The sequence below is a fragment of the Eupeodes corollae genome, chromosome 1 (genome assembly GCF_945859685.1).
Source record: "Eupeodes corollae chromosome 1, idEupCoro1.1, whole genome shotgun sequence".
Lineage (NCBI taxonomy): Eukaryota > Metazoa > Arthropoda > Insecta > Diptera > Syrphidae > Eupeodes > Eupeodes corollae.
In genome coordinates this window covers 96,810,532-96,935,440 of record NC_079147.1, presented here as the reverse complement: position 1 = coordinate 96,935,440, position 124,909 = coordinate 96,810,532, and the positions used below count along the sequence as shown (strand labels likewise).

Here is a 124,909-nt window from a genome sequence, read left to right as displayed (position 1 = left end):
GGAGCTAGGGCATTTCTGTCACTTAAGTTTTGTTTAACCTTGTTCATAGTATCGGGCTGTAATTTGACTTAATTGCTTTAAGCAATTTCATTTGTTAGGGTTACATAAGTCCATCATCATTCCCCATAAACAATTCACGTGATATAAAGTCATCAGCGAAACACTTAATTGGCATTCCAATAAGGATGATTAATGAAAGGTTTCGGGATAAATTGTGTGCCATCATGGGTATTGCCTCTTTCTTAAATTTGACAAATCCTTCTATGAAAAGTGCTTTCCCGAATTAGGTGTTCGAATTTGGCTTGGAATTGTAGGTCGCCTCTATCCCTCACAACATTAATCGTACACAGGAATGGTTGAAAGTTGTAAGTCATCAGGCTCTCGTTGTCAACAGATTGTTACGCCACCTAATTTTATTTTTTTCCGAGCTTCACATGATAGAGTTTTCTTTCTTAACGTGGTCTCTGAGAGAAAAGGATGCCTCGATAAGAAATTAAAAGCTCCTCTTAAACTGCGAATTCATACTAAAATGCATGGTTGGATCCTGACCCTAAATTACTGATTTGTAGGGATCTTGCAATCGAATAATGTACGATCCTTGTGCAGAATTAAACCTAGAATAGTGCTTGAAAAGTTGAGATGATGAAATCGATTGCGAGCTTATGTTAATGAGTTGAGTTTCACACTTTTAAGTTTGTATTAAATGTTCTTCTTTTTAAGCTTATAGGCTTTCCACACCAAACTCAAAACCAGGTTTTCGCAAAAATATCGGTTTTCGTCGAAAACCTACATCGAAAACTCAAGTTTTCTCATACATTTTTGCTAAACCACAAGTTTTATATAAAACCTCTCGAAAACTAGAAGCAACTCAAAGTTGAACTAAACAAAAAAACCTTTCGAAACATTCAGCTCTCAAATTAATGTAAACAAAACAGCTGATGTCTGCTGTCAAAACAAATATTTAATTTTAAAACAAATTTGGTCTTTGTAGGTAACACACCATATGGTGTGTCTATGGTAAGTCATATTGCTTATACAATTTCTTTAGAATTTTTGCTTTTTGTTTTTTATTTACAGAATATGGCAAATTTGCCAACGTCAAGAATAAAAGTCCTGGTAACTATTTGCGGCACTGGTGGTTCTTTTATTATCCTCCAGAGTTTCAAAATCTCTTTTTTAAGCGAGGAACTGGATTTCACTATGGCTACTGGCGTGACGACTCCAAGGACGAGGACGACTTGTTCATAGTTCGTAATGACGTTATCAAGGGATGCGTCTTTGAACTCGTCGCCACAAATATGTTCGACATTTTCGCTTACTAACTCTAGAAAGGCTTTCGATAACTCCGTTCAATCACAAGGGTTTGGGAGATATGAGAAAGGCGATAAGTTCATTTGTGGAGAAGAATAAGTATGAAAGGAAATCACTGGTGGAGGTTAAGTTGCAGCGAGCTAGGAAAATTTGCTCCAAAACATTCCACAATGTGAGAATTGTTGTTCCAGTGAATGAAACCACAACAGTGGGATATCACCCCATGATGGACAGCGATGCTTACATCAAGAAGATCCTCAGTGCTTTGGACAAGCCAGGCGAGTGTGATTTTGGTACGAATCTGGAACTAGGAATTTGCCTTTTCTGCTCCGGCCATAAGGACCTACACGAAATAGTTCAGAATCTTCTCAGCCCCGCCTATATAATCTGCTTCGACGGCCAACAGAAGCAATAGTCATAAGAAGTATTTTGGATTGAGTTTGTTGTGAAAGAAAAAAGAAAGTGTTTTAAATAAAATAATTTTTTTTTTGTAACAGTTTTGTTTTTTATTGATTTGATCTTTTCTACACAATTAGCTTCTCTTTGGTGAATTGTTCTGACCGGTTGAAGTGAACAAAGAGGATAGCTGCAGCCAAGCGAGCTTTCAGTTCCTGTTGGTTCATGTCGTGAGCCCATTCCACCCGTCCCAGCTGATATGCTGCTCTATCACAGCACAGGAAAGGATCATCGACTCAAGGGTGTCGACGGCAAAGAAAAATCCTTAGGAGAATGTTTGCACTCTAAGAATTTTCAAAAAACTGAATCTAGAGAGAATACATACCACATAGGACACCTTCACTGTGTAAGGAAGGTCTAGGATATTTTCATTGTATCCGCATCCGAAACGGTGAGAGGTGATATACTGGCAGTTTTTTGTATGTTCGTATCGAAAAATTTGTTAAACCACTCAATGGCGGAATCTCATTCGTTCTTTTGGAGCTCGTATAGATCTTTGCCTTCCTGAAAATCAACTTGATAAGTTTTGACATAAGGTTTAAGTTTTTATCTTGTATTTCCAGATCCTTTAGTTCATTGCAGAGTATATCGAAAGTTCTGCGGCTCATTCTGAAATGTTTTTTTCATCAATAAAAAATTTGAAAGCCGGTGTCAAATGAAAACGTGTGTTCGGTTTGAACGATTTTCGGGTTTTCGAAAACTTTTTGCCGTGAAAAGCCTATTACTTCAGATTATGGACATAAAGACATAAAGTCCACCTGCTTCATCAACAGGTTAAGGACTACCATTTTTCGAACACAATTTTCTTTAGCGGCGAAGCACATTTCTCAATCGGTGGGTATGTTAATACTAAAAATTGTCGTATTATAGATTCTGGTCCTCAAGTTATTGAAGAGACTGCTATTTAAGAATACGAGTTGGAGAATATGTGGTTTTAATAAGACGGTGCCTTATGCAACACAACTCGAGCGAATATGGCTTTTTCTAGTTGTTGTGTCATCAACTGGCCACCAAGATCATGCGCTTCGGTACAGCTGGACTTTTTTTGTGGGGCTACGCGAAACACCGTGTTTATGGATTTATGCAGATAAACTTTCAGTGCTTGTGACGATTCGCGTGGAGGTCATTTGAATGATGAAGTGTTTGACACATAATGTCGACGTTGAAACTATTTAATAAAAAAGAAATATGATATAAACAAATATTTTAAATGCTTTTTATTAACGTTTACTTTTGAAACCTCAAAATGGATAATCCTGTTAAGCCCAAACTGTATATTAATATGTTGGTACATTTTCTACACACAAATATTTATTTTTTTCAAAATAAAGTTTATTTCTGTGAATTCAATTTAACTGTTATAACCCTGAATGCACTCATTCAATTCTTTTTAAAATAACCTCGAACTGTCAGCTCAGCTGTCATTTAATTGCAGTTGCACAAAATATGGCGTCAAAACAAAGATTCTGCTACTTGTCTACGTGATGAGGTGTTACTTTAATCTTTGGACATTATTTTCCATATCAAAATAAAAACCCAAACATAAAATGGATATTCAAAAATATACTCTCCCTGAAATTCGTCAGGATTTAATTGATAATAATTTGCAAGCCAAAGCCATAATACAAGTAAGTTAAAAAGCAAAAACAATAAAATCGAATTAGATTTCTCCGTCTTTCGTCAAAACATGAAAGATTTTAATTATTAATCTATTATCTTGTGCTTTTAACAGGACATATTATCCTATCGTGGATCTATAAATGACTTAGAAACACTAAACGAAGTGGGACGATCGAAGTTGGCTGCATTGAGAAAATGCATTGAAAAACTCGATGACTGGGCTCGAGATGTTGGCGATCCAGAACTCTCCAAGGAAGTCGATACGCACCGTGATCAATTCTCGAAGACGTTGCAGGCCTTCAGAAAGGCCAATGTTGCTACCATGTTGGAAATAGAAAAGGCAAATCGCGAAGAACTCATGGCCATCACCGGAGAAACGGATTTGCGCAAACGTACGGGCACTAGCAGTCGTCACAACCGCTCCAGTTTGATATCGCAAGAGAATAATGTCACCGAAAAGATGTTGTCCATTTCAAGACATTTGTCCGAAACCACTCAGAAGAGTGCCATAACCCTAGACACACTAGTTATGTCCTCGCAGAATGTCGATGCAACCCGTGACGAATTGCAAAGCACTCACGGCACCATCCACCAGTCGGGCAAGTTGCTGCAGAAGTATGGTCGACGGGAGTGCACCGATAAGATCCTTCTCTTCTTCGCATTTGTCTTCTTTCTCGCCTGTGTTTTCTATATCGTTCAAAAGAGGCTTTTCTAGTTAAAATCATCGTTATGAATTGTATAAACGATCTATTCCTATTATATTGAATTTATCTATTAAAATACTTGACTACAAAAGAAAAACTGAAGACAAGAACTAGCTTGACCTTTGATAATGTTCAGGAACTTCAGTTTTTGTGTTTAAAAACAGACAAACAAGCTGCACAGCAATTAGATAAAGCTCTATATACATATTAAATATAAAACAATTCCTGTTAAATAAAAGAAAAAACTTTAGTACCATTACACATAGTTGTTAGGCAATTTAAATTAAATAAATTTAATTAAATTCTTTGAGGAAAGAGTGTGTAAATATACAAACAATATTTATCAACTTTAAAGTAAAATGTTAAATAATATATATATGAAATTATTTCTAGGATTTACATGTTTTTTTTTTGTATTACTTCAAAATTTGTTTATATTTTATTATTTATTGCTTAAAGGAAACTTGCATCTTGCATAAATATTATTTACTAAAAGAAAAAATAAACTTCGTTTCCATCTGAAGTATCAGGATTGTTTTATTTATTGATTAAAAGCCAAATTTGTTTCAGCTGAGGGACAAAGAATTTGGGTTTTAATTTACCGCAATTGGAGCTATAAACGTTTAAAAATAGGAACAGCTTAATATGAGGTTGTGAGTGCAAAGGTGGCGCAACTGCTTAATAAATTACATTAATAAACTATTTTGATATTTTTTTATTTCCATATAATATATTTAACAGAATTGGTTTAAAAGATTTACATGCATGGCTTATAAGAAGTCTGCTGAAAATGCAAACTATATAAATTAAATAAATACGTTTAGGGGAGTACAGTTTATAAATTTCATTTAACAGTTAAAATATAAACCTAATATCAATGAAAAGAACAGTCGAAAACAAACTTTATAATATACTAGCTGACCCGACAAACCTTGTTTTGTCATTTAATAATTTCTAGAGAATATAATGTTGGAAATAAATAACTAAATTATTGTAAGTGTGTAAGGATGTAATATAGAAGTGGGAGAGGAATTGAGCACTGTAAACGGTAACAAAATAGTAAAATAACAAATCAATAAACAATTTTTTTAATTAATTAATTTAATTTAACATATCACTAATTTTTACAATACTACAAAAATATAATATCAATCCCTTAAAGCAACAGAGTGTACAATATTTTGTTTTATCCCATCCTTCGACAATTTTCCCACTCGCGAGCACACCACGTATATAATCTAAGCAGTAGAGTTTTATAAACATGCTACTCCTGAGTTTTTGGAATATCTGTTAGAATTTTTCAATAGAATATTCATTGAAGAGACAGTGCCTGAAAATTTTCGTCTGTCTCGAATTACAGCCATTTTTAAGAAAGGTAACCGTGATTTGCCAGAGAACTATAGAGGAATTGCTGTGCTTAACTCATTACAAAAAGTGTTTACACAAATACTCTATACTAGACTTACGACCTGGTTAGAAGATAATAACATAATTAGTTGCTTTCAAGCTGGTTTTCTAGCCAACCTTTCAGCTATTGATCAAATTTTTGTACTCAGCAACACTGCTAGGCGATTTATTGATAAAAAAACAGAACTTATATGCCTTTTTCGTTGATTTAAAAGCGGCTTTTGACACTATTAATAGGAGATCCTTACTCTATAAGCTCTCAGCAATTGGCCTATCTACTAAATTTATCAGAGTCTACGAAAACATTCTCGAAAACACGATGGCATCTGTTCAGAATGGTGGAAAAGTATCTAGAGAATTTAGTTGTGAAGCAGGTGTCCCTCAAGGATGTGTTCTAAGCCCTATTATGTTTGCACTGTATATGAACGATGTCGAAAACAGTATACCTGGGGGAGTTCAGTTCGGGGATATTACACTTTAAGTCTTGTTTTATGCTGATGATTTAGTGATTTTATCAGACAGTCCGCTTACTCTACAGCTCCAGATAAACAAGCTGAAACAGTTTTGTGATCTATGGGATCTTAGAATAAATACCACCAAATCCAAAATAATGGTTTTTAGATCTCGAAATAGATCAACTGGCTATGGGCGGAATTGGACTTTAGATGGTGAGATAATTGAGGTTGTTAATGAATTTAAGTATCTTGGGTATGCAATGACATATAATCTTAAAACTCAAACCTTTATAAAAGAAAAAACAACCGCTGCAAAAATTGCAATAAATACAATGTGGTCCCAGTTCTTCGCAAATAAACTCGTAGTTCCAATCTCAAAATTCAAAGTCTTCAATGCCACCGTGAATACTTGTTTTTGCTATGGTAATGAAGTATATGCTTTCGAACAGTTGGAGGAAATGGAAAATATACAGAGGTATTTTTTCAAGCGAATTTTTAGGTTACCTATTAACACTCCTAATTATGCTATCCACCTAGAGACAGGCTTACCTCAAATTTTCTTGAAAAACTTAAAGGCTAACGCCGATTTTATGATCAGAGTTATGAAGCGATCTGGCCAAAACTTGCAAAAAAGACTCCTTAAAATTTGTTTTAGTAGTGGATATAGTCCGGTCAAAAATTGGTATGATCTTGCTGTAGCACATAACCTCTCAATATCATTGCCAGTGGACAATGTGGAAGCAATAAAAAATGCATTATATGAATGTATCTCTGTTATAGATGACTCGATGTATAGGCTTTGTGTTGCGAGAGGGACTGCATCAACATCCAGGAATATATACAGACAACTTAATCTGAAACTTGGTGAAAGAAACTATTTTAGAGAAGAGTTTACAGTTTCTGAAATGATCTTGATCTTCAAGATAAGAACGGAAATGCTCGATTTGAATTATAGACCACATAGAACAGACTTAAACCCTGTGTGCTCCCTTTGCAACCTTGGTCAAAATGAAGATGTTTTGCATTTTTTAGCACTTTGTCCAATATTACAGGAAATCCGAAGGCTCTACTTTTATTCTAGTTTTCTTTCCCAAGAGGAATGTGTCAGTGTACTAAACGGAGATCGTGGCTGGAAGCCTCTTATACGCTATGTCTCACATGCACGAAAATATCGAAACGAGTGTTTGAGTTTGTTTTGAGTTGTAAGTCGATGTTAATGTGATTGTATCTTCTCCTTTCTTTTTTTTTTTTTGTTTTTAACCAAATTAAAAGTCCTTAAAATTAAAAAAATTAAATTAAAAAAAAAAACTTGAGAAATATACAGTTCTTTTCCTATTTTTTCGCTTTTTTTTCTCACTTACAAACCATTATCTGTTTTAGCTAAACTAAAAGCCCATTACAAATACTTTTCTTTTTTTCCTTAATTTTTTTGTTTTGACTAAACTAAAAGTCACATTTTTTATTAAACATATAAATTCCTGTTATTGCTTTTTTTTATACTATATATATATCAAAATATACTTTAATGGTGAACTTTATTCCATATGGTTCAATATTTTCTTTTTTTTTTTCTTTGTTTTGACTAAACTAAAAGTCACATTATGAAAATAATAATTTAAAAAAAAAATTGTTTTCTTTAATATTTATATTTATATTTACATTTTCTTTTTTTTAACTATGAAACTTATTTTGTGAAATATTCTCTCTTTTTACTCAAATTGTCCTTTTTTTTTTTTTTGTTTGTTTATTTAATTAGGTTTTTTTTCGGCAGATGGCTTATAAAGCCATGCTTTCTATATATTTTATCATAAAATTTTGTACTTATAAGAAAATTGAAAAAATAAAGAACTTATCTATCTATCTAATCTAAGCCGCAGACAGACATCATTTGACCTTGAGACTTATTGATTTTCATTGCAAATGCCAATCTAATAGTCAGCACTATAGCGAATAGTTAGCGGATTTGTTTAGCTGTACAATTCAATCCTGCTTCAGTAAGTACACATTCCCATTGGTTGTGGTCTTCCAGCAAGCCGAGTGCAAGGCCTGCATCTTTATATGTTGAATACTGTTGTCCATTCACTTTACGTATGTCTTGAATTGATAATGGGTCGGTGATATTAACCTATAACAGTCTAAGATACGAGTAAAAGCACTCAGTCTGCCTTGGATTGACTGTAAATACTCGCCCCATTTTATTATTAGATTTGAATAAGCCGGGACATGCATCAATCGGCGTACCTTGCTTGTGAGGCATCCATTTTTAGTAGCATCCCATGTGAAATAGCGTGGTACTTCTGAATAGAGTAGTGTCCACGTGAAAGCACCAAAAGCTTCCGCACGATTACACAATTCAAAAAAATCAGTGAGTGTAGTTTTTGGTGGACTAATAGAACGATCAATTGCTGTCTCCCTCGTGAAATATACGCGCTGGCCGTTTTCAAGATGGACGGCTAAATGAGTAAATGCTAGATCCCGTTCATGAATTGGGAAACCAAAGATACGCCAACAGCTTCATTGGAACTGATGTACCGGCCAATTTGATAAAGCGTTATTTCGTCATCTTTATTAGCCAGAGGAGCATTCGAATTGGTATTTTCAACCCGAAAAACATCCATATCACTGACTTTATTCACGTACTTGGAAATATATTTGATGCTTTTCACTGAACTGCAGAATTCAACATTAATATGAGCCTTGAATGTTTTACTTAGCAGAGGCGAATATGGAACCACCCAACGCTTATCAATACCAATGTCTACGCTATTAATATTTTTAACAAACGATTGTCCGCCAGTATCGTTGTGAAATTTTTCGGAAAACTTTTAACACAATTTCCATCTGCCATGCAAGGTGATGAACGATTAAGATTGCTGCATGGGCCATGAATCATATTTGTTGTAACAATGTCAAACAACATTTCATCAGCAGAGGGATCTGGAATTCCCGCAGAAATTATACTGTCGATTTCCACAGGACGTATTTTATCAACTAACCAAACCAAAATATGACCATGAGTTAATCCCCGCTTTTGTAATTTAATGAATCATTTTGTAATGAAATTTATTAAAGACTTCAATTTTTGTCTAAATACACGTGCTGTAATGTCATGGCGATGTATTGCATTTTGTCCAGGCAATAGTAAAGATGTAATCTTCGACAATTTCGGTTTGCACGTGAACGTGATAAATAAACACGGCCGCCCATATTCGCGTACGTAAGTCAGAGCATCCTGGACATATACTTGCATATGGCGTGGACTGCCTATGTATGAGGATGGTAGAATAACGTAGTTGCCGATTTGAGCGGCGTCGGCGTTAGTTATGATAGCGTCTCGTATAGGTGAATAATATTCTTCCACACGCAGCTTTTGTTGATTAAATCTCAAGTATCGAAATCGTTCGCTCTCTATCTTTACGACATCGTAGAATAACGTTGTTCTGGTCACGTCTAATCATAAACTGATACCCATACAAATCCTTCGAACTGACATTCTTGTTTGTTTTGTCACATGTTGCGGGATTTCGTTGTTTAATATTTATGCAATACTCATATTGGAGATATTGGAGAGCGTCATATGAACGGTGTGTATCAGCAATAAACTGTAGATTATTATTTCTTCTACGAATCACGATTTCTCGAGTAGCTGTACGATCGCCAACCATGATTCCAGCAACATCGTCAAGAACAGGTGCATTAAATCAACGAATATGCTCTTCAACAGGTGTTTTATCAGGACTGACGACAATAGCGTGATTATCACTTTGTAATTTGTGCATGTGAGATTTGAATATTTTTAACAATTCATTGTGCTCATTTAATAGAGCATCCAGGTCGCTGACAAAATGCGAGTCGAGGTTATTATAGCCACAACGTGCATCCACACGTTCATTTTCTCCGCCCATAAAGTAAATTTGTAAAAATTTAGATGCTTCGTTCGGCATTGGCAGCAATGAGCCCATTTTGTGATATATTTGATCTTTGATTTTGATTGTTGAATTGAATTGTTCACCATTGTTGATAGGAATATTCTTAACTATTTCTGTTGCTCCGAACGATGTCATTTGGAAACACGAATTAAATGTTCGAATTGACTTTAGGAAAAGATTAGAATCTGGATCTGTGCCGATAAATAAACCGTTCAATGGTTCCGGTGGTGCCTCAATTGCAGTTAGTTGCACCTTTCCTGATGAAGAACACATTCAGGGTGTCTCATTTTTAAACTTAAGAGCTTTGCAATGCGTACATTCCTTGTCCATACCACCAATTACAACTTTTAATGGAGGATAATATTGAATATCAGGGTTATACTCGAATGCTAGACGCAGAAATGAATTATATGTAAATGGTCGATGTACCTCTTGACGCTGCTGGTCACTTGCTCCGCTTCGGCTAGCTGTCAAACGGCGCGCTTACATTTGTTCTATTCATCTTTGTTCATTTCTTTGAGCTCGTTCATCTTCTTATTCAGCTTGACGCAATCGCAATCTGTTCTTTGAGTTCTTGCGTTCCGCATGTCTGCAGATTTAAGTGTATAGCGGCCCAAAGAAGTTCTTCTGCGTTTTGCTGAAATTCAATTAGTGAAAAGCAGTATATTTAATAATTATTCGTATAATAATATATTTCGTTTATTATTCCACTTACCATTCATAATAATTTTCTTATATAATGATTTTCACAAATATTCTTACTATAGTGTCTTTTAATAATAAAGAAATTAATAAATAAATGAAATATAATACGTTTAATACAATAGCCGTTGTTCACGGGAGCTTGCGTAGTCTTAAGTATTTTTGAGGTAATATTTATTAAGTTAATCTGAGAACTAAACTTATAAAATTATGAATTAAACAAAAATAAATAATAAACAATTACAGCTCCTACAAAGTATAATTCATCAATTATAAGTTGCGCAGTTATCGAGAGAGTTTAAAATTATTAATTAAACAATATTTATCAAACCATAGCACTTTAGAATATGAAAATACATAAAAACCTATTCTCAGGCCTAACAAATATATATCCAAAATTTCATTCAAATTGGTTAAGCCGTTTCGGAGGAGTATGGCAACTAACACTGTGACAGGAAAATTTTATATATTAGATAATATTAACTACATAAATAATTATTACAATTATAATAAATAATTCTAATATAATTATAAATTTAAACGAAAGTATGTATAAAAAAATGAAAGTGTTTCAATACACAATTTGGGCTTTTGTTTAGCTAAAACAAAGTTTATCATTTATTATAAAGTTAATAAACATGTTTCTATATGGGAGTTTTCCATCCACTTTCTCCATTTAAAATTGCAAAACTATTCAGTTGTAAAAAAAACTTTTATTAAAATATAATCTTTGGATTTCCTGCATTGTCCAACCATAGCTAAGAAATGCTTAATATTTTCAGCCTGATTGAGGTTACATAGTGAGTAATTCAGACTCAAATCATTTCTGTGAGGTCCATAAATAAGCTGAAGCATTTTAACGAGCATTTTAAAGATTAGACTTACGAGTATCTTCAAATCAAACCAGGGGAGTCATTCCGTAATTTTCAAAACGATATCGTCAATAATTTGATTCACGTAACTTTATCGCTATAGAGACTTTATCGCTAGTAGATCGATTAGTATGCTTCAAATACTATGATGACTGAAAGTCAAAATGAACTTAACGAAACAGATATTTTGAAATTTTGTAAAAAATGTCATGTTACCATGCCAACTATTTTGTGATGTTTATGTACTTTTAGTGTTTTTATTTGTTGCCGCCGACGATAAAAATAGTTTCAAAATGTAAGTTTTTTTTGTCTTATATGTTTGTAAATTGATAAATGTAACAATAATTTTGTATACATATACATACATAGGTCAGTAACACAAAATCAGCTCCAAATGTGTATCAAAGTAAGTTGTGGGCCGAATCGGCTGAAATTTTAAATTCGAATGGCCCACAGGTGGGTGGTCCATGCATTCGAAAAAGTAAAAATTACAAAGGATGAGGAAAAAATAATTGAGCTGACATCAATTCGGAATTCAGTATCCGAACTGAAGTGCCCTTCTTTTGGTGCTTCAAGCCCCAAACCATCCACAGCCATAACAACTTCATTAGTTGCATCTGCGGTGGCAGCGGCAGCACCATAGACAGCCCCATCTTCCGCGAATGTAAAAATAAATTATGAAGCTAATATAAAGTGCATATTAAGAGGAATAATTGAAAGTATCAAAAACCAGTGGCAACATTGCCAAGACGCAATCAGAGAAGCCGCCTCTGATGTGCTGGGTTTAAAACAGCCACCAACAAGGAACCCCTGGTTTGAGGAATGTCGGCAGGCAAATGCAATCAAACAACAGGCACGCAAAGCGGCGCTTCATAAAAGGACGAGAGCTCTATGAGCAGAAGAGGCAAGAGGAACGCCGACTTCTCAGAATGAAAAAGAGAGGGCATGAGAAGCGTGCGATCGAAGATGTTGAGAGGTTTAAAAGCAGGAATGAAGTTCGAAATTTTTATGAACAGGTGAAACGAAATTCACAGGTACCTACATAAAACTAGAACCGAAGGCTGCAAAGACGAAAGTGGAAACATCATAGTGGAACCGCAGTCAATGCTGGGATATGGAAGGGTCACTTTTGCAGACTGTATAACGGCAGCTGGAGATAAGTTGGTTAGGAGCATGCACCAACTTATATGTTAGATATGGTCGGAAGAAAGCATGCCCGATGAATGGAACCTCAGTATTATTTGCCCGATCCTGAAAAGAGGAGACCCTCTAAACTGCACCAACTATAGAGGAATTAGTCTATTTAACATTGCTTTTGTGCGTATTGAGGCAGAGGCGGCAAAACTGGGTTTAAATGTTAATGAGGGCAAAACAAAGTACATGTTGTCGTCAAGAAAGGACATGCAGCACCGACGTCTTGGTCAAAGCGTCACCTCGATAGACGTAATTCTGAGGTAGTCAAGGACTTCGTCTACCTAGCCTCCGCTGTAAATTGCAATTGAGTGGTAAAGTCCTCTCTCGAGGGACCAAAGTGTTGCTATATAAGACCCTTATCATCCCCGTCCTGCTATATGGTGTAGAAGCATGGACTGTGACAAAAGCGGATGAAAGCACCTTGGGTGGGTTTCGAGAGAAAAGTTCTTCGTGTGATCTACGGTCCCGTGTGCATCGAAGGGGAGTGGAGGAGAAGATGGAACGACGAGCTGTACGGGCTGTACAGCGACGTAGACTTAGCCAGAAGGGTAAAAGTCCAAATACTAAGATGGCTGGGTCACGTAGAGCGCATAGAAACCAATGCTCCGGCCGGAAAGTCTTCGAATCCACACCCACAGGACAGCGCAGTAGAGGAAGACTGCGGATCAGGTGGCACTCACAAGTGGAAGGTGACCTCACCCAACTTGGAGCGCGAAACTGGAGACATCTAGCTTGGGGCCGAACTAGATGGAAAAGTTTGTTGGGTGAGGCCCTAGTTCACACAGGACTGTACCACCTTAAGTAAGTAATTGAAAGTCCACAGCATTCCCCAGAAAATTAGCCTGTACAAAATAGAAAAAGGTTTGTTTCTTAAAATGTTGTTAACATTCTACATTATACATATTGTTCTTCCCATGAAATATAGAAATTCAACCCCGTTCATGGCAGCCAGTACCCCTAAGCCCGAAAGAAGAAGAAATGAACTATTAAATGATCAAATTGAAAATGATTCAATGTTTCAGGACAAATTATTGAACATTTTAAGAGATCGAAATCAGCAGGATGCATTGTTCCAAGCCAAAGTCATTGAACAACTCGAAAGACGCAACGACATTGCAGAAAAACAGTTAAAAAAAGGATATTTTTAAGTTGTTTATAATTTTGTATTTGAATTCATTTTTTTTTGGCTTAGTTAAAGAATTTTTATGTTTAGTTTCTAGTTATATTAATTTATTATGTTGTTTTTATATATTAATGCATTTTTTTTGCCCAAATATATGTATGTATGTATATATATTTACAATTATAATAAATAATCATACATACATATGTTATGTAGAGCAGCACAAACATTTGCAAATGTAGCAATTTTTATCGGTTCGTAGCAACTCTTTCTCCATCGACCTGAGGATTCCAAAAATGTGTATTCAAGTCTTGAAATAAGTTTATTTATTATTTTCAATATTGTTTACCTTTGAAAATACCGATACAACGTTCAATTACATTTCTAGCTTTAGCATGAACATTATTAAAATGACTTTTCGTTTCATCGGATGAGGTGTAAGCAACCAAGGTTCTAATGGATATCAACTATCACCTTAAAAATGTTGGTTATAATAAGTTATTTATAACGAAGTGTTGTTTTTTACCCAAAAGCCAATAGTTATGTTAACAAATAAAAGATTTTCATATAGTTTTTTTCAGTATTACTTACAACCATTGCATTTACGCTATGTTTTCCCTTCCTGTTAAAGAATATTTGTTCGTCTTCCCGTGGTCTTCGTAAATAAAAATTTGTGCCATCTATTTACCCCACAACTGTAAGTACATTTTCAATTAATACATATTTGCAATTTATGATTTTTGTCAATATTCGTTCTATACTTAACCTCCTGGTACTGAAATTTTTTGAGAAAACCACTGTTTTATTTCGGACTTTTCGTTTTCCCCAGAAAGACTCTATTTTATCCACAGGGGATATAGCTTGGCTTCCAAAATGTTTGTTGTTTCCGAAACTATTTTGGATAATGTGCCTTGGGCAAGAGTCAACCATTGTCAACCATTGGTACCCTCCGCCGCCCAAAGTCTCAATAGTTATAGCAAATATGAATATTGAAGGTATGTATGTATGTAGAACGACAACCGTCTGGAAAATTTATTGTTTCCAGTATCATTTTAAGGGCCTCTTTTGAAATTCGAAAAGGAAAAAGAAATTACTTGTGTCCATAAACTTCATTAACATATAAGAGAGAACTTTTGATAGTTGTCTCAAATTCTTAAAATTAAGTCGACGCATCTATAGAGTTACTTTTGAAGAAGTTTGACCACATACAATTAATAGCTGCTTTTGTTACCTTCACTTTGTCTTTAAAATCAGCTCCGAGATTTAAGTTATGTGTTATAGTGAATCCTAGGTATTTGTAATCAGTCACTTTACTACTTCTTTGTTTGAGCCGTCAAGGTGCCAGTTGCGATTAGTCCTGTTGCTGTGGTTTTGAGATCTAAAAACCATTATCTTTGACTTTGAAGTATTATAAGGTACCTAGTATCGCAATCAATGTTAATCTGGAGCTACAAAGTCTCTGGATTATCGGTTAGAATGACAAGGTCATCTGCATATAAAAGCACCTTGATAAGATAAGTATATCTCCAAAAATAACACCACCTGGAATTTGATCTTCAATGTCATTGATGAAGAGGGAAAAGACTAAGGGACTTAAAATGCAGCCCTGTGGAACTTCCGTTTCAGATTTAAATTGATTTGACAATCTCATACCAATTTTTACTACTGAATTTGAAATCTGCAAGAAATTCATAGAGATTCTTTTTTTTTATCAAAATAAAAATTTGATTTATTGTAGAAAGCTTGGAAAAAACTTATTTTATTATTCCTTTCAACAAACAAGCCTTAGGTACAGTAATTCAGTGAAAATTTTCCGCAGAGAGCTGAGAACAGAGATTCCCCTGTCGTTTGCCGGTAGGTTAGGATCCTCCTTTTTAAAGATCACATAAATGTATAAGGATCAGAAGCTATTTGGAATTGTCGCAACTATAAGCATCTTGTTTATTAAAAGTTAAATTTGTTCTAGAAATTGTGAGCTGCCATTTTTGTTGAACTCGACCGTCATTAAACTTTTTCCAAAGCCAATATTAGCTCTAGCATTGAAAATCAGGAATCTAACTCATCATAATGGTAGTGCAAAACTTATGTTCATTTCATTTGGATATAATTGCAGTTATGCTAAGATGGATCTCGTATTATAACATTATAGAATATTCATCGGCTCATTAAACTGAGCCATGGTTTGAGCATTAGAAAAAGGAGAGAGGGTTCAAAAGGAGGTGTCGGTGAACATTGATTTTGAATTCCAGAATATTGCAATGGCTGGAAAACAAAGAGTAAGTATGACTGAAGTTAGGCTCGTGGGTTTACTAATAAAAATTCCTAGAAGCGCGCGTATTACTGTTGAAGTGTTTAAAGGGATGAACGCAACTGGTTATTTCTCTTGGCCATTAACCGGTAAAATAACGATGATATACTTTACGACGGTTTTTAAGCGACCTAAACGAACCATTGATGATATTATCACTTATCATTTTAAATGCTCTACGTTCAATACTGTCCAATAGACATTGTTTCTAAACAAAATAATTTTTATGACTGGTTAATCTATTAAAAATGTACAAATTCTTCATTTTTCGTTAAAACTATTATTTGAATAGACCTAATAAATAATATACAGCATAGACAAACCATATATGGTTTGTCTATGATATACAGTATGTTTTTTCTTTTCATTTTCAAGCGGTTCCTTTGTTATTTAAGTTTTTCATCAAAGAAATTGAGTGCATCATTTTGGCTGTTCTGCTCGTCGTTGAAAGAATTATCGTTAGACAACAATTTTGACATGGTGTTTGAACGTATCTACACTTTTATCTGTCTATACAGGTATTGCCTATGGGAATATTGATCAATGATCACTTTAAATGGGATATTAATTTCCATGGATTTTATTTCCATTTGTGCAGACGTAAAGGTCGTGGTCATTATGAACGCGGATATGGAAATAACTCCCCACGTTTGAAAAACGTCCATAATAATCGCTTATTAAAGGGGTCTGATTTCTACATTACATATTTATATTTTGTAATCCTTTTTTTACGAAATACATTTTCTAAAATTGTATTATCATCAGCACAATTAAATTTCAAAATCAGGTCTTTGTAATCAGTGAAAACATTCCTTAACCAAGTTCTTATTCTCTAGCCACCCAAATCCAATGGTCTAACAAAACGAAGTTCTATTTCAAATTGAGACCTAAATCGGAATTCTAGCGCTGTAGAACTCGATAAAGAAACGAATTAGAACTCAAAAGAGTTTTATTTTTTAGTTAACCTAGTTTCAGATATTATATCTTTGTCGAAGAATTGGCAGAATCCCAATTTTCATGTGAAAGTTTACAGAATGGGATTTACGAGGGCGATCCGATAAATGCTTAGCCGACAAAAGAAAAACGCACAAAATTTCTATTTATTTTTCAATATAGTCGCCTTTTAACTCCATACACTTTGTCGAACTATGATCCAACTTCATCAACCCGTCTTAAAAATTAGTTTTACCAAGGTGTTCAAAGTAGTCCTCCGTGGTGGCAATAACTTCCTCATTCGACACAAATTTCTACTCGGCTAATTCCTGTGGGACCAAATATGGAGAGTACAATTCGTGCAATTTGGCCATGTTCGGGTGGAGGTTTAAGCCAGTGCATTTTCATTATGGAAGACCCCTTTTTTCTTTGCCAAACGAGGCCGTTTTTTCTGTATGTCGGCTTCGAATCGGGCAAATAATTTGTCATTTTATAGTCCTGTGATCGTTTTGCCCTTCTCCAGGTAGTCGATGTAGATCGCCTTCTTCGGAGCACATTCGCCGGATGAAGTCCATTGGCACCCATCTCGCCGATAGCTTTTTCGTACCCAAAAATTGTATGTAGGATATGAACAATGCGGTCTTTAGAGTTGCCTACTATCTCTGCTATCTCGCGTACCTTCAATCGGCTGTCTGCTATTACGAGTTCGTGGATTTTGTTACGTTATCGTTGGTATAGTATCCGTTTTCGAAGCATCTGGGTTCATCAAAGACCGATGTGCGACCACGCTGAAATTCCTTAGACTAATTTTCTACGGTCGCTATCGACGTAGAAGAGTCGTCGTAGAGAGCATCCAAGCGTTTTTTGATTTCAGTAATACAGTGTGGGTTTTACCTTTTAAAAACTAGAATCGATTCACCGATTGATATTGTTTTTCCATTTTACTAAAATTCGCGGACACATTCGTCTCTACGCTATGTAAAAACAAAACTATAATGTCTGAAACACAAACACGCTTTAGCTTCGGCTTCGCCTGACGTTTACGAGTGCAGCCATAGGAATTCAATGCATGCTATCACAATGGAGCTTCGACCTCACGTTTCGTTTGACAATCGTAAGTAAAGAAGAGCCCGATTTGGTTAAAATTTTGACAGAAATATCGGACACCTGAACAAGTACCATCAAAATAACAACTTTATTTTTTGTTTATTTTGGGAACTATCGGAAATCTACAGGAGTAATCGATCCCCTTCAATTATTTATTTCCCTCGAACATTTTCTATTATCTTGAATTTCCTTGAATAAAAACTAAAGTAATATGTAACAGCTTAATTTTCTTGGAAATATAATTCCAGATACTAATTTCGATGATCTGAAACTAGACAATAAATTACGTAGTATTGGGTAATTTGTAAGGTTTAAATGTTTTTTTATTTATTATTATCTAATCAGTTAAATAGACTTGGAACACTTTAGCGGTTTTCATTGAGATACAATGTTTTTGGGACCATTGCAGAGTTGTGACATCGTGAACAATTATTGGAAAATCTGTTTTTGGCTATATAATGTGTAACCAGAATAAAATTGTCGACATATAAATTTGTACACAGTGTTTCATTGAGTAAAACTTATACTCGTATTTTTAACTTGCCGATTTTTTTTAGAAAATGGATTTCAAAAAGACGAAATTTCGACTTATTTTAGCAAAGCCTCATGCCTCTCCATTGCCCTACATTTTTTAATATAACCATTTCGAACTTTGAATTGTTTTAATTGGAAAATCATTTAACCAATTTTGATTCAAATATGCCTTAATCAGTATTTTTCTTGAAAGATATAGAAATATGTTATCAAAATTCCAATATCTTAATCAACACCGCCGCGCCGCCTAGCCGCCGCCGACATGATATGCACTGCATTAACGTTCTCAACACCCAAACAATATTTGGAAAATGCGGTTTGATAAACCGAATTTGATAGAATGGATTGTCAAATAATAAGGGTATTGATACATAACGAGCTATCCACTTTGCGGTTTCAAAATTATAGGGCTGGGATTTGACATCTGTCAAACAAAGTTGATAAACCAGTCTTTTTTGTCAGTTGAAAGTCTGACATTTACAAAAATGGATCGCTTAACTATCGAACAACGCATACAAATTATTAAAACCTATTACAAAAGAGAGACTGGATTGGTTACAGATATCATCGTTTCGCTTGTAACATATAGAAAATATCGCTGTTTTAAGTAGTGAAAGGGTTGCCCAAGACCGAATGTGTCGATTCCTCGTTGTTCTTAAGAATTAGGACTGTTTTACTACACATTATGGCGTATTTTGCATTTGGATTTAAGACGTTGCGCGGTGGTGGACGGCGATTTGTCGAACAACATGTTCTTCAGGGACGAAGCACATTTCGCTCTCGGTGGGTATGTAAGCGGATTTACTATTGATTTAAAATCAAATTTGTCAACAAAATTTCTATCTGTCAGGTTGACAGATTAATTTGTGACTTCTTCCATTGGAAAAATAGGTTGCGATATATAGAGTATTCGGATACCTTTTTGCTGCGTTTAACAGCTGATCAAAAACAGCCGAGATGTCAAAAAAGGAATCCAAAGGTATCTAAGAATTTCTGGGGTATGTAGGTATCTGACAGAACAACTGATTCAACACATGGTTGAATTTCAAGAACTTGAAAATTAATTTCAGCTTTTGTATTTGTTGGTAAGCAAAAAGATACAAAATGTTAGTTAAAGTTGTATTTGAGGATGTTCTGTACATAATTGACGATGAAGAAGCCATTTGTCTTAGAATTTTAGAAAGTAATTATGATCTATTTTTTGAACTTCAAAATTGACTTTTTTTGTTCTAGTTTTGTAGATGATGTTGGGAATATAAATCTATTCTGTTATTCTTGGACGAGTGCAGAAAGAGCAGCTCCGAGACACGAAAACCCGGTAAAGAACCATTTTTCTAGAAAAGGTCTTGAAGAACATGGGTCAATTTTTGATGAGAGAGAATTAGAAATAAAATTAAAAAATACAAAAAATACAACATTATAATAGACAATAACAAGAAAACGTCGACTATTCGAGGGCGAATGAATTGGCCATACTTTGAGATGATGGCTGAAATTTACCTCAACGAGGTACAAGTTAGAGACACCGAAACAATAAGTTCCTCTGGGGTCCATCATCGTCCGAGGAATCCGTTGAATTATCCAATAAATGTTGTCTCTTACAAAAATTTTGACTTCAAAACTTAAATGTTTATCAATTTTTTGTGAACAGTTAAAAGTTGTTTTTATTTTTTGACAGCTATCCAACTCGTTCAACAATGTATCTAAATATTCACCTATCCAACACTAGATTGAACGCAGCCATAGAAAATTTGATAGCTTCACCTATTTACCTGAGTTTTAGTTATAGATCCACATAATTCCATCAAACTACTATATTTTCAAATGGAAAATTATATTGAACAGCTGAAAATGTTTTGAAGAAAAATAAAAAGCATAATTAGCGTTTTTTTTAAATTTACATTTATTTTGAAGTTACTATATATTTTGACATTAAATATTTTTGTTTGACGCTAATTTTATTTTCTCTTTTAAATTAGTTTTTTTTTGTTTTTGTTTTGTTTCAAAGACCCATAATAAGAATTTATATTATTTAAATAATCACATAAATTATGTTGTTTTTGTAATTTTTGGGTCAGTAATGCGTCATTATTTTATCTGTAAAATATTTAGCTATTTATTTTTGTTTTTTTCTTTATTTTTTAAATATATAGTTAATAATTTTCTTTTCTTTATGTTTTTTTTTCTTCATTCTATCGATTTTCTTTTCTCATCTTTATAAATTAGCATTTTTGACTATATCTCATTTTGTTGTGTATGTTTTTTTTTTTTTTAAATTTGATAAATTTTTCATTTTAATCAAAAAATCAAAGCATTGCATTGCATATACCTGTTATTATTTTTAATCATTTTAATATTTCTCATTTTATTTGTGTGAATTTTTGTGTTTTTAAGTATTGTATTTGAATAACAACATTTAAATATGGAATAAGTGCGTATTGCGCTTTTTTATATTTAATATATTTTATTTATTTTCTTGAAGTTCTTTTCAGTTTTGTTATTTTTTTTGTTTTTTATGACTTATATTTCAAACATACATCTATATATATATGCATAAAAATGTGATAAATTGAATTAATAATTCCACAAAAAAAGCATTTTCTTTTTTCTTTTGTTTTGTTGTGTTTGTTTAAATTTTTAACTTTATCATTAAAGACTTTTTACAAACAAAAATAAAACACTTAACGCTGTAGTTTTTTTCATTTTTTTCATTTCCTTTGAGGAAATTTTTTCTTTTAAAATTGTATTTATTTATGTTTTTAAATGTTTAATTGTTATAACATTTATAAATATACATATAGGCTGTAAGTCTATACAATATCTTCACATTTAATTTATTTTGTTTTTTAAATATAGTTTTGCTTAATTTCACATTCATTTTGCAAAATTGGATTTGGTTTTGTTATTCCATTGGCTATAATAACTTTTTGATTAAAATGAAAATTTATTTATTTTATTGTTTAGTTTTGTTCTTATTCCATATAGTCGCTAATTCTCTTCCTAAATGTTTGTTTATATTTTGTTTCAATAGTTTTCTTGGTTCATTTGCTTTCTAGCTATAACTTTTGTATATAAGAGTTCATATTTTAAATTGAACTTGCTTGAAAGTTACAGTTCGGGTTTATAAATTTTGTGGTTTGTGATTCTACGCCTGACAGTCAATTGTTTATGTTTTCTCCGAGTTTGTAAATTTCCTTGTTTTTTTTTTTTAAATATTTGTTTTTTTTTTTTAATAAAAGTTGGAATGGTTGTTATATCATTCGATTTTGTTTATAGTTTTTTTGTTCATTTAAGAATTTCCTTTTCATCGAATGATTAGTATTTATTTATTTCTTGTTGTATCATAGTTTACTATAATGACTTTTAAAGTTTTTGTTTTTTGAAAAAGAGATTTTTTGTTTTTCAACTTAACATTATTAAGTTAATGTTTTGTATATATTTATATTTACTTGTTTTGTTTGTATCCTTAAATTTAATTACTACATCAATTTCTATAATAATATAATATATTATTTTATATATATAGTATTGGTAATTATGTATGAATGTTTTATTTATTTTTGTTTTTATATTAATTTAAATTTTGGATTTCTTTAAATATTTGAAATATTTTTGTAATATTTATATTTTAAACTTAAAATAAAAATTTATATAATTTTATTTAATAATTTTTTGTATTGTTTGTATTCACCCAGCTATCAATATTTATAGCGAGGAAAATCAAAAGCATGTTGAGTTGAAAAATTTGAGAAAAATTAAAAAGTTTTAAAAATCGTTTTTCAGCTCAACAAATTGTTCCGGAATTGATTTCAATCGCCCTCACCGAGCCCCTAATCAACAGCTGGTTGAGTAGAATATAATATATATTTTGTTTTTGTTTAATTCTTTTTTAAAAATATTTTGTTTTAAGTATAACATGCACTCCAAACCATATTCCGGTTATGAGTTAGAGTGACATTTATACCTCTTTTCTACTCCTATATAATTTTAACTATTTTACTAAATATCGGAGTAGATTTTAATGTTTTGCTAGGATAATCTGCTTTTATCATAAAAATTTTCTGTTTACTTAAAAAGTTAATAAAACTTTTTCTATCATACAATCTCAAAAACGAATTCCAAGTAATGAATATTGATAAATAGCTAATTGTTTATATAATATATGTTTTGTTTAAAGAAAATTATAATTTCTTAAATTTAATCTATATATATATATTTTTATTTATTTAATATAGATTTAATCTTAATATTAATAAATTTTGATTCAATTATTTCATTGCTTGGAGGAGTTTTTATATCAATTTTTGTTTCAATTACAACCTTTTCCTATTTATTTTTATGATATAAACAAATTATCTTAACAAATAGAGATTTTATCTTTTTCTTTTGTTTAATATTCTTTTAGAACAACAACAGAGAATATTTATACTAATTGCACATTCCGACCCTAATGTTTCTTTTGTTATTTTATATTTATAAATAATATATAACATCTTTAATGACTTGTCTTTCTCTTTCCATCAAGATAAAAGTAGTAGAAATATTTTGTTTTTAATATTATATAAAGTAGTAGTTCGTCCCGCAGTTTTTTTTTATTCCACAAAAACTATGCAATATTTAGTTTTTAATAAATTTTGTATTTTCTTGAGTACACATATTCAAATGAATGTTGTTCGTTTTTTTTTGGTATTTCTTTTGGAAAAGTCAAATTTTAGTTCAATTTTTGTTTAAGTTTTGTAATTTTTTCATAATTTTGTTGTCCACCATTTTTTTTTTTAATTTTTTGTTACGATTCCACTTATTTTATTTTGGTTTTCATTTATATTTTAACTTTCTCTCGAAAAAATTGATGTACATATCTCTGTTGAAAGATGACATATACGAATACTTCTCTTTGTTTTATTTTTACTAGTTTTAGATCTTAAGAAATATCTTGTGATATTTACTAAGCGTATAAATTGTAGTAGATTTGTTTAATTATTATTACAAACTAGTTTTGGTTTGATTTGCATTGAAGTTTTTCTTTTTTGTTTTTTTTTTTATTTTACATAAAAGCATAATAAGAGTATCTAAAAAATTTTAACAAAATACAAGAAAAACATATTTTTTTAAAAATATATTGTTTTTTTGAGTAAGTAATAGATTTTTTTTAACAATAAGTAAAATTTTATAACAATTGATTTCTTTTTATATTTTGACACATGTTTTTTTTTAATTTAATTAAAGATTAACAAAAACTATTTAAAGTGCAAGCGTATAGCTATACATTTAAGAACAAACAAGAAATTAATTTTATTTTATTTTTTAAATATTTAACTATTATTTTTTACCCGCTTTTAAGACAGTTTTTAGTTTTCTATATCTTTTGTAATAAAAGCCATCAATTATCACGTTCTATGTTTTAAGTTTATTGCATAAATTATATTTGTATTTTTTTTTAAGTCGAACTTAAAATGCAAAAATGAATATTAATAAAATGGAACAATATGAAAAGTCATTTTCACTCCTGACTTTTCACTTAAATTTAAAAAAAAAAAACTGTTTGAAAAAATCAAGAAAAATTACAATACATAGAAAAAGAAAGAAGCAGTATGACGGTACCTTAATGACATATGCTTAGAAATTCAGATGTCCCGCAAAGCTGTCGAAATAATGTTAAAATGGGGATGAATATTTTTGTTTTGAAATGTGAGTTCAATGCAAGTTTGATATTTGTAATTACTTTTATTAAAAATCTTTTATTTAAAAGCTGTAAATGGGTTAGAGCTAATAGATTAGAGATTTTAGTTCAAGTAAATTGAATTTATTTAAAAATTTGTATTGAACTCGATAAAAATTCTTAAACAAACCAAAGAGTTATGTGCGTTGACACAAAAAACAAAATGGCTGATTTATTCATCCATTTTGTTATTCTGTCACCGGACATTGCTTCGGTTTGCTCAAAGCTTTGATACTAATTGTCATTTGTCAAATGTCATAATGGGTTAACATTTACATCTGAAAAAAAAAATAGGAAAACAAAAACCAACTGCAAATAATTGTTTGTGAAATACAAAGTTGCATTGGGATAATAATTCATTTGGCAAAATGAGCAAACCAAAGCGATGTGCGTTGACACAAAAATCAAAATGGCTGATTTATTTGTTCGTCCATTTTGTTGTTCTGTCACCGCCCATTGCTTCAGTTTGCTCAAAGCTATGATAGTAATTGTCATTCGTGAAATGTCACAATGGCGGACAAATTTGGAACTTCAAAGTTGCATTGCATAATTCATTTGGCAAAATTGTCATTGATGGAAATGTAATTTCTTTGTATCTTTTTCCCTGATTCATTCAAACTGCTTTAAGGAAACATAAAATGTATTGTTTAATTTATGTGGTTTGACTTTTTAGTTTTAATTAATGCATTTATTACAATAACAAAAAATTCATTAACTATAAAGTTGTGCAGATGGCTGTGGTTTAATTTGTTTTTTTTTTTTAATTTTTTTCTTTTCTAAGACACTATTTTAATTATTATATTATATTTCTTTTGTTTTTTGTCTATACACTTATTTTTCGGTGGAATTGATTAGATTTTGATTTTACAACTATTTTTGTAAAAAAAAAAAACAATTAAGACAAAATTGAGTGCATTAAAAAAATATTCTAAAAATAAAAAAAAATAGTATTTTATGCCTGTAGTTTAATTTACAATATAATAATTATAATTAAAAAACATGTTAAATATTTTGTATTTTCTTTCATTATTTTTCATTTTAGTTTTTTTTTTTGGATACAATAGAGAGCAACTATTTTAACGGTCTAAAACAATAGTTTTCATTTAACCATGGACCAAAAACAAAGAATGGGAAGAATATTTGAATTTAAATATAAAAAATAATGGAATCTAATTTTTCTTTGCCGATGTATAAGTTTTTGTTTTATTACATTTTGTATGGGAATTTTATTTTTATTTTGTTGAAGATATTTCATTTTTTAGATAGGAAATTGGGCGCGATTGACATTCAAAGAGGATGAAAGAAAAATGATCATGAAAACTTTTGCTTTTCGATCTAATTTCAACTGAAAGCTTTTGCAGACTGCTTTTGGAGATGCTTCTTTTTAGAGGTTTCGCCTTATTTCGCAAACATTTTTTTTAGGATCGTGTGTAAGCTTTTTAAAAGCTCAACATTTTGTATGTTTATTGCTGTTATTTTGAATATTTATACGCCTTTAAGGTCTTCTATGAAAAGTTGATTGAACTTTTTATAAAACAACGCGTTAACAATGAAGAAGAATGGAAACGAACTTTACCTTAAAATTATGGTAAAGGATCTTCGAAAGCTTATCTTTAATAGGGATTTCGAGAAACGTTTTGTAAAACAGTACTTTTTACTTCAGTTTTTTTAAACGAACCTTGATGTATTTGAAATTTAAGAGCTTAGAATGGAAACGAAGTTAGAGCTTTTTTAACTCAAATTCTGTTTTTTTGTGTATGCCCTTCGATTTAAAGGGATAAAGCTTTCGGTGAAGATATTTTTTAAGCTCTACGATAAGCTTTTTAGAGATTTAAGTAAGATCATGAACTTTCTTCCTTTCATCCCAATTAAGAAGCGCCCACAAGCGGATTTTTTTTTTAATTCTTGATTTTTGTTTTATTTAATTTATGTGTACAAAATGGGTTTTACATATAATTTTGTTTGTTTTTTTTGTTGTTGTTAAATTTTTGTTTTCATTAATTTATAATTATCTAATAATAGGTCGTTAAATTAGTCGCTCACTATACCATATTCAGAAATCCGTATTATTAGCTTGATCTGAATTATTATCTTCAGCTGGTTGAATGGCCAAAGACATTTGTGGTGCACTTGTTCCAGCCACGACCATTGTTGGTTCAGTGTTGCGACGCTTCATTTTGCTTTTGTTCTTTTTAAGCATGGTCGCCTATAATACCCGTCCGGTCCAGGGTAAATTATGTTCGTATATACACAATTTTTGTATGTTTTATTTGTTTATATTTGCAAATGCAAATTCAATTAAAATTTTTAATTTTTTTAATTTTAAGTGTAAAATATGCCAGTTAAAAAAATATTTTTGTGAATGTTGTGTAAAATATTATGTAAGATAAATATGATGTAATTTTGTTGGTTTTATTTGTTTTGTATAGATGTATAAAACGTGTGTATGTTTTGTTTGTTTAGTAAATATATATGTATGTATATATATTTAATATTAATTTTAATGTCAGCGTGAAAATGAAACGAGAAAAATATAAAAAGGATTTTATTAAATATTTTTTTAATTTTATATATTCCTTTTCAATATAGTAATTTTGTTTTTATTTAAATATATTATATTTTTTTGTTTTTAATTTAAATAAACAAAAATCAAAAAAATAAAGGTAAGATTTATACTGTGCGATTATAATTTAGGTTAGTAATTAATATTATAATGAAAAATATTGGAAAGGAAACATTGAAAATTTGTAATGTTAAAAGATGAACAAAGCAAGAATAAGTTTATATTTTTAATATTCTTTTTTTCAAACGTAACTTAACTGTTAAAAATCAAATATTAATATCATTTTAAGCTAATTAATGGAATTTGTTTTAGAACAACAAAAATGCTCAACATGATTAGTTAATTAATTAAGAATATATAAAAAGGTATAGCAACAAAAATTTCAAATTTAAGTAAGAATAAATTATTTTAAAAAAAAATTTAGGAATTTAAAGAAAAAAGTAGCGCAAATGCGAATTGTATAGTAAATTGAAGTGATTTCGTTATAATTAAAAAAGAAATTGTTAATTTTGAAACTACTACGCTGGTACTAAATATTATTTTCAAAAAAACAATAAAATGTATTTAAAAATCCAAATTATATATACAAATAAAAATTATTGCAGGGATATATGAATATTGTTTTATTTTATCATAATTTTTTGTTTTCAATTTTTTGGGGGAAAGAAATAACGGTTTTTATTGTATAAATGTGGTGTGTGGTGTAAGAATTTTTAGTTCAATGTTAAATATATGGGCTTGGATAGTGACACAATAGAATATTTACTTTATAATTTTATAATACATAGGAATTGATTTTGCTTAAATTTTTAATAATTTTTGTAGATTATTATTTTTGGTTGTTGTATTTTTATTTCATTATTTTAGTATTTATTTTTAACTGCTTAAATTGTGTACCTATTTTTAATTATTTTTATAATTTTAAGTCGGCGTAGTATAGCTAATTGTTTGTTATATTTTATATTTACATAAACATAAAAATAACGAATGCTTATTTCTTAAAAAAATATATAAAAAGTATAACTTAAGTAATATTCAAACAAAAAAACATAACAAAAATTTAAATTTGAAAATTAAAGATTTTGATTTATTACTTGGTGTTAACGGTTTATAGTGAATCTGATGGTAAATATTTTCTGTGTGTGTGTTTTTGAATATTGTTTTTTTTTTTTTTTAATTTTGTATCAATAAATATTTGTTTATTTTGTTTGTTTAAAGAAAGCAGGAAAAAAGAAAGCTAGGACCGGACGGACGGGATCTCTATGTGCCATAGGGCTCCTTATCGCGATCCCCATTTTCTGGCGGTTGTTGTTGTGATGATGTCCCTGCTTGTAGTGATGATGTTGCTACAGCGAGAATCGCTGGTGAAATATGCGGTTCCGTAAGACGGCGTTTACTTTTTGATTTTTTCAGCATAGTTGCCTGAGGTAAATTTATGAATAAGTTTTGTTTGTTTTTGTATGTTCAATCAGTATTTTGTTTTTTACTTTTCGAAGACTTATTTCAAAATAATATCTGAGTAAATTATCATACGCATGCATTTCGATTCAGGTTAATAATAATAAGTCCACAAGCCAAAAATCGAACTAAATGACTGTGAACCTATAACTCTCTGTACTGTATCAAAATTCAAGTGTTGGATATTTAAACATTTTTATGAAGCAAGCCTTACGTACGAAGAATTAGTTTCTTTAAAAAAGTAGACACACCAATTTTTAGTTCTTTCATATACTTTGAAATTGTTCATAAAACTTCTAAATTTTCTTTCGAAAATTTCCATAATATTATTCTTATTTTTTGTTGAAAGCACAATCATACATGATGCTCCATTTAAAAAAATGTACAGTGTTTTTATTTTTTTATTTGAATGGGGGTCAAAATAAAAATATTTATTTAATAGGCGCATTACAGTTTTGTGTTGTATTATTTCTTTTGTTTTTTTTCGCTTTTTTCTACAATTTAAAAAAACTGCTTATTTTGAACTAAATTATACTTTTACCTAACATTTTTGATGTCGCAAATCTGAACTCACAGTTTCTTACATTGTGTCAAATTTTTGACCAAAACCAATTAGAAAGTCAAAGAAAAAGTACTTGTGAGTGTTCAACTGTCCTACATAAACTTTCAAGAAAACGATGTACCTTTTATGATCAATTGGTCTTTAACAGAAAAAAGCAAAACGAAATTAGTTTTTCGAAAAAGTTGAAAACAATGATTAACACGAGAACTTTTAGCAGATAGCTTAAATCAACTTTATCATTTAAATTGTTTTTGAAAAAGTTGGCAACAGTTTCTAAAACCATTAGTCTAAACCTTTCAAAATCATTTTTTTTAAATATTACACTATTTCTCCTGCATTTCAAGCAAACATTTCAAATTGAAATATTTTAAATATTAAATTGCATTCTTCTTTTTGTTTTTGATTGAAAAAATCCACTCTTAATTTAATTTGGAACTCAAGAACTTATGAAGAAAAAAGCTTTCTGAGAAACCGTTGCTTGTATGTATATACTCGTGAATTACAAGAAAATAAAAACCCTTCGGACAATTATTTCAAAAACGTTTTTGTAATTTTCATTTATTTAAAACAAAAAGATGGAAACCACAAAAAAATAATTATTCACGGTTCTTGCGTAGTTTGTAACGAGAAATATTAAAAACCGCTTTAAAACAGATCTAATACATTCTTACAGTCTGTATATTGAGTAGATGAAGAACAAAGTCTAAATAAATTATTTTGAAAAGACTAAAACTGTTTGTTCAAAACTATGGCTTTCTGATTTATAGCACACAACATTTAGGTACAGAACGTAAAGGTTTTTATTTAACCGCAACATTTTACTTTGAGTAACCTGTTATAATTTTAATCTTACAATTTTTTTGAATAACCTTTAATTGACAACAAATAAACATTTTAAAAATTGAACATAACCTTTGGTCAATTTTTAAATATTTAAATCAATACCTCTACTTCACACGAATATTTGAGAATCAAGAAGAACGAATATTTTATTGTGTACTCTTGCCATTTCGGTGGAAATTCTTAGTAACGGGTTATTCTTTTTGCGGTTTCATAAGAATAAGGCTGGAATTCGACACCTGACAAACTAAGATGTTAAACCATTTTTTTTCAGTTGAAAGTCTGACATTTATGAAAATGGATTGCAACTAACTAACAACACATACAAATTGTTAAAACCTACAACAAAAATAGTAATTCCGCCACAGCCACATATCGTGCTTTAAGAGGAGATTTTGGTTTATATAGTCATACAAGTACGCAAGCAATTGGACAAAATTGTGGAGAAATTTGAAGATACTGGTGCTCAAAAAAAAAACAATTGAGTCGAAATAAACATTCACAAGAATTGAGACGTGTCTTTTTTTTCTCTCCAGAATTATTTTTATTGGTCCTTTGAGCCGGATTACTAGTTAGCGATTGAACCAACAAGAACAAATAGTTTTTAAACTAAACTTAAACAAAAAGCCTTGGTTAAAAACTAAGCAGGGTTGGTATTTTGAGCACAGAAATTGAGCCCAGCCAACATAAAAATAAGACTTAGAAAATTCTAAGCAAAATGATTTTCGATTGTTCTTAAGTTTACCCCAACCAGTGGTAAGAGACTAAGAAACGAAATAATCATTAAATAAAACGGTTTTGTCAGAACAGAACTAAATACTGACAAGTGTAAACGTTGCTAAACAACGTTTGTGAGTCGAGGCACAGCTAGGTCAACCTGGCGACCAAAACAATAATACCTCCAACAAAAATCTTTAAAAGTTCTTATGATTAAAACAAAATCTACATGAGTTAAAAAAGATTGCTGCAGCAACTCGGGAACTTGATATACACCGATTTAAAAGGATAATAAATATCCTTAGAAGACGGTTTTCGAGTACTGGACGCAGTTGGTACACACAAACGAAATGCTAGCAGAATATTTCGAAGAGCTTCCCAAACTTAAAAATGGTTTAAAGAATGAAGAGTTCAAAATTATGCACAGTCCAACAGAATCAAACATAGATGGTCTTAAAGTTAATGCGTAAACCAAAGAGAAGCCCAAAAAAGTTCAGACTATAGACCAGCATACCCTTGAACCCCCATTCCAGAATACGAACGCAGTTAATGATAAAAAGTCGCTATTTGAATTGGTCTCAGAGGCTACACTAAATGTATCCATCAATTGTGAAGAAAACGAAGAAGTAATTTTTCTGCACTTGACCAGATTGCAGAAGCGTTTAAATGTGATAAAAAGCAATCACACAATAATGTATTGCTAACGCCAAATACAACGACTTCAGGGAATATCAAACTGGAAATGGAAGACAGTACCGAAGAAACAACAGTTGACGAAAATGGTGTGTTCTCATCAAAGTGCAAAGTAATTGAAAATCTAGACAAGAATTCCGTTTAAAGAATTTAAAGAACTAGTTGGTTTACGAAAACAAGTATCCTCTAGTTCGATTTCGATGCAGAAAAATTCGAATTATAATGAGAGTCAGCACACAGATCACATAAATATCAATCTTGAAGACACGAACAAAAGAAAAGGCACCTCATGTCAAAAGTATAATCTATACACCAGGCAGTTATACGGAAACAAAGTCCCACTGCAAATCTTCGTGTAATTTCCGACGCTTCAGCTAATTCAACAAGTGACACAATTTCAAATAGATTGATACAAATAAAACTTAAGTTAAAAATGATATCTCTACCACAATTTTAAAATGGAGGCTTTGGAAATACCGTCGCAAGGTATTTTTCATTGAACGCAACTTGGACAGAAGCTGAAGATTTTTGTCAGTATCTTATCTCATGTTCTTTAAATTTAAGTAGGTATAAATGTTGTAAGAAAGTTAAGAGCAATTGAGTCGAAATAAACATTCACAAGAATTGAGACGTGTCTTTTATTTCTCTCCATAATTATTTTCAACTGACCATTCATAACGTAGTAGATATGTCGAATGGGTTGGGGACTCGAACAACAAGCACGGTGCGGCGCACGGTGGACGGCGATATTTCGAACAAAATTTTTTTCAGCACATTTCTTAATCGGTGAGAATGTTAATAAACACAATTGTCGTATTTGGGGTTCTAAGAATCCTCAAGTAGTAGAAGAGATGTCATAAGATCCACAAAAAGTCAATGTTTGGTGTGCTCTTTGGTCCAGAGGGGTGATTGGATCTTACTTCTTCGAAAGCGACGATTGAACGACTGTCACCGTCAATTCGGAGCGTTATGGTCATATAATAACCGATTTCTTTTTGCGTGCTACTGAAGAATACGACTTGGATTGGGCTAAGCGAAAGGCCATGTTTAAGCAGATAAACCTTTGACTCTTTAGCACTTAAAAAACAATATTCGTCAAGTTATGGCTGAGATACTGCCCAATATGTTTGGTCGTAAAGTGGTCGAAAATTACCTACAAACGTCGATTCTTGCAACAATTCGCGTTGGGTAATTAAAATTGTGTAGTGTTTCATTTTAATCCCACAATTTTCTTCTAAAGCCTTTAATGGATTAATATTGGACATAACCTTTGATGGTAAATTTTTAAATATTTTAATAAATTTGTTTGTTATACGTCTACATCAAACGAACATGTGAGAATCAACAAGAAAGATTGCAGATACGGTGGAAATTGATAGTACAATTTGCATTTTGATACGCAATGGGTACCCAAAGGATAATAAATAAATAATAAATTGGGAAGCGCAACAGTCCGTAGAGAACCAGAGCCTAGTGACTTACAACTCTCAACCATTCTTGTGTGCGAGTAATTCCAGGAATGGAGGGAACCTACGGTTTATATGCCGAATTCGAACGGCTAATTTTTCATGACAAGAATAACTCTTGGAGAATTTGTCAATTCCTCGCAAGAGGAAGTACCCGTGAAAGAACTTTAGGTGGCATAGGCAGGGATCGAACCCAAGACCTCTGGCATGACAGTCCAACGCACCTTTTTTTTTTTTTTTTTTTAAATTCATTTTTATTTATTCCATCTTAAACCTATCTTAAAGCTAGACAAAAATTCATAAAACTAGCCTAATTATCCATAACTTACAACTAACTTAATGGTCCCATACGGACACTCTAAGCTAAACTATAACACTAATTACTAATGCCTTTCGGCCTTAAGTCCAACGCACCAACCATCATGCCACGGGTGCTACGGTCCCAAAGGATAAAATGTCTTTGCAATCGGAGCGATATATTAAATTAGTGATAGATATACTCACTGGATTCATACTTATATGGAAAGCTAAAATCTTACTTTAAGATTTCTTCCATAACAAAAATCTTTGATTTTTTTTAATTACTTGGTACATTTCATATAGAACTGGGCCAAATTGTATATTGAAAGTTACAATCGACTTATTTTCTTTCTATTACAAGCGTCTATTTTAGCCATTTTCATTAATATTTAGGTCTCTAAAATATTAAACGTTTAACGCCTCCAGTTCTACAAATGCTTCAATTACGAATCTTAAAAAGGATGCCTACAAAAAATGTTCTTATGCTTATACTTTGTGTACAATGCAAGTTTGAGAACCCCTTCCGTAATCTTTATCTTGCAACTGTTGTTATCCGCCATTTTATATACATAAGTGTTTATTAATTTTTATGTTAACATATTCAGTGTTTTTTAAAACGTAATGCGCCTAGAACTTTTTTCTTTTTTAATTATTTATCACAAGGAGACATTCAATAAATACAAATACATAGGATATGATACGAAATTCTGTTTTCATTAGGAAATTTTCTTTCGCTTTTACAAATATTTTTGATTGATTTTGTTTTTTTTTTTTTAATGTGTGTATTTCCTCTATCCAATGAATTAAAGAAAATTTCCTTTCAAATTAAAAGTAATTATTCTTACGTTTTGGTGCACAGGTTTTTTGGGAGGGGAGTATTTTTTGGAAGGTATATAATAATTGTGGTATATATAAATAAAAAAAAACTGAATTTAAACTTAAATAAAACACAAATTAAAAACAAAAACTTAAGAAACTGAAAAGTTGCTTTTATGTTTTTCCATGCAAATAAAGAAATAAAAACTTGTAATAAAGGTTTCAAACAATTTCAATGTGGTATACACTCATGCAGATAATATGCTTTTTGTATTGATTGTTCATAAGAAATAAGATAAATTTATAATATTTGAAAATTAATTTAGTAAATTTGTGAATGCAAGCATTAAATATATTTTAAAATAAAATAACTCTAATTTAGAACGAGTTAAATGAAATAAAAATATGACTCACCTTAAGGGCTGATTTCAAGACGACAACCTCACCAGGAGTTTGTATCCATGGTTCGCCATCTACTTGAACGGGCATTTCAGAGTGAATGTGTATTTTTATATGCCCACCCTGTTTACAAAAAGTTTCAAAATTTTGTCAGACAAAATATTATATATGTTTGTTTGTGGCTCGAAATTTGGAATTTTAAAAAGCGAGACATTAATGTGTTTAATTTTATTTTTAAATATACCTGTGCTATTCTCATTGCCGTTCGGATACCCGATTGAATTTGCCCTAAATGCACAACACCGGTAACTCCTACAATCTCAAGACAACCATCATAATGATTGGGCGTTGTAAATTGATCATCCTTATCCGGTCCCCATGGATTGGCTCCACTTCCCCAGCTTTATAATAAAAAAATCAATGTTTAAAATAATTTTCAAAAATTAACGTATTTAAGTAAAAATTAAAATTACCTTAAAATATTTAAAATAATTATTCCTTCGACTGGTGGCAGTTCAACAACTTTTCCATCAACTTCCAAGCGCAATTCCTTATGCAGCTCTTTTACAGTTTTTCGACCAACAATTTTTCGCAGTCCCATTTTAACATAATAACCCTTATTATGTAATCTTGAATTGAATTTATTAGGATTCTCTTCACGTGCATTATGGAAATCCAAACAAAGATCTGCATCCAACCCAATTCCAAAATAATTATTCATTACATAGATTTGAGAATTATCTTCGCTTTGTGCACCTCCACCTTAAAAAAATAGCATACAACCAAAGGTCAAATTATAATTTTTGAAAAATAAAAAAAATAATAACATATGATTTATTTAAATACAATTAGTAATAATATTAGTTTAGATAAAACTCAATCAAAAATTAAACCATATAAAAGTTTGTATAGTTGTTTTTTTTTTGTTATTTTTCGTTTGCGATTTCATAAGACCAAAAACCATTATCGCTGAGAAATACTCATGCAAGAAATTGAATTCTTTTAAAAAACAATTGAAGACTTTGTATTCAATTAAAAATAATGCAATCATTCATTAACATAAAGAAAAATTACAAATGTTCCATAAGTAAGTAAAAATCAAAAGTCACTTTATGGAAGCTGAGATGTAAGCCCTTTCAGAAAAATTGTTACTATTTTGTTGTAGAAAATCCATCTAAAAAATTCCTTCGATTCTTCGAAGCAAATGCTGCTTGCTTGTTTTGACGTTAACAGATTCTAGGAAGACGGCATTTACATAACATTAGTTTAAGACTACTAGACATCTCAGAACTGTAGCTCCTTTCCTTTCGAAAAACTTTTCTTTTTATGTTACAAATTTTTGAATAAGACCCATATTAATTATTTGCGAGTCTAGTTACTTTCTTTTAATGACAGATGATAGTACTATTATTTTTTCTCAAAATTAGGAATAAAAACTATAAGTTACACTTAAAACAAAATCTATTAAAGTAAAACCTTGTAAAACATTCCAATGACAATTTCACAAAAAACATGCAACTAATTTGGGTGCTAAAACTAAGCAAAAGTCAAAATGCGTGAAAATGAGCGTTTACGAAATTAGGTAAAAATAATTGAGGCATTCAGAGCAGTAGTGCCGTAACCCTCATTTTTTCAATTTTAAGTTTATTACACTAACATGACCAAAATTAAATTTTCTTTGTATGCAGAAGTGGCGTAGCTTATATTTGTTCATAAACCTAAACAAAAATGTTGAAGCATTGTTTCTGCACGCAATTTTTTGCAGGACAGAAATGGCGTAACCCGCTTACGCCACTTCTGCATTATTCCTTTTTTTTAATTAATCAATTTCAAACACATACGTGCAGAAGTAGCACCAAAATTGTACAGTAAGAGAAATCAAACATGAACTGTATATTAGAAAAACGAAGTCGGCTAGAAATGGCATTATAAATGATGCAGCAAAGGATTGTAACCTGAAAACCTTGCCAACTCCAGTCATTTCAAAGGGTGTCTGCTATTAAAAGAGATAGCTTTGGACAAATTGTCTCCGTATCCATGACATGATAAAGAACAAAGCTTACATGAATATTTGGGATGAGTCGGTTGGATCAAGAGGTCCCCAAGAAATTGGCAGCTGCTTATTGCATTATATTAAACATTTTATGAGTACCTCAAAGTTAATTATGAACACAGACCAGTGTCGTGGGAAAAATAGGAATATTAAGATGTCCGTTTTGTGCTAATATAATAGTGACTATCTTGTAAATAAAATTGATCAAAAAATTTTATTGAGTACCCACTCTTACTTAGCTTGTGATCAAGGCTTTGGTTTTATCGAAAAACAAAAGAAGTATTTAAAAGACATATTTGGCCCTATATGGACTGGTATAAAGTTATAGCAGCAGCAAGAAAGTAGGATCCATTTAAAATTATTCTTATGGATGGATCAGTGATGTTTTCGACAAACAATTTTTAAACAAATATAACAAATCCAAAAATTAATGTTAATAAAGGGAAAGTGTAATGACACAAGATTCAATGGCTTCAATTTTTCTTATAAGTACAGCAATAACGAAGAAGTGCTTTTTGAAACTGTGATATTAAAAATAGAACATCTACAATAATCACAGATCTCGAATTACTGTTTCCAAAAGGAAATGCCGTAAGTGAAGCGAAAAAGAAAGATTCACTCGACTTACTAAACTGTATTCGCCCGAGTTACCAGGACTTTTATAAGAACTTGACAACTGTTTCTACAGACAGAGACGTTAGCTTAGTTGAATACTAACATTATAATGAAGTGTGATAGTTTCATAGCAGGCTTTACTCATAACTTGTACCTATTTTATACTTAAAATTAAAATTTGGTGGCACAACAGTCCTCTGTGCTGTCAGGAAGGGACCTACAATTTTAGGCCGAATCCGAACGGCTAATTTGACAAAGAACTTTTTCATGACAAGAATTAATCTTGAAGGATTTGTCAATTCCTCGCAAGAGGCAATACCCGCGTTTATACTTAGAAATTCATAATAAGTGTAACAAACATATTTTTTAAAAATTATTTCTGTATCCAGAAAGCAGAAGTGGTGTAAACCTCATAAAATCCAGTAACACACATTTACAGACAAGATTGAGATGTAAAATAAGAGAAATTCCTCCAGATATGTCATAGCTGAAGTTTATTAGCCACTATTTAAAATAGGAAACCAATGATAAACAAATGTTTTTCTTTAATTTCTTTAACCGTGATTTTCTCAATTATTACAATTTGGGGTTACGCCTCTTCTGCTCTCAATGCCTCCATTGTACATCATGTTATTGAACAATCTTTATTTTAAAAAAATGACTATGCATAGGAGTCTTTCCATATTTAAATGCTTCAAAATCTGTACTATTTATATAATACAATTGACTATCGTAACATTTTAAGAGCAATTTTCACCTCGAATTAAAAATAAGCTTCCAAAAAAGTATTTTTTTTAATTTACTGAATAAATATGTTTTTTTGGCACCTTTAGCTTATTTAGCTAGTAAAATACTATTTTCAAAAAAAAGTTCATATTCAGGTTAGCCAGCTAAACCCCCCTTTTTGCCTCGATTGCGAGTGTCAACTATCAACTGACAGTTCAAGATTTTACTATCAAATTATAGTTTTTCTAACTATTTTGATGCTTTTTGTTCAAATCCGACTTCAAAATCAATCTATCCCTAAAGGTTTTTGAGATCAAATCTTAATGAGAAAAAAAAACTTTATATCAGGATTTTTAAGGTTATGTAAGATACTAAATTTATGTTGATTTTCCAAGTCTACAAAACTTTACTTCACTTTTCCATTCCCTTTCCATTAGTTATAAACTTTTTGAAATACATTACAAATGTAAAAATAATGTTGAAAACCGTTTTTTCAGAATTTGAACACATGTAGCTAAAATCGGAGTTTGCATTTGGAATTAGCACTTAAAATTTACTCTTTATTAAATGTTAAGGCTCATTGGAAAAGTTGTTGCAAGCAGAGCTATATTTGATATCTGTCAAATTGTACAGGCTGGGATGCGACGCTCACTGATAACTTCACAACTCGTCTGTTGATTTGTCTTGCTAAAAAGTTTGTAAGTTTTCGTGTTGGGTCAAAAAACTTGTTAGTTGAATTATTCTTCAAAATTTAAAAATTACTAACAACATTTTTCGATGTTCAAATGGTAGGCATGTGCATTCAATAGGACACAAGCGTCCACAGGTTTTTCTCAAAACCCACCTCTGTCTATTTCTATTCTCACCGCCCTGCGGTGAACATCGGGTGCCTATTACCTTATCTGGAGATTGGGTTCTAACCCAAGTGGAAACTTGTTGGGTGGCGTCTACAGTTCCAGTAAGGTTGAACTACTTAGTGAACACATTATAGGGCTTCTTCGACTTATTTGGAGCCCAGGCCTTTATCCAGGCGGTTTATCCGGCTCCCTGTCCTTGGAGTTATACTAAGGATCTGGTCCTCCAGGTTGGGGGTTGTGCCATCGGGGTGACTTCCTGGCCACGTAAAAATACCAACAAGCCTCGGATACGGACGGATTCACTGTTGAAAACCCACGCAAACGAAACAACGACAACGAACTTCGGATATGTACGTGGAATGTTAGGTCCTTTAACAGACCTCGTGCAGCCGAACAATTAGCGGAAGCCCTAAACTGCTGCAAGGCAGATATTAGCGCCATCCAAGAAGTGCGATGAAATGGACTTGGCAATGGAATTAGACTCAGGCAAAAAGTCTTGAGTTTCAACAGTGTGAGCGAGCGCATCACGACAATGCGCATCAAGGCTAAATTCGCCAACATAAGCCTAATATGCCCCAACAGAGGAAAAAGATGAAGACACCAAAGACATATTCTTCGAGCTCTTGGACAAGACATATGAGCATTGCCCTGGCTATGACATTAAAATTGTCTTAGAAGATTTTAATGCCAAGCTATTAAGAGAAGACATCTTTGGTGGCATAATCGGAAGATACAGCCTGCACGACACCACCTTCGACATTGGATTCAGGCTGATCGATTTCGCTGCGGGGCGAGACGTTCTGGTAGCTAGCACGCAGTTCACGCATCTTAATATCCACAAGGGGACATGGAAATCTTCTGATCAATCAACCGTCAACCAGATTGACCACATTGCGATCGACGCACGACACTTCTCCAGTATACAGGATATCCGAACATTCCAAGGGGCCAACATTGACTGGGACCACTACCTCGATATCCCGATCCAAGAAAAAACAAGGAAGTACTGTTTTGGAAGATTCGACGTTAGACGGCTACAATCACAAGAAACTGCCATGTCCATTTCCGATCGAGTCTCTAATAACCTCTTAAGGAGTTCTATGCTGCCTGCATTAAGCATTGAAAACCAGTGACAACATTGCCTTGCAGCTATCAGCGATGCTGCCTCTGAAGTGCTAGGATTCACACGGCCACCACAGCGAAACCCCTGGTTTGACCACGAATGCCGGGAAGCGCACGCAGCGAAAAACAGGCATACAAAACGGCGCTGCATATAAGGACCAGAGATGCTCGCGAGCTCTACGAGCAGTAGAGGAGACAGGAACATAGGCTTCTTAGATGGAAAAAAAGAGAGCATGAGAAGCGCGCGATCTAGTAGATAGACGGATGTCACAACAGGAGTGAGATTCGTAAATTTTACCGAAAGGTAAACAAAATCTCCCAAGGGTACCAGCCACGAACCGAAGCCTGTAAAGACGATCAGGGGAACATCGTAGTAGAACCGCAGTCAATACTGAGAATATGGAAAGACAACTTCCCCAAATTATATGCGGGCGGTGACGAACCAAATTCCGCTGTAAGGCAGATAGAACAACTCAACCTCGGCGACGCAGATCAACAATTCCGCCTACCCGGCCTTGACGAAGTGAAGATAGCTATATCTAAACTTAAGTCAAACAAAGCTGCTGGAGCTGACGGCATCGCTGCCGAACTATTCAAAGCAGCAGGCGATGACTTGGTAGGGAGCATGCACCAACTCATCTGCCCGATGAGTGGAATCTCAGCATAGTGTGCCTGATACATAAGAAAGGAGACCCTCTATACTGCGCCAACTACAGAGGCATCCGTCTCCTTAACATTGCATATAATATCCGCTCTGCGTGTATTATGTGAACGTCTGAAGCCGTTCGTCAACAACCTGATTGGTTCATATCAGTGTGGCTTGTGACCAGGAAAGTCCACTATCGACCAAATATTCACACTACGGCAGATCTTGAAAAAAACCCAGGAGCTTCAATTCGATACCCACCACCTCTTTATCGCGTATGACAGCATCTATATTAAAGAGCTCTACAGAGCAATGTCTAGTTTTGGCATCCCTGTTAAACTTATCCGTCCTTACAGAATGACGATGGAGAATGCACGCTGCTCTATCAAGGTCGGAAAAGATCTCACCGATGCATTTGATGTCAAAAAAGGTTTTAGAAAAGGCGATGCACTGTCATGCGACTTCTTCAACATCGTTCTGGAAAGAATTGTGCAAAACTCAACCGTCAACACTAGAGGCATAATCTTCCAAAGATCCATCCAATTACTCAGATACGCAGATGATATTGACATAATTGGAAGATCAAAGCGTGATGTCAGTGGAGCGTTTTTGAGCATTGCGACGGAAACGAAGAAGATGGGTTTACTGGTCAATGAGGGCAAGACCAAGTATATGCTGTCATCAAAAACGGACATTGAACAACGACGTATTGGACAAAACGTCACCATGGACAGCTATAACTTTGAGGTTGTTAAGGACTTTGTCTACCTAGGCAACGCTATTAACACTGACAACGACACAAGCGCTGAAATCTAGCTAGCTAGGGACCGAGCTGGCTGGAGACGCATGTTGGTTGAGACCCAGGTCCGCCCCGGACTGGAGCACCACCTTAAGTAAGTAAGTACGTTACAACATTTTTCGTATAAAGAAATATGCGGTTGAAAATGTAGATTTGTTTAATAGAATTTTAGTGGAAAACAAATTTTTACCAATTTTAGTAGCATTTCTTAAATTTTAACAAATTGGATGAATGAAATTAATTTAAGAGTTATCAAGAATCGAGAATCAATTTTTAACAAGTTTGCGTACTATTTTTTGTTTGATTTTATTTTGTGTATGAATAAACAGACCTTTGGATTTGTACTACTGAATATCGAAAACAATATTTTCTGTGAAATAAAATAAGTTTAAAGCCAATATTTTTAATTTTTGAAAAGCTATTTGAGTCGAAAGTAAATTTTTACCAAGTTTTAGTATTGTTTTTTTTTTTTTAAGTTTTTAATTTTGTTTTTAAAAAAACTATCCATTAGATTTTTCTCAACATGTTAATGAATGTTGAAAACAATATTTTTTAAAAGATAAAAGTAGTTGAAAGTCATAATATCAAATTTTTGAAAAGATATTTGAGTCGAAATTCAATTTTTACCAACTTTAAGTGATGTTTTTTTTTTAGGTTTTTATTTTTTATACAAAAAACTGTCAACTCGATTTTTCTCAAAATTTTACCACATATCAAAAACATTAGTTTTCGTTGCACAAAATTGTTTCGGAGATAAAATCATATTTCTTAAAATCTTTTATTTCGACTTAAGGGACCTTGAAACGTCGAGAAATGTCAAAATTCTCAATTTGACAAATCGGGCCCATTACAATAACTTATTATGGGAAGTAAATAAAGTCACTGTTTGATGTTCTTTGATCCGGGGCGGAGGTGTGATTGGACCTTACTTCTTTGAAAACGACTATGGAACGACATACACCGTCAATTAAGAGCGTTATGGTCATATGATAACCAACATTTTTGCCTGCTATTGAACAACAACTCGACCGAATATGGCTTTATTGCAAGAGAAATATCCTGGTCGATACAGTATAAGTTTTGAATTCAAGGGAATTCCTATGAAAATTTAATAAAATGTCGATGAATGTCTTCGAAATATCAAATGCAAATCTATCATTGCTTTTTTGAAAAAAGTTTAAGCGAGTAAAAAAGAAACAAAGACCGAATAACATAAGAAAATCATAACTTTAGTAACAAAAGAAGCAAGACCGATAAACAGTACTTGTCAAATTGAACATTTATTGTATCCGGTTGGTCATTATTTTGGTCAAAAAAGTGTCAAAAGCATTTGCCATCGATATGTAACTAATTTTTGAACTTTTTCAACTTTTCTTCATAACTACCTCTAGCTACAAATATTTCTTAATTGTTTAGACTTGTTTTAAAGTATGACGATGAAGCATTTTCCACTTAATTTTAAACTAAAAGCAAAAACAAAATCAAAGCTTGCAAACAAATCAAATCACTCTTAACTCAAAATTCTCGTGTTTTCTAAATCAATTATGTTTTCCCTTGTTTTTTCTTGTTCTGTCGAATGAGGAATGATAATATACAAAGTGATAGTTTTCCAAAGCAAATATTATTTCCAAAAGCTCAATTATTTAAACAAAAATATACACTATGCAATCCAAAAGCAATGTTAATCAACAACAAACGAAAAATAAATAAAATAAAAAGAACTCAACAACATGCTACGAGTACGAAAAGGAGTTAGTAATTTAGTTTTTTTTTTAAGTTGTTTTACAAATCTAAAATAGGTATTTTTACATTAAAATACACATCTTACCTTAACATTTTAGTTGATTAATACCACAGTGAAATAATAAGAAAACATAAAAAGACAATAATGACAACAGTTTGTTTTGTTTTTACATAATGATCATGCAAATTATTATAGCAAATCATCTTTTCACATCGAACTTGCAGCATAATCATATACCAAACTTTAACGTTTTCTCTCCGGATTTTTGCTTTGTTTTTGTTTTTGTTCATTATTTAAATTATAAATTAATTTACTTTACAGAATTTTGTTTATATATTATTATTTGTTTGAATCAAGTTTAAATTATTAATTTGAGAAAATTAAGTGCTACATGTATGTAGAACTTTTGAAATATTTCATAAATTATTTAAGGAAATATTTATTTGGAAAATTATGCAAAAAAAGTTTTGCTTTTGATAAATATATATTTTTTTTTGTTTAAATAATTTTCAATTAATTGTTTTTATACACAAAATATACAACAATAAAACTGCATAGCAAAACTTCTACACACATAACATTTAGATTTTCGTTAGATTATATATAAGAAAAAATAAAATATTTTTATTTTTGTATTTTAATTAAATTTAATATTTAATATTAAATGCAGTTTAAGACGTTAGCAGTTTATCTATATGTATTTTAAATTATTATTATTATTAAGTTTTTTTTTGCAGTTTTTACGGTTGTGTTTCAAAGAAAACAAATTTAGAAAATCAAATGACCTGATATATCACTGGCAAGTAATAGATGATGCTGTTGCGATAGATGTGCTTGATGAGCCTTCTTCTTCTTACCAGTGGAATTTGAAGGCGCTTTAAGCGCTGTTTCATCGGGTTTATCATCCGAATGGAACACAACGGTCCATCGATCTAGGCGAATTTCTTCGGCTTCAATGACATCGCGTAGTAAATTAAGGGGATCTTCACCGCCAGTGTAACCAGAGCCCCAGCAAAGGACCCGAGCTAAATCGTTTCCTAAACAAAAACAAAATACAAATAATTTCTTTTTCTAGGTTTTCCACATCAAGATTGCCAATCTTTATCTTATTTTTGTCGGTATTTTCTACAGTTTTTAGCTAGATTTATGTTTAAAATTACCTGTTCCTAGTGGTACAATAGCGCAAGGTGGACTTGAGCACTCCGAATCTTGACCAACATTGTCCAAACATTGCAATACCCAGCCAATAGTTCCATCACCTCCACAAACCAAAATTTTGTAGTGTTTGATTTGACGAAATACGTATAAGCTTTGTTTTGTTTAAAGGAGAAATCCATTTAAATGTCAAATCTAAGGAACATTGTATTTTGAAATACTTACCCTGGTAAAGGACCACCATTATCAAGATCGAATACTTGGTAAGGATTCAATAGTTTTCTAAAGCTCGATATCAATTCCAGACCTTGACATCCACCTGATTTAACATTGACAAACACAAGTAAGGGTCTTACATCAGATGGCACCATACTTGGTTCGATATTTGGAAGTAGTAATACAAGTAGTTTCTTATCCTCGATTACAGTTTCTCGAAGATTATAAAATGCACGAACCTTTTAAAAAACAACGAAAAAGATAAATCTAAAGTTTGTTCGAAGACATTAGAAGAAAACTTACAGCTTTTTGAGAATCCTCAAATGTCAACACAACCGAACCATATTCATAGTAAATTGGACCGATAGTCATGAATTTATTTTCTTCAGTTAAATATCTGCCCAGAATTTGTTCATAATTCCTTTGGGATAGACCTGGTGGTAAATTACCAACAAACAATGCAATATTTGGTCCATGTGGATCCTGTTTGTGTTGCATATAAAAGCGCATTAATTCCATTTGTCGTATTGAGTCATTTCCTAATTGTTTCATAATATCCCATGGACGTTCGTTCCATGAGAGAATTCTCTCAGAGACACCACGATCCAATAGCACTTCGGAACATCTTTAGGAATACAAAAATTTAGTATTTTATGATTTATCGTCTTTAAAGTTATCAATTACCTATAATCCTGAATTTGATTATCCTGTAAACCAAATTTATCAAGTGCATCACGGATCAAATCCTTAATGGTAGTTGAATTATCTACAGGAACACTAACGTATGGATCTTCGAGCGATGATTGCAATTTTCCAGGATAAACACGCACAAAACCATTGTCCTTATCATGAAACCGAAGATAGATAGCTGGTCGTTTGCCTTCAAGGTGTGTCAAACTTAAAACTGGTGAGGGATCAGCTAATGGTGTATCTTCATTTCCAGCTGCGGCATATAAATCGGTAAGGTAAAATGCCTAAAAAGAATTTGCAATGATATATTCCTTCCACTTTTCTTTAGTATAAGTTTATCCTTACACTTGGATCCCTAGTAATGTGAAATGCTCTCAATGAAGTCGTTAATAAATGTTGTAAAGTACATGTCCTAGCAATTGTAATGACACGGTAAAGCTGCCGTCTCAAGGAACTATTTCCATCGAACACTTTTATCATTTCTACATGAAAAAATTAAACAATATTAAGAGATGGTTTACTTTGAGGGAAAATTAGGAAAATATCATAAAACAACGCAAATGCTTTTTGTTTTAACTTTTCAATCAAACGTGCAAGATTATGTTCACGAGTATCATTACTGCGACTTGTACTTTAGCATTTACATGTTGTTGTTTGATGCATTTTTGAATCAATCCTCCGTCGAATAGAGTTATTGAGTAGTTCTTCCAAATACTTAAGCTGTGCTTCCAAGTAATTGACATGTGCTTATTACTCAACAAGTTCTTCCAATTACTTGACAAGTTATTTCAAATACCTGACAAGTTCTTCCAAGTACTTGACAAGTTCTGCCAAGTATTGACAAGTCCTTCCAAGTACTTGAAAAGTGCCTCCAAGTACTTGACATGTTCTTCCAAGTACTTGACTAGTCCTTCCAAGTGCTTGACAAGTCCTTCCAAGTACTTGACAAGTGCTTCCAAGAACTTGACAAGTTATTCCAAATACTTGACAAGTCATAACAAGTACTTGACAGCGCTTCCAAGTACATATTCAGTCCTTCCAAGCACATGACTAGTCCTTCCAAGTACTTTACAAGACCTTCCAAGTACTTAACAAGTCCTTCCAAGTACTTTACAAGTCCTCCCAAGTACTTGAAAAGTCCTTCCAAGTACTTGAAAAGTCCTTCCAAGTACTTGACAAGTCCTTCCAAGTACATGACAAGCCCTTCCGGGTACTTGACAAGTGCTTCCAAGTACTTGACAAGTCCTTCGAAGTTCTTGACAAGTGCTTCCAAGTACTTGACAAGTCCTTCGAAGTTCTTGACAAGTGCTTCCAAGTACTTGACAAGTCCTTCGAAGTTCTTGACAAGTGCTTCCAAGAACTTGACAAGTCCTTTCAAGTACTTGACAAGTGCTTCCAAGAACTTGACAAGTTCTTCCAAGTACTTTACAAGCTATTGCAATTACTAGACAAGTGCTTCCATGTACTCCTTGAAAATTTCTTGAATGTCTTCTAATGATCATGTTAGCAGATCGTATTATAACCAGATTTTGTAGCAACGATATGTATTTTTTTTCTTCTAATCCTTACCTAAATCCCGTTCTTCTCTTTCTTTCTCTTTCTTTTCTTTATCCTTGTCAGATTTGTGCGTTTGGGAGTCAGCACGATAATGAGTTGGTCCAACTCCACTTCCACCTCCAGTTGAACCACTTCCACTAGCTGCTTGATCAGATTTACAGAATGCTTCATCTTCCTTCGACTTAGGTGCGTCGCCACTACTAAACTCTTCAGATATACTTCGAGCTAAAATTGTTTTAATTACAAAAAATTATTATTATTTATATTATTTAAAAGAACCCAAAGCATATGCATAATACATATGATATATTATGTAAATGGTGTTAAGGTAGAAAATAATTTTAAAAAACAAATGCAATTTTTACAATTTTATGTACATTAATAATAGTTTTTTTTTTATAAATTTAAACAAAATTACAGTGCAATTCCTTTTTAGTTCCTTGAATTAACAAAATTGTAATTTATAATTTAGTTTTTATTATTGTAGGTAAGTATTAAATAAGAGAATAATAATTTTTGGAAGCTATAAACTACTTTCATTCACTTATCTATTTATAATAAAAGAATGGTAATTGATCTATAAACTTGTAATTTACGAAAATCAACGCATTGTGCTGCCTCTCACATAGATTGGTAGAAGTTTCTAAACATCTTGAAATTGTTTTCTTTTTTTAGAGAGCTACAACCTAGTAATTGTTACCCTTTCATAAACAGTGTACATTTTGTTTATTTAAATAAAAGAGAAGTTTTGATTATGGTTTGAGAGTGTTCTGACATTTCTGCTTCTGAAAGCGTCACAGAAGCAGAAATGTCAGAACAATACTTCCAAATTGTTGGAATTTACTTTGAGCAAAATAAATCTGCTCTTGAAGTTCATAAAAAGCTTTATCTTCTTAATCTGAAATGATGAAGCTTATTTTTGATTTAATTCAATTAACGCCGTTTATTTTTTCTTTTCCAGAACTAAACAATAGTAGATAGCTGCTATATTTGGATCATAATTCAGTTGTCATACAGTACATTTGCATTTTTTTAAAAATCATTGTGTTAAAACCCTAATTCTTTCCAGAAATAGGCATGTTAACTGACCCTTTTGCGAAGTAATACCTTTAGATTTTTTGAATATGTAATGTAAATAAAATATTCAAGTAATCATTGATGATATATGGCCAAATTTATAGGGAATGGTATACTGATCACATGGACTTTGTATTTTTTTTTTTTTTTTTTTATAATTAGCAAACACTAAAAGGGTTTTTTTATACCTTTAATATGCCAAAGACACAGTGTGAGCATTAGGAAAAGAGGGAAGGGTTGGATAGGAGGTGTCGGTGTACATTGGTTTTAAATTTCTGAACATTGCAATGAAAAGGAAAGATAGAGCGTGGCAAGGCGTTCCACATTCGCGTAGTACGGCTAAAAAAAGAATCTCTGTACTTCATAGTACGTCCGAAGTTGGGCTCAAGGGTAAACTGATGGGCATTCCTAGAAGCGCGGGTATTACGGTTAAATTGTTTAAGGGGAGGAATGCAACTGGCTATTTCACTAGAGCATAGTCCGTTAAAATAACGGTAAAAAAGGGTGAGGCAAGAAACCTTGCGTCGATGTTCGAGTGATGTAAACGAGTTGATGATGTTTATGTCACCAATCATTTTAAAAGCTCTTTTTTGAATACTGTCCAAGAGGCTTAAATAAGTTACTGGAGCACCAGCCCAAAGATGAGAGTTATATTCAAGTTTCGGACGTATATAGGTTTTATAGATTGTAGCCAGATCAGACGGAGAAAAAAATTTCTTGCAACGTCTCAAAAAACCTAGACATCTTGCGGCATTTTTGGCAACATCGCGTATGTGATCGCTCCACAAAAGGTGGTTGCTGATGCACATTCCGAGGATGTCAAGATTTTCTGTTTCGTTGATGCAAGTGCCACTCATAGATAGTGGCAAAGACGGTTTATTTCGCTTTAACGAAGCAAGACAGCATTGCGTTTTCGAAGCATTAAATTCCACACGATTATTTATTCCCCATTGTACAATGCTGTGTAGGTCGGAATTTAATGAGCTTATCATATTTTGCCGTTGCAGTTCCACATCCGAAGAGGAGGGTTGTGAGTCTGGAAACGAATATGAAAAGCTAAGAGTGCTATCGTCAGCGAAACAATGTATTGGATTAGAAGTAGCGGACAGGAGATCATTTATAAAAATGAGGAAGAGGGTCGGAGACAAAACGGAGCCCTGGGGCACACCAGCGTTTATTTTATGAGTTTCAGACTTGAATCCGTCCAGAACAACTTGTATTGAACGGTTCGAAAGAAAATTTCTAATCCAACGAAGAAGAGATTCGTCGATACCGAAAGCACGCATTTTCGATAAGAGAGCAAGATGCCAAACTTTATCAAATGCCTTTGAAATATCAAGTGCAATAATCTTACTTTCTCCAAAACGATGTAAAGATCTGTTCCACTGTTCGGTGAGATGAACCATGAGATCACCAGTGGACCTATTGCTACGAAAGCCGTATTGCCGGTCATTAAGAAGCTTCCGTTCCTCAAGATATTTCTTAAGCTGATAATTAATCAGCGTTTCCATGACCTTAGAAAGAAGGGACGTTAGTGCTATCGGTCGGTAATTTGTGGGAGAAGAAGATTCGCCTTTTTTTGGAATTGGCTGAACAAATGCAGTTTTCCAACTACTCGGAACGAGCCCAGAAGAATAGGATAGATGGAAAAGCTTACGCAGTGGTTTTGCTAGCGTGGAAGAACACCTCTTCAGAATAATAGCGGGGATACCATCTGGGCCAGCGGATTTATGAATGTTGAGATCTTTAAGAACTCTCGCCACAGTTCGAGTACGAAAAAAGATTGGTCCCATAGAATCATTTACGCGTTCAAGAACTGGAGGAGTCATGACACTATCTGGTAAGGTGGAATTTTCGGCGAACTGCCTTGCAAATAAGTTAGCTTTATCAATAGAGCTAACTAAAGGAGTGTCATTGACAACAAGCGTAGGAACCGAGGAAGAGGAAGAATTCCTCATGTTTTTTACAAATGACCAAAAATTCTTACTGCCTTTGGGACATTGCAGTATTTTTCGCCGTAATTTTTGGTCATGTAAAAATTTGGTTCTTCGAATATAGGCGTTGCAGGCCTTCCTGGCTTGCTTAAACTTTTTCCGGTTTTCCTCAGTTGGGTTGGCTTTAAAACACCGGAAGCTCACCTCTTTCTCTTTGATAACCTCTTTGCAGCTCGAATCGAACCATGATTTATCCTTGGGTTTAATACTTTTAACCCTATTCGGGATAAAAGTTTCCATTCCCAAATGAATCATACTAGAAATCATATCTGCACTGGAGTCTACGTCGCTATCGAGGAAGCATAGCGACCAGTTAAAGATCCTGAAAAAATTATTGAGACCGTCCCAGTTGGCTTTCTCGTACTGCCAGACGGTTCTCTTTGGAGCTCTTTCTTTAACTGGATTTGTTTGACACGAGAAATTAGCAGATATAACACTATGGTCCGATGTGCCTAGAGGCGTCAATACACTGATTGTGTACTTATCAGGATCAGAAGTGAGAAACAAGTCAAGGGTATTTTCTGCTCGGCCGTTAACGTCTGATATTCGAGTAGGCTCATTGACAAGCTGAGTAAGATGGTTAAACTCAGCAAAAATCTCAGCACACATTCCTTCGGGCGTTGTCTGGCCCGAATGGCGAAGCCACGAAGAATTGTGAACATTGAAATCGCCCGTAATAACGATTTCAGTGTGAGGATACAGGGAGACAATTCTTTGTATAGAGTCAGACAGAGCATCAAATTCCTGAGAAGTTGAAACTCTGCCCAGGTTTGGGCTCCGATAAAGAAAACAATAGTGAATGATGTGCTTATTCACGGAAAGTTTTAACCACATGAAATTAAAAAGGGAGTTGGTACAATGACCGTATTGTGGTAAAAGTTGATATGCAACATCATTCCTAATATATATGGCGAGACCATGGTGTGAGAAGAATAATGGCACTAAGCGATACCCATGAATAAAAAATTCAGCAGGATCGGAATCTTCACCTACTTGGGTTTCACTCAATGCCAAAACAGCTGGTCTGTTAGAATTGATATGGATGTATACAGACAGAAAATTCGATCTTAGCCCACGAACATTACTATAATCTACTCTAAAATAACCAGTCATTGCAATATAAAAAAATTTTAAAATCAAAACAAACGAACTTCTAAGTATATTACTGTATAAGATTATTTAAATGTCTTTACAATACAACCTCACTACTAGTGTTATGCCTTTAGTAGTGACGTTGAATTGGTCCGGACCCTGACAATCAAAACAGTAATCTACAATCCATTTGTTGTTGAATGAAACAACACATACACATCATTGAGCGAGCTTTCAAAAAGCTTAGCCCAATGCATGCACCTGCTGAGCCACTCAACTGTAAAGAAAAATGAAAGAAAGAGTGAAGGGAATGCACTTACTGTGTTCTGGTAGGTTTTTTTTTATTATTTAATTCTTTTTCCCTTTGTGTTGCTTTTTTTTTTTAATATGTAATGCTGTTGTTTTTCACTGTTTTTTTTTTGTATCATTATTATTTCTGTTGTTTTAGTTTAATTTATTATATTTTTTTTATCACTATTTTGTTTGTTTTGGTTTTATTTCAGTTTTTTTTTTGTTTCGTTTTTTTTAAAATAAATTAACATAACGAGACTGCGACGGGGACGGGGACGGGAGACAAGACAACAAATAATCGAAAAAAACGCAGAACACGACGAGTGCACATGAACCTCGCCACTGTTGCTACGAACTGTCGACTTGTATAACTTCTAACTTCGAGGTGGACATATATAAAAGAGATATGTCTTCTTTTGTTATTAATATCTTGATATAACTCACCACAAAAAGGAGACAATAAAAAAGTGATGGTGATTTTGGTAATTTTAACTAAATTGTTAAGACTTTAACAATAGGTTCCATTAAATTTTAAGCCATTGTTTTAAGGAAACGCTATTAAAAACATTGATTACGATTGTGAAAAATAAGCCACCAAAGCAAATAATTTTTTTTTTAGTTTGGTTATTGATAATCGGTATTACCCACTCGGGACTTAATCACTGGTTTAATAAAACAAATATTTATTCAATTTTATAATTTTACGTTGTTTTTAGCTGGACATAAATTTAGCCCGTTTTGCTATAAAAAAGAGTGTATTTTTAATTTTTTGTTTTTTTTTTTAAATATTCCTTTAATGATCTATATAAACAAAAAATAATTAGTCATGGCAAAAGGAAAATGGTGCTCAAAGGAAAAAGGAAGTCTGATCTTGAAAATGAAGTCAAAAGGGCGGACTGTAACAGACATTTCTAAGTTGTTAGAATGCTCCAGGAAGCTGGTTTATATTGTCCTTTGTCATTTTAAAAAGTTTGAAGTGATTGAAAACGTTTAACAAAGCCCCCGGGCCCGAAAGACAACTACAAATAAGATAGTATATTATTTATAGGTTATCGACCAAGGATCGAAGCGAACTTTCAACGAACAATGGAGTAAATGTTTCCTCAAGGACCATAAGACACCGATTAAATGAAAACAATCTACGTGGTTGCGTTGCTCATAGAAAACCCGTTTGTATCAAAAAAAATCTGAAATCTACGTTACAGTTTGTCAAAGCTCACCTAGACAAACCAATTAGTTTATGGAAAAACGTGTTCTAGAGCGATGAATCCAAATTCTGCCGGTTCGTATCGGATGGGAAAAAATATGTATGGCGTCCGAAAAACAGGGAATATGATCCAAGGTTCACCATTGAGACGGTGAAATATTGTGGAGGCAACGTTATGGTCTGGGCTGCTTTTTAATGGCACGGCCGGCGTTGGCCCCATCGTAAAAATTGACACCAAAATGGACCAGAACATGCACAGGATATCCCGTGGATCATATGATACTCTACGCAGAAGACAACTACCCTTAACACACTTCAAAGTTAGTGAAGTGTGCCTTAGAGGTGAATAAAATCGATGTTTTGAAGTGGCCAGCACAATCAACTGTACTTAACCCGATCGAGAATTTGTGGAATGATGTTGAACATCGCATTGAGAAAAAAAAACAAGCTGTTTAACACAATTATGGCAGGAGGTTTAAAATGCTTGGTATACAATTCCAAACCCAAGATGTGAGGCTTTGGTTGATAGTTTGCCAAGAAGAATTGCTTCTGTACTGCAAAATAAAGGATTTTCTACCAAATTCTAAGAAAATCTTAGAATTGATAACGGTACGTAATATTTTATCAAGAAACTGTTGAATGTGCTAAATTTGTGTCCAATCGAAAAATTGATGTTTCTACATTCCATACTTTTTTCTTCTTACAGATGTTAAACATATTTGATGAAGTACTATGAAAACATAGTGCTATGTATATGTAATGTAAATAAAATTTACCTAATTTCATAATAAGAAAAGAAATTGAAAATTAAATGGTTTTTACTTTCTTTAACAAGTGTGCTAAATTCTTGTCCAAAACAAGAAAAAAGTAAGTTATAAATTATTTCTATTTTTATTCTACCTATTTTCAATCACTAATTACATGTAATTTAAAAGCACCATTGCTTGCAAATTAATAACATAAATGTAATTGAAAACAAAAGTTATGATCGGAAAAGTAGTCATGATTATTTTTTCCTGTACTCATTAAACAAAAATGTTATAAAATATTATTTTCATCAATCACATTTAATTGTAATGGAAAACATGTCAATAACTAATTACTTGCAATTGAAATGGAAATATAAATGTATAATAAAAAAGAAATCATTATTCCCTAACTCTTAAACTTTCCTTATTTTTTCAATCAATATCAACAACTTTTAACATAAACTATCAACGAAAATTTGGAAAAAGGCAAAAAGCAGATTGGAATTAAAATTCATTTTAGTATTTAGTTATGGGTGGTATCTTATTTGGTAGATCGAACCCAATACGTATCTACAAATCTGTCTTTATCACATCCAATAACTGTGATCTCTGGCATTCCCCAAGGAACCCACCTTTACTTCTTCTTTTTGTTAATGATATTCCTCATATCATTAAATCTTCTCTTTGTCTCATGTTTACTGACGACATTAAATTGCAACAATTTATTTAGATAACTTAGTTAACAGGTGTTCTTCACACACACAGTTAGAACTTAATGTGTCCAAATATGATTTATAATCTTTGGTCGTAACTTTGCATTATTAAACTTTACTTAAAAAAAAAAAAGGATCTTGGAGTCATCTTTAATCCGAAACTAATTTGTTCTGCCTCCATCGACGTCATTGTATCGAAAGCTTACTCCTTACTTGGTTTTATATCTCGTAATTCCAACGAATTTTCTGACCCTTTTACACTCAAGGCGTTATATTACTACTATGTCAGACCAGTACTTGAGTATGGCTGTGTAATATGGAACTTGTATTATTGTCTGTATTCTAACCAACTTGAAACCATCCAAAAATGATTTACTAGAATAACAGTATGTACTCGTAGATCAAAATGTGATATTCAAATGCATTCATACGGAACAAGATGTTATCTTCTTGACATTCAAAAATTAAAAACTCAAAGACCATACTTTGAGATAGTTTTATTTCGTAATATTCGTGCTTATCAAATTGATTGATCCTTTCTTCATTTGTTGATAGAATAATTATATGTTAGTTCAAGAGAGCTGCGAGTACGTAAAATATTTTTCAACCATTTCATATAGTTAACTTCGGGCTTAATGAGCCAATAACACGATGCCTGAAACAGGCGAATATAAATAGTATGTAGTTACATTGATTTTCAAAATAATATTAGCCGTGATTTATTTAAGAGAAGCACTTCGTGTTGTCACTATTTCGTCTATTTTCACTTAGTTTACAAGATTAAACATATATTATTAATATTATATTGCTTGATTAATAAATAAATACAAAAAGTGTTGGAAATTTTTAGTACTGTTTTCATTGCAAATTTAAGACTTAAATTTCTTGAAGAAGATAATGTAGATCCGTGTTTGCCAAAGTGTGCTCCGCGGAGAACTTGATGCTCCTCGAAGAATATCCAAGTGCTACGCTGAAATATTTGAAAAACTATAAAATTTCTAAGACGGACTAGTTACTAGTTAATTTTTGAATTCTGATCTTGTAATTTTGAGAGCAGCAGTAGAATTTGAAATTTATATTTAAAAAAAAAATCATCAGAATTTCAAATAATTTTTACATCCACTTTAAACGGTAAAAAAACATTCATGGACAAATTCTATCTTTTATTCCATCTTACTCTTATAAATTTACATAGAACCACACGAAGACTAGTGAAAGTGACGATTGAAATAGAAAAAGTTTTGTTCAATTCATGCAAACTTTTAAACGTAGTACGGTGAAGTTAATTTGCAGTTTGTTTTAGTGATCTTTGAACAAACAAGTGAATGCTCCGCAAAGGCACCCAAAATTGCCGAAGAATCACCAACTGACGCGTATGTCCAAACAAAATCATAATTTACATTAAATAGTAATCCTGGTTAATAAATTCAGCATTTTAAGCATTTTACCGCACAAAATGATTTCAATGATTTTATTTTGCTTGTTCAATTACGGTTTTCAATATATCTACTTATAGTGCGAAGGAAAATGACGCAATAGAAACAGCGGGGTCAGAGATTTCTGAAGGTTTTGAGTTTGATAGTTTGCTTAGTACTAGTTCCACGGTGATCAATGCTACAGAAAAAAAATCAGTTAAAAGGAAATACCACGGTTCATATTTGAATTTTGGATTTGCTGAGACAAGTGACAACAAAACTCAATGCGTAATTTCTGGCAAAGTGCCAATGTTTCCAGCAAAAATGAAACGTCACTTTGCAGGGATTCCTCCAGCTTGCAAAACCAAACCGACTGATTTCTTCAAAATAAAGTATGCTGAACTTGCCAAATCTCAAAAGATTATTACTTATCATTTGGTAAGTTTCCGAATAGCGCAAATTGGTGAAGCCCATACCATTGCATGAAAATTTAATAAAGCCATATGTTAAAAACATTATTGAATGTTTGTTGGGTGAAAAGGACAAAATACATATTACTCGTAGGTGACACCGTTCCTTTGTGAAATAACACAATATCAAGGCGAATCGGAGACTTAGCGAAAAATGTGAAAGCTACTTTACTTCTACGAATAATACGAATAGTTACCAAATTTCGCGCTGTAAATGGATAAATCAACGGATGTTGCAGGGTTGGCTGTTTTAATAGTATTTGTGCACTACCAATATCTACAGTCCTTTCAAGAAGATCTGCTCTGCTGTTTTTAATTTGATAGACAATTTTTTTTGGCACAGACGGTGCCATGGCCATGATTGGAAAAACGTCCGGAGCCGTCGCAAGAATAAAGCAAATTGTTAAAGGATCCACCAGTAGCCAATGCGTTCTACACCGCCATGCCCTTGCAATAAAAAAAATACCGGTCTCCTTAAAGATGTGTTGGACGAAAGCGTCAAAATAATTAACTTTATTAAACCACTTCCAGAGATTACAAGGCTTTTTCAAGTATTATGTGATGACATGGATTGTCAACACACGTCTTTAATTCTTCAAGCAGAAGTAAGGTAGCTTTCTCGCGGAAAAACACTGACGTGGTTTTTCGAAATGATAGCAGAAGTTAAAATTTTCATCATTGACGATAACTTTGTTTTGGTTGAAATGTTGTGAAATGAGTGTTGGTTATTGAAATTGGCGTTGGTTATTGAAATCTGTCAGATAATTTTTAAAAAATAAAAGATTTGAGTGTATCACTTTAGGGAAAGGCAATAACTGTTTTTGATGCAGTAACAAAACAGAAGCATTCAAAAATAAAATTCAGTTTTGGACGGAATCTATCAAAAATCGAAACCTAGACAGTTTCCCAATGATCAAAGAACCGCGTTGGAAAAATTACCTTCCCTGACATCGCTGCAGTTTGAATGCTTGATTGATCTAACTATAAATTCATTCGAAAAAAACTAAAATAATTCTTCTGCCGTTGCAACAACATATATGTGCGAGTCAGGGTTCTCTGCATATGTTGAAACCAAAACAAAAAAATTTACGCAAAAAGTGCTCCACCACTAAAAAAGATTGGGAACCGCTGATTTAGAGTTTTAAATAAGATCTACTTGTTTATGCTCAAGTAAAGAGGTTCTGAAGCTTGTTTATGGCGCTTCTTACAAACAATGTGTTTCTTAACTATGACTTTTAAATACAAATTAATTTATTTAATATTTCGTTCAATAAATTTAGACACTTCAAATTTGTAATATTTATTAAACTAGTTGAGAACATACTCTTTACCAAATTTCAATTTTATAACATACGTATAGCACGAAGGTTAATCTGGTGTTGTATTGAAAGGACAATTATCGACAGAAATCTAAAAGTTATGATTTAAAATTACCACTTTAAAGTGTTGTAGAATAATAAAATTCAGTAGAGTGAGTGGTACGCCTAGAAGAGACTTTTTTCATATATTTGATATTTGCTTACATATTACACTTAGATCTTACTGTATTCATTTTAATTTTAATCGTATAAGTAGTTCAAGTTAAATTAACAAGTTTATTATCTTTATTTTATTACTTTGTGCAATAGCTTTTCTTTAAAATCCGCCATCATTCAACTCAAAAATTTCGTATTTGATTCAAAAACTGCGTTGCGTAAGCAGCCCTGTTCAAGACATTTGTCAACAATTAACTAAAGTAAGACATTGACCAATTGTACCATTATATTAAGTAATTACCGAAAGCTACTTACCTACAACTTTTTAAAAATTGTAAATTTTAAAAAAGGATTTGACTGTAATATGTTTATTGGATCTTATTCCCTATTTTTTATACTTAAGACAATAAATAATTTATTTCATGTTAAAATCCAAACAAATTTATTTAATTTAATTTAAAAGAAAACATACGAAACACAAAAGCAAACACTTACATAAAATATTATTTCTGCATGCAAAATTCATTCATGCCAGCATTAAAAGTGCAATTTTTATTTGTTTTTATTTTTAACAAAATTTTATTTTGTTAGTTATTTATTAAAAATTATTGTGAAGAAAGTGAGTAAAAAATAAAGAAAGGAAAAGTGTTATAAAACAGACAAAAAATCAAAATTTATTCAATATATAAAAAAATATAAGTCATATGCAATGAAAGTTGTTGAAAAAAGATATAGGTTAGTAAAAGTTGAAAATATAAAAGGTGTATTAATGTGTTATAGTGATAAGGATTATTTGTTTTGTACATAAAATGTTCTTTTGTTTAGATAGAAAAAATCAAACAAGTAAAAAATAGTCAAAGTTAAAAAATAAAATAGTAGAAACGTTTAACATATTTTAAGTAATACTCTTCCCTTTCTGTATAGACCCATTAGTTGTTAAGCTTCTTGTTTACTTTCCATCTTCTGACAATCACAGTCAACTTATGTGAATATTTTAAATATTCAAATCAATTGCAATTACTTAAAATAAATAGAGAACTAGGTCCTAGTGACTTACAACTCTCAACCATTTCCTTGCGCTAGTAATTTTTTAGGAATGGAGGGAACTTACAGTTTGTATGTCAAATCCAAACGGCTAATTAAATAAAGAATTTTGCATAACTATAATTTTTCTTGGAGGGTTTGTCAATTCTTCGTAAGAGGTAGTGTCCATGAAAACACTTTAGGTGGTCACGGTTTGAACAAAAGGCACTATTTGAACCCAAGATTTCATGACAACCCTACGCACTAACTACAATTGCAACACTAGCTCGAGAAAAAAGGAAATCGTCCACTCAATGTAATCGGCACATTATTTGTCAGATTTTATCAATCCCCAATATGACGTTTAATATTTATGAGAGTACCAAAGTATGAGCAAGAAAAGACAACAGCCATTCCAGCATATAAAATTTAACACGCTTTCAAGGTTTCGAATATAAAGACAAACGGAACAGGTAACAAAATGAAAAAACGTACATATTTCATTGGAGCACTTTCAAAATGGGTAACAATAAATGAAAAACAATAAAGCTACACATAAACAAATAAGGGCAAGATTTTTTCATTTTTTGTAGATGATATTTTTCAAACCCATAGGTTTTTTTTTGAAAAACCTAAATGTGAAATAAATGCGGTATGTATTAAGTTTATACCTGAAAACTTTTTTCCTTTAAGTGCATACATACGATTTTTATGGAGGTTTTTCTGAAGAAGGTCATAAAAAGTACTTGTTTTTTTGTGTTACATGAAGAGGTCCTACTTTACTTATTAGCGTGTTTTAAATCAGGTAAAGGGATACTCTGTTTGTTTGGAAGCTTAGTACGAGTATTAATTTGACAGAATCAAAAAGTATGGGTAGAGGTAAGGGTCAAACCAAGTAGGAAATAAGCCAAATTCGAGCTTCCCGGGTTCTCGGCAAAACCATCCTTTTTATAGCCAGCAAAATTAGAAGTAATTCAAAAGTTGTATACAACTACCTCAAGAACCCAGAGAGCTATGGAAAAAACCACAATTGTTTAAGAAAAACTGGGTGATAGTGAAAGGTGCTTCAAATACAAGGCTTTTTATTTCCATTAGTAAAATCTAGGCAGAAGCTGTGCTTAATGCTAGTAGATCGAGTGATACAGACCATACACGACACCAAAAAATGAAGAAAATCCTTCATTGGATGCTGCACGCAAGTGCCAACGTCTTAGTTTTGTAATATTCAGGAATTCAAAACCAATGTACACCGACACCTCTTTTCAACCCCCTCTCCCTTTCCTAGTGCTCACACTGTGTCTACATAATAAGTTTGGTATTATCTCCTTGAGTATGCACTTATTACAAACAAAAAATAATTTAGACGGACCTGATGGATATATCTGCTATTTCCGTGATTCAAGAAAAAAAGAAATCTACGCACAGCAAAGGAGGCGTTGTAATGGTATGTAGAGCAATCACCTATTAAGGAACCTGGAGCTTGATTTTCAAAGCTCTGAAATGATCGCAATCACTTGCAAATCGATTCTGGAACGAGCTTTTCCGCAATTTTCTAAATTATTTGGTGAACAACGGTGGACTTCCCTACAAGATAATATACCAATAAATACCGCACGGAAAAGCCTATATTCAGGGGCAAAATGTGAACCTCTACCATGACCGCCATATTCTCATGATCTGAATTCTGAATTCTGTGGGGATAGTTTTCAAGTAAAGTCTACAAAAAGGACGCCAATACCAAAAAATCGAAGCCTAAATTTCGCTCAATTATCTGACAAAATTCTATAAATTCATACACCACAAGTAACTTAAAGTAATTCATAAATCAGGAGACACCACACATTACTAAAACAATTTTTAATCCATTCAATAAAATCAGTATTTACCTAAACCATAAGATTTGTAATTAAAAACGAAAATAGCTTCAACACTTTTATGAATAGTTGATTTTGTAAAAAAAAAAACAAGGCACTCATAATCAAAATACGGCCATTAGCTTTCAAGCTGTACACTATTTATTCATATCCATTGGTAAGGAAAAATGATTCTCATTCGGATCAAAACATTGACTGTTGATCCGAAATTATCAACAAATAAATGATTCCCGGAAACTCGTGGTACAATAAATTAATTTATTTTTGCTCAAACCTTCCAAAACGTATACATATTCCCCTATTGAACTTCATGAGCAAAATAAATGGATTTACTTTTGATTTCAAAATATCAGGCCTATTCTGCTATTCATCGGGTGGAATTTTACTTGAATTTTCACAAATCATTATTCTGCTATTCATACGAAATGAATCTGTGTGTGTCGGTAATGTCGGTAATACTGCGCGGTATTCTTCTATTCACGAAAAGCGTTTATTTTATACAATTCAAAGCCGCATATAAAATGCAGCGGATTTTTCATTTGATGTTTGGTTTGTTAATTTTTGTAAGTAAAATGCATGTTAAAACTAATTTGTTACTAAATTTAGAATATTTGTTTTATAAATAAAAGAATATTAACATTTTTAGGGGAAGGAAGACACTTTTTAACATTTCTCCGAAGCTCTCTGTTTGAGGATTCTCTTATTCCTCTGTTTACAATTGGAATAAAAAGTCAAATACTGCCCATTTCCAAAAATTACACAAATTATTTTGTTTAGGTGGATTGATTGAACTTAATTTTTGTACGAATCAAAACAATTTATCTAACATTCTCAAGTTTTTTACATGAACAGCTGTTTATTTGAATGTCAAATTGGTTTGGGATAATGTAGTTCACCCGATGGATAGCAGAATGAAAAGGCAGTGTGAAAGGGAATCGAATGGGTGAATCGAATATACGATCCACGTGAATAGCAGAATAGGGCTGATATTTTCAAACCTAAACGTTCAACGTCAATTTTTTGAACAAAATGTTTGAAATATGGTCAAGCTACGTATGTATCTTGCTTTCCTATAAGCCAGGCTATATTTATGACATATCAATTAATGAACCAATATTCTATCTGATAGTTAAGGAATGTCATTAAGTTTGTACGGACAAAGTCTTGGGATATAAAAGCAGCTATATTATGTGACAAGATTCTTGTATACAATATTCATATCAAGAATCAAATTGGTTCAAAATGTTTACCTGGAACAGGCTTAAATAGTTAGGCCTGAAAGAGAGGCTTCATTTAAGTTATAAAGTGTCTCATTCATCGATGAAGCAATTCTTTTTCCACGAATGCCGTAACTTCTCTGGAATATAAAGAACTAGAAGTTTTTATTCAGCTTTAGGTGTGGAATGGTGTATTCAGTGCGCTTTGAAATTGATTTTGAGTGAGTAAATTGTATGACATTTCCTACTTAGTCCATGGGATAAGAACTAACCCTTTGTTATTTGACGTTTATTAATTTGACTGTCAATGTCTTAAACAATTTAAATGCTTATTTTACATTTCTCTTTGGACGGTGACGGTGAAGTTGTAGTAAAATAGACTCCATTAAAAAATTAATTAACCCATTTTGATAGCACAGGATCCTAGGTTGATCTTACGTTTTTGATTTCAAGATCGATATAGTTTTTAGGTTGAGTTACCTATGTGGCTTTTATGCTTTTCCTTTGTTTGAAAAATTTTAGAAGTCGGCTAGTTGCAGTACTCTTATACCACCGTCAAACAAGAGTTCAAACAAATGTTCCATAGGCGAAGAAAAAATTAATTTTATTGGATTTTTAAAACAATGATTTATGTATATGTTGGGAATCGAGAAGTTTTTCGTTTTCATGGAAACTTATATTTTACGCTTGACGATTCCATTTTTCTAAACCTTACAACCCTACTTCAGAGTAATCAAGTTAAATTGGATCAATCGAGGTGGATTCTTGGCCATACAATTCAAAATCTGTCAAAGTATTCCAAATCCAACTCTGAAAGTAACTACTAATACGTGATCGATATATGCTTGAGTATTTTTGAACCTTACGTAGACCCAAATAACCATATATTAAAAAAACAAAACATATCCATATTGTTTTACATTACAAAACAATAAAAAAACGGCACTCAGATGTTAATTTACAAAAATATTCAAATAAACAAAACAAAATAAAAGTTAATTTTCAAAATAACAAACAATAGACAGTAAAAATAAAAAAATAAATTCAAAAAATTAAACAATCCATCAAAGAATAAAATCGCATGTCAAAAAAAAAACAGATTTTTTAGGTAAATATTTAATCCGTCATCACCTCTCCGTTCTCTGTGACGTGGCCTTCGCAATCCGAACGATATTCGCCGCATCCTCTTCATCAACCGACTAAACAAATGATTATTATCAATCCGGCCATTTTGACACCCGTTATGCAATCTATGATTATCACTAATCGCATAGAAATTATCATCGTACGGTTGAAAATTTCCATCTTCATCCTGAATCGTTATTTCGATATTCTGTGAAACGGTATCTAGATTTAAGTCACTCTTGCAGTTATTGTTGCTGCCGTTGTTGGCGTGTTTCCGTTTTGTGAAAAATCTAGCGTACCGTTTACTTGCCGGCACTTTGGTATGACCGGGCTCTTGGAACGACTTACTTCGGCCCACCGACGATGACTCACTCGAATTCGGTGAGTAGCTTGAAGTTGTCGTTCCGCCATGACGGCCACTTGAATTGGTCGTCGATAGATAGTTTCCCACCACTCCACTGTCGTGCAACTTCACATTACGTCCGCCCGCGCCGTCATGCCAGTTATTGTCATTGCTGTTTCGATTATCAATCGATGCATTACTACTATTATAGCTTATGTTACTACTGACTAAGTTCGTACTAGAGTCTATGTCGTCCGCCGTCAGATCACCTCCGGTATCTGAAGTTTCATAGAAACTCTCATTAAACACCGGATCGAGTTCGTCGGCTGAACCGGATGTCACTGCCACTCCCGCAGCATTTGCCACCAATGCCGCTGCAGTCGAATTCCCATTGAGATACTCCTCATCAATATCATCGATATCGTCTTCAGTCGTATTCGAGTTGCGATGTAGTTTTTGCCAACTTTTTCGATTTATCACATTGATTTTTCGAAAAATATTCGTATAGCTTCGAGAAGTACCGCTTGAGAGACTTATTGGATCAGTCGCTGACGGATTCCCACCGCCATTGTTCTCATCATTTTTGGTGGATTTCTTATGGCGTGACTTCTTGTGATCTGAGGATTTTTTCTTAGCATCGGACGAATGTAAAAGAAGATGAAACTGCGAATTGTTTTTGGGACGTTTTCGACGCTGCAATTCTTGTCTTATTGATAAATCACTATCGGTGGTGGCCTCACATAAACCTATTGTTCTTAATTCCGCTAAATAAAAGAATTTGTATGTTTTGTTTGTTTGAAAATAAATATTTAAGGAAAATTATATAAATGTTGAAAGTATAATGAAATAAAAAAGAATACAAAGAAGAAAACAAAAACAAAAGAATAGTTTCATACAAATTAAAAAAAAATATAATGTTTCATAAATTTACGTACATAGTTAATTTAAATTTTTATTTCAGAGTGTAATGTATGGTAAAGAATTGTTTTATGTTTTAATTTAAGGACAATAAAAAATAGCTCTTTCGAAGTGAGAATAATTAAATTAGAATTTTGTTTAGTTTGAGAGTTAAATTGATTTGTTTTTCTTATTAAACAATAAATGATAATGAAAATGAAGAAAAAGAAAAAGGCTAGAACCACTGCAAAATAATTTATATATATTTATTTGTATTTAAATAAATATGCATTTAGAAAAGTTGTTGAGATTTCTTAGCAACGAGTAAAGGTGTATGATGAACTATTAAAAATTAAAACCCACCCTAACCAAAATAACTGAACCGTCAACGTCAATTTGTTCACAAAATATTTGAAATAACGCCAAGCTACGTAGCTTGCTTTTCTGCAAGCCAATCAATGGGCAGGTTTAGACCACCTAAGGGACTACATTTGAAGTCAACTGCATTTTTTGAACTTAAATTTTGAAAAAGGTAGCTAGTTAGTTTTTCAAGTGAAATGAATTTAAAACTTGGAACTTTACTTCACTAACCTCTATCTTCAGTTGATCGAGCAAAAACTACCAAAAACATAATTGGCTACAAAACACTAATCAGGCAAACTACAATTATTCCCTCTTGGCTTGAATCTTGAAGAAATATTATTTATTCTTTTTTCAATTTGACAAGTTACCCTTTTACACAAAACAATAAATAGAATTGTGTAAAAAATAAATAAATCATAAAGTAATAAAGTTAAGCCTTTAGTTGAATGTACAAAACATGATCAATTGTCATTTTGACATAAGTTGACTTGACTTGAGGGTAAGGTTTTGGCAGCTGGCCAATCAGATACTAGAAATTTGCCTAACTTTCAAATTCCTTATGTCACCTGAACTAATATTCTATCTGACAGTTAAGGGCAGTCATTGAGTTTGTTGAGACAAAAACCGGGAATGTAAGACCTGCGTTATTATATGATTCTATTCTTGTGTACAATACTGATATTAGGTATCGAAGTTGTTGAAAATTTGCACCTGGAACATGCTAAAATAGTTAGGGCTGAAGAAGAGGCTAAATATAAGTCATTAAGTTTCTGATTTATCAATGAAGTGATTCTTCTTCGGCCATAACTTCTTTGGCATATCCAGACCTAGAAGTTTTTATCGAACTATTATATTGTGGGATGATGTATTCAGTGCTCTTTGAAGTTGAAATGATTGACATTTTCTACTTAGTCAATGGGATAAGATCTTACCCTTTGTTTTTTGACGTTTATAAGTTTGGATGTCAATATCTAAACAAATCTTCAATTTAATTTTACGTTTCTCTTTGGATGTGACAAATGACAAACCACTTGTACAAAGTTTAAGTCACGTTGAAGTAGCTTTGAAATAGACTCCATTAAACATTTTACTGAACCAATTTGGAGCTCTCAACCCCCTAGGTTGATCCTATACGTTTTTGAGATAGAACACGACAAGAATTTTTGATAAGGTCAACTAAAACAAAAATCTAGTATTTTCATTTTCTTAACCTTTCATGTGCGAATACCATTTTAATGATTATACACAGTGCGTGCAATAAGAAAAGGAGGATAGAATTGGAAAGGAGATACTGATACACATTGAATTTGAATGTCAATAGTTATGATTGGGAAATATTGAGTCTGGTTAAGCATTCCACATTCCCTGTGCTTAACAATACGTCCGAAATCGGACTCAAGGGTATACTGATAGGCATTTCTAGCAGTACGGGTATTACGGTTAAATTGTTTAAGGGGAGAAAAAATAACTCGCTATTTAATTAGAGCACTGTTTATAAAAATAATGACAAAACATTGATACGCATGCGACTTTGCAATGGTATTCAAGAGCAGCAAATGTTTCGGTAAGCGAAAAATCTCCTCTAATTTTAAGATCTCTCTTTTCAATTCTATCCAGAAGAATGAAATACGTTATTGGAAATCAAAAACTTGTTTAACATACGCTGCCGTTGAAGTTAAACATGTGAAGGGCAAGGATTTGTATCGGTTCGAAGTTGCAGAGATTAATTATAAAAATAAGGAAGAGCGTCGGAAACAAAACAGGCACAACAGTGTTTATTTTGTAGATATCAGATTTGAACCCGTCCTTGAATTAAACGATCCGAAACCAACAAAGAAGAGATTCATCAGAGCCAAAAGCACGCATTTTCGATCAAGTGCAATAATCTTACTTTCTCCAAAACGATGTAAAGATTTGTTCTGCTGTTCAAAAAGATAAACCAGTGGACCTTTTGCTACGAAAGTCATACTGTCAGTCATTAAGAATATTTCGTTCTTCAAGATATTTCTTAAGCAATTGATCAGCGTTTCCATGACCTGGGGAAGAAGGGACGTAAGCGCAATTAGACGAGTGTTAGAGGGTGAGGTTGATTCGCCTTTTTTAAGGACAGAATAGGACAGATAGAAAAGCTTACTCAGTGCTTTTACCAGCGTTGGAGGCCACGATAGTCGGCAACTGTACGAGTACGAAAGAAGATTCATTCTAAAGGGTGTCCCAAAATTAACGCATGATTTGAATTTGCCGCCATTTGTACAGTGAAGTGTTGGCAACCCTGAAAAAAAATCAATTTCACAGCTAACAGTATAGGGTTATTAAAAATGGAGCGTTACACGATAGAACATACAAAATATGGTCGGAATAGTGTTTTAACTTCGTCAACTGTGAAGAGATTAATTGAAAAATTCATGGAGACTGGATCCGTTGGAGACGCCAAACACACTCGTCGTCCAAAAACAAGCCGTTCAAATGTGAATGTCGAAGCAGTGCGTGAGAGTGTTGCTGACAATCCAGGAACCTCAATTCGACGTCGTGGACAAGAATTGCAAATTTCAAGAACCTCTCTACAGCGTATACTCACAAAAGATCTGTGTCTTCATGCTTACAAAATTTAACAGACAGAGAAGAGAGTTCGTTGAATGGATTATTGAACATCAACAAATGGACCCTGATTTTTCGAGTAAAATCATCCTAAGCGATGAAGCACATTTTTTTCTTGATGGCTTTGTCAATCGCTAAAATTGCCGCATTTGGGGTTCGGAGAACCCACATGTGACTGTCGAAAAACAAATGTATCCACAACGCGTGACTGTATGGTGTGGATTTTGGGCTGGAGGCATAATTGGGCCATATTTTTTTTGAAAATGATGCTGGTCAAGCAGTGACTGTTACTGGTGCTCGATATCGCGACATGATTACACAGTTCTTTCTGCCAAAATTGGATGATATTGATGTGTCCAATATGTGGTTTCAACAAGACGGTGCCACATGTCATACAGCCCGTGAAAAAATTCAATTACTGCATGAGACATTTCCAGGTCGTGTACTCTCTCGTTTCTGTGATCAAAATTGGCCTCCTAGATCGTGTGATTTAACACCATTAGACTTCTTTTTATGGGGTTATTTGAAATCACAAGTCTATGTCAACAATCACCCGTGCATTAAAGGAGGAGATTCAACGCTGCTTCAACAAAATTCAGCCACATTTATGCAGAATGGTCATGGAAAATTTCAACAAAAGAGTGCGCATGTGCATGCAAAGCCCTGAAGGCCATTTGTCCGATGTGTTATTCCATACATAACCCTATCCTATGTACTTTACGAGTCAATAAAAATATAACTATCAAAAGACTAAAAACGGCGTTTTCTATTTAATTCAAATCTTGAGATTATTTTGGGACACCCTTTATATTGTATTAAGTACATTGGCAGCAGCGAACTAACAGCAAACTGTACTAGAAGCAAATTCCCTTAAGCAATAGATCTTACAAAAAGAGTTTAATTGAAAACGAGGGTCGAAACCGACGATGACGTAGTGTTCTTTTTTACAAATTTCCAGAAATGTTTACTTTGGGACATTGTAGTATTTTTTGCGGTAATTTGAGGTAATGCAAAAATTTAATGCGTCGAATATGTCCGTTATAGGTCTTTCCTGCAATATCAGGAATCCGAGTTGGTTCGTCAACTGAGTCAGGTGGTGGTCAAGTGGCAGCCACGAAGAATTATATAATGACTACAATGAAATAAAGAGTTTAATACAAAAAGTAGTTTCCAATTTTTAGTTTTTTACCCTTCAAAATCAGGGTTTTCTGAACTTAAGATTTTAAGCCTTTTGTAAGGGTAAGTACATTCTCCTCATCTGCTGTTGAGTTAAAAAATTTATTAGCTTGCCAGACAGATTTTCTTTCCTAATTTTTTAAATGAGAAAATGTATGTCCTATTTTATTTAATATAGATTTCTTCTTATACAAAATATTCGTCTTATTAGAAAAATATTGCTGTCAAAAATAATGTAACAAGCCTTGACATATTTACCTACCTTAGATAACAATAAAAATGCTATAAAGTCAATCGATGTACATATGTATATATAAAGACCCCTAAGTAAGAAATAACCTCAATAAAAAAGTTTTGAAATCAGAGGAATTGTAAGCATAAAAATTAATTTTTAAATGATGATCTTACAAAAATTGATTACCAGTGGTTAAATAAGCTTATTCAAATATATATAAAAGTGTAAAATATTTTGCAGTGATTTTAACCAATAAAAATTGTAATTATGAAAAATAATCAACAAAAATGAAATGATATTAAAATGAAATGAACAACTATAAAGATGTGCATTGCATAGCCCTGAAATTTAAACAAAATAAACATTAATTTATGATGATTTTTAATTTTAATTAATTTAGCATTCTATTTCTTTAATAGCTTTTTGTTTTGATATAAATATAAATCTTCTACACACATCGAAACGAAATAATAACTTTAATTAAATAAAAGAAAAATATATAATTTCCACAACATTGAAAACAAACACCATATTGCAGAAATATTTGATAATTGTAATTGACTAGTAATATTTTTGTTTTTATTGTTTCTTTTTTTTTAATTAATGCGAACAAACAACATCGAAATTTTGCAATATTCTGAACAAAAACAAAATTAAACAATTAACTTAATTTATGTTTTTTTTTAAAGTAATTTAAGTTAAAAACATCAAATGTGCAAATTTGTATAAATAAATTAAATGTTTTTGTCTATGACAACATTATAATATTAAATGTGCATTTTTGTATTAATAATTTATTATTATTTATTTTTGAATATACTCACGACAAGAATAATCTCGAACTAATGTATTCTTTGATTTAACTTGCACACCAATTATAGCTTCGATTGGAACTTCTGTTCTTGGAATTGAAACAGAATGTGGTGGCAAATAAATTGGTTGCAATATTCCAAAGTTACATTCAGTTGACAGGTACATGCGACATCCTCCGTGTGTTGTCATTCCGCACCATTCGCAACGGTAGCCTTAAATATTGCGAATAAAAACATATTATTTTATTTGGAATTCTTTTTTTTTCAATTTAATTGTATTTATTTTCGTTTCATTAAGATAACAGTTCATTTCACATTCGCTTAGTACGGCTAAAGAACTAATCTCTCTACTTGACAGTACGATCGAAGTTGGACTAGAGGGTATACTGATGAGAATTTCTAGAAACGCGAGTATTACGGTTAAACTGTTTCATGGGGAGGACTGCAACTGGCTTTTTCTCTAGAGCATAAATTGTTAAAATAACGGAAAGAAAAGTTGAGACAGGAAACTTTAAGAGGATGTTCTAGCGACGTAAACAATTGTATGATGGTAATATCACCAATTAATCTTAATTCCCTACGTTCCATACTGTCCAAGAGGCTTAAGTCAGTGAGAGGAGCACCAACCCAACCATGGGAGCTATGTATACTCGAGCCTTGGACGTATTTAAGTCTTGTAGATAACAGCAAGATCAGTAGTACCCGTGGCATGATGGTAAGTGCGTTGGACTGTCATGCCAGAGGTCTTGGGTTCGATCCCTGCCTATGCCATCTAAAGTCTTTACACGGGTACTGCCTCTTGCGAGAAATTGACAAATTCTCCAAGAGTAACTCTTGTCATGAAAAAGTGCTTTCTCAAAATAGCAGTTCGGATTCGGCATATAAACTGTAGGTCCCCTCCATTCCTGACAACATTACTCGCACACAGGGATGGTTGAGAGTTGTAAGTCACTAGGCCCTAGTTCTTCATGGACTGTTGGGCCACCCAATTTATTTAAAAAAGATAACAGCAAGAGGTGGCTGGCAAAACAAATACCCAGAATATCAAGATGTTTAGTCTCCTCGATGCATGTACAATCCATCCAACGCGGTTTTGATTCCCTATTGAATAGTGCTGTTTAGGTCAGAATTTAATGAACTTATCATATTTTGTCGTTGCAGTTCAACATCCGAGGAAGAGTTAATATCAAAAGCTAAGAGTACTATCTTCAGCGAAACAATGTATTAGATTAAAAGTTGAAGACAGGAGATCATTAATAAAAATGAGAAAGAGTGTTGGGGATAGAACAGAACCCTGGGGCACACCAGGATTTATTTTGTCGTTTTCAGACTTGAACCCCATCCAATACTACTTGTATTGAACGATCCGAAAGGTTATTACTAATCCAATGAAGGAGGGATTCATGAAAACCAAAAGCAGCAAACTCTATCAAATCTTTTGAAATATTGAGTGCAATAATCTTACTTCCTTTAAAACAATGCACAAATTTGCTCCACTGTTCGGTGCCTTGAATTATAAGATAACCATCGGACCTATTGCTACGAAACCATGCTGTCGATCATTAAGAAGTTTTCTATCTTTGATATATTTCTTGAGCCTTTACCTATGAAAGAAGGGACCTAAGTGTAATCCGTCGGTAATTAGAGGGTGATGAAAATTCACCTTTTTTGGCGATGGTCTGGACAAATGCTGTTTTCCATCCGCTTGGAACGAAACCTGAGAAGTAGGATAGATGGAAAAGCTTACGCAGTTGATTTTCCAGCTTCGAAGAACACCTCTTCAGAAGAATAGTGGGGACCATCGGATTTATGCATGTTGAGATCTTTTAGGACTCTCTCTTCAGTACTAGTGCGAAAAAAGATTGCAAATACATTTTTCAGCTTAAAACCATAATAATATAACACTTCTCCTGATTAGGATGTGCATCTTAGACGATCAAAATTATTCATCATCGGATTCATCGGATGAAAAATTCAAAGTCATGTCTTCACTATTCATGTCTTTACTTTCAGTGTCTTCATTTAAATTGTCGTTTAAACAGAAATTTTCAATGATTTCTTTGCCCGCAATTCCGTTAAACCATTTTAGTTTTACTATGTTATCATTAAGCCTTATTTCCTGGTAGCCCCTTGGGGAAAGGCTTATCAAAGCTAAGTTTCACGAAGCTCGCATCTGATGAAGAGAAAGAATGCTTTTACATTCAACTAGGATCCACCTACGACAACACACTCCCCGTGGAGATATAATTTTGGTTATGGGAGACCTCAATGCTAAGGTTGGCACTAACAACAACAAGGGAAGTGATGGGTGCTCACGGTCAAGCGTCTTCCAACCAAATTGACCACTTCGAGATTAGTCGAGCTTTAGAAGCAGTCTCTTGGATGTACGAAACAGAAGAGGCGCCGATATGGCACTTGCCCGTGATCACCACTTAATGATAGCTACACTAAAACTGGGTACAGCTATAGTTCGAAGATCCAACAGAATAACACGAGCTCTCAAATTCAACATCGCCAGACTAAAGGATCCCACGACCCGTCAACAATTTAGGGACCACCTGTCACCCGAAATGAGAACAATCAGCAGGACAGTACATGACGACATCGAACACCATTCGCTGTGCTGTGAAAAATGTTTTCATTTCAGGTGCTGACAGAATAGTTAACAACACTTGGCTTTCAAAAGAATCTTGGGCAAGGATCAATGAACGCAAACAGTTAAGGGCTTGAATAACTGCTGTACAAGAGGAAGAAAGAAACTAGTTGGAGTCCTCATATTGCATGAAAAAGATAGAGGTTCACCGCAGTGTGCACCGCGACAAACGTAACTACATCAACGCATTGGCGCAAGAATTAGAAGATGCTGGAAACAGGTGCGACAGTAGGACCGTTTACAGAATAATCAAAGAGCTTACCGGTACACAGAGCTCAAAGCAAGACATGGTGAAAGAAGTAGACGGTATTTTGCTTAGTTCGGTGGATGAACAAGTCAGAAGGTGAAGAGAACACTTTTCCTCGGTAACAATTCGCAGCGTATACCTTCTGAAGCGCTTGAAGAAACTAAGCCCAGAATCCGCGCTGCACTTCCCAGTAAAGATAAGATAGTTGCCGCAATTAAGGCACTTAAGAACAACAAAATGGTAGGACTTGATGGAATTCCCGCAGAGCTTTTACAAGCAGCGTTAACGTCGTCAAGCGGACTGCTTCATCGGCACATAAAAGAAGCCTGGCCCACCTAAAGCTTCTCCCATAAGTGGAAGAAGGGAATTATCGTCAAGCTCCCAAAAAAAGGAGATCTTACAAAGTGCGAAAACTTGAGAGGAATTTGCGTTCTGCCAGGCGTTGCCAAAATAATAGCAAAAGTTATACTGGAACGCCTTGAGGTCACACTCAATGCCGAACAAGCAGGATTCCACGCTGTATCCTCCTGTATTGATCATATTAACACCCTGCGGATCATTATTGATCAGGTCGTTGAATATCGATCACCACTTCACCTGCTGTTCATCGACTTCGAGAAGGCCTTTGATAGCGTTAACAGGGAGCATCGTAACCCGACCATCCTCTCAAATAAATATTTTCTCGCAAACGGAAGAAAAAGTGGAAACCTTTCAATACCTTGGCAGCATCGTTTCCATCGAAGGCGGAACCGAACAAGACGTCATCTGCCGCATCGGCAAAGCAAAAGCGGCGTCAAAAATTTGGAGGAATAACTCTATCAGCTAAGGACAAAGCTACGACTGTTTCGCACAAATGTGGAATCTGTGCTTCTTTATGGGTGCAGCACTTGGAAGGTTACTTTAGCCATAACAAGAAAGCTACAAACCTTCGTGAAAAGATGTCTTTGTAACATCCTAAGGATTTTCGGGGCAAACTGTATTTCAAATGAGGTACTTCATAGAAGGACAAGTCAGGAACCTATAGAATCTATAGTACGAAGATGTAAGTGGCAATAGCTTGGACATACGCTTCGAAAAGGTAACGACTGCATCGCATGCCAAGCAATGCAGTTGAATCCGCTCACACAAGAAGGAAGAAGAGCTGGACGACCGACAAGCACATGGTGATGGACAGTCGAGTCGGAATCAGAGTCACTATGCAATGCATTTAAAAAACTATTAAAATGAGTCTGCCAAGCAGAAGGCTGAAACCAAAACGTCCTGGACACACATTTTTCTTATCGGAGAAAGATTTCGGATATTTTGCTTATGTCTTAAAGAAAAAAGTTAACATGGTTTTAAGGTAAAAAATGTATTTGAAAAAGCTCAAAATGAGTGTGGCAAGCAGACAGCTGAAAGTAAAACATCTTTGGCACACTTTTTTTTAATCAGTGGATTTTTTCGGAATTTTTTGCTATATCACTGATGGGGTTATCATTTCGACCTGTGCCGAGCATTTAATTATTTTACTTAGTTTTGACAGATAGGCGGTAGCAACATTAAAGTAAGGTTTTTTAAGCTCGAAAATGTGTATACGAATGTTGGTAGAAAATAATAAAATTGTACCAAAAAATATCCTTTTATTTTGTTGACCAATTAATTATTCTCAACATTTAAAAGTTAAACAAATTAGAATTACAAAACTTGAATGTAAAAGAAATCATATTTATGTGGTTTTAGAAGTCGTTAGATCAAACTTTTCCTTCTATATTTATAAAGAAAGGTGCTATGCAATAAAGCCAAGTAAAATATGACCAACTTTCAAAAGTTAGCCTTATTGCACCTTGAAAAAGAAAAATAAGGCCCTTTTTCAGCAGTGAAATTAGGCCAAACTATTTTGGGAAATACGATCACGTTACTTTTATGGTGAGGTATGTAAGTAACCCCCCCTGCTTGGAAACACTACAGGATTTGGGATGGGTGCGAGGTTGGGCAAAAATTTCTATGCATTAATGACAAACCACACAGTTTAGAGAGAAATAAAACCAATGTGGCTTTATTTCACTATTTTAAAGTGAAATAAGACCAACTGTTGACAATTGGCTTTATTACACTTTACAAAAGCGAAATGAGGCCAATTCTTGAAATATGACTTATTTCACGGCACTAATAAAAGAGGACCTTTAAAAAACTGCTTAAGTAATAAGTATACATACTTAGATCTTGGCTGAACAACATCACATTTTTGTGTTTAATATTTGAAACTATCTCGCTTTGAACACAGGACTCAAAATATAAGATTTCTGAGCCTTTATAGAGTTAATAGTAGCTTTTTATTATGTTTACTAAAAGTTATTAAAAAATTTACCTGTAAGGCATTCCGATGACCAGCAAGTTTTCTTGCAATAGGCGCATTTTGATGTTGGTGGAAGATTCCCTTCTCGCCAGTGATGCTAATTTTGATATTTAATTTTTAATTATTAGTATTTAATTTAATAACAATACAAGACGTGATATTTTAAAGTAGAAAAGTACATACCTGATGTTTAACATTTAATAATTCCTTGCCAGGAACATAGGTTGCATTTTCTGTGCAATCGGGAACAGCAAAATCTTGGCACTCAATGTGGGCGAAATATTCGCAAACTATTTAAAAAAAAATATTACATTAAAAAATTAAATTAACTTTTTTTGTTTTTAAAGTTATTAAAATATTATATTTACCTAAACAATGAACTGCGGGTGTTTCATCCAAACGCTTTCGGCAAACAGTGCAAAATTTTCTTTTGTGATGTGTTGGCTCGGACCAACAATGGGCGACGGGATTCTAGATACAAAATTGTAAAAAATGAATAATTTTAACTATATGTTGTTTTGTTTATTAAATTTTAGGACATTTACCTTTATAATACATGGAGCTATACCAGAACATGGAGTTACAACACTCGTTACACATCTCTCGTGGATAATGAAGTTACAAACTGAAAATATAAATAAATTAAATTATTTTAAAATTAGTTTTATGATGATTTATATATTAAGGTAAAATTATATGGCTCAAACTTAAGTGAAATAAATTGAAAAAATCAAAGTAAGAAATTTCGTAAGAAGGAATATCTGTTGATTGTAAGCAGTTACAAAAATTGATGAACTATGATGAAGGAAGTTAATTTGGTGTTTTATTTTTGATCAAAAGAAAATCGCTACCGGAAATGATTATCCGTTTAGCTCAATTTAAAGTCCAACGTTCACCTTGCTGCAAGCTCTGCCTTTCGCCTCAGAACTTCATCGCATTGAATTAACAACAACATTGACCACTTCGTAATTCTTAAGTGTCTAAAATCAACTCCACACCTCAACAGAAACTTCTAGATCGCTCTTCCTTCCAGATATTTTTTTTAGGATTAATAAATCGCATATACATAAGCTCCATTATCAATGTCATAACCGGGAAATGTCTAATAGGAAAGAACGCCACGCTGCTAGACGTAATCTCAAATGACTTTTGCAGAAGCTGTATGGATGAGAAAGATGAGGAAACAGTTCTTCAACTCCTCTGTACATGCTCAAAATTCACAAAAATTACCCAGGAGAATTTTATTAACAAAATCAATATTTTACGTTTTTCAAAGGATTTAAAATGGTTCAATTGAACATAACCGAATATAACCGCAAGATTCCACAATGGGCCATTAAACTGGCCTACGTATGTTTTTCTCCATCACGGACAGCCACTTTAACCTAACCTAACCTAGCTCAATTTTAGACTTTCTATCACGTTTAAAGACTCGTTTTTTTTCTATTGAAAAGTTGTAACTTGGTTAAGTTATTATGTGAAAATTTAGAATGTATCTTTTATTGGTTAATTTGTCTGCTAACTTGATGTCAAGTTACTCTTGACGTCCAGGAGTCGTAAAAAGTTTAGGAGTGTACTAAATCAATGGCTACTAAATGCCCTCAACATTATTTCTTTAAATGTTTTTTTATTGATTGAACATTAACAATTTTTTTATTCAATAGAAATTATAGTTACCAACGTACACACTTTTTGCGGTTTTGCATAATTTTTGCCAAGAATTATGATTAAGAAAAAAACAAAACAATTCAAAAATCTTCTACTTTTATTTTAAATCATTTGTGTTGGTCGTTTTCATGTGAATATGCTTTTCAACTTCAAGAAATTTGAAGTAAGGCTCAGGCTTTCGAGTAAGAAATCTGAAGTGAGCTGTTTCCACAAACTAACATTTCCACCTCACTGTTTTTCTAACGAGCCTACTTCAAGGTCAGCTCATTACTCTTCCAGAGTCTTAAAATTAAATTTTCGATGGTTAGCTGATTCAATTTTGAGCAAAATGTTTAACTAAGGCAGTAACTTGGTAGAAATTCTCAGATGTCTTAAACAACGACATCGACATCTAAAAGACATGTGAGACAAATTATCCAAAATTGTATGATCTGACAAACGTATCATTTAATATATGTTGTCCGGCTGCAGGTACAGCAGCGATTTAACTCCTCCTGAAGCATAGGGCAGCAGCAAGATCCTTCCACCTATCCCGATTCACCGGAACTGACCTCAGCTGTGGCCACGATTGAATACCTTGAGACTGAGCCTCCTTCAAAACTGATGACCTCCAAGTTGTGTTTGGTCTTCTATCACTCTGGAGATTCTATTAGACGGATTGTTTTGTCGTCCGGTTTCCTCAGTGTATGGCCTATCCAACGCCATTTCCGTTGCATGATGTCTACGTTCTGTCCGCTCCTATTCCACAGCTCAACTTGAGATATGGTTTGCGGCCACCCGATCTTCAGAATAGAGCGCAGATAACGGTTAACGAAAGCTTATAGCCTACTAGAGATGTTGGCAGAGCATTTCCATGTTTCAGAAGCATATAACAGCACTGATTTTACGTTGGATTCGAAGAGTTTCAACTTGTTGCGTAGCGATATTTTGATAGAGTTCCACACAGGAGAAAGAATTCCAAATGCACTACGGGCTTTGTTTATTCTACTGTCAACATCCAGGCCCGTTCCTCCATCGAGAGCTATACAACTTCCCAGATAATTAAACTGTTCGACTCTATGGTCCCCTGCCTTAAAATAACTTGTGTGCTTTGGCCCGTGGTCATTATTTTGGTCTTATTTATGGTAATCCTTAAGCCAGCCACCTCTCTATTTAATTGCAGTGAATGACACATCTGATTTAAGCCTGCCCTGTTGTTTGACATGAGACATATGTATATCGTCAGCATAATCTACGTAGCTAAGCTTGTCAAACAGACTCCATTGGATACCGTGTCTTTCATTTGTACCCAGTCATGTGTGGCAGTCATCACATCGTCAATCGCCAGCAAAAACAGAATTGGTGACACTACACCTCCTTGTCTCACTCCTTGACGCACATCGAAGGAGTCGGAAAGCTGTTAATTGTGTAACACAAAACACTCTGCGTTGTTGCACGATTCTTTAATAACAGCGACAATTTTCTCAGCGATTCCTCGCGCAATAAGCGATCTCCAGATGCATTCACGATTGACCTGATCAAACGCCTTCTCAAAATCTATAAACATTAGGTACAGCGGTGATTGGTGCTCAGATGATTATTCAAGTATGATTCGCGAAACCCCGCTTGGTGCCTATTGAGGGTAGAATCGATCCTGGATTTAATCCTCTCGAGAATAATAGTTGCCATTAACTTCGGAAAAACGGACAGAACTGTGATACCGCGCAAGTTATTACAGTTTTTGAGGTTTCCTTTCTTTGGTAACTTTACACTAACTCCATCCTTCCAGTCACTTGGGTAAGTTTCAAGTATAATTAATGAAAATTATCCTAAGCACATCCAAAATAAACTGATGCCATGACTTTGCCTGCAGATGAAACTGTCTTTGCCTTCTTTGACTGTTTCTTCGTATTAGGTGTGAATTTATGGATCATTGTTTCATCCATGGCTATGAATCGAAATCAAAAAGTATGCTCTATTGCGGTGAAATTTTGCCAAACACTTGATTGAAGCATCCTCACAACGCTGTTTTTATTCCATTGTGAGTAATCGCAGCACCCATCTCGCACACAGCTTTCTCATGCCCAAGTTATTATAGCACTTTTTGAAATGCTTACCATGTCTGCTAGCTTCCGCTTTTTCAGTTGACGGTCACCCAATACCATTTTTTGGATTTTCTTTACCAGCTCTGGTTTGGTCACCACGATGTTCGTCGTGGCAGCTCGTACGACCTCGTTCAAACTCTGCCACCCAATATTTTATTGTTCTAAACGAAGGAGCAGAGTCTCCCAGAGTAGAATCTAGCCCCCCTTGATATTGGGTGGACCGAGACCAAAAATATTGTACCACACAACGATGACCAAATTTTGTTGGTACTTCTTTCAAACAACAACCATTATCTATACGTCGGGTACTTCTGGGACTAACCTCGTAGCTCCTAATAAACTTCGTCTTTTAAACTATCAAGTGCAAATGAACTACAATAATGTTCAAAGTTCAATACGAACACCGTCTATATAAGATAGTCAAAACTGAAAGTATCAGAAATTAAAAAATGGTTTCCCAAGTGATGTAGACCTGACACTTGACTAGAACAAAATTTTATTGAAATTCAAATGTCACGTATGTATGCAAATGATCTCTTATATCACTTCAAAACATGTTACCTATGTTAAATCATATTTGTGAAAAACTTGATAGCTCTTTAGAATATTATTTTATTTCTTTTTGCATAAAACTTTTGGATTATACTAATTTTAATTAGGTACGCTTATATTATCAAAGGCTTTTTCTGAAACCTTATCATTCCAAAAGACGGATTATTCCGCAGTTATAGCTAATTTAGTGAAACAAGTATACCTCTATATAAGCTTGTGATTCACATTCAGAAAATCTCATATTGCAATAACTATAACGGCCTAACATATAATATTTAATTCAGTTTAAAAAAATAATATAAAAACACAAAACCCAGCCAATGTTAAAAAATCTTTAATTTTTCTAGTTCATGGCCTCATAAGAATGAAGTATGAAAGGATTGCCATGTATACCTACCTACAAGTCGAGTCGCGTATACATATTTAAAAAAGAAAATTCCAAAACTCAATGCCCATGCAAAAAGAAGGCTACATAAATCCCTGAATGAAAAAAGTATCTAGGTAGGTGCATCACCTTGTAGCTTTCATGAATTTCAGCTCAGATTCAGACCAGCCATCTACTTTCTAGATATGTACATACATTAATATAGCCTAGTGCTAGCTTAAATATACCATTGCCACTGTACAATGAAAATATGTAGAAAGAATCAAGGAAGGACTCTGTGAGCTCTGTGCTAACCGAACACGCTACCAGGGGGGGTACACGGCTGACGCTCTGACATCAGAAAAAGGGAGGTTATACGTTGCTCTGGAATGTGCTGGCGAGGACGTTGAAAATATAAACTAGGCCTCTGACCTGATAGTGACGTCATGAGCATGATTTTCCATGCTGCAACAAGCGCAACACTTTAATTTTCATAAACCAAACAAAAAAAAACACAGAAAACCCCAAGAAGGAAAATCAAAACGAAGAAATCTTGATAATATCTCCGTATAACTTTTTAGAACTAATGCCTTTAAGATATAGTTTAAAAGAACTGAGATTGTAAAAGTAATTTTCATTTAATCCAACTTGGAAAAATTAACATAAAAATGAACATATGCAGGAAAAAATAGCTAATATCTTTCCATCAAAGGTGATTCATTGTAACAATTATTATTATTTTGTGCGAGAGAGAGTATGGTTCAAATATTTTTCTATTTTTACTGCTTGGCGTATTTTCCACACTCACCAAAAATTAAAAGAACAAAATTAAAACAAAAAAAAACACTAAAAAGAGTTGCGCACTAGAAATCTTCTATATTTCTCCTCCCTGTTGAACTTTTTACTTTGCGTTTGCTGTTTTCCAGGCAGGAGCAACGAGAGTAGGTTATGGTGCCGAATGAGTATTGTAATGAGGAATACAGAGAAATGCTTTCTTTTTTTTAATTCGAAATCAAATTTAAGAAAAAGCTCAAGGAATTTTAATAATAGTTAATACCTCTTTGGTATCTACTTACGTGCAAATATTGGAGATATAGGGATTTTGAAAGTGAGTTTGATTAAAAAAAATATTTTAGAGAAACATGTGTGTATGAGGAGGTGCATTGCTGATTTTTTAAAAATTAAATTAATGGCATATGGAGATTTCAAGTCAATTTAATCAGTTGAGATTTTACAGATTTAGGATGTATACAATTCCCTTACAACTATAGGGTTTATAAATTGGCGTGGGTAGATTTTGGCACCCTACAGCGGACATTATGTTTTGGTGATATCAGTCAAATCTTTATTATTCAGTTTATTATTCAGTTGTTTATGCCAAATGATCATGGCAAGTAACACAATTGAACAGCATGTTTAAATAGAAAAACTTTATTGGTATCAAAATGAGTGTTCGTTTACGCAAATGTTGCGGGCATTGCGCCCGTTCTACGGTTGACGTGGTGGCCCTTCATAGTCAACTCTTCAATGTTTGGTGGCCAAGTTTGAGACGACCGATTCAGTAAACAATCAGGCAACACCCGTGCGTTCAAGCATACCCCTCTTTACCACTAGGCCCAGGCCCATGTCCCGCAATCACCAGGGGTCCCCTAATTGCTGAAACATCACTTAACCTCTGTTGGTCTATTTTCAAGAAAAAAAAATATTTCGATACAATTTTAGATGCATAAGGAATGATCAGAATTTGTACTTTCCTTGCTGGACAACAACCTTTGCTGAACAATTCAAAAAACACTCCCTGCGATATTATATAAATCCAGGAAGTGGTCATGCGTGTTATTTTTCAGCAAATATCAGTAATGAATTTATTCAGGTCATGGGAAAACAGGTTTTGAAAACTATTGTCAAAGAAGTCAAAATGGCAAAATATTTTTCAACTAGCGTTGATAGTACACCTGAAATGTCTCATGTTGATCAACTAACATTTTGTATTCATTACGTAAAAGATCACGAGCCTGTGGAAAGGTTTTTGGACTTTATTCCAATTTACGAACATAGATCTGATTATTTAGCGGAAACTATTAGGAGTACATGCCGCTGGGTATGTCTTAGAAGCAACCAAATTCTTTAACATTATGAAAAAATTGTATAAAAAAAAAATTTCGGTTTCCTCTCATCGATGGAGTTTTGTTCACTGCTCATTTCGGTAAGAATAAATTTTAAAAAGTCTTTGTTAAACAAGATGGTCGGGCGAGCTGATGCACTAAGCGCCTTATATAAAGGTCATCAAGGAATTGAAGAAGCTTTGATGTCTATCGCGAACGATTTAGGACAGGCACGAGAGGCCAGAGAGGAAGCGTTTAGGTTTTGCAAAAAAATGTCCAGCTTGAATTTACCATACTTACAGAACTTTGGAACTCTGTATTGCAAAGAATTTATAAAACAAGTACTTTACTTCAAAAATAAAATATTATCCTGGATGTTGCAATAAATTTGCTGAGTGCAATAGATGAATTTAGAATTGGGCTCAGGGTCAATTTTGATAACTGATTCATCAGCCAGACAAAAAAAAACCGGATTCCGAATATAAAGAACTTTCTGAAAGGATGAGGTGTAGAGCTCACGCCAGACTTTTTTGACGGCTTTGGACTCTCAGTAATTCTGACTGGGAAAGAAAGATTTAAAATTGAAACCTTTCTACCCATTTTTAACACACTAAGCAATCATTTGAAACAGCAACTAGGTTCGTATACGAAGATTGGCCAACGTTTTGAATTTTTTTTCAATTAAAAGATCTGAATTCAGAAGACTTAAAAGAGAACTGCAAATCTTTTACAAAATTTAACACCGAAGATGTGAACGGAGATGAACTACATGCTGAATGCCTGAATTTAAAAGACTACTTAAAATTAGTCCACACGAAAATGAAAAAACTGACAACTGAACCAAGTCCTCAAAATTCATGAACATAGACAACGCCGTTTGTTCGCCGACTGGGCTTCGAATTGTTTGGAAGAGGATGAGGACCCCAATTTTGTCCGAAAAATCATCTTTAGTGACAAGCCGCATTTTTGGGCGAATGGCTGTGTTATCAAGCAAAATTACAGTGAATGGGACGACACCAACCCACGCGAGGTTCACCATGTGATAATGAATCCTCAAAAAGTTAAAGGATTTTGGGCCGGCGGCGGCGGCGTAATTGGTTCGTACTTTTTTGAAAACAACGTTAGTGAGGCGGTCACCGTCAACTGCGCGCGCTACATAACGATGATAACTAATTTCTTGTATCCCAAATTGAACCATTGGACGTAGACGACATGTGGTTCCAGATGGCGGATGGCGCTACTTGCCACACAACAAACGCAACGATTGACATTTTGCATAAACGATTTAAGGGTAAGGTTATTTCTCGCAGGGGTGATGTGAATTGACCACCAAAGCCATGCGATTTGATCCCATGTAACTTTTGGCTGTGGGGTTTCTTGAAGTCGCAGATCTATCCAAATAAACCACAATCGAACTATGTTCTTAAGGTGAACATAACGAAGGCCATTGCTCAAATTCAGCCAGATTTATGCGGTCATTGAAAATTGGGCCACTCGGATCCGTGCCACCGTAAGAATCCGAGGTGGGCATTTCATGGCTGAATCACAAACACGCTTCAGTTTCGGCTTCGTCTGCGTTACGGTGCACATGCTTCTATTATTTCATCCCTCCAAAGAGCAAATATTTTGTTTGTTGGAATTTGTTTGCAGCTGTTGAGCTGTCAGACAAAACAAATGTTCAAATAATTGAACTAGAGCTTCCGTTTGGAGTCACACTACGTTACATTACGTTTTTTTTTCTTACGATTGTCAAACGAAACGTGAGTTGATGAGATTAATGCATATTTAAAACAATCATTTTTGTGGGGAAGTGTTGCAACACTTTTTTTTAACTTGAAAGTTTAAAGAAAATGTGGTCCTGGTTCCACGTATATTCCAATGATACCGTCAGATAACCTTCAGTAGGTTGCAGTTTCCAATTCGTCTAAAATGTCTATTAATAAGTCTTACAGTTGGTTCATTAGTGCATTATCAGAAAAGTTAAATTATCATAATATTTTATTTTTGAAATATTTATGAGTGTCCAAAAAGTTGAAATCGGCCATTTCAAGTAGTCTCTGGGTTGAGTAATAACGTAGTAAATTAAGCATAATTTTAAGTATTTTATTTTGACGTCTTCGATGTTTTAATTAATGATTTTTGGCACAATTTTACCATACAGGGGTTCAATGTTTACAGTACCTTAATGAAGTTGAACATTTTCTGGTAAAAAAAATGATTTACGGGCGTGAACCAAATAGCTTGTTTTGTCAGAATTAATTTTAATTCAGAAAAGAAAAAAAAAGATGTTAAAAAGAATTGGACCAGGTACAGATCCTTGGGGCACACCAAATTCAATGTTTGAAAAAGAAGATCTATTGTTTTGCACTGCGACTAAAAATTCCTACTACTTTAAAAAAAAAACTTTGAATAATTTGGGCTATCGGAATTGAAAAATTCAAAATTGCCAGGCTTAGCAATTGGTATAACCGCTGTTTTCCGGAAAGCAACATATTTTTAGACACACATTGAATTTATAAGTCAAGTCCACGTCAGTAGTTTTTGTTATTTTGTAAGGATTTTATAAGATCAAAAACTTTAGTGGTATTCATCAATTCGATATCAAGAATGAAATTGTTTGATAGGCAAATGGTAGTAATAGAGTTAAAAACTATTGCTAAAATGTTATTATCACTCAGGTTAGCTGCAATATTGTGATTATAATGAAAGTTGTTGCCAGGAGGTTTACTTTATCTTTTGACCCAGTAAAAAGCTAGCCCATTTGAATATTTAACATTATGAAGGAAAAAGTCATTTGTATAACGAAACCATTGACACCTTTCAGAGTTCTTCAAACGAATCAAGAGCAAAATGTTATCTGGTAGTTTAACAGTATGATTATCTGTAACAGGAAACTTAGGTATTGCAACCTCTGCAGCTCTGTTGACTAAAAAAACAAAATGATCACATATAATATAAACTTGATTCGCATTAACGATAACGTTAGATGATAAATCAATCATTGTAGCAGAATAATTGTAATTGCATCCGATCTTCTTAACAGGTACTACGTTATTCAAAGTAATTTTAACTGGAAGATTGAAGGATCCAAGATTTTTATATAGGTTAATGGCCTCGTGCAATAGTTTGGTGTATTAGTGACAAAAAAGTCAAAAACACAGGGACTTTTGGTCCGAGATGTAGGAATATAAGTAATAAGTAAGGGTGATATATAACAATGAAAAACTAGAATAAGCTTTATTAACTTCATATGTAGTCCATTTCCCCAGCTATTAGCTCTAAGGTAATACCATAATTAATGACATTTGGAGATATTACTAAAAGATTGGCAATAGTTGACCAAAGATTTTGTTGTCCTGTCTAAGCACCGTACAAAGTGTTTTTTTTTTAATGTGATGTAATAATTTTTACATTAGTAAAGTACGGCTGCAAGAAAAATCTCTGTATTTGATAGAACTTCCGAAATTGAGCTGAAAGGTAAATTAATGAGGATTTTTAAAGTGCGAGTCTTGAAGTTACATTGTTTGAAGAAAAAAAGCAACAACATTAATACAAGACAGAAGCGAAAGAACAATAGACAGAAATAATACACGACAACAACATTGCGGGGGCGGATATGTTCAAGAAATACGGGAAATGTTTCATTTACATAATGGTCGTCTAGCATTTTAAGAACTATCTTTGGGATTTTGTTTAAAAGAAGGGGATTATTTTAAGAACTATCTTTGGGATTTTGTTTAAAAGAAGGGGATTATTAGACTTGACTTGATATAAGAATTGAACTAGAGTTTCTGACAAATAATTTAAAGCCAGATTAGAATTAGCACAAAAAAATTCTTTCATAGAAAGAACCCTCCACAAGAAATGGCTAAAACAGAAAATTGTTCAGTCTTCAAGTTGTAAGTTCAACCTATGGATAGTGGCCTTAGGATTTAGGATTATGCGTTTCCGAGGGATTAAATAATACAAGGTTTTTGATTACCCATTGGAAAATATTGTCAACATTAGAATTTAATGAGTTGCGTCTAAAGGAAAATGATGTTTATCTAAAAATTTCATAGAAATTCTAAACGGTGAACTTGTAATTTCAAGCAAGAGATCATACTCGTATATGTAAAATTTTGAGTCATAGTTAAGGAAATCAATACCGATTTACCTACCAAAAATGTTAAGGTTGATAATTTGTCATTTTTACCTTCTCAAGGAAGTAATTGTAATCGGTCAAATTTTGAAATTTCTCGACGTTTCAAGTTTCAATAGAATCTTAAATTGATAAACAGGTTGGGAAGTTATCATTGTGGGTCGCATCCCACCCTCTTTTTTTCTAATTTTGAGCTGCATTGTTTTCTATGTTTATTGGTACAATACTTCTTACTGTTAACACACATATTGCCATTTATGCTTCATATAACTTAAAGCATCTTCCAAAAGGCTTCTAAACAATTTATAACAGTCATGATGAAACTATATCTGTCAATTTGGTTATCGTTTATTCAATCTTTATAGCAAATCACAACAACACGATCAAACAATGAAATGGATATTCTATTCTAGCGACGTTATGACTGTGAGAATGTGCAGGATATTTCCAATAAGTTGGAATTACCAACTCCTTTCGACTTGAAAAAGATTCTATAAATACCAAAAACATGTGGTTAAAAAAGGAACTGGAGCTCTTTCTTCTTTTTTTATTTATTCTTTTAAGTATAACATGAATAAATTAAGTGCCGCTAAAGTCTGTTGAGAACTAGGTCTAAGTGACTTACAACTCTCATCTATTACTGGGCACATGCAGGGATTGATCCCAAGACCTCTGGCATGACTGTCCAATGCACCAACCATTACGCCACGGGTACTATGTAAATCTATTACTTAAGTTAAAATCACAAAATGGCTGTTTTAAGTTTTAATTATTCGTAAAATTCATATGTCTTCTGAGTTTCTGACAATTCAAAAAAAGGCCCGTCCTTAAAATGAAGATTCATTTGCTATGCTTATTTTACAAACTGATGGTTAAAATGTTGCAATTGCTTGTAAATTTCTAATTAAAGGGTTTGCCAATAAGGACTTCTCAACTTGCCTAATAGGAGAACATACTTTGATCTTGTATGGGTTTAAACCAAGATCCCTACGCAAAATGGAACATAATATGGTGTGCAAGATGCCCAATTCTCGAGAACGCCCGTGAGCTTTGCTGATTTAGATCCTTTGCTACGGACAAACCATCGAATAGTTCTTACACTAAAATGGTTATTGCCTGTCTTAAAGGGCAAGAATTACGACCAACAATAAGAGTTAAAGCTCTTAAAGTTGCGTCCAAGGAGTTTGAATTTCTGTTGATCAGATTGTAGTAGAATGATAAAGTTATACGAGTTTCATATATCATTAATAACAGTTGAAGACCAGTCTCTTACAAGCGTTCAAGTCTCTTATCCATCCCTAGCCATGACGTGTGACAATCCTTTTTTCCATATTTTTAAGCTTTTAAAGTTTTCATAGTACATGACTTATTAACTTATCATAAAAAAAAAGGAATTATGAAAAAATAAACGTTCTTTTTTTGTCGTTATTCTTTTTGACAACAATGGCACTTAGGAATATAATTTCCTAAAATATCACATTCTTTTCCATATTTGGAATTTGCTTTTGTTGCATCTCAAATGTCGTTTAACGATTTCTATCAACAATAAAACAAGCAACAATACAATGTTCCTATAAGATACGCGATGTGCACTTATAGTTCTATTGAGAAAACACTCAAGTACATACTCCAATGTTATATGCATATACTTTATAAGATCAACTTGCATTATACACATAGAAACACACCAACAACAACAACAACAACAAATTGAATAAGAATAAGAAAACAAGAGCTATTGATCTGTTCCGTCATATTCACACAGAACATGACGACGATGACTATGACGTACTTTTTGCTACCTTATACTCAAGTTTATGCTTCAACTTATTTGCATTGTTCTTGCACTTCCTTAAACGGTGCAAGCCCGACCGCCAGCCTCTGCCTGCCAACTAAAACACGCCCGCCATCACCGTAAAGGCATACAAAAAATAGGAATAGCTATTTCCAACCCTGCTCTTACTAGTGGCAGGCCATTGTTCATTATAATCTATTATTTTTACTTATCGGCGCTAAAAGAATGTCAACCAAGCACCCGTAACGTAACCAAACCAAGCAAGTTTGTGTCAGCTTTCAAGTGTAGGTGGCTCTGATTGCTGCCTATTATCCGGTTCTGTAATGTTGGTCTTCGACGACGACGGCAACGACGACAACGACACCATGGGATGATGGGGAAAGGGTTAAACTGTGCAAGTAGATTTTCAAGCCTTCATCTATAATATACCTCTGACTTTACCTATACCCTACCCAACCTACGACCGACGACGACACGATGAAGACGACCGACAAAGCGCTCGTCACGTTCATCTTTTGGTTCAATGAGATGTTGAAGATGTAACATAAAGCTTTTGGTTTTTTAAACAAAAGAAAAGATGTGACACTTCAATAGAGTGGAACTCCCTCAGTAAAATACGAGAACAAAAATAAAGTTCTTATCTAAATTAACAGTATGGAGTTGAAGTGTGTATTATTTAAAAGAAAAAAAAAGAGCATTATAATGCACTTTTGTTAATATTCACATATAGGTATATTTATAGCCGGGAGATGTTGTAAGGTATGAAATAGAGCTCATACCTTTATTTATATTTTTAAATCGTGAGGATTTTTCAGCTTTAATTAAATTATTTAAGAGGAATTATGGGTATCGGCCGAAAATGAAGGGTTATTGGAGAGAAATTAAGTTAACAGACCTATTGATGTTTAATGTCAGAAACTCAAAAGTCATATGAATTACTTAAAGTTTAAGTTTTAATTTTATAATTTTAAAGGCCCATTTATGATTGAATCAACCAAACTTAAACCAGCTTAAGGGAACAAACCAATACACACCCTTATATGTCACTAACCAAAATATACGTTCTGCTCAGTTTCGTCTAATTTCGCTAACTTTCGCGCAAATACTCAAGAGCCATTTAAATGGCTCGAGTTTAAGAAAATGTCAAATTTGCTTAAGTTACTTGAATCCATTATGGTTACTTCTTGTTTTGACGATAACTTTTGATAGCTTTTCGTTCGGTTTTGACATTTGCTTACGTTCGGTTAAGTCTATTACAGTTGGGCCTTAACTCTAATAAAACCTACGGGCGACGACGTGTGATTATTATTTTAATAAGACTGCACTATGTATATTTTAACAGTTCAAATTGAAACTCTACACGAGTGATTCAAACGCATGATTAAATGAACTGGGTAGACTTTTTATAATAAAACTTTTTAGGGATAATTTCTATCAAGTAAAAATCCCTATGTTAAACTATTTGCTTTCTTTTTAATTAAAAAATGGTTGAACTTAGTCCCTTTAAAATACAGTTGTCGATACAAAATACAATTTGTAGATATCGGTGACATCCACCAATTTCTATGGCCGCGTTCAATTTCAGACAGATGCATCCGGATAAATTTTTGTTAGTCTTTCACGTGTATAAGAACATCTGATCCAAAACAGCTGCGACGTCAAAAAAGGAACCAAAAGGTTTCAAATTAGGTATCCAACACATTCAATAATTTATCTAAAGATCCGAATATCCAGGATAGCTTATCTAACACGACATTGAACGCAGCCAGTTATTTTGACTTTTGAGTTATTATAAATGGAGTGTATAGTCTTTCATACTTCTTGCCTCTGCAAAAAAACATTATTCAATTTTGTTATTTGACAGCTTAGGATCTCTATCTCTAATTAATTAATCACAAATTAGTCCCAGCCAAAGAATTTATTGCAGATATAATTTTGTTTTGTAAAGTATTGAAAAAGAATATTCTTTTCTTTGAGATTGAAACACGACTAGGAAATACCGGTGTATATTGGTCTCAAAGTTCTTAACTTCACAGTTGGCCAAAGCATTCCACATTCTCTATGTGCGGTTTAAGAAAGAATCTCCATATATTGACAATACGCCCGACATTGAGCTCAAGGGTAAACTGATAAGCATATATTACGGCTGTATTGTTTAAGGAGTGGAATGCCATTGGCTAATTTGACAGAAATTTTTTTTTGTTAAAATATCAGTAAAACAATGAAAAGTATATTACTATGCGACGGCGGCGGTGTCCGAGAGATGTAAATGTTTCGGTTATAGTTCTATCTATCCAAAAGATTTAAACTTGTTTTTTGGGCACCTGTCCAGATATGTGAGGTATATTCATGCTTGGACGGGTGAAGGCTTTGTAAATTACAGCAAGAACAGAAGAGGTGAAAAATATCTTGCACTGTCGGAGAAATCTTAAGCTCCTAATACTACTTTTGGCAATGTGAAATATGTCATCGTTCCATAAGAGGTGAACTGTGGTACAAAAACCGAGCGCTGAAAATTGATTAGTTTTCTGGATGCAAGTGCCACTCATGTATAGTATAGTGACATCTAGGGTTTTAATGTTAGTAGACAGCATTGACAGCATTTTGAAGCTTTAAATTATACGCGGTTAATATATCCCCATTAAAAAATCCTGTCGAGATTGGAATTTATTGACGTTAAGCCTAGTACGCTGCTGATGCGAAAAGAAAATTCCCATACAAAAATGACATGACGAAATCATAAACGAAAAATTTCGCTGTGCTTTTCGTTTTTTAGTAAGTTGCTGAACGACGAAATGTGTCATTTTAGTGAATAGCTGTACTAGATTTCTTTGTACAATACTCCACTCTTTTCGTTCTTAATTTAATTGCCCGGCAAAAAAAAAATGTAAAATAAAATGGATTTGTCTAGTGTATTCCAACAATACATTTCTGAATCGGAGACTCAGGATGTTGAAGATGTTATTGGCGATGTGCAAGAAGTGATGAAGACGAGCAGTGAACTTCAACTTCCCACAAATAAACCGAAGAAAAAAAATTGATTTCTCTTCGGAGGAAAAAAAGAAACTGCTGAACAAAATGTTAATAAATAGAATTCTTTCCCACTTTTGTTTATCAGCAGCTGACTGTCAGAACTTGTCAATTGTTTTTGACAGCTGACAGAATTCTCCACAAATATTTTTCCGCTGTGGTTTTCGTTTTCATTTTGCTCTGCACTTGTAAGCCTAGTACATACTTCCTCGTGAAGTGAATGTTCGCCAGTGGAGAAAGTGAACTTTTGACATTGCTCACTGGTACACATTTGTGAGTACACGTTGTCAAAGCTTCACCAACAGTTCCCGTACATTTTGCACGTGAATTGCCCGTGCACGAAAACTCTCCACTTTGTTCTCCACTCATCTTCACGAGCAAGTTCACGGGGGAACCAAAAACTGAAATTTGTATGGGTTCACGAGATGGTTCACAAGTATGTACTAGGCTGTAGACCACCGAAAAAATTCGTTTCACTTCAACTGCGTACAAGGCTTTAACATACGCCGCCGGTGAAGTTCCAGGGATGTGAATTTAGAAATGAATATAAAAAGCTGAGGGTATTGTAGTCAGCGAAACAGTTTGATGGATTAGAAGTGGCAGACAAGAGATCGTTAGTGAATATCAGGAAGAGAATCGGAGAAAAGCGGAGCGCTAAGAACACTAGCGTTTATTTTGTGAAATTCAACTATCCAACACAACTTCTATTGAACTGTAAAATATTAAGTGCAATAATCTTTCTCTCTCCAAAAGGATGGAAATATTTGTTCCACTAAACTGCCGGTCATTAAAAGGCTTCCGTTCTTCGAGATATTTCTTAATCAGCTAATTAATCAGCATTTTCATGACTTTGGAAAGAACGGTCGTTAGTGCTATAGGACGATAGTTGAAGAGGGAGGAGTATTGGCATTTTTTGGGGACAGACTGAACAAATGATTTTTCCATTCGCTCGGAAAGATGGAAAAGCTAACGCAGTGGTTTTGCCAGCATTGAAGATCACAACAATAGAGGGGATACTATCCGGGCCAGCGGATTTGTGTATGTCAAAGTCTGCTAAATCTAGAACCGTAAGTTCATAGGCCATTTGGTCAGCACCTTTGTTTAACTGAAAGAAATACTTATGCTGATATCCAAAATATTTTAAAGTTATTATTTACTTTTTTATCAAGGGAAACAATTTATTTAAATTCATAATAGTTTACTTTGTACACGTTTTCATAATCGGGGTGATAATGCAAGCAAATGTTACAAGTGTCTTACAATTATATGAATTTACAATTAAATCTTTATAAGCCATAAGCAAGGTTCAAATGACATAAGGAAGTTGAAGGTCCGTCAAGTTTATAGTACCTGATTGGCAAACTGTCAAAAAAAACTACCTTCGATTTAAGGCAACTTTATGGGAAAGATGACTGGAATGTTAGTCTTCCTTACTTTCAGGTCAAATTCACTTATGTCAAAATGACAGCTGATCATGTCTTTTCATTCAACTTAAATCTGAGCTTTATTACTCTGTTATGAAAAAGAAATAAGTTATATGCATTTCTTTACAATACAAAATTAAATTCGTGGTGGATTTAAAGCTTTGGTGAGGAATGTTATGTAGACAATAATGTTTTTGGTAGTTTTTGCATGATTAACTGAAGGAAGAGGTTAGTGAAGAAAAAGTTCCTAATTTAAAATGTAGGACAGTTAAAAAACTAAGTAGTTGCCTTCGGAACTTGACATCATATGACAATGACATTTTATGACATTACGGCGAACTCGAAAAGTGTGAATAAACAATTTGAAGTTTGAACACTGAAAGGTGCGTTCGAATATTTGAAGCTCATTGGCAGCTAACGTCAGACTCTTGAGAGATTTCACAAATTTTAAAATTGAGAACCGTCAGTACTTTAATGTTCTGGGACTTTTTTTGACAAAAAACTATTTCATTTGGAATTTGCATTTTACTTTTTTTGTTTCAATATTGCATATATTGAACATACGAATTAAAATACAAGTGAAAGTTACAAACGCCTTTAGCAGTTCAAATTTTATAAATTTTAAATAATTCGTACATTTCATAAATAATACGTTAAAAACACCATATTTGTATACTACAATTTCCCGAACATTTATAGAGGATACATGTGCAGGTATGTATGTATATTAAAGTGAATATGAATTAGGATTAAAAGGTCCTGAAAATATTGGGAAGGATTGGAACTGAAATGTGATTTAAATGAAAGAATATATAAATCTATATACAAAATTGGAGTTAATAAATTAATGTATTAACAAGAAAACAAACACAAATATTTCTTATAACTTTTCGTAAGTAACTTTTTCCAAAGAAAAACTATACTATGCAAAAAAGATATAACAAAATAAGTTTTTCTAATGAAGTAATAAAAATTTCCCTCTTCAGCCATATGTACAACACAAGAATTTCCCAACTTGTGCTTTTAATTTTGTATTCGAGAAAACATAACCTACAAATTTTGCAAAATCCAACTCGAATATTACTCTGGAAATAGCAGTACATAAGGTTTTCAAAGTTGTATAAATGGAAATCTTAGATAGATATTGAAAGAAAGAGAGCTTCTGCGCATTTCAATATAAAATACACATTTTAGAGAAAGAGACAATACTATAATATACCATGTCAAAAGAGACAGAGAGAATTAGAGAGAGAGAGAAAGAGAGCAAATGTGTATAGTACATTGTGTACTTAACTTTATGAAATACAGTTAAGTTTTCTCATCATTTTCACGTTTCTTTTTCTGAGAGTTTCGAGACAATAATTTTATGGTAAAAGCACTTTGGAAAATAGGTTTTCTATGACGTCGTCGTTTTGTCATAAAAATTATTCCCCTGGAAATTTTCTAGGTTGATATTTTTGTTGTTGCTTCTTTTCTTTAAAATACTATTTCCATAATTTGTTTTTGTTTTATATTATGGAAAGTCGTCATGTTCGGTTAGGTTATTATTGTTTGCATTTAAATCTTTCTTTTTTAAGATATGAAAGTACCTACAAAGTAAGTTCATACAATATTAATTTTTAAGTTTATTCTATGGGTGGATTTATTTAGATATAAAATAACTGCATTTAGTTTTTAGGTTGGTCTTTTATTTTCTTAACTTTAAAAAACCAACGTTAAAAATATCGAAAATAAAAAGAAAATATATGAGAACAATTTTGACATATCGTCTGCCAAAAAATGAAACTCACTGAGTAGAAAAAACTGCTTAACAGTAGCCTTTTCAAACACATTTTTCTATACAAAAAGATGAGCTCTGTAAGAAACTATTTCAGGTGCGTGCTTTTAAAAAGGTTTGTCCGGCAATCAACATTTTTAAAGTGTTAATTCTTAAAGTTTGTTTGTTTTAATCTAATAAGTAAGTTTTACTCTTGATCAAATAATGAAGACATGTCAAAGTATATGAAGAATGAACAAATTCAAATATTCAACTCATCCTTGCGTTAAATAAAAATACACAAAATTCAATAAATATTCAAATATGTTCTAGATTACGATGCGAATACATTTGAAATAAATTTTAAATTGAACTTGACAATAAAATTCAATCATTTCGAAATTCAAACATGGTTTATTCGATTTCGAAAAATTCGATATTTAAACTGTCAATCATAAGGATTTATCTATTTTTAGTGTGACTTTTGAGTAAAATGAAGAATTAGCCTTTTTCACGGGAATTATTTATCTACAAAAATACAATTTTTGAAGTCTATAAAACAACAGATAATTTCTTTTAATACAGCACTACATTCAAAATAAATTGTCCAATGACTAAAATTGTTCATGTTTCAAAAAGAATCAAAGTAAAAAGACTTTCGAAATTGAATCACTTTAGAAAAGTCATTAGTGTTTAGGGTCGTGGTTCAAGTAGGAAGGAGGCATCGTACGAAAATGTTATGTACATGAATATATTCGGTGCTTCAAAAATACAAATCGATTTGGTCGCTCTGAATATCCTTGATTTTCTGTACATTTTATTCCTATAGTTATATTAATTCCATTAGTTAAAATAAAATATCACAGGAAATTTGCTGTCCTTCAATACTAAGAAGAAGAAAGAAAATTTGTCCATAAATTCGAATTGTGTATATGTATGTACAATGTACATACAATATTTTGAAAAACCTTGAATCTCATGCTTTCATGATTTGAAAAATAAGGTGCTGATTTCGAATCAAAACTGATAGTTTTAGGTATCAACTAAAGTTACAGAAATATGTATCCTTCATAGGTTTTTGTATGATGGTTAGTGCGTTAAACAGTCATGTAAGAGGTCATGGGTTTAATCCCTGACTGTGCCATCTAGAGTTTTTTTCACGGGTACTGCCTCTTGCGAGGAATTGACAAATTCCACCAGAGTAATTCTTGTCATCAAAACTGCTTTCTCAAATTAGCCGTTCGGATTCGGTTTAAGACTGTAGGTCCTCTCCATACCCGAAAACAATAATCGCACATAGGAATGTTTGAGAGTTGTAAGTCACTAGGCCCTAGTTCTACACGGACTGTTGCGGCACATAATTTATTTTTATTTTTATTGAATAATCCGAAGAGATTATAGATTTCTAAAATCAACACAAATTTTATTGGAAAAAATAATTTCAAGAATTTACACAGCCTCAAAAAATCGAATAGAACTAAGACCATTGCAAACTTTTAAAGAAGTATTTGATTTCTGTGTTACAAAATCTCGTTGAGGAGTGTGAAAAAGTAACTTTTTAAAAAACGATACCTTTGCATTATTTGCGTATATGATGTACCTTAAAAACCACGCTTTTATCTATCTTCTTTATGGATATTAACGTTGCATATGTCAGCATCTATCTGAAAAAAGGAGACTCTCTAAACTGCACCAACTATAGAAGAATCAGTCTACTTAACATCGCTTACAAAATCTTCTCTGAACTAATATGTGAACGTCTAAAGCAAATCGTCAACAACCTGATATTTCCTTATCAGTGAGGTTTTACACAAGGAAAGTTCACAGTCGATCAATATTCATATTACGTCAGATTCTGGAAAAACCCCAAGAACATCAAATCCACATCCACCATCTTTTCATCGATTTCAAAGCCGCATATGACAGCATCTACAGGACGAGCTGTATAGAGCCATGTCTAGTTTTGGCATCCCTGCCAAAATCTTCCTTTTGTGCAGGATGACCATGGAGAATTCACGCTGCTCCATAAAGGTTGGAAACAACTTAGCAGATCCTTTCGATGCCAAAAAAGGTTTTAGACGGTTAATGATGGCAAAACAAAGAACTTGTAATACTGACACACGTCTTGGTCAAAACGTCACCATCGACAAGCGTAACTTTGAGGTAGTTAAGATTTCCGTCTGCCTGGGCTCCGCTGTAAACGCAGAAAACAAAACCAGCGCTGAGATCAAACAAAGAATAACTCTTGATAACCGCTGTTTTTTTGGCCTAAGGAAGAAATTGAGTACCAAAGCCCCGTCTCGAGGGACCAATGTGTCGCTATATAAGACGCTCATCATCCCCGGTTTAGAAGCATGGACTATGGAAACCAATGGTTCGTCTTGGAAAGTCTAAGAATCCACACCCACAGGACAGAACAGTAGAGGAAGACCGCGGAACAGGTTGGGCGAACAAGTGGAAAGTGACTCACCCAACTTGGAGCGCGAAACTAGAGATATCTAGCTAAGGACCGAGCTAAACAGAGAAGTTCGTTGGGTGAGGCCCTTGGTCAAACAAAAGTATAGCGCCACCTTAAGTAAGTATATGACAGCATCTATAGAGAGCAATTTCTGGTTTTGGCAATCTTGAATGACGATGTAGAATGCACCTACTCGACCAGGGTCCCGTCTGCTTAGGAAGATTAAGACCGCGACTCAGATGGTGTACGAAAAGCCCTCAACAAACTTTGCTTGCGAAACTGGACAAGAGCTAACTAGTGACCGAGCTGGCTGGAGACGCATGTTGGTCGAGGCCCAGTGCCGCAACCCTAACCTAACCTAATAAGAAACCGAAAAGAGCATGATGTGTTTTTGAATTAAGTATATGTAGTTTACTGTATAAAATACATTGCATTTGTTTATAAAATTAGTATTAGTCCATCTTTCGCTATTTAAACGACTGTAAACGTGCAGTTATCATTGGTTGGAGTTATTTTGGCACACATCATACGTAGACATCTTTCATTGAGATTTTCAATAAATTGTATTGCCTATAAAAATGTAGCATGTTAATAACGGTTTTTCTGAATTTTGTAACATTTATACCTAATTTTAGATTCTGACAACGCAAATCCTCATACTTAAGGATTATACTACTTTCAAAAACAACGGTTTTGTTATTAAATTAATTTAACTCAAAACTATAAGAATGGGGAGAACAATGTCGAAATCAAAATGCTTCTGAAAGTCTACATCAACATTCTCAACTTTATTTCTGTTCTTATGAAGTATTGTAAAGGGATGGTATATTTTTATATACAATGTTTATATTCCTAAAACTCTTTGCTATTTATAAACTTGTATTCAAAAACTTGAAAAAAAAACTAACTTAAAAAACATGATTTCTATTTCTGAACAGCGCAAAATAAAATTTAAAAAACAAAACAAAAATTACTGAATGAATTTCGTACAATAGAAAACATTATCCTAAAGATTTTAATATAATCCAAGGCATAAAATAGTGAAAATGAACCAAGAGAACGCATCGTCCATCACCATCATCGTCATGAGAAAATACACGCCACGCAAATAGGTAGTAACGCTACGTAACTACGTATATGTACATTGTATATAGTTGCCAGATTGAAATTAAGTAAAAGACTATATTTAAAATACTGACTAGGTAGATCTACATCAAGGAATCGAGAGGAGCGGGTCGAAGGCGAAATTGAAATTGAAATTGAAATCGAATTCGAAACATCAACAAGAGTAAGTGTAAGCAAAGCCAAAAATATTAAATGAAGGGCTAATTGTGCGTCATTAATGACCGCGACGACCATACGACTACGAGTACCGAGACGATGATGTTAACTTATTGACGAGGTTGATTATTTCGGTTCAGTTCAGCACGGCTTGTGCTGTGCCGTTACAAGGCGCTGCTGTCGATTTTGATTTCAATGTATGTCGGTGCGAAGCGATGCGATGGTGCGTCAGAGAAAATAAACATTGAAAAATGTTTTGTAAGAAAATCAATATTAAAATTGTGTGTAAAGTTCAGACATTGTGTTCGCACTTACACTTTACACAGAAGAATGACAAGATTGGTTTAGGTATTCAAAAAAAACATGATCCATAAAACGTTAAAAAGGTTAAATTTGAAGGGGGACTTCTTACATATACATGTGCACGAATATCGTAAGCTTAAGAACGTTGATCGCTAAAATTATACATACAATGTATCTCTTTTTCTGTTTTTTAGTAAAATGACTAATTTTTTGACACATTTAAAAAAAAATCAAAAACTCAATCCCCTGAATTATAGCTAGGGTTCTCCGAAAAAAAAACTTCAAATCAATGAGTGCTTATTTCATTGTAAAACATACGACATCAACTTTGGAAAACAATATGTTCCGGTGGCAACTTTCAACATGAATCCACTATGACATTAGCAATTAGCAAAGAGCTCATCTTTCACGTGGCTCCAAAAAAAAGGTCTAAGGATGTTAAATCTTTAATCACAAGTTCTCGATGGTTAATTGTGATCACCTTTTTGAAACATCACGGTCATTAAACTTGTCTTCAAAACTTTTGTGATTCAATTTTTAATTTTAAAATTTCAAAAGATTACAGCATTAAAAGTTACAAATCCCGAAATAGTGGGGAGAATTTTAAATGAAAAATGTTGACAAAAATAGAAGTTTCGACTCTCTGATTTGGTAATCTATCAGTACTCAGTGAGGGAGCTTTTCTTTATTAATTAAGAAAGGATTGCAAATTTGTTTAGTAAGTTGTTAAATAACCATTGATAATAATATATTTTTGAAAAAGTTGTGAACCGATTCAAAATTCATCTTACCCAAGGGCTTTTACCTTAAGCTCAATCATATTTAGCAACGTGTATTTGAAAAAATGTTGTCTGGAGCGGTTAAAAACTGGCATTCTTTACAAGTTGCACGTGCTAAAGTCGTTCCTACACTACTCTTAATATGTTTATGGCTGAATCACAAACACGCTTCAGCTTCGGCTTCGCCTGTGCTATAGTGGGCCTGCTTAGAGGTTGCTTTGAAAGAAATTTCTATTATTTCATCCCTCCAAAGAGCAAATACATATTTTGTTTGTTGACATTTTTTTACAGCCTTTGAGCTGTCAGACAAAGCAAATGTTCAAATAATTGAACTAGAGCTTCCATTTGGAGTCCCATTACGTTCATTTTCTTACAATTGTCAAACAAAACGTGAGGTCAAAGCTTCATTGTGATAGCATGCATTGAATTCCTATGGCTGAACTCGTGAACGTCAGGTGAAGCCGAAGCTGAAGAGTGTTTGTGATTCAGCCATTAACTACTCAAATGGCGTTAGAAAAAAAAGGAAAGAATTTAAGAAAAGATACCGAAGGACCGTGGATTTATAAATCTTCAATTAAAATGTAGGAGATAAACATGGTACCCGTGACATGAAAGTTCGTGCGTAGGATCCCTGTGGTTCATCCTCTCCCGAAACCCGAAATAGGATAAGAATTAGCAAAGTTTTCCAGAAGATCATCAATAGGACTCTGAATAAGTGGGCTGCGGAAAAGAAAATAATTCCCATTAAACAGTTCGGGTTCAAGGCGGGTCATGACTCAAATTATGCTAAACTTGTTTCTGATATGCAATGGAATAAATAAAAAAGAAAAACAATGCACAAGTTCTATCCTGGTTGATTTGGAAGAGCTCTTTCGACACCGTATGGTTACAGGGTCTTACTTTCAAACTGAGCAGACTTGGAATAAGCAAACCATTGATGTATATGCTTTATAATATGATTAACGGTTGAAAGTTTGTTGTAAAATTTGGAAACAAAACTTTTACCACAACATCTCAAATTAAAAATGGTGTTCAACAATGAGCGGTGAATTCGCTGATTCTCTTCAACATTTACAACATCGATCTGATATGTAGAGGGAATTGAGTACGCCGACGATCTAATAGCGTACAGAATGGCCCGAAAAGTTGAGGTTATTAGAATTACCTTGTACCGTCATTTCGACAAGATTCAGCGATAATGCGACGACTAGATATTGGAAACAAGTGTCTAGGAGTTAAAGACAATTCTGTTCCGAACTCGGTTGGCTAGAGCCGCGAGGGATACGTCCAAAAATTGGCGCAAGATGGTCATCGTTGATCTTCACGGGCAGCGATTAACATTTAACAAGCAAAAGTGCAGTGAAGTACCTCGGTATCTGGTTAGATCAGTATTTATATTTCGACAGACATATAAAGACTTCTCTTACAGGGTCAGAGGAACCTTTTTCTGACGAAACGGCTGTCTTACAGCACACAGGGACAATTTCGTCACTAATTATATGCTCAAGAACCTCCACCGAAAATGTGCAATTTGATCTCGTTAGGCTTTTTCTTGTAAGCTGCCTGAATCATTGAAAATTGGACATTGCGAATGCACTTTAACGACAAAAGTCGTGATGGGCTTTTAAATCATTTTATATTCCAAAAATAATGGCTATGCCCTACACATGAATACAAAATGTCGATGATTTAAATTCAAACATATGAACAGTACGTAAAAAATAGCAAATAAAACAACATTCCAAAAAATCCTCATATTTGTCACAAGACTTTATATTTTATTATTGCAGCTACCACAATTCGCGTAAGAACAAAGCGTCTTCTTTAAATACCTCAATTATCACACCTCTGTGACACACAATTTATACACATTATATGAAATGCAGAGACAAACAACCTACGTTTTTAATTTTTAAAGTAGACCGCCAAACAAAAATACAAAAATAAAAATACGCAGCACAATATTTGTTTTATATTTTTGGGATGTACTTCAAAATTTTTGTGTAAATTATTTTCACAAATGAAAATATTAAATCAAAATGTAAAAATTATACTTAAAAATATTCACAAAGGTAAAATAAAAATATAACAATAAAACAATAATTTACAAACAAAAATAAATATATTTAAAAAAAAAACACATGTAACATCTTTAATTTACGGAAGCATCTTGCCTTATTATTTATGTGTACAAAAAGTATTTTGTGTCTGTTCTATTTTTAAAAATTAAGTTGTATGAACATTTTTAAAATTAAAAGTGAAATTAATTGCATATTTCTAAATAGATTTACAAAATTATATTTTGCAAATTTTTTTATAGTGGATATACATAGATATTTAATTTATTAAGTTTTACTTTTATTTTTGTATTTGTTGTTTTTTTTTTATGTTTCAAGTGAAGAGAAAAATTCACAGATTCTATTTTTAATGAGATTTGTATGTGGCAGACGTGCCACAGAATCATCATCATCAGAGATTTTTGGACTCACTTTAATCTTGATTCACAACCCCCATTTTTATGTCATGATATTTGATTGGAAAAAGATCAAACGATCATTGAATAGAACAGAAAATAAATACGTAATTAAGTGAGAATTTATTGATGGTGATCTGCAGTTCAATCAGACCTAATTTAAAAAATAATACTTATATGACACTTTAAGAGGAGTGATGTTTGCAGTTCATTTTACAAAATGTTCGATTGTTATAAAAATCAATTATTTCCAATATTTTCTATCAATTTAAATGACAGCTGTCACTTTGTAAGCAAACATAATTTTCGTTAAATACGGTTTGTTTGATTACAATCCTTAAAGTGCTTTTTTTAAGGTTTAATCACAATGCTATCATGTAAAGGTAAAGCTTTTTTGACCGCTTAGAGGTAATCTTAACTTTAAATTACGTACAAGGCTATAAGGCCTCTGAATCTCTGTATCTCTTTCACAAATGTATAAAAATGTGAATTATTGGAAGATGTTAAATATTTGTAATTAAAATCTAAAAAATTAAAAGTTTAAAATGAATTGCTTCGAATAAAAATATTATATTGAAACTACTTAAAGAAACCTGGCAACCCTGTCTTTGCTGTCCACTCACCTTTAAGGCAAAAAATAAACCATAAACGATAAACGACGCGACAACGACGACGGCGAAGAGGCTTTGAATGTTTTTTTGTATATTCTTCTATTTTGTCTCTTAAAAATATTTATAAAAATATAAATAAATGCCAATGTTTTCTGTCTTCATCCCATTTGCAAATTCCGGGTGTTTTTCTTTTGTTTTGGGGTTAAAAAAATGATGTGCGAAGCAGAAATATGAAGAAAATTTTTAATTTCTAGTAAAAGAAACTTAAACTGACGCATCGATGCAATCTTTTCGAACTTAAAATATTAATAACGATTCGAAAAATATCAGGAATGTGCTTTAAAGCGAATTAGAAACGTTTTTGTAACGACAATTTTTACGAGAACGTTTATTATAAAGTTAAAAGTTAAAGTTTGTTGAATCACCAAATGAACTTGAGGTGAAAAACGTTCTTATTCTGACAGACTATTTGTAAAGTTTAAAAAATGTACACCAAACAAACCAACTAAATACAAAAACATTTAAGTTATTAAACTTCAATCAAACGCACCTAGAGCAGTTTATAAATGAGCTGTGAAACTTATTGGACTTTTATAAATGTCAAAGTGTCGTAGGTGTAGGTATAAAATAAAAAATAAAGCAGCCATTTCGTGAGTTTATATTTATTATAATTCACCAAAAGATATATTAGTTTGAAATTATAAACACAATCCTTTTAATTGCACTTGTTTTAAAAGTTGTTTTGACAACTCTAAGGCTAGTTTGTCATAGGATAAGATAAAGCTTACTAGTGGATCTCAATTGATTCACGCCATTGAACTTGATGAAAGATTTTGAAAAAACTTGACCATGAACAAATTACCTCTAAGGGTTGTCAAAAAACAAGGGAAGAATTCCCAAAAAAAAGCTAGCTGATATATTGTAACTCCTTTAAGCATAAACAAATGGCAACAGACGAAATTAACATAGCTTGCTCATAACGAGACTGTTTTTAAAAACGAGATAATCTGTATTTTAGGAAAAAACAAACGTATCTAAACAGTTAATAAAAAATAGAAAGAGTTTTTAAATAAATATTGGGTGATGAAAAGTGATTTTTAAGATGATTATGAAGTCTTGAAAAAACTTATTACTTAATCTAAAATTTAAAAAATTATGCAACTTTTTCTACACAAAACAATAGAATATAGAATATAAGGAAAACTAAGGCGCAAAGTTTTTAACGATTTAGAATTGTGTTTAAGATATTTTCAACAATTTAATAAGCTTATAAACGCTGATTAACCTAATTTCAAACCATTTTAACATCTTACTATATCTTAACAATTTGCTTAACTTAAAATCACGCAATGAAAATCTCCATATGAAATCTGTGTAATTATTCTTATAAAAGCAGTGGATAATATTTTCCAGTCAACAGTTAGGAATTTCAATTAACAGGTCCGTTTAAGCGTTTTTGCTTTGTTTATTTTTAGGAACTGTCACTTTTTAAATATGTTTAGATGCTCGTTTTGTAATAAAAGGCAATCCAAAATTCAATAGTTTGCTAAACAAAAAGAAAGGTTTAGAATTTTGGACACCCTAAGTAAATTGTTAAATATTTAGGAAACTGTAAAACCCTTAACATTAGTTTGTTTAAAATTTTACGCCCTAAATCTTTATAAACATTTATTATTTTTAAAAAAATAACTAGTAATTATTAATTAACTTTCTTAAAAAAATGCATCTTAATACGTCAAAACCGTGACAATTACTTATACCAAACAAGCCTAAATCTGGGGAACTGAACTATTAATTTTAAATGTCAGATACTTTAAAATGTCATATGAATTAAGGAAATCACTTATAGTGAAAGTAGTAGTTTTATAATTTTAATTTTAACTTTGAAAAAAACGTTAAGACAAAATTAGATACTAAAATCGTTTTTAATCAACAATATCATTTTTGGCTTTATATTTTACTAGATCTTAATAATCTTGTGTAAAAATTGCCAGTTTTTTAAAAATGTATGTAGGAGAATTTTAGCCTTGAGATATCAATCTAAAAACTTAAAATGGTTCATGGGTTTAAATTCTTGACTCAGCTTTTTTTGTATGTGTGTAAACCAAGATCCTTAAGCAAAATACGCCATGAAGTGGACTAAGCGATGCCGAATTCTTAAGAAAACGCCTTGACCTGAATGGCAGCAATATTTCGATATTCAATACTTCGACAAAGCCGTTGTCTCACTGACATGGATTCTAGAAGAAAATTTTTGCAAACTAAAATGTTGAGTTTACTTAATAATATAAAATGACAGTTGGATGATAGGCTAAAGAAAGGCGTAAATTCTTAGACAATCTATTGTTAAGGGTTTAACAATTTACTAAGGGAGTCCAACATTTTAAACCTTTGTTTTCGTTTTGCTAACTAGTAAATTTTTAATTGTCTTTTTTCAAAAACCATGTCTTAAAAGTGACACATCGTAAAAAAACAGAGCAAATACGCTTAAACGGACCTAATAATTGGTAAACTGTTGAATGGACCATTCCATCCACTGATGTTATAAGAATAATAATTCAAATGTCATATGGACTTAGCAAATTGCTAACATTTAAAGTAGCCATTCCCTGATTTAAAGTTAAGCAAATTGTTAAGAGATATTAAGATCTTAAAACCGTTTAAAATTAATTTTATTTTCACGAATTATCTGTTTGAGACCAACCAAATTGTTCAAATTTTTAAATTCCTCTACTACAACCATAGAATAATTTTTTTGGTTTGAAATCTCTTTCTGTCCGTTTCAATGTACTTATTTCAAGTAGATCGGATCTCGGGGACTTAAAACCATGTAATTAGATTCTTAAGTGAAAGAATTTGACACATCGGACCGAGAAAAAACTTCAATAGGAAATTGGCGAGTTTATATTTGTTATATTTCTTCAACTCGAATCATAAAAATGTTGTTTTCAGAATTTTTACATCAAAAACGATGAATTTGTAAGAAAAACGTTGCAACGGGTTATTTATTGTGCGGTTTCAAAAGTATAGGGCTGGAATTCGACTTCTGTTGTTAAATAAATTTTGTTCAAATTGAAAGTCTGATATTTACGAAAAATGGATCGCTTAGCTATCGTACAACTCATACAAATTGTTACTACAAAAATTATGATTCTGCCACAGCTACATATCATGCTTTAAGAGGAGATTATGGTTTACATAATCGTCCAACTACGCAAGCAATTGGAAAAATTGTGAAGACATTTGAAGAAATGTGTGCATCATCGCTCGTACCACTGAAAATATCGCTGCTGTAAGTGAAAGTGTTGCCGAAGACCCGAATGTATCGATTCCTCTTCGTTCTCAGAAATGGGGGCTGTCTTATGGCACATCAGGGCATGTTTTGCATTTGGATCTTTGTTCCGAAAATCCCCAAGTTATTGAAGAAGGGCCATTACATTCACAAGAAGTCACTGTTTGGTGCGCTCTTTAGTCCGGAGGTACATATGATTGGACCTTACTTCTTCGAAAACAACGGTGGAAGGAATGTCACAACATTCGTCAAGTTACGGCCAAAAAGTGGTCGAGAATTACCTCAAAGGAATTGCAAAAAACCCTTTAAAACATAAAAACAACAAGGCAGACGGGATAGATTTAATTCCAGCTGAATTTTATAAAAACTCATCCCCGTCTTTCCTAAATCTTCTTCTTGATTTTTTTAATAAGCTTCTTGAAAAAGAAGAAATACCTCAGTCATTTTTAATGTCACAAATTTGTAAAGTTTTTAAAAAAGGAGATCCTATCTCACCAGCAAACTATAGGGGCATTTCGATTCTTCCTTGTTTGAGAAAAATATTTACCCAAATTCTATACTCCAGGCTTATCAGGCGGGTAGAAGAAAACAAATTGCTAAGCACTTTCCAAGCTGGTTTTCGCTCTGGTCTCTCAACTGTGGATTAAAACTTCGCACTCTCCAATATAGCAAAACGTTTCATCGATAACAAACAAAAACTTTATGTCTTTTTTATTGACTTTAGGGCATCATTTAATACTATCAACTGGAATTCACTAATTTAAAAATTATCAAATTTAGGTATATCGACGAAATTTTTAAGACTCTATAAACTTCTCCTCACCAATACTTGCGCTACTGTGTCAAATAGGAGTTCCATATCCAGCTTCTTTAACACTGATTGCGGTGTGCCCCAAGGTTGCCCCTTAAGACCGATTATGTTCGCCCTTTTCATTGACGATGTCTCCCGTGATTTTCCTGGGGGTGTTAGGTTTGGAAATCTACTTATTAAGGTACTACTTTATGCTGCCGACGTTATTGTTTTGTCGGACAACCTTACCACATTACAGTTACAAATTAATAGACTTAAAAACTTTTATGATAAATGGGACCTGAATATAAACACCTCAAAATCAAAAGTTATGATTTTTGAAAGCACCCGTCAAAGGAGAAACCCGCTAGAAGCATGGTCATTGGATCGTGAACCTATAGAGGTGTTTAACCAATTTAAGTATTTAGGTGTTCTATTTTGTAGCAATCTAGATTTCCGGCCCCATGTTAAGGAGAAATGCTTATCGGCAAGAACTGTAATAAACCTTATATGGAACAAAATCTTCTGCAATAAGTACATAGGCATCTCAGCTAAATTTAGAGTTTTTGAAGCTACTATAAAGTCATGCTTATGCTATGCCAGTCAAGTTTTTGGTTACCAAGTTCTCGATGAATTTGAGATAGTGCAACGCTTCTTTTTTATACGAATATTTAATCTTCCAAACTATACACACCATCAGGGATCCCTCCGATTTTTCTAAAAAAATCTAAAAAATCTTAAATTTAATGCTGATTACATGGTAAAAGAATTGCAAAGGTCAAATGAAAATCTTCATAAGCAAATGATGGATTTCGCATTCCGAAGGAATTTATCGCCGTTTAAAGAATGGTATAAAATAGCAAATGCGCACGGATTTAATCTAAATCTTGGTACAACTTATCTTGATAATTGGAAAGGTAGGTTTCATTGTATCTCAAGTTCTTGAATAGGGCTCGAACCTCTCCAAGCAGATTGGTCTACAGGCAACTCAATCAAACTTTGTTTGTAAACAATTATTTTAATAGTAATCTTTCTCCAAATCAAATAGGTACTTTGTTTAAAGCAAGAACTGAGATGCTAAATCTGAATTACAAATCTCACAGAAATGATAATCCCAGGTGTAACCTCTGCAATCGAAATGAAATCGAAGATGTCAACCACTTTTTAGCCGTTTGTCCAATTCTACAAGAACTCCGAAGACTTTATTTTTCAAAAAGCTTTCTCAATCACCAGGAAGCGTAACACATTTTAAACGGAGAGTGGGGTTGGAAGAACCTCTACAATTTTATTGATCATGCCTTAGATTACCGAAACAGTTTTTTAGAGTAATTTTAAATTTTTAAATATACAAATGTATATTTATGTATGTAAAGATGTAACGAGGAAATATATATTATTTAAATTCAATTTCTTTATTCAACTGTCTACATAATCTATTTATAAACTTACTATAATCTTAAACTTTCTTTTTTTTATTCTCGATAAATGTCAATTTTCAGGCAGATGGCAAATATATTTTTTGCAATGCTATTGTTCTTATAAAATCGCATGGTGTTCATTTAAATGATGTAGTTTTTCACAAATAATGTCAGAGTTCAAACTTTATAATAAAAAAGAAATATCATGAAAACAAAAACATTTCATATGTTTTTTATAAACGTTTACTTTTGAAAACGTAAAATGGATAATCGTATATTTCTTAGATTTCTTTAAATCGAATCATAAAAAATGCTGTTCTCAGAGTTTTGTTATCAAAAACGAGAAACGTTGTAGATACAGAAATATCTGATAGCCTAGAAATTTAAACTCGCCAAACCGATAGATCGAAATTACTTCGAACTGTCAAAATTGAAGATTCATCTACTTTAAAGACTGTCTCTTAAAAAAAAAATAATTTGCATTGGTTGACCTACAAAGGCACTGTCAAAACAACTTTTTCAAACTCTATCAATTTCATTTACAAATGTCAAATATTCAAAACTTAAATCTATATCTTTTTCAAATGTCAAAAAATTCTAAATTGTGATCTATTTTCTTTTCAAATGTCAACAAATTCTGAACTGTCATATATAGTCCATATGATTATTCGCAGCAAGCAATACAGAAAATTGTTGTTTTTTTTTAGTGAAGATGAACGCAGATTTTATTTTCCGAAACATTTTTCGAAAGACTAAATCGAACATACCCTCGCTTGACTTAGATGTCATTTTTATTTGTCCCTAAAATCTTAATTTCAAAATATTTGACATGAATTGAAGGCAATACCAGCAATAGCTCTATTATTGTTTAATAGTAAGGATTTTATAAAAATCCTAACCATCTATTCCTTTTTTGAAAGATTATGGTAAAAGAAAAAGTCAACGTTTAAATATCATAAAGCAAAATCAATCCTCTCGAAGTATTTTAATTTGATTAAAAATTACTATTCTTTGCATATTTTTCATCATCTTCTTGTTTTTCTTTTGGAAAATCAACTTTTATAGAGATTTAGATTTGTGTGTATATGCGCGGCGCTCCACCAGAACTAGGGTTATTTTTCTGTACATGTGTACAATTTTCCAGATAAGAATTAACTTTTCCTGATTATCGATCATTTTCTCGTGTAAATTGAGGAGTGTGTACACTTGTCTCGTTCGTTCATTCGGATGTTTCGTTCGTTTTCATTCGTTCGTTAGTTCGTTCGTTCAGTCGTTGATTCGTAAGTTTTGAGTTAACTGAGAAGAGGTTATCAATTTTTGTTTTATATTATTTTATTTTTTGTTGTTGTTGTTGTTGTAGGTAGTAGGCAAGTGTATACATTTATATACATATATGAGATGGAAAATGTGTGCATAGGTATGTGTTTGTCCTATGTCTACTAGTGAAAAGTTTGGTATACCAATATTATATATTTTCTCGCACAACCCTCATCAGCAGCAACATGAAAATTTCCGGGGGTGGTATTGTAGGTGAGTAAGTAAAATGTAACACGAAAAAATAAAACAACAACAACAAATATAACCAAGAGAGTAAACTTCCAAAAAGACAACTCTATACTTGATATTATAGAGAGGTAAAGCCCCTACAACCTATACAACCCCCTACCCTTAAAAATCTTTTGATTTCCATTTCAAAGTTTTCTATAAACAATATTTTTGAAATGTGAAACAATTAAACGAAACAATGAATTTGTTTGATGATAAAGAAAATATGGGAAAAGTAATATTTATAAGATCCAAATAAATAAAAAATAAAAGTTGTTTTTCAAAATAGGTACCTTCGCATATATATCCTTGTCCGATTAAACCCCAAAGCAAATCCGAACAATGGTGGCAATAAGTTGGCTTATGAAATGTCTTCTTCCCAAATGAGTGTCCACCATCCGCCATTTTGTGCTTAAGCTAATTTCTTGTATGGATTCCACGATTCCACACTTTGCTGATGGACTGGACTGCCTTTTAATATTATATGAGTGCCTGCTGATGACTGATGGGTTCTGTGCTTCTGCCAAGGGCCTGATGTAATGCCACCCGAGTTTATGTGCGGAAGAAAACGACAACGCCGCCACCGATATAGAAGACGAAACTTCACGCTCCTCGGAATGGACTGATCAGGTGCTGATGACCACGACAGCAACAGCAGCAGCAGCTCCTCGACAATGATGTTGATGATGATGATGTAGTAAAAGATGAAGATGATGATGTTGCTGATGGTGATACGACATCTTCATCCATTTTTCATCATTTTATCATTTGGTATGTTTAACACTTTGTTTTTTGGTTTTTGTTTCTTTTTCTTTCTTTTAATAATATAAGCGTATTTAAGAAGGAGAACAACTCATTTGGGATATTTTTTGGGACTATTTTATATCTTTTCTGTAGGTTGATTCGTTTGTTGTTATTGGTTTTGGTGGTTTTATTCGTATCACCCGTTTTGTATTCCTTTTTTTCTTTTTGTTAATTATATTAAATAGAAAATATTTAAAATTTTGTATCACTTTTATGCTGTTTATGTTAAGTTTGCACGATTTTTAAACACTGCTATAAGAAAAATTAAAGAAAATCAAAAATAATATACAAAAAAAGAAAAGGAAAAACTTGACACCGAGTTATAAATTTTACTCCGGATAATTATTAATCCTTGGAATTTGAATTTTTTAAGTTGTTTTGTTTAAAATTTTTAATGAAAAATACCAAATGTGTATAGTATTTAAAAGTTGAAGAAAATTAACCCGAACACACCGCGCCCCCCAACAAAAAAATTTTGACGACCGACACACAGAAGTTCAACCTTCTGTTCTTTCTTATAAATTTTGCTCCCGTTTTGTCCCGAATTTTGTGTTCGAATCGAGAACTATTTAGTCGGTTTTCATATAATTTTCCAGAGAGGGATTTTAAGCTCTCTTTATAGCACCTTTTTGTCTCTCTCTCTTTCTCTCTTTCTCTTTTTCTCTATATCTATCGCACACAGAAGACGAAAATCTCTCAAAAGCAAATGCTATTATGGAGTTCTAATTTCCTAACTCAACATTTAAGAAGGTTTGAAACGCGGTACTCTAAAAATACTCCTGTCTTTTTTTTCAAAAAAGAAAGGAAAAATTAGAGCTTTCGCAGTCTTGGGAAATTTCCCATCAACTAAGTTTTACGAGAAGAGAATGAGAGAGAAAAATGTATATTATTTTGGAATTGGAAAATCCTATGACTGTGTGACACACTCTGACAATGTTTCAAAAATGATTTCTTTTCTTATGATGAGTAAAAATTTATTATTTTATTATAATGTTAAAATTGTTTGTATCCTTTAGAATGATATTATTTTTGGTTTCATTTAAACTTTAGCAAAAAAACGAAAAAAACCAGCCTCCCAAAATATGTATATTTTTTTTAAAATTAGGTTTAAAAATGTTTTTCTTTTTTATTAATTTATTTTTGATTTTTTAATTAATCACAAGAACACTTAACAAAAATCACACTTATAACTCATTTAAAAAAAATATATTTCAAAGAAAAGGAATTCTACAGATGTACAGATACACATTGTATCTTATATCTTTTTTTCGGCACAGTAACTTTTTTTTAATGAATAGATATACATATTTCTTCACGAGATTTTCTTTTCCGAAAACTGAAAACTCAAGATGATGAGATGAGGATTTTGTGTTTAAATAATTTGATAAATCCTTTTAATCCTTTTTCACCGCATTTTAAATATTATTATTATATGTATATATTATTTTCTTTTTTGTCGATTTCACAAGGAAAATTGATTTCGCGAATATATATACATAAAGTGTATATATGTAAAACATATACTACTCGTCGTGAGTCGTTCGATTTAAAAATGAAACTAACTTTTCCGTTTGGTGAATAATTTTCTTCTTTTTTTTTTCTTTTTATTTAAGGAACAAAACGATTTTTCTTCTTTTTTTTCCAATAAATATTTTCCATTTATTTAAAATATTTTTGTTTCTATTAAAATATATGTATGTATATATATTTTTTAAAATTAATTTTGTTTGATTAAAGGAAAACTGTGTGTATTATTTTGTGGAAAATGTTCGACTAGTTTTTCATCTGGTAGAGAAAAATCGTTTTTCTTCTGGTTCTGGTTGTGCTAAGAGAGAGCACACCTTTTTGCCTGGCGATCTATATTTTCTTTCTGTATTTTCCTCAAAAGAAGGGAATAATTTTCCATACAATACAACAACAAAAACAACAACAACGAGAAAGTTCACACAGATACACAATGCTCAATACACTCTCAATGGGTTATTGGTAAATTTATACGCACAGACTCTTGTCGGTTTTTCTTTTCAATTTTGTCTCTATTTTATTTTATATTGTTTTTTTTCAGTTCTTTTTGAAAAACTGTGTTTTGGAAAGTTTCAATATTGAGAAAATTAGGTTTTTATTTTTACTTTTTCTAGGATTTACACGGGGTGACTTTTTACTTTTTGAAGTTTCTTTCTGGATCAGCCCATCGCCGTGGTCGGCGAGTATAAAGGGAAATAAATGTTTTTTTGTTGCTCTCTGTGGGGGGGGGGGCGGTAGATTGGCACAGCGGATACGCAGTGAAAAACTAAGATTATCTCAGAACACACAATTTTGTATTGTAGAATTTTTGTTTAGTGGAGTATGCGCGTGATTGATTTTTGGTGGGATATTCTTTAAAAGATAGGTACAACAATATTACAATATTGCTTGTTGGTTGGGAAAAGATAGATGGATATAGTGCTTTTTTAGGATATGTGGATGGAAATTGTTTTTCAAGACTCAACGAAATTTAAGTGGATGTGTAGATTGTGTGGAATTCAATTTGGAGGAAAACTATTTAGGTAGAAAAGTTAGATGGCAGGATGTGATTGTTTGTTTGACAGACTAGAGACTGTATCATATATACTTTGAGAATAACTTAATTGTTCTTTATCAGAAACTTAATCAAAGTTGATTTAGAGGACCAAAAATAATTTTAAATAAAAAAGAAATGTTTTTAAATACGAATTATTTTGGCGCAAAATTTTAAACTACACTGAAAAAAAAGAACATATCATTTTGATATTTTTTCAATATCAATTCACATATCATATCAATTTCACTAAAATTGCAGTAAAAAGTTGTTATTCTGATATAAAAAATATCACGATTATATTTTTCATATCAGAAAAACAATAAAATATCAATTTATCAAATCATTTTTTTACATTGTAATATCAATTTTTAATATCAAAACTACTATCTCCATTACTAATATCATTTTCATAATAAAAATGTAAGATCTACTTTTTTCAGTATCAAAATGGTATTAAAAATATAAATATAGTATATTTTTGATATTTTAAAATATCAAAACCAAAGTTTTTTGAATATCAATTCGACACACCACATTTTATGTTACAAATTTTGATATTTAAAATATCAAAACAACATTTTTAAAATATCCGTTTGATATTAAAAATATAAGTAGTATATTTTCATATTTTTAAATATAAAAACAACATTGTTTTAATATCAATTTGATTGGAAAATACATTTTTTTGATGACTTAAAATATCAAACTTTCCTATCGATTTAAGTACCCTTTTACTTTTTACTCAGTCATTGATTTTAAACCGGTGAAGTAAGATATTTGTGATTTCGCTTCGCTGAATTCTTATATTAATAACAGTTTGAGTGGAAGTATCGGTGACGGTGAAAAAACTTTTGATAATTCCGAGTGCTCTGAACTTCAAAAGTTGTTAAAAGAGTGGAACTTGGAAGAAACATTTAAGGATTTAAAATGTAAGTATTTAGCCAATGCCAAGTTTTCTTAAACCACTTTCTTGAAATTCGTAAATGTTAATAAATATATGCTTGTTTTTAATAGCTTGTGGAGTAACCATCAATAGGCTTAGATATTTATTAAAAGAAGACATCGATGAAATCTTCCCAGGACGGGAAAATATAGGACTTCGTGCAGAGTTTAAGCACAAACTTATGTCATGGAAGTTTAAAAATGTAAGTTTTGAGTTCGCAATAACATTTTACTTATTTATCGTATGCTCATATTATAATTTATAAATATAAATTTTCCCAAAGGAAATCCCAACCGCTTCAACTGTTACTTGCAACTCAGATGTTTGCAATTGGCTGCCAAATCAATATACAAGTGCCTCAAGCACTTCTAAATCGACCTGCTCTGCTTCTACAAACAGAAATGCAAATTCTGTTATTAGAAATAAAACTTTTTGAAAACAAATAAAACTTCTTGGAAAATTTGAACGTTTTTTTTGTTTTAATTTAAAAAGCTCGAAATGGATTGAGATTAATGAAAAACGTGAGTATAAGTATATTAATGTTAAATGGATATTTTTAAATATATGTACGTAATTTAAAAGCATCAAAGAATAATATCAAATTAAAATTAAATTATCAAATTTACATTCAAAAAGCTATTATTTTGATATGATAGACATATCAATTTGATATTTTTAATGTTTTTTAGACAGGTACTGAAAAATTGATATTTTTAATGTAAATGAGAGATAAATATTATTAAATATATATTTAAAAATATCAAAAAATAATATCATTCTGATAATTATAACGTTAAAGGGTAAACAAAATTATCAAAATAATATTGATATTTGAACGTCATTTTGATATTTAAATTAATAAATTCACATTTAAAAAAATGTTATTTTGATATGACAGACATATCAATTTTTATATTTTTAATGTTGGACGACTTTTATCACCGAAAAATATCAATTTTACAGTTGTATTATCAACATTTTTTTTTTCGGTTTATTGACAAAATTTCCATTTTTAGCAATTTACTAGGCTAAACAGGTGATTTCGCTAAGTTTGCTCACTAGTATAAGCAAAGTGAACAAATTTTGAAATGTAAAATATTACGCATCGTTGATGAGCTTCAGATATTTCCAAATGAGCAATTTGGATTCAGAACGCATCACAGTACTCCTCGACAGGTATTTAGAGTCTGTGAACAGATTAAAAAAAATCGATCTTTTCTCAAATCGACTGGGCTTATTCTACTTGATATCGAAAAGGTATTTGACTCAGTTTAGCGCTATGGAATTGTGCAAAAGATGGTATATTTTCCAGGAATTTCCCAGTCCTCATCTATCTCTACAATTTTTAAAAAAGGTGACCCTATTTTACCTGAAAACTATAGAGGCATCTCTGTGCTTAGTTCTCTAAGGAAATTATTTACCCAGATCCTCTACTCCAGGCTTGTAAGATGGGTCAAACAAAACAATAAAATAAGTTGTTTTCAGACGGGCTTTCGAGCTAATCTTTCGACAATCGACCAAATTTTCTCTCTCACGAGTGTTGCTAGGCGTTACTTAGAGTAAAAAATAAATCTTTACCCTTTTTTCGTTGACTTTAAATCAGCATTTGACACCATTAACAGAAGATCTCTACTATATAAACTTGCAGCTATCGGGCTATAGACAAAATTTATCCGCATCTATGAGCAGCTGCTCTCAAATATGACAGCTGTAGTTTCAAATGGTCGTAGCAAATCGAAACCGTTTAGTTGTAATACAGGTGTGCCTCAAGCTGCATTTTAAGCTCGCTTATCTTTTCACTATTTATAAATGATATTGAAGACTATATCCCTGGTGGTGTTACTTTTGGTGATTTATCTATTAAAGTTTTGCTCTACGCCGCCGATGACATGGTGATCTTAACTGATAATGCAAAAACACTTCCGGTTCAAATAAACAAATAAAAACAATTTTGTGATCTATGGGATCTCCAAATAAACACCTCAAAGTCGAAAATTATGGTCTTTAGGTCCCAACATCGTAGCATTTGATCCGACCGCAACTGGACCCTCAATGGTTCTAACTTAAAAGTGGTGAAAGAATTTAAATATTTCGGCTACACATTAACTCATAACCTGAATTTTGGTATTCACATAAAAGATAAGGTGAGAGTTGCAAAAACTGCAATAAATTGTATGTGGTCAAACTTTTTTAATAACAAACTTGTAGATCCTACGTCTAAGTTTAAAGTGTTTGAAGCAACTATCAAAAGCTGTTTGTGTTATGGCAACGAAGTATATGGGTACAAGCAAATAGAAGATATCGAAGCTGTCCAAAGATATTTTTTTCAAGCGTATCTTTAGACTCCCAACTAACACGCCCAATTATGCTATACATATTGAATCGGGACTTGCTCCAATATTTATTATGAATTTAAAAGCAAACGCGTCGACCAACAATTTGCAAAAGAGGGTCGTATTAGTGTGTTTTAGATGCCGGTATACCCATTTAAAGACTGGTATGATTTGGCCTCGGCACACAACTTTTCTCTGTCTCTATCTGTTGATAGTTTAGATACGTGGACAAGCGCTCTCTACGACTGTATATCTACCATTGATGATCACTTGTCTGTGTCGAGATCAATTTACAGTAAACTTAAATCGCATTTGAAGAATTGCTAATCATTAAATTCCTTGAGATATCTTTCTTTTCTTTTTTTCCCTTTTTTTTCGTTTTCGCCAAACTAAAAGCCCAAACCGCATTTGAAATTTCAAATTCTTAATGTGACCTATGTATCCTTTCTTTTGTGTTAGCCAAATTTTGGTTTATATTTTTTTTTATAAATGTATTTATCTATTAAATTACCTACACCATTTAAACGAATATTTTTTTTCTTCCCACTGGCATTATACTTTTTCTTTTTAACTTCCCATAGGAGGTTATTGTAATGGGTCCGATTTGTCAAATTGAAAATTTTAACATTTCTCGACGTTTCAAGGTCCCTAGAGTCGAAATAAAAGATTTTTAGAAAGATGTCTGTGCGTGCGTGTGTACGTACGTTCGTACGTCCGAACGTTCGCGACGTTTTTTTCGTTGTCCATAGCTCAAGAACCAGAAGAGATATCGATTTCAAATAAATTTTGTTATACAGATAATAAGGCAGGAAGATGCAGAAAAGGTGACAATTTTGGTTAACCCTAAATATCTTACGAACCAAAAACGCTAGAGCCTTGAATTAAATTTTATATAATATATTGTAACGTGATATCAAAGAAGTATTTTTTTTTATAAATCGAAAAAACTGAAAAAAAATGTGTCTCCTCCAAAATTTTACGACTAAAATATGATTTCATCTCCAAAATAATTTTGTGCAACAAAGAATAATGTTTTACATCTGATAACATTTTGGGAAAAATCGAATTGACAGTTTTTTTATAAAAAATAAAAATCTAAAAAAAAACCCTACCCAAAGTTGGTAAAAATTGAATATCGATTTAAATATCTATTCAAAAACTTGAAATTTAGGCTTCAAAATTATTGTATCTTATAAGAAATATTGTTTTCAACATTCTGAAAAATGTTGAGAAAAATCGAACTGACAGTTTTTTTACAAAAAATATATTGGCTTTAAACTACTTTTATCTTTCAAAAAATATTGTTGTTGACATTCAGTACAATTTTGAAAAAAATCGAATTGACAGTTTTTGTACAAAAAATTAAAAACCTAAAAAAAATAACAAAAGTTGGTAAAAATTGATTATCGACTCAAATATTTTTTTTAAAAAAATCTAAATATTGCCTTCAAACTAATTGTATCTTATAAAAAATATTGTTTTCAACATTCGATAAAATTTCGAAGAAAATCGAATTAACAGTTTTTTTTTACAAAAAATAAAACTCTAAAAAAAACAATACTAAAACATGGTAAAAATTTACTTTCGACTCAAATATCTTTTCAAAAATTAAAAATATTGGCTTCAAACTTATTTTATTTCATAGAAAATATTGTTTTCGATATTCAGTAATTTTTATATACAAATCAAACAGTCTGTTTTTTCATAAAAAATAAAATCTACAAAATATAGTACTCAAATTTGGTAAAAATTGATACGAGCACATATAGACAGACAAATCGACAGGTGGGATGGGAAGCTATCAGTGTGGGTCGCATACCAGCCTCTTTTTTCAATTGCTATTATCTTTATATGACCAAATTTTTGTACTTTCACAAAATGTTTAGTTTAGAAAAATATACTGACAGACGGCCCATGAGCCATGCTTGTGATCTTGATAATAATAATAATAATAATAATAATAATAATAATAATAATAATAATAATAATAATAATAATAATAATAATAATAATAATAATAATAATAATAATAATAATAATAATAATATTTCAGGTTTCCTTCGTATCTTGTAAAAATTATCCAAAGTTGTTTGTCCGATTTACTTTAGTGTTTTCGTCAACAACTATTCGCCCAACTGTTATCAAGTCAATAATGGTGTCCCGCAAGGATCAGTACTAGGTCCTTTACTATACAATATTTATACTTCTGATATTCTTAGATCACCAGGTTGTCAGATAGCCACATTTGCAGATGATACAGGCATCTTTCCATCTCATGAATTTAGTCTCACCATTGAGACAAATTTAAAAAATGAGATAGAATTGATGACTAATTATTACACTAAATGGAAAATAAGCTGAATGCTGACAAACTACAAGCCATCTTTTTTAGTAGAAAAAGATAATCTTGTTACCTACCAAGCAGTCAACTTACCGTTAATGGTCTAAATGTTAAATGGGCACCAAGTGTGAAAGATCCTGGTATTTATTTAGATCAAAAAATGACTTTCGGAGAACATATTGCTAGAACTCTGCGAAAAGTAAGCATTGTTATAAATATTTTGTATCCTTTTATAAATAGAAAGTCCTGTCTTAGCAACGACAATAAAATGATAATCCAAAAAGTAGTATTCCAAGCAATACTTCTGTATGGATGACAGGTTTGGGGGGAATGTGCAAATTGTCATCTTAAAAAACTGCAAGTATCACAAAACAAGCTTCTAAAAATGATGCTTAACCTTCTACGATATCATTCCACCACAGACTTACATGAGAAGTTAAATGTTGAATTGATTTCTCTAAGAATCAATAAACTGAGTAACACTTTCTTGCTAAATTGTGAAAGCTCTGAAAAACCGCAACGTGGTAGATTAACGGAACTGCCAATCCTGTATCAAACCGCATCTATCTAAAAAGAGGAATGCCTCTGGTGGAATAAAGCCGCTCAAGCGCGCACTTTCAAAATACTCGTCGTTCGGATAGAACGCCCCGAAATTTAAATTCTTGGTCGAAGACATAGTTCTTGCAATGTGACCTCAAACGAGTTTTATCACGAAATTGTTAATTCTGTTGATTTGAGCCCCGTTGTATAGGACCTCGTTGGAATAGTAATGCACGAAAGAAGTTTCGGCTGTTCGATATAAGCCGTACAGCGTCGTAAACACTGCCGCTCGAACACCCGAAACTTATCGCACTAACCATCATGCCACGGGTACTATTCATTTATTTATTTAACAATATGCTAATTCTTACTAACAAATTTCTAATATATTAATATATATTTATCAATTATCATTTAAACTAACCTTTTTTTTACGAACATACTTCTAAACCAAAGTCTAGAGTCTTTGAGTCAAAATGTACCTGCCCTTTTCAATTTGCGTTGAAGGTTTTATTTGTATTTTCCTTAAAAAATATTACTTAAATTATTATTATCTAAATTCTATATACAAATTAAAAGACTTGTTCAGCAGAAAGATATATTAAATATCAAATCTCTGTATGTAAACTGTGGGGTAGGTTCGTGGGGTAGCTTACCAAATGAACTTGTTAATACGAAAATAAAGAATATCTATCTAGCTAATTTTAAACGATTTTAACATCAAATTGCTAAACAATTAAAGCAGTGGATGAAATTTTCCACTCAACAGTTTTGAATTCCAAATAATAGGTCCGTTTAAGCATATTTGCTTTGTTTGTCTTCACCAATTGTCTCTTTTTAGACACGTTTAGATGCGGTTTTTTTTAATAAAAAACAATTAGCAATTCACTTGTTAGCAAAGGTTTACAATTTTGGAGTCCCTTAGTAAATTTATTAATATTTACTAAATTTCTTTCGAGTAAATTACTAAACCCTTAACAATAGGTTGTTTAAAATTGTACACCATTTTGATTAAGCTTAGGATAAAAAGTCAACGGAAAATAGTGAAAAAATAGCTTATTCTAGACAGATTTTTAGATAGATAGATAGATAGATAGATAGTTTATTGATTTTGTTTAAATTTTACAATGGTTTGTTAACGCACATTTTACAATATAGTGATTTGATACAATGTATCTTTCAGCTAAAATAGTATGTATATAAGTTTTATAAATTTTAAATAAGGTTTACATAATTATAATTTTAATTTTGACCGGAGGAAAAAACAATAAAAACCTCCATTTAATGTAAGAATATAATAAAATCGTAAAGCTAATGACTAGTAAGGGTATGAAGTCTATCAGGTTAACAGATGAACCAATAAATGAATAAATGATAATTTGTTAACAATAAGTATGAATAAATATTTAATAAATTACATAAAAATGTAAATAATTGAATAAATAGAATAAAATAAAATAAATAAATAATTTAAACAAAAATAATAAGTAAATAAATAAATAAGTAACTAAATAAACAATAATAAAATAAATAAGCAAAACAAAAATTAACAAACAAATAAATAAATAAATATATCACAGGTAAGAAAAAATTCAAAAAAATAGAATTTTTAATTTGGATTATTAAGTTCACTAACCAAATTGTTCTCAGCAAGATCAAGTCGATCAAAAAATTTTGTTGTTAGTTTAATGATTCTATCTTCGATCAATTCGACATTCGCCTTTACGTGGAGATCTAAGGTGGAATGATGCCAGGGTAGATTGAGCATCATTTTTAAAACTTTATTTTGAGCAATTTGTAGTTTTTTATATGAGTTTTAGCTGCGCTTTTCCATACTGGACAACCGTACAAAAGAATTGCCTGAAATATAACCTTACAAATTATCGTTTTATTCTCGACTGAAAGTAAAGACTTCCTATTAATAAAAGGGAACAGCAGTTTGGTTGCTATCTTGACTTTTTTTTAGTGATTGTGAAATATGGTGATTGAATGTTAATTTAGAATCAAGGAAGATACCGAGATATTTCACTTGATTGTCCCAAGAAACCGCTCTAACTAAAATTTGCAAATTATTGCTCGGGAGATAACAAGCTTTTCTTTTTCTTGTGAAAAAGATGGCTTGTAACTTAAGCATTAAGTTTGATTTTCCAACGATTGTAATATTGATATAATATTCTCATCGCATTATTTAAGTTCGTCTCAATGTTGAGACCAAACGTATGCGAAGAAAGTATTGCAGTGTCGTCAGCAAAAATTGCTCCTTCACAGGATGGTAATTTGGGAAAGTGAGAGGTATACAGGTTATACAAGGTCGGTCCAAGGACAGATCCTTGAGGGACACCAAAATCAAAATGTATTCTTTCCGAGACACTACTGTTTACATGTACCATAAAACATCTATTCGAAAGGAAACTTTGAACAATTTTACACATATAAGGTGAAAAATTTTGGGAAATCATTTTATAAATAATACCATTGTGCCAAACTGAGTCGAACGCTTTTTCGATGTCTAACAATATCATTCCAGTAGACATACCTTGGGAGCGATTGCTTTTAATTAAGTTACTTATACGAAGCACTTGATGAGATGTTCTGTGGTATCTCCTGAAACCAAATTGTTCATTTGGATATAAGTTGTTATCAGTTATTGTTTTAGCAATTTTGTTTTTAATTATTTTTTCATATATTTTGCTGATATTGCTGAGTAAACTGATTGGTCTATAACTTTCGGTCCTAACAGAGTTTTTGCCGGCTTTGAAAATTGGTATTACCTTACATATTTTCCAAGTAGTAGGAAAGCATTGCATTTTCAAGCAAGCATTTATGACGAATGTAAGGAAGAATATTCCGATTTTAGGCAACATTTTTAAATATAGATTTTTAACTTGATCGAGCCCACTAGACTTCCTGGTTTTAAGTGTGTGAACAACTGCAGCTACTTCTTATTGAGTTGCGAACATGTTTTGTGGTGTGTCAAAAATCATCTGGTTTAAGTTTTGAATAGTTGTATCTACCATAAGATCTGTCGAAACATCGCCTAGGTGTTGTGCTACAGAATGGTTTTTGGAGAAACTAAGAGCAAGAGCATTAGCTTTTTCCAAATCCGTATAATGGATTCTTGAATCGTTTTTCAGAAAAGGAACCTGTCGATGTTTGTTTTTTACAATTTTTACAATATTCCAGTAGGGTTTTGCATTTTTCTCTAAGGAACGTAGTTTATTATTCCAAACAAGATATCTTTTGTTTAGTAATTCATTTTTTTTGGCGATTCAAATATGTAACGTTACGAGTATCACGAAAAATAGGTTAGCGATATCTTTGCCAGTTTCTTCTTTGAATGTTTCTTTTTTTTTATAAGTTCCAATATATGCGGCGAGAGGCTTTGGTGAGATGGTTTTTTAATAACTTTTGGAACACATCGATTAACAGAGGCAATAATGTCTTGAGTAAAGTTATGCACAATTTTTGATTTGGCTAAAATTAGTCCAAATGGTTCATACATATATAACTCTTTTTGATTAAATCTACGATATTTATTATTTTATTGTATACACGGGCGTATACGCACTTTTTTGTTTTAAATCAGTTATAACTAAATTGTCTTCACTTTTGTTCATGATCGTAAGCTGGTTTAAGAGTGATAACACCTATGCATGTACAATGTGGACCATGGCTATCTAGTGGTTTATTTTCAAATCTCAGATTATTTATTGACACTGACAGCTGTTTTTCTGTGGAAATCTTGACAGAAAATTATTATTAAACCATCGTGAAACGAAATGAGTCGCATTACGTGTGAAAACAATCTTAAGTATCTTAATCTTTATCTTCGATAAGGTGTACATAAAAAACATTGGCAACATTTTTTGAGAAAATTTGGAGCTGGAGAGCTTTTTAGAAAACAATACAATTTTATTTAATATTTCAAAACTTAAGCAAAGTACAGAAGTGCACCAACATTTGCTATTAATAAGCTGAAAATATCCAATTAAATTTCAATGAAAATTTTTCTGTTCACACGATTAAAACACTATGTCCAAAAGTCTTACGATTTAACTGTCTGATGGTTAACTGACATTTACCTAACAATCACGTTTCTGACAATATTTTCTAACGAAAATGTGTATTCCGACGACTAAAGGACCTTTAGGACATTTTTTTTTAATGACAAATCTCACCACATTGTAAGATCTGATAATCTTATGTACATTTTTGGCTTTTACCATTTATATTATATCCAAAAGTGGATATAATTCATTACTGGCCACTCAGATCTTACAAAGTATTATCAGAGCTTTCGAATTGATATTTTTGGTTTATGTATGTATCCGATTTTTACAATATTAGAATATATATATTGCAAATTGATGTACAGAACACAGTTCAGATAAACAGTCAGACTGCATTTATTTCAACAGGTATTCTGAAGAGCATTCCTAGAAGCGCAAGTATTACGGTTGAACTGTTTAAAAGTAGGAATGCAGCTGGTTATTTCTCTAGAGCATAAGAAGTTAAAATAACGGTAGAAAAGGATGAGAAAAAAAAACTTTACGACGGCGTTCAAACGACGTTAATGATGCAATGATGACCAATCAATCTAAATACTCTACCTTTAATACTGTCTAGGAGGCTTAAGTAAGTTGCAGGAGCAGCAGCCCAGAGAGATGGGAGTTATACTTAAGCTTTGAACGTTAATGCCTTCTAAATACGAAACGAACGGCAGAAAAAACGAAATTCATGGCGTAGAGCGATTGATGATGATGAGAAACGAAAATGGAATCAAAAAAATGTTGCCAGCCAAAAATGAAAAATGGTATTTTTTAAACGCAACTAACTTCACACCTTTTTACAAATGTCAAAATGTGAATGTTGGAAAAGTTTTAAGTTTAAATTTGATTTGCATTTGGCTCGGTAAAATGTTTTTTCATTGCGATTACTTTTTTGAAAGCGAAGATGAATCTGAATCCGAAAAAGAAATGCGTGTAACAAGGGCACTCTTAAGAGATTTATCCGACCCAATGAGCCTTTCCAGTTCAACGTAAGTAAATGAAAATCCTTTTGCTCGTGCTGTATTTAAGTAAATTCCTAAAATATTTTCAAGGTTTACGCAATTTTTTCGTCTGAACAAGGAAGCGTTTAAATATGTATTGGAAGAGATTGATCCACACCTTCAAAGTTTTAATCCTACATATATACCAAAAGTATTGAAATCAGCGGCAACACTTAGGTTTCTGGCAGAGGGTGGATATCAAAGAGAAACATTTGGATTACTTTCCATGAAAGCTACCATCAAGTCTATTTGTTTAGCATTCGTTGGAGACCTAAATATTAGAAATATCTTATTTGTATGTTTTTCACCATTATGTTTATTATTTAACTTACTTTTTCTCCCTCATTAAAATGAAAAAAAAACCAAAACACAATTATGTTTGACACTTGACTGTAACCCGCCAAAACAAAAGTTGAACGATTGCTTGAAGGCACTCGTAAATAAAAATACAAGTACCTATCGTTTTTTTACGATTCTTCTTTCTCGCAATCGCAATTTTACAAATACGCGCTTCTGCAATCGTTTATCGTAATCACAATTTAACAAATACTACGTATTAAAAACGATTATCGTTTTTTATAATAACCCCCCGTAGGAAGCCCAAACATCTTAAAGCGTTTTTAGCGACATCACGTATTTCGTCGTTTCACAAGAGGTGCTTGGTACACATACCGATATGATCACTCTTATTGATGCAAGTATTATCCATAGATAATGACAAGACAGCATTGGGTTTTCGAAGCATTGAATTCCACTTGGTTTTGTATTCATTATTTTACAATGCAGTTCCATATCCGAAGTAGAGGGATGTAAGTCTGGAAACAAAGACGAAAAGCTAAGAGTATTATCGTCAGCAAAACAATGTATTGGACAAGAAATTGTTCTGTTCTATCTCCAACACTCTTTCTCATTTTTATTAATGATCTTCTGTCTGCAACTTTTAATCCAATACCTTGTTTCGAATTGATTTTGTGGTTTTCAGAATTAAACCCCTCAAAATACTGAACGATCTAAAAGGTAATTAAAAAACCAATGAAAGCCGAAAGCATGCTTTTTCGATAAGAGAGCAAAACCCTATCAAATGCTCTTAAAATATCAAGCCCAATAAACTTACTTTGAACCCTGAGATCACCACTGGACCTATTGCTTCGAAAGCCGTACTGTCGGTCATTAAGAAACTTTCGGTCTTCAAGATATTTCTTGAGCTAATAATTAAGCAGCGTTTAATTAATTAATCAGGTATCAGAACGATACCTGAGGAGTAGGATAGATGGAGAAGCTTATGCAGTGATTTTGCCAGAGTTAAAAAACACCTCTTCAGAACAATAGCGGAGATACCATCCGGACCAGCGGATTTATGTATGTTGAAATCTGTTGAGCATTTCGTCGAAAAAAAATTGGCCTCATAAAATCACTAATGGCTGAATCACAAACACGCTTCAGCTTCAGCTTCACCTGGCGTTTCCGAGTTCAGCCATAGGAATTCAATGCATGATATCACAATGGAGCTTTGACCTCATGTTTCGTTTGACAATCGTAATTAAAAGAACGTAATGTAACTCCAAACAGAGGCTCTAGTGAAATTATCTGAACATTTGCTTTGTCTGACAGCTCAACAGCTGTAAAAAAAATGTCAACTAACAAAATATTTGCTCTATGGAGGGATGAAATAATAGAAATGACATTCAAAGCAACCTGTGATGTTTGTGATTCAGCCATAGCGTGCTCAATGACAAGCGGAGTCAGAACACTTACTGGCAGCGTTTTATTAGCGTTTTACTTAGGTTTAAACCCTGTTTGGGATAAAATTTCTCATTCCCGTCAATGTCACTATCGTTTTGTTTCTCGTATTGCTAAACGTTTCTCTTATGAGCTCTTTCTTTAATTGGAGTGTATTAGCACGAGAAATTTTAAGGGAATAGATCGACAAATTGGACGACGGCAATTTCGACCTGTATGGTCGAAAAAAAACTTTGCATAGTCATATTTTGTGATGTTTGTAAAAATTTCAGGACTCTATGCTTTGGCCACATGGCTTCAATAATTTCTATTTCAAAACTTAATTTTGTTCAAATGAATATGTAGGTATGACCGCACTCGACGACAATTTATACAAAATGAAATTTGAATGTCAAAAAGACTGAGAAAAATGGACGCGCATCATTTCATACAACACAAACGTCAAATTTGATTACAGAATTTTGATCCAATCTGTGATGACCGGATCATGGAGTTCATTGTTGGTCTCTATTGGATTAACTGATGATAGGCCGGTAGTCCTGTCATCGGAAATGTTCAATGGAGACCCCAAATTACTGTTTGATATAGATGCTAATCAGTAACATACTTCCGATAACTGATGGATTTTACTGATAGCTACAATCGGCCCCTTAAATTTAAAGTATCGTAATTCGTATCAGCATTCGCACCCATAGTGTGTTAAGTGTTTCCTCAACTTAAAATATTTTCGCCTAAAATTATGCTACACTAAAATGAGCGAATATACCACCCTAAAACCAACGAATCAAACAACTAACGATTAAGCCCAACTGTCATTGAAAAATGTCATTTTTCATATTACCGCACCGCTGTCACTGTTTTTGAGATATATTTTTTTGAATCACGTGCATATACATTAAATATACCACCTTTGTTTTTCCTTTTTCCTCCCTCTAACTACAATTACAATCAAAATGAGTGGCTTCATCCATTCTGTTAAA

The 124,909-nt window shown here is 32.7% G+C and overlaps 3 protein-coding genes across 6 annotated transcripts in view; 2 read left to right on the top strand and 1 right to left on the bottom strand.

Annotated features, from left to right (window-relative positions):
* The first annotated feature begins 3,192 nt into the window (after positions 1-3,192).
* On the top strand, positions 3,193-4,617 carry LOC129938695 (vesicle transport protein SEC20). The gene is made up of 2 exons (XM_056046390.1): positions 3,193-3,395; positions 3,500-4,617. The coding sequence occupies exons 1-2, from the start codon at positions 3,315-3,317 to the stop codon at positions 4,100-4,102; spliced, it is 684 nt and encodes a 227-aa protein (XP_055902365.1). The 5' UTR covers positions 3,193-3,314; the 3' UTR covers positions 4,103-4,617.
* A 15,917-nt stretch (positions 4,618-20,534) lies between these two features.
* LOC129942687 (diacylglycerol kinase theta) lies at positions 20,535-110,397 on the bottom strand. Of its 4 annotated transcripts, none has more exons than XM_056051730.1 (19): positions 109,986-110,396; positions 107,912-108,674; positions 74,295-74,374; positions 74,118-74,220; positions 73,933-74,039; positions 73,762-73,846; positions 68,527-68,727; positions 62,097-63,197; positions 46,381-46,593; positions 45,157-45,293; positions 44,806-45,095; positions 44,425-44,746; positions 44,131-44,360; positions 43,911-44,059; positions 43,608-43,787; positions 34,662-34,950; positions 34,433-34,589; positions 34,204-34,311; positions 20,535-26,580 (listed from the first exon to the last, which is right to left on the bottom strand). In XM_056051730.1, exons 2-19 carry the CDS (start codon positions 108,021-108,023, stop codon positions 26,428-26,430), a joined length of 4,017 nt encoding a protein of 1,338 aa, XP_055907705.1. In that variant the 5' UTR covers positions 108,024-108,674; positions 109,986-110,396; the 3' UTR covers positions 20,535-26,427. The 4 variants fall into 4 exon arrangements, with proteins under 4 accessions (XP_055907705.1, XP_055907703.1, XP_055907704.1 ...); XM_056051728.1 differs by lacking the exon at positions 20,535-26,580 and adding an exon at positions 27,294-28,359 and having other exon boundaries at positions 43,536-43,787; positions 109,986-110,397; XM_056051729.1 differs by lacking the exon at positions 20,535-26,580 and adding an exon at positions 27,295-28,359.
* Positions 110,398-124,771: 14,374 nt separating this feature from the next.
* The window catches only part of LOC129941340 (28S rRNA (cytosine-C(5))-methyltransferase), a 7,864-nt gene continuing 7,726 nt past the window's right edge, over positions 124,772-124,909 (top strand). Inside the window, exon 1 of the mRNA XM_056049939.1 lies at positions 124,772-124,909. This exon is cut by the window's right edge and continues 96 nt beyond it. Coding sequence (XP_055905914.1) covers positions 124,883-124,909 — 27 coding nt within the window. The 5' untranslated portion in view covers positions 124,772-124,882.

Coding starts and splice junctions, on each gene's coding strand:
- LOC129938695 (XM_056046390.1), top strand. CDS start 3,315: ATGGATATTCAAAAATATACTCTCCCTGAAATTCGTCAGGATTTAATT. Junction 3,396..3,499: donor AAGCCAAAGCCATAATACAA/GTAAGTTAAAAA, acceptor TGCTTTTAACAG/GACATATTATCCTATCGTGG.
- LOC129942687 (XM_056051728.1), bottom strand. CDS start 108,023: ATGGCGGATGGTGGACACTCATTTGGGAAGAAGACATTTCATAAGCCA. Junction 73,847..73,932: donor TATTAAATGTTAAACATCAG/GTATGTACTTTT, acceptor TATCAAAATTAG/CATCACTGGCGAGAAGGGAA. Junction 43,788..43,910: donor TATTGTACCACTAGGAACAG/GTAATTTTAAAC, acceptor GTTTTTGTTTAG/GAAACGATTTAGCTCGGGTC.